Source organism: Leptidea sinapis, chromosome Z (genome assembly GCF_905404315.1).
Source record: "Leptidea sinapis chromosome Z, ilLepSina1.1, whole genome shotgun sequence".
Lineage (NCBI taxonomy): Eukaryota > Metazoa > Arthropoda > Insecta > Lepidoptera > Pieridae > Leptidea > Leptidea sinapis.
In genome coordinates this window covers 4,248,638-4,392,816 of record NC_066312.1, presented here as the reverse complement: position 1 = coordinate 4,392,816, position 144,179 = coordinate 4,248,638, and the positions used below count along the sequence as shown (strand labels likewise).

At 33.8% G+C, this 144,179-nt stretch overlaps 5 protein-coding genes and 4 long non-coding RNA genes across 14 annotated transcripts; 2 read left to right on the top strand and 7 right to left on the bottom strand.

Annotated features, from left to right (window-relative positions):
* Positions 1-4,916: 4,916 nt before the first annotated feature.
* LOC126978891 (E3 ubiquitin-protein ligase UHRF1-like) lies at positions 4,917-14,572 on the bottom strand. The gene is made up of 12 exons (XM_050828006.1): positions 14,522-14,572; positions 14,285-14,369; positions 14,101-14,197; positions 11,929-12,075; positions 10,744-10,870; positions 10,325-10,490; positions 7,978-8,159; positions 7,389-7,487; positions 6,061-6,285; positions 5,283-5,478; positions 5,073-5,202; positions 4,917-4,993 (listed from the first exon to the last, which is right to left on the bottom strand). The coding sequence occupies exons 1-9, from the start codon at positions 14,570-14,572 to the stop codon at positions 6,130-6,132; spliced, it is 1,110 nt and encodes a 369-aa protein (XP_050683963.1). The 3' UTR covers positions 4,917-4,993; positions 5,073-5,202; positions 5,283-5,478; positions 6,061-6,129.
* A 3,931-nt stretch (positions 14,573-18,503) lies between these two features.
* On the bottom strand, positions 18,504-20,898 carry LOC126979020 (uncharacterized). The gene is made up of 2 exons (XM_050828167.1): positions 20,656-20,898; positions 18,504-20,475 (listed from the first exon to the last, which is right to left on the bottom strand). The coding sequence occupies exon 2, from the start codon at positions 19,820-19,822 to the stop codon at positions 18,737-18,739; it is 1,086 nt and encodes a 361-aa protein (XP_050684124.1). The 5' UTR covers positions 19,823-20,475; positions 20,656-20,898; the 3' UTR covers positions 18,504-18,736.
* A 27,192-nt stretch (positions 20,899-48,090) lies between these two features.
* Positions 48,091-48,888, bottom strand: LOC126978270 (uncharacterized). Its single transcript, XR_007732567.1, has 2 exons — positions 48,653-48,888; positions 48,091-48,571 (listed from the first exon to the last, which is right to left on the bottom strand). It is a non-coding gene; the product is annotated as an uncharacterized LOC126978270 (long non-coding RNA).
* Positions 48,889-53,117: 4,229 nt separating this feature from the next.
* LOC126978935 (chromobox protein homolog 1-like) lies at positions 53,118-57,008 on the top strand. 3 transcript variants are annotated; one of them, XM_050828064.1, is made up of 6 exons: positions 53,145-53,288; positions 53,354-53,428; positions 53,574-53,663; positions 53,754-53,877; positions 55,433-55,576; positions 56,275-57,008. In XM_050828064.1, the coding sequence occupies exons 3-6, from the start codon at positions 53,574-53,576 to the stop codon at positions 56,448-56,450; spliced, it is 534 nt and encodes a 177-aa protein (XP_050684021.1). In that variant the 5' UTR covers positions 53,145-53,288; positions 53,354-53,428; the 3' UTR covers positions 56,451-57,008. The 3 variants fall into 3 exon arrangements, with proteins under 3 accessions (XP_050684020.1, XP_050684021.1, XP_050684022.1); XM_050828063.1 differs by lacking the exon at positions 53,354-53,428 and having other exon boundaries at positions 53,118-53,288; XM_050828065.1 differs by lacking the exons at positions 53,145-53,288; positions 53,354-53,428 and adding an exon at positions 53,469-53,489.
* A 2,090-nt stretch (positions 57,009-59,098) lies between these two features.
* LOC126978936 (uncharacterized) lies at positions 59,099-63,853 on the bottom strand. Its single transcript, XR_007732729.1, has 2 exons — positions 61,072-63,853; positions 59,099-60,349 (listed from the first exon to the last, which is right to left on the bottom strand). It is a non-coding gene; the product is annotated as an uncharacterized LOC126978936 (long non-coding RNA).
* Positions 63,854-64,195: 342 nt separating this feature from the next.
* Positions 64,196-67,006, bottom strand: LOC126978767 (chromobox protein homolog 3-like). 3 transcript variants are annotated; one of them, XM_050827825.1, is made up of 5 exons: positions 66,906-67,006; positions 66,323-66,412; positions 66,109-66,232; positions 65,266-65,415; positions 64,196-64,568 (listed from the first exon to the last, which is right to left on the bottom strand). In XM_050827825.1, the coding sequence occupies exons 2-5, from the start codon at positions 66,410-66,412 to the stop codon at positions 64,387-64,389; spliced, it is 546 nt and encodes a 181-aa protein (XP_050683782.1). In that variant the 5' UTR covers positions 66,906-67,006; the 3' UTR covers positions 64,196-64,386. The 3 variants fall into 3 exon arrangements, with proteins under 3 accessions (XP_050683782.1, XP_050683783.1, XP_050683781.1); XM_050827826.1 differs by having other exon boundaries at positions 66,805-66,954; XM_050827824.1 differs by lacking the exon at positions 66,906-67,006 and adding an exon at positions 66,549-66,708.
* A 49-nt stretch (positions 67,007-67,055) lies between these two features.
* LOC126978772 (uncharacterized) lies at positions 67,056-71,383 on the top strand. Its single transcript, XR_007732699.1, has 4 exons — positions 67,056-67,436; positions 68,129-68,211; positions 69,145-69,312; positions 70,943-71,383. It is a non-coding gene; the product is annotated as an uncharacterized LOC126978772 (long non-coding RNA).
* Positions 71,384-87,579: 16,196 nt separating this feature from the next.
* Positions 87,580-127,412, bottom strand: LOC126978770 (uncharacterized). Of its 2 annotated transcripts, XM_050827829.1 has the most exons (4): positions 97,489-97,638; positions 96,979-97,058; positions 90,659-90,845; positions 87,580-87,794 (listed from the first exon to the last, which is right to left on the bottom strand). In XM_050827829.1, exons 2-4 carry the CDS (start codon positions 97,048-97,050, stop codon positions 87,742-87,744), a joined length of 312 nt encoding a protein of 103 aa, XP_050683786.1. In that variant the 5' UTR covers positions 97,051-97,058; positions 97,489-97,638; the 3' UTR covers positions 87,580-87,741. The 2 variants fall into 2 exon arrangements, with proteins under 2 accessions (XP_050683786.1, XP_050683787.1); XM_050827830.1 differs by lacking the exons at positions 96,979-97,058; positions 97,489-97,638 and adding an exon at positions 127,283-127,412.
* Positions 110,757-112,514, bottom strand: LOC126978776 (uncharacterized). Its single transcript, XR_007732704.1, has 3 exons — positions 112,456-112,514; positions 111,387-111,650; positions 110,757-110,898 (listed from the first exon to the last, which is right to left on the bottom strand). It is a non-coding gene; the product is annotated as an uncharacterized LOC126978776 (long non-coding RNA).
* Positions 127,413-144,179: the final 16,767 nt, after the last annotated feature.

Sequence of the window (144,179 nt, the reverse complement as noted above, 5' to 3'; positions counted from 1 at the left end):
AATAATAAAATAAATATCCCCTTGTATGCTGAGTAGTAACACAATGAACACCCAGATGTGGTATATATTTATCATATGGATGTGGTTGAAAAAGTACCACGCTCCGAGTGATGCACCCCTCACCTAGATGGCAGCACGTGTACCACTGGGGAAGTGGGCCAGTGCAATATATTTGTCAAGTCCTGTTGCGAACTGTCTGCGGTGTACCGGGACTCGGGAGATACAGCGGCGGTACACAGGAGTGAAAGATATTACAGTGAAATAATAACAACCATTTAAGTATTATTTGTTTTACTATGAAAGTGATAACACACATGGATACATTACAAAAAATAAATATAAATCAGGCTCAACTAATAAACTTAAAAAAAACCTTCTTTCAGAACGTATAAAAAGAAATGAAGAACGAGATTATTATTGTCAACTGATATAGCATCTTACACTTCGTTAAAATATCAATATTACTTGAATTATCTATATAAGTCAAAGTCAAAGTCAAAAAATCTTTATTCACTGTAAAACTTTGTAAGTTATTTAGTGCAAGTCAGGATGAAGTACAAAAGTTACAATAGCATTCAAATGAGTATAACAATATTCATTAACAAAATTTAGAACATTAATTCCAACTAACTTTATCATTCAAATAATCTTTCACACTATAGCCTTAGATGTTAATTTATTTTTTACGATATTTAAATTTTTTAATAGGTAACATTTTAATTTCATTTGGGAGTTTATTATAAAATACAACACAATCCACTTAAAAAGATTAAGCAATTTTAAGGAGCATAGTATATGGATATATTTACATGTTTATTTATTTATAATCGCTTATAAAATGCTCACAGAATATCTTTATTTATTTATGGTGTATGTGGATGATGCAGCTACTGTACTCAATAACAGTATTAATTTACATTTACTTTTTTGACTTACTCGTGTAAGACATTGACTATTTTACGTTTGAGTGTGTCTGTTGCATCATTTTACATTTTACATATTATATTGTAATTTGAAATTATTTGTAAATCGATGTACTTTAATGTTAATCTTGATATAAAAGAGTGGCAATGAGTTTCTTGCTACTTCTTCTCATTAGCTCAACCCTTTACGAAGTAGCGGTAGATTCAATAAGAATTTTTTGTTTTACATTCATAAGTGTCATTTCCGTGACCTACGTGAGTAAACTGATTTTGATTTGATTTGATTTGATTTGCTTAGGCATATTCATAATAGTGAGTATTATTCAACGATTACTTAAAGCCGTACTATTCTAAATTCAACTCCTTTTTAATACTGAACTGTTCCACCAAATATACAATAGTCACCAAAGTGATTCTTGTCTTCTGAATAATATTGTGTTTACTTTCCTGATGAACTTGACTTCCCCAATGAAAGAACTGATTTTAAATATTTAGTTTTTATTATTTGACAATTAATTTATTACACAATTGTCACAGTGAATACGCAATATAAATTGATTGTATGTATGGCACAAGAAAGTAATTATAAGACAAAACTGAGACGGTTTTACATCTTATGTCTCAAAGTGACAAGAGCAAATATAGTGCCGTTAAGATTTTTTGGGTTTTTCATGAATCCTGTGTGGCATTTTAATGAGCAGGGCGTATCAATTACCATCAGCTGAACGTTCTGATTGTCTCTTCCCTTATAGTCCAAAACTAGATCTTAATACGAAATTTCCGATTTAATTATAAAAGAAATGTTACACACATTGAATTCTTAAGTTTATAGCAATGACGTTCTATACATATGGACATATCATTCGCAGTCTGATAACGGAACAGCAAAAGTGTGCTTAAAGCCAATGTAAGCACACTTTTCTCCTCAGTCGTGTGTCAACTGTGTGTCTTTCAACAAGCCTTAGTGTGCTATAAAAAGTGCTTAAATAATACATTAACGACTCAAAAAAAGATGGTGTGACTTATCATCAGTAAGATTATTTTATTAAATAAGAATGATATGCAAAAATCGGAAGTAATAAACCCGCTTATCAGAATGGGACAGATGAAAGTACACAATCAGAAATCTATAGACATAGTCGATCGTTATTATGGTGTCATTTGTGGCATGTGCCATATTTCGGCTTTGATTTTGTATGGGGTGCATCCTATTAATCCTATTATAATATTATAAATGTGAAAGTTTGTATGTCTGGATGTATGTTTGTACTTCTTTAACGCAAAAACTACTGAATGGATTTTGATGAAACTTTGCAATAATATAGCTTACACACCAGAATACACCATAGGCTATTATTTATAAAACTATTGCGTGAATTATACTTTATATGGCAAAACAACGTTTGCCGGGTCAGCCAGTTGTCTATATGTATAGAATGTCATTGGTTTATAGTTTTAATATCGCTCATAACTACAGATTACAAGACTTGATGCATTCAAATTCAAATATTTTTATACAAAATAGGATTTATAATCACTTGTTGAACGTCGACAACGCCCACCCATTGGAAATATGTCTCAGACCTGAGAAGCACGGGCGCAAGAAACTAAGAGCTTTTTTTCTGGTGTCGTTACCATATATACATTTATTATGTAATATCGTACTATAAAATTAATATTTCTGCTTTCCCAGACTTTTCGATTAAGAAAATCATTTATGTTATAGTAACCTTTACCGCATACCTAAACGTTTTTTTTTTAAATTTTGTAACACATTTGTTTTGCAATTTTTCTGGGGTTATGTTGTAAAAGCATATACATCGCCCAATAAAAGACAATAACTCGACTAAACCAAGTAGTAGACAACTAATTTAACTAGAATCTTACACATATACGTTAAATAATAATAATTAACTGTACGTAAGAGACAATTAAAACTTAAACTTAAACGTAGTCTCTCTTGTACAGAATTACCACAACGATATTATAACATTTTGCTTAAGAGCAATACTTGAATACAATTTATAACAATAAAATTTATTTCGATAAAATTATATCTATATGTAAATGCATGCACTTGTTGAGTAGCAAGATATTTTTATTGTTTACATTATTTATTCTAACATAAGTTACATCGATTAAACGTAAAAAAAAATGAACCATACGTCGTAAGTTTATGATTAATTTATAATTGTGTATTTTGCGCAACACAAAAATAATAATTGTATTTAAATCGGAAAATTATGATCACCGAGGATAAGAAATCCCTTCGTTGGACATATTTTTGGCACAATAATGCATATTTGCATTATTTTTAAAGATAATTATGCTTCAGTTGAGATCAAATGACTGGTCTCACTTGAGCCTCGATTAGGTACATTTGTACACAATAGTGGCGACAAGGTAATGCCCACATGCCACTTCCACTAGTTTTTTCTGTTCTCTCGTTAAGACATCAATTCAACAATCTGTAATTAACAAACAGCAAACGTCGCATCTTTGTGGCATTTGGTAATAGTCTATTATTGGGCTACTGGCGTCTGGCAACCCAAGCACTGGCAGGTATTTCGGTCAACGGACCTCCTAAACGGTTGGACCGATTTTCATGCTTTCTTTGTGTGTTCCAGTGAATTTGAGATTGGTTTAGATTCTCAATTCCGTCCATATAATATAATTCTCCTGCTCATGTGTATGTTTGTGAACTTCTCCTAACGGCTGGACCGATTTTTTAAATTTAAGACGTGTGTACAGGACAACGTCCACACGTCTCTGTCGGGTCCACTAGTATAATTATTAGATGTTTTTTTTTGGATAGTTTAATATTACCAGCATGAGTTCATTTATCCTTCATTATTAGGTGTACAGTTAAACTTTCAAGTAGATATAAAGGTATCGTACTAGTGCACCCAGATCCATCAGCTACTCTCTTCCAAGCTCTTCTTAACAATAAAAGGTTTCCATAGTCTTTCTGTTCTTTATTGCACTATAGTTTCGTTCTCACACTACATCAAAAAGGAGATCTAGATTTGCTTTTGTAGACTTCGACGCGTCTCGATGAGCGAAATACATGCATGTACGCCACACTGACATACAACGACTAGTTGATATTTATAATTCACATAGGACAACGAGTATGCAATTGGATTTTTAATTTAACTTTCATGAGCTCACGACCGAATTTGTGTACTGTTGGTGTCTCTGAGTCAATTTGTTGGCTAGATGTACAGTTGTAAGGAATCCCCAATTTACTTTTCTTTCTTACAGGTCTTAAATAATGGTATGTCTTTAAAATTACTTCGGACTAACTTGATCATATGATTGTAATCTAAGAACACTGCCACGTAATTACTGCTGATCGGTGTTTATAGTTGTTTTTAAGTTTTCAAAGTTTTTTTTTACAACGTAACGGTCTATTGTTGATATTATATTCGTAGCGTGAGCATCAAATGTGACAACAGCTACTAGTTTTACGTTTACTTGCTCACATTTTGTGAAACACATTTTTATTAGGTTAGTTTTTTGCTCAGCCAAAAAGCCATGGTCTAAATATATCCCAAGGGAAATTCCCAGTGCTCCTTTAAGCATACGAGCTTATATGTGTTTCGTAGCCTTTGTAAGGCATTCAGATGAACCTACTCCTAGATCTGTCTGTCCACAGCCACCCTTTATATTTTTCGTTTATTTTGTCACATAGTATTTATTTTATTCTGAACTTTGGGCTTTAGTTTCCAAAAGATTGAGTGTTGTACGCTCAAGGTGAGTAATAGTCTAATGTTAGACAAAACTTTCCAAATTCCGATGTATATTTTTTTGGCACCGGTCCTTTTTTGTTCTTTACTGATTTACCAAGGAAAAACTGCAAATAAGTGATTGGTACGTGGCCTGTATGTTGAACTTGGCAGGTTCAGATTCTACTTAAGTAGATCAAAAATAAAAATTATAAGAATTAAGTACTTTTTTTTTGCATAATATGTCAAATTACAAACTAGTTATGTCGTATTCAAATCGTGAGGATCATTGAAGTCATCATTACTATTCTGACTTCCATCTTTTTAAAAAGTATGCAGTTCCTAAAACAAAGTGACAGTTATCTGATTAGTACTCAAAAATAAAAGTATGAATAAAATAATAGGTAAACATATTGTATACCTTTGTTGGTACAGCATTCCGACGTAATTTGCAGTAGAACACCTTGTAGTTCTTATACTTTTCTTTTTCATCGAAATGCTTGGAACACCTTATCTTCAACTAAGTCAGCAGCAATGGATTCGAAAGAAATCTAAAAACTAATAGAATTGAGTGTATGTAAATGATTGACAATTGAATAATTTGTTATGTTTTTAAAGTGATGACACTTACTTCTAGGATTAACAGACAAATTAAATTTAAAAACAAAATTTTATGAACGATGCGGGACTCGAACCCACGCGTTCCGTGCGAGTGCTCTGCCAACTGAGCTAACCGTTCGAGTGACGTATCGTCATAACATCTTGTATTCTTTGTTCAACTCCCAAATTGTGGCTTCATCTACAGGATCCATTTTAGAGTTGATAACCTGTTATAATAACCCATATTAGGAAATTTACTTGAGATGTCGCTCTTGTTAATCTAAACATTTTGTATATTCAAATGTTATTTGACAATTGAATAGTTATCAAGCTGTTCAATACCTACAATATCATGTCGCATTGTACATTACAGTCTTCAAAAAATATCTAGCAATAATAATGAAAAATATTTCAAAGGACATTTACCAGTGGGACACTCCTTTGCACAAGACGCCGGCTAGAATATGGGTACCATATCGGCGGCTTTTTCGCCGTGAAGCTAGAAGTAGCTTGTGAAATTACTGGGAAAAAATACTTAACATCTTATGCCTCAAGGTGACGAGTGCTATTATAATGCCGCACAAAATTATTGAGTTTTTCAAGAATCCTGAGCGGCACTGCATTGTAATGTGCAAGCCGTATCAATTACCATCAGCTGATCGTCCTACTCGTCTCGTCCCTTATTGTCACAAAAAAACTCGGTTTACAAATGTGTTCAAAGCTGACAATGTTTTTCTTTTGATGGCGAATTATTTTAATGGATTGATTAACGTACTAGCTAAAATTGAAAGTTGTCATACTCATTGTACCTTTTTACGTCTGAAATGTTATTCCAGAAAGTAATTCTTTAGTGTGACCACATTAGTTGGAGGGCAATTCTACTTCAGGTCTTCCGCGGCGTGGTATCTGGGCAGTACAGTTCGTAGCGCCCGCGTTAACTTTTCATTTTCCGATAAAGTTGCTCTGATAAGACCTACTTGGCAGGTCGGGCAATGCAGGTTGTCTTTCCACTTATAACCTTCCTTGAGACATTTCTGAAATTATGTTTTTACATATTAATACTTCAATACAAACTAATGTTATATCTACTGTTGGATACAATTATTGTTTTCAGTTTCAGCAGTATTCAATTTGTCCACAAACAAAATAGAAATAATGAAAGATAATAGAAATTTATTATTATTTTATTTAATACTAGCTGAGGCGCCAGAATTTTCGTAGTGCCTCAATCGATAAGTAAAATATCTAAATTTTTATATAAAATAAACTTAAAACAAAAGGAATCCTTTTTTATAAAAACAAACAAACGAAATTTTATTATTATTTTCGATTAATTACACACCAGATTCCTTACTTACATAGACACACACAGTTATGATACAGTCTGTTAATCAATTCAAAGCTTTCTGCTAAACGGAACCGCCGCAAACGCTACGTCCCGCAACATTTTAAATCTGTAATATCTTCGAAAATATATTCATTTAAATCATATGCTGTAAAAGGCCATATCTATATTAAATCAACAATATATTTAAGGTATTTAATTAGATAAGAATTAATGCTGTATCGGTTAAAATCGTTTCAAAAAAATTAGGCATTATTTGTCGTAAACAGTAAATGACACAAAAATGTTATTGTGTGATATACATTATAAGAGATAGGCATAAACCATAGCGGAGTTTTCTGTAGACCTTTTCAATATGTACAATAATTAATACATTATTTTGATAAATCTCGTAGGTTTAAGTCTGCGTTTGAAATGTAAGCGGATTATTTACATCACAATAGAAACCTCAAAAATAACAGTATTTCTCCACTATTTAATGGATGCTATCATACATATAAGCCTTCCTCTTCAATCACTCTATCTATTAAAAAAAACCGCATCTTAATCCGTTGCGTAGTTTTAAGGATTTAAGCATACATAGGGACATTGAAAGCGACTTTGTTTTATACCATGTAGTGATAACGTCACAAAGTTAAATGTTTTGTCTCGCAAATGGGGTTGTCATGATAGTTAGTAAGCACCATGTCATCGATATCGCCTCCGAGAGAATTGTTTACTAAGCTTCGATATGATCGAGACATACTAAGATCAACGACAGCAATCCACTCACAGGGAGATGAAGTCACTCACCAGGCAGTAATTGTGCAGACAGGCGGTGGTGGCGGGGCCGACCGCTTCCTCCTGGCAGTTGGAACACAGGAAGTGTCCGGTCACGTACTCCTCGAACTTCTGTGACACGCGCTCACGTTTATCATTATAAACAACAATGACACTGAACAGAGGTCAAGTCCAGATGACCTTGGTCAGACACGATGTAAAAAACCCTTGTTCTAAAAGAATATAGACACATATTGTGTTATATATCCAAAATACTGAATAGCTATTGTTGTAAGTAATGGTACGAGAAAGATGTTAAGTGACGTCATCTCGACAAACGGGTGTCACCCTAAAAACGAACAACACTAGAGATGACGCGCGAATTGAATGCAGGGTTCAGGATGCGATAGTGCTGTGACCTAATTATAATTGTTGACCATATTCTTAAGTGTGTCGATCAATTTAAACAATGCTTTTAGTTTCAACTTCATAATAACATAAATAAAATTTCTTACAGATCGCGCGGCTGTCAGACGATCGTATTGATGTATCAGAACGACACATATCGACACGGTGCGTTGTTTAAATCTTCGTTCCATATATAGAAACGGCTGCGTCTCACCTTTCTCCCTTTTTTTTCGCAAATTGCGAGACACTCGTCCCACAGCTTAACATTTTCTTTGTCAGCTTTGATGGCCTCTCTCTCAGTTAAGCTTAAGCTATTAAAATTTTGAGCCTTCTTCAGTTTTGAACTCTCCAAGGACATAGAAGGTATCTTGTGGCCGAGAGTTTTCGCTGTTGTGTCTGGAATTAAATCTTGCTGATCAATATGAGTCGGATTTTTATGGATAATTTATCGGACATATTGTGTAATCAAGGTTAATGAGTTACAAAGGGCAAAAAACGTATTTCGGAATGATCACAATATATAATATAGACACGAGCCCCGGCTTCGCTCAAGTTCTTTACAGTAAATATAAACATAAATTCAAATTCAAATATTTTTATTCAAAATAGGATTTAAAATCACATATTGAACGTCAAAAACTACCACCCATTCAAAAAAGACTGCCTCAGGCCTGAGAAGAATAGGCACAAGAAACTCAGCGGGCTTTTTTTATACATAAAGATATGGATTACAATGTGATATCGTACAATAAACATTTATAATTAAAGAGCCTGAGGGTGTTCGCTTTATTCCCAGTCCGTGGTGTCATTAAGAAAATAGTTTATGCTATAGTAACCTTTTCCACACAAACGTTTTTTTACAATTCTTATAAATTTCGTAACACATTTGTTTTTCTGGGATCATATTTAAGAAGCATATAAAAAAAACCATGTTAAAAAACGTACTTCAAAGACTCAAATGTATAGTATGTAATATATAAACTTAACAGATTTAATTTTTGAGATTTAATTTAGGGGGGACGGGGAAGGGCGCTGGTGTGGGATGCGACTTGCGTCGACTCTCTGGCTCCTTCTCATATTCAAGTTACGTCAGTTGGTGCTGGGGATGCTGCTTCGACTGCCGAAGACATACATTTTTGTGCCGTTTGGTGTCGAGATACATCCTGGCCCGTGGGGCCCAGAGGCGCGGAGAATGTTCTAAATAATATCTTCGCGACTCAATTAGGCTACTGGAAACTCAAGCGCTCGTAGCCATTTCGGTCAACGGATCAGCCTAGCTATCCAACGCGGAAATGCTGCAAGTATTCTTGGTATGCTTCCACGTAGTGATAGTGTTAATTTTATGTAGTGATAGTATTATACCAGTTAATATAGTTATAAGATTTGATTTGTTTGAAAAAAAAACTATCTATTAAAATTATTACATTTGAATTTGGAATCAGTCATTTTATATGATTGGTTATTGAATTTTCTCATTTTGGCGCCAATACATTGTACAATATTTTGCGATATTAAAATGGAGTGGGGTGATAAAGAGAACCGAATCGCTGTTATTGCATTACACAAAGTAGGTATGGAGCCAAATGCAATTTTTAAAACTCTCCATACGCTTGGTATTAGTAAAATGTTTGAGAACCTATTAATAGGTACAACAGAGGAGGTCTCTGTTTGTGACAGGAAAAGATCTGGCCGTCCACGTAGTGTTCGTACGAAAAAGGTGTTCAAAGTAGTAAGGCAAAGAATTAGAAGAAATCCTGTCGGAAAGCAAAAGATTTTTTATCGGGAGATACTTTTGTTGAAAAGGTATCACAACATCGATACAAGTGTATCAAGATACCATTCTTGAGAAGGCAGTGAAGTCCCTTAACAACACCATGTTCAATAATCAGGAATTTTTCTTACAGCAAGTCTTGGCGCCGACTCATAAACCTCGGTCTACCCAGTCTTGGTTGGAAACAAATGTTTCTGACTTCTTCATAGCTGAAGACTGGTCGTCGTCTAGTCGTGATCTTAATCCGCTGAATTATGATTTATGGGCACTTTTAGAGAGTACGGCTTGCCCTAAACGCCATGATAATTTGGAGTCCCTAAAACAATCGGTACGATTGGCAGTGAAGAGTTTTCCCATGGTGCGTGTATGAATAAGAGTGCGTGCTTCTATTGCTAACTGTCCTCAACATTTAAAGGACTATATTGCAGCCAATGAAGACCACTTTGAACTAGCTTTTTATATTTTAAATTGTTTTTTATCTATGTATAAAACTAACACACTGTAAAAGTAATAAATGTTTTTTGCAATACAATATTATTTCTTTGTTTCAGTATTTATGTCTACACTAGGTATTTTGAAAAAAGTGTGCAGCACCTTTCACGTAACCGCCATTTACTTTTTGTTACTTTCTGTTCACTGACAAGAGAATAAATCTACTAAGCCTTTAGGTACCAGAACTAGTACAATAATCTTATTCTTTCTGTATTTTTATTTGATATATTTCAGTTTATTTTCTAATAATTACATCTTTTTCATGCATCTTCAGAAAGTGTGTATAAGTGATAGTTACTTTGAGTTTCCAAATCTTGTTTTTTGTCGACCGGCTCGGGCGACGTGGTGAATGATGAGTCCGGTGACGGGGCGCGTGATGAGTTGGGCGATGAGTTCGGTTGGGAGCTCGTACTCGGCTCCAACGGACGCTTCTTCCGTCTCGCTTTCAATATTCGCTTTGTGTTCTGCAATAAGAGTGTTTGTAATCAACAATATATCTATTGCACTGTATATCCTCTATCTCGTGTCATCAAAGGTGCACTCCTTCATTGACTTGTTGAAGTATCAGTTCTTGTCTCGATTTTCACCACCCCTCACTAGATATAGTGTCAGTACTGTCTCAAGCCCAGCCGGGCTCCAGATACCACGCGGGTGCGGTCACACTGCACCAGATATAAAGCAAGGACTAACAGACAGATAGTACTGCAGTATACTCACTACAACGGGGCCTTGCCCCCAGGGTGCTGGGCTGGGGTCGTCCCTCCGCAGCAGATACTTCCACACTCTGAAGCCAGATGTTCCCACTTCCGGGTAGTACTTCACTACCTTGTATATTCCATCGTATCTGTCGAGTGATAATTCTACAATAAATAACAACGCACAGTGCTGGGTTAACCATGTAGCAAGAGTAGCAATTGCTACAGGCTCCGCTTAAAACGGGGCCCCGCATATCCCCTCCGCCTGATCGTTCTTAAAGTGAAATATAATACGTAGGAAATAAAATAAAACTAAATAATTTTAAACGTATTCTACTACCTATCACTAGATTATTTATACATTATATTTTTTACTTTACTCGGTACGCCTCGCCTCGCGCGCCTATAGTGAAGTGCTGTACCGTGTTATGGCTAAAATACTGAGTCCATTCTCGGATCAATCATTGCAAAAATCAGGTTCCGTTTCTTCAAACGAGTTTTTATTCGTCGCTAAGCACGACAAATTGTGAAAAATTTTGAGAAAAGGCAGAACAAAATCTTGACATTTAATTATACATGGTTAAAATAATGGATCAATAATAAAATATTTGTTTCAACATTTTAAATTATTGTCAAATGGTAAACTTTAAACATTGTTTAAATTTATCGACACACTCATGATTATGGTCATCAATTATTATAATAAAGTTGAAGCACTATCGCATTCCTGAACTCTGCATTCAACTCGTGCGTTATCTGTACTTAGAGAGTTTAATGTATTGCGTGGTAATGAAGGCGACCGCAAACAGTATACCTGTTGGTAAATCATTGTATTGGATCAGTTCATAGTGCAGACGCTTCGGGCGGCGAGTTATTGTGGAAGAATTGAGAAGTCCCGGGGATGGAAGTGGTACCTTCACGTGCGTAATAAGTGCGGTACTTATTTTACTTATTATTGTAACGTAGCACTGCGCGTGCCATTGTATTTCAATATGTTTCAATTACACATTCTGCGGACTACTTTAAAGAATCTTATGTCCTGTATATATTTCATTTCATGTGAGGAATTGCCGAAACGAGCAAACAGCCTGTCTGATGTAGACCGTCATCACTCGTCCACAACTGGCGACGGAGATGGTACAATCCGCCTCGCCCGCAGGCGCCCTTTCTATCGTAACACAACAGTATGAGTGTTCGAGTGGCCCACCTGTATCCCTTGTGTGGCTCTAGCTCGGTGACGTCATTCTTATTGTTGAAAGCGCGCACAACCCGCACCGGAAGTCCGCTCCGCCAGTCCTTGCCCGCGTCAGCGCCATTCTTGCTCAGCTGCACCGCGCAGTTCCTCGCCAACGCCCTGTCCAACACACAAATACAAAATAGTACCACCCACAGACGACGTGAACAGATCGCGCCCCTACCACAGTGACGGTAAGTATACACAAAAAGCAAATTCTTTTTAAATTGTTATAATTTTTACCAATTAAACTACCAGTGGGAGGCTCGATGTCGAGATGCCGGCTAGATTATGGGTACCAAAACGGCGTCTATTTCTGCCGTAAAGCAGAAATGTGTAAGCATTACTGTTTACCCTTATTTTCATAAAAAAATATGATATACGACATAGTGTTGTGTGATAGTAATTATAAGGTTATATTTTTACAATTTAGGTATTTAAACTTAATAAAGGCGACAATTGCATTATAGGCTTGTCTCTTATCTCAATATTTTAGACTGACATTAAATTAAATTTTGTTCTTGACTGCGTTTTCGGAGCAGCGTCAACGTCTAAGCCAATAGGGTCACTCATCCGGCGCATCTCCCCCTTCGCGACCCTTTATTTACCGCCAAATCGTTCTGCAGACACTCGCATGTCCACTTAAAATTTTAAACAATATCTCAACTCTATTAACACACAATTTGCGCTTCTGTTCCGTTACGAGTTAGGAGCTTTAAGGATTTATTAAATATATTACCAGAGGGATTATGACTACACGAAAAAAAATTATAACGCACAAACACAACACTGACAAAAATTATTTTATTTACTTAATATCCACCAATAAATAATCCATCAAACCACGCACACTTAATATCCACTCAATAAATAATCACTTGTCACATTATTCGCGTTCTTATAAACATCCAAGCTATTCGATACATACAATACTGAGTGCACTCGAATTTGAAATACACGACAATAATGAACTGATGAAACACACCAAACTATGAAATTAATTACTTTACGAGACGCACACTAACCATCCCCCTGTAACACAACACAATATTCGCAGTTTTATCTCTTCGAAGTTCTTCGCTTCTTGGTGTCGAACTCGAAGCTGAACTCTTCATAATAATATATGTCTGGGAATAAATATTCGAGAACTTTCTGGTTAAGCCCAGTAGACCAGGGTTGATAATTTTTGAAACAGAAAAAATAACAGTAGGATGAAACCGACCGGAAAGGTCGAGAATATAACAATAATTGAAGTAAAAATAAATTACGGACGATCGGAGGTGGGCAAGTGGAAAAGGGGGATGTTTTAGGGTAAAAAACGGTTTATCTTGATTTCCGACAAAACAACAAGTCCTATGGCAAAAAATTAAATTGCAAAGTTGTAGGTATTAACAAGATCTACATCTTTGTTACACAAATATTGTAAAAAGTTCCCTTTTTATGTCCCAAATACACTGTAATTTATTTGAATTGAAATATCTATTTTTCATCTTTTTTTGACTCAAATATCGGAAAAAAAACCCTTATTTTTAATCGAAAATTCACCCGTTAAAATATCAGTTCTTTTGAAAAAGTTTGTGTGCTTTCAATTCGTTAAAATCTTTACTTTCTTACAATGATGTAGTCGTAGATGTTCGGAAAATTTAAGCCCATAAAAAGGCATTTTATGGAGAATTCATACCTGTTATTTCGTAGCAGCAAAAATATAGATTAGAATATTCTAATATCAATAAAAATGAAAAAAAAAGGATAATATGCAGTATGCATGTAGTATGCGTTAGAGTATCTGTTCTCTCTCTGTCTAGCCGTCCCTAAGTTGCGGCTGGATCAGATTGGTGGAACTTGGCCGGCGAGGAAAAAAAAGTCACGCGGACTATATCAATAGGGAGTTCCGTAGCGAATTTTTAACGAAGGACTTCAGAGACAAGGCTAAACATGAGGAGAGGAGACGATCAGATATTATTTTATCCGATTTTTATATAACAGGGTGCAAGCGAGCAGTAAGTGTAGTTGAAAGCGATATATCGATGTTCTAGATCTGAGATACAAGATGTTTTAGTTGTGTCGCCAGGTTGTCAGCCTTTGAGGAGACCGAGTGGTGTTAGCTGGGTGGTGGTGATGTGTGTGGGAAGGCCTAGCACGTACATGTTCTCCCTGGTCAGCGTTTGGTGCGTGGAGTCACTTTTGCCGCTGCCACAGTACGTGAACTCGTGGCCCAAGTCGTTGACACCATCGTCACGGTCTGCAACCAACACGCCAAATGTACTGACCGTCTGTCACTACCGTCCCGCCCCCCCGCCACCCCGTCACCTGGCATCTCGACACTCACCCGAGAGCAGAATGCTGTAGGCGCCGTGAATGTCAAGACCGTGGATGCCGGACATGAGCGGCCGATGGATGCCCGCTTCAGCCACCTACGGACACGCACACAACTCTAGACACACAGTCACACAAATATTATAGCATTCAGCAAACGAATTGTAATTTATTTCTTTATTTATTCGGAAACCCAACAATGGCATACTAATACATAAATAAAAAATATATATCTAAGTGTACAGATTACTTGCAGGGTTACACATTTGCCTTCCCTTATGTTGTTACCCTTCCATACCATATTATTGTACAACTAGGATTACAGGAGTTAAATATGTTAGTTGAATTAAAGTTTATCAAAATAAGTTAAATTTAAAATTTGTCCAATACAAAACAACAGTAGTTACTTCTAATGAATTTTAGTACCTACATCTAACATATAAAATTCTCGTGTCACGGTGTTATACTTTGAACTCCTCCGAAACGGTTTGAACGATTCTCATGTAATTTTGAGTGCATATTGGGTAGGTCTGAGAATCGCACAACATCTATTTTTCATCCCCCTAAATGTTAAGGGTGGCCAAACTAATTTGTGTCAGCAAGTCAGCATTAAAAAATACATACAACTTCAAATTTTCACCCATCTACGATCAACAGTTACTTTTGTATCGCGATTATAACATCGGCAAAACAACGTTTGCTGGGTCAGCTAGTTTATTTATAAATATTGTAAGCCCATCTGCAACAATGTCCATGTCTGGTATTTTATTTAGGTACTCATTATATTTTCTTGCATTCGCTCAATTTGGACAAGTTTATATTAACTTCCATTAGTGCAAAAAATTGTTGGTGTCAAGACACTTAGCCCGTGGGGCCCAGAGGCGCGGAGAGTGTACAAAGTACATAATATTATCTTCGCGTCTCAAAAGGGCTACTGTAGCTAGCTAGTAGCATGTCCATGGGTTTTAATTGTTCACCACTATAAATTATTGACATTTCGCAGGACAGATAGAGCTCCAATCTTCAAGAAAAACTTCGAACAGGTCTCTTAAATTGCCACACTATCGATATAAATCCTTTTTCTTCGACTTCACGCCAAATATACTCTATCCTATACGTAAGACACTTTAAAAGGATTTTGTTTGCCAAATAAACGGTTGTTTTTTGATTGATGGACGATTTGATACGTGGCAAAATGTTTCACAGCTTGCTCAAAATCATCGTTTTTGAGTATTTCAAGATGGTCGGCTATCATTTTATACAAGCAATTCTCTCGCGAATTCTTATTATTACTTTCCCGTCAGATTAATAACAACTTTTTTTCCCATTGTTTTCATTTAAAAATCACCGTCAAGACTTATTGCACTAAGTGGCGCTAAAATTATAATGGCGCCTCTTCACAATCGGCGATTAGAAGTATTCGCAACGGCTATATATTGAAATCACGTTATAACGATACGCTATTTTTAAAACGCCTATTATTTTTTACGCTATAATATATTAGTTTACTTCGTTATGACTAATGACGCGTTTGATTATCGTTGCTATTCGTTACAGAATGTTGATGTATCGTGCGCTGTTAAATATTATTGTATACATTATTGTTGTGTGAGATTTTAAAAGTGCTTACTAATTATGTACTTAATAATAAAATTGAACTTTCCTTCGTACTTTTTATACAGGCTTAGGACTGTCTGACTGAAATTATGGCTATAATTATCTATTATTTTATTTATGTCAACTTTGCTAGTTTTAATAAATAATAGGTGATATGATTATAAATATATATATTAGATTATTTTACCAGCTATCTAATATAACGAACACCTCTATCGGCGATTAAAGGCAATTCCACGCGAGCACGATTGTGTGTAGGGCTTATTCGCTTCTAGTCGTCGATCTTCGTCTATAATCATCATAGTGATCGCGGTGATCGGTGACTTCGACTTGTCGGTTTTGCGAGTGCCCACACGATGGCGGTTTATTCTTTCACTGGAGGATACTGGACAGTGAGCGAAGCCGTTTGTACTTGGCATCGCCGACGCGGCGTTTTTTGTTTTCTTTGCACTTACATAGCGTGAGTACGATATAATGACTACTGGGTGCTCAAATGAAGAACTACCCGCAAATATGGAATCCCAAACATAAATATGACCAAAAAATAAAAAGATGGGTATGTAGCTCATATATTTATCGTAACCATAATCGCTGACCAATATTATTAAATCATGAAATCCATTATGTCCATCTTGAAGGACTACGGCTCAATAAATGATCACGGACGATCGTGTGAATAGGTACTTACATGTTTGCTAAATTTATATTATTGTAACTAATGATTTAGAAATGTATTTTATAAAATTTGCACGTCATGAATGTGGCAAACATGTACTTAATAATATTTATGTAACATCAATCTAACATGTTTATACAAATAAAGACTTTGACTTTGAAACAGTAATAAGCTACAGTCACTCAGTCAGTTCAGTTCTTTCAATAAGCCCGATATTACATTTTATTACATTAATTACATTACATTAACATTTAGATAACGTCAAAGTGTCAAGATTCCCAAAAACTCATTAAATCATCTGAAACATCGCGATACTAAAAGTCATTAAGAAGAAGAAAAAAAATCAAAGAAATAAACAATTGGCTCTCTATATAATATATTTGATAATATTATGTATGTACTTAGACATAAGCAATTTGTTTCGAAACGGTGATGATTTAACACCACGAATAAAAATAAACGTGTTATTTCTGTTTGGTCAAGTCGAATGAGAAAGTCTTTTGTTAGGCGATGGATAGGTTTGCTTTTATATAACGATCCTGGAAAACGTACAAAACAAATGATACGAAGTTATATTTAGGATTGGTCTCCGCTTCGCTCCAACTAGATACCACAGGGGTAGCAGCGAAGTGCGGCAACTAATACTACGCCCAAGTGGGCGTAGAATAAGTAATACACACTATAATATAAAGTTACCGTATTAAAAAAGCTATCGTTCTTGGGTAGTGCGATATCAAGTTGGAGCACAGCGAAGAGTGGAGACCAATCCTCGATCTAAGGTTATGAAATTGAAAAGAATTGTCAAAAGACGTATGTTGACAAGGTTACTAAGTAGGTATCATACAAATGACTTTCAGATTGGAAAACGCGTCACCGCCCTCAGGCTGTTGAAATATTTAATGTACCTAACGGATTTTTATAAAAGAAAAGGAATAATTCCGCCGAGTTCCTTGCTTCCGTACTTCTCAGGTCTGAGGCGTTAATTTCAAATGGGTGCTAGTGTTTGACGTTCAAAAATTTATTTAAAATCCTATTTTGAATGAAACTATTTTAAATTTAATTATTGGTAATAAATTCTCTCGACTCTCTCTCTGAGTATTAATTTAAAAAAAAATTAAAGTATCTTAGAAAAGTACTAGGTAAAAACAGAATTTGGATCACACATTTAAATAATTAATAATTTGTGATGGTTTATGCTTCATAGTTCAAACTGAAAAAGTAATAACTAAGTGGTGTGTCGAGGTAACTTGCAATGTAAACGTACGAGCCCTGTACTGAAAAGAACAATGGCGAACCTCCATACAAATTTTTGTTAACTTCTTTTTAAGCGTATTGGTATGAAAAATATGTAATAATATAGAGCTTGTATTGCTGAGTTGATTGACGCTAAGAATAAGACTGTAGCAAGTCTAGAAATAAATATATTCCAGTTTGAAGTTTTTGAGGTTATGCCTGACCAAATAGCATCATATGAAATAAAACAAAATATACACAGTATTTTTAGATATATAATAATGTATAGAGTTTATAGAAGCAACCAGGCGACTTGTTCGATTTGTACTTGAACTGAGTTAATACTTGCCATTTCCATTAAATCTTACTTTTAGGGAATCATGAGGGTAAGTATTATAATTAAATGGGGGCTCGGATATTGAACGAGAAAGTGGACAGTTGACTGCGATTATTAAGCCATTTTATATAATAGTTGAAGAGATGAGTGTCTGTACTTGTATAAATAAGTGTTGTGAAAGGCACATACGGGCACCGGTTTTTAAGTCTTTAAAAAAACAAGAATGGTACAGGCACTTGTTCGAATGAAGGTTCGAAGATTATTTCTAGCCAATGAACGTCGGTTCCCAAACCCTAAGCGGAAGATGTTATAACAATAATCGGCAAAAAACCAGTTTCTCTTAGTTAAATTCTCTCTTATGTATAAAAGTTTACCACCTATAAAAAAAAACAACTTGTTACAAAACTTGTTAAAAATATAATAATATTTTTTTAGTCTTCATCTTCTCTTATCACAATATCATCAAGAAATTCTGCAGGTGCTGTAATATTTTGTTGATGTCTGGCCCAACCAAGATACCAAACAAGTGTCATAGTATGCGCACAACAGCCCACGGTCCGTCTACCAACTAAGCAACTACAGCAATATTCTACTATTCCTGCTCATCCAGCCAGATTTGTTTCAATTAAAATATAGACATAATATTGTCTTCTGGAAACATGGCGCGACTTTATTTTACCTCTTATTAATATTGTATCACCACTGCCTCTAAGGTTGTGTCCAGAGGAATCTAGACGCTCACTGCACACCTCAATTCTGTATCCACCATGGAAACGTACATTCTCCCCATAATTAGAGCGAGCTTGTCTTATTTGATATGTTCCCAGAGCAAATAAAATTAAATCATTATATTCTAACATGGGAAAGTAAACATTGTTTCTGTCAGCCGTTATATTTTGAAAATTGACTGTTCTTCTATTCATGTTGTGAGCCTCAACCATGTTTGCCAGATTATTTTCTAAATTAATTTTCTCTCTCACTATTTCCAATATTTGTCTGGCATTTATATTATCTTTAAGGCAAACACCAAACCTATTTAATAAAGCAGCAGCTATTTCAAAGTTTTGCATCATGTGAGGAAGTGATCTATTGAAATATTCTTGTCTTAGAATTTTATAGTCTCTTTTGAAATATCCATTGACCACTTCCACCACCCACCTGCAAATGGTAACACAACGACTTTGATTGGCTTGAGCTGTTGTCAACTGGTGTTCACCTTCTAACAGTGATTCTGGCATAAATGCTCTATAGCCACAGTTTTCTAATAAACTGATGCTATCTCTGAATCCTCTATCTAAGATAAAAGCATCACCACTTCTAAAATACAACCTTAGAGCAGAATTTTCATCATAAAATAAATTATTCATAATTACAGCATCTGATGTAGTTGCTTTGTATGGGCCAAAACAATCAACAATATATCCATCACAAGCAACAATTAAAAATGGTTTTACCAGATTTCTGTATTTGTGCAATGAATATGAATCCTTTTGGAACATATAGTTAGAGCTTTTATTAAAATATATATATGTTCCATCACATATGACAATTGCAATATTTTCACCTCCAAAAAGTCTATTAGGAATGGTTAGGTTATGTTCCAACAATTCTTCATGAGTTATGTGGTTAATGCCAAGGTGTCTTGTTACAAAATCTTGGCACAAAATCTCCCTCACCTTGTCCATCATACCTTCCAATGTTCGCCTTGGTACTTGTTATAATGTGGCAATCCTCTCATCTGAGTCTCCAGTTCTCATTTTGAGTAAAAGTGCAGCTGTGCCTAAGACTCCTCTGTGCAGTTGGGAGATTCGTGGTACTTCTTCAATTAACATATTGAATTATCCATATTCTGGATATCATCAAAGTCAAGGGTTGGACTGAATGTGTTAACAAATGAAAACACATGTTGAATTTGTTCTACAGTAAATGTTTCTATACTGTTGTCTGATGTGAACAATGTAACCCAGGAATTATTTGTTAAATGTTCACTACATATTCGAGACAGTTTTGGCAAATAGTAATGGTGATTATGTAATACAGTGGCTCATAATTTATCTGATATGTTATGGAATGTAGTACTGCTACAATTTGGAAAAACACAATTGTGTGTAGAATTGGCAGCTCGTCTTTAGTGTGGTAAAATTATTTGATGGGTTCTAACTGATGGTTCCAGCTGTGTGGGCTCAGCAGGTGCGGCTTCATTTGGCTGAGTTTCATCTTGTTGTACATCAACATTTGTTAGGTCTCGTAGAGGCCTATTTTCATCTTGACGATTCATACGAATAACCTCTCTTTTAGTTCGCATCCAACAAGCATGACATATACGATCTACTGACGAGATCTGAAAAAAAATATTTTCATTTGAAATTATTTTCATAAATTAAGATTGATAAAGGCTCATTGATGTATGTTTTGTCACATAATTATTATTTACTTACATCACTGAACTAAAACACCATAATTTAATTATTAGAAGTTCAATTCAATAAATGCTTTTTATTTTCTTTTAAAGTATACAAACCTGTCTTGGTGCTACTCTGCTTTCTATAATGTTATATATAGATTATTGCATTTCAGTAGGGTTTTCTCTTAACACAATATCACTTTGTCGTTGCAATATTGAACAGCCACATAAAAGACAGACATTTGTATGTCCTCTTGTACTTGTTCCAGCTTCAACACCGCCAGAAACTTCACTAGGTAAATTATGATTAACTGTAGCCATGGCAAGATCTATGCATGCCTCACAGACATAGTCATCTTCCAAAACCTAAAAAATACATTAATTAAACACTATTATTAATATTTATATTAATGCATGGAAGAGTACACTAATTATTGGTTTTACAAAACAAAAATCTAACCGAATAGATACTACTAATACTTACAATTTGAGGGTACACCCAGCTACAGATTATTGCAGTGACTCTTGAGTCTAAAGCCAATGCGGGGTATCGACGTAATTTATTAACGTATATGTTGTAGTTCACACACATGATACGTGTGGGTTTTACACGACTTCCCATCGTTTGTTATCAAAAATACACAACGAAATCCAAAGTGTACGGCAAAAATCGTAGTCCTAGTCCACAGCAAAATGTCGTTAATAAAATAATATCGGAATAATTTGGCAAGCAAAATTCAACAATCACGCCGAGAGGATGTTCTACTGAGTAAAAGATATTAGCTCTAGTCCGGAGGAATCAGAAAATTAACACGGAAAGTAACCAGAAAATTCATAAAAGAACGCGCGCCAACTATGAACTAACAAACACGAATGACATGACAGTGACAAGACATTTAGAGATAATATTGTTTTTCTTGGTGGTATGCAGCATAGTGGTAGTTTATATGAGTTTGTGCCATTTTTATTGTATTTTTGAAGGCTTATCATAATGTAAATCAAAGCATTAGTATACAAGACAGGCAAAGTAATGCTTAAGTAAGTAACAGGATAGATATAATAACTCTATTGGTCAAAAGACATAAGTCGAAGCCAAAATCGATAAATGATGACATTTCAATTACAGTCAAATGGCTGCTTCTTAACAAAAAGACATTTGAGATCCTTTTTTTAATTGAATTATTTTCCTGACTTAATCAGGATTAAATAGAAGTCTGAAAAATCTTATGAATTTATAGTATGTAGATTCGTAATAGTGATGTTTTAATACGCTAAATAGTTAACTCAACAATTATTTCGCCATTGTCCTTTCGAGAATCAAGGAAGTGACACAACATTACTATTTAAAAATGTTTTTATTGCTTTACGAAGTATTCTCCGCGAAATTCGACACATCCATTCCATTCGGAAGTTGGGGTCTCCAAAATGGCCGTTTTGTAGGCGTCCACAGCTTTTCGGGTGATGAAAATCTCTGACCACACAATTTATTCTTTATTTTAGGGAAAGTATAGAAATCATTAGGGCTTAGGTCGGGGCTGTACGGCGGATGGTCTAATAATTCTATGTTTTCTTGCTCTAAAAACGCTGTTGAATGTGCGCGGTGTGAGAACTCGCATTGTCGAGATGGAGGCTGGTGCGGCGGTTGCAGTTTTCTTTAGGGAGTTCAGAAACAACCTGTGGCAAACAAATGCTAGCATACCATTCTGCATTAACCGTTGTTTGTCCCTCAAGAGGAATAGTCGCAACATGGCCGGTTTTGGAGACAAACGTGGCCACCATTTTTTTTGCAACACTCCGTGAACGAAAATCATCGCTCTATCTTTTTTAAATAAATAAATATTATTCGATTTTTAAAACCAAGGAGTTTCCAATTAAAAAGATTTTAATATGACAGGAACATTGGAAATATTCCATTCCCGATACTTTTAGTGCAGACTATGGAAGTACACATCCACCATTATCACTACACTTTAACTTACAAGTATATAAATGTAAATTCCATACCTCTTTCCTATATTTGTACTTCGTTCCCACATCCACTCCTGGGATCGGCCCATAATGATTCTTCGGCATCCTGCAGGACTTTGACTTACCTGACAATCATTAACAAATGAATTCCGTAACACTTATATTCACTATTTAGAGTTATTTTTATCTATGGATATTGCAAAAAAATGTTTTTATTTTTGTATTATTTAATCATGAAAAGGCAGTTCGCTCACCGATGCAAGCCATTCCGCGACCCCAGTCTCTGCGTCTTTTGGACGTCTGTATCTTGGGCTGCTGGGCTGCACCGGGCGCGACCTTCTCGTTGGGCTTCCGCCGGCAGGACGGGCAGAGCCAGTCACAGACCGCGGGCCTTTGGCACAAACTCTGGTACTCATCGTGACACTTGGCACACTTCAATATCTGTGTACAAGAAAGTATACCAGCTAATGGCGAAAATTAATTTGTGTGTCCACACAAAACAAATTAAGTCACAGTTAAATAAACTTTTTTGATAAGGTTTAAGCTTTTAACTTTTTGAATCGTGACTGAATATTTCTTTTAAATTACTGAATCTACCGTATGTTCGGAAAAAGTATAGCTCGTGAGAATATCACACAAGAAACTCAACTCTCTCTATTTTCAATCAGTGCGGTTTTCGTGGAGCTTTCTTCTACGTACTACAAAGCTGTGGAATGAGCTTCCTTGTGCGGTGTTTCCGGGACGAAACGACATGGGTACCTTCAAAAAAAGCGCGAACACCTTCCTTAAAAGCCGGCAACGCTTCTGTGATTCCTCTGGTGTTTCAAGAGAATGTGGGCGGCGGTGATCACTTAACACCAGGTGACCCGTACGTTCGTTTATACGCCTATTCCATAAAAACGATTACCCTCTAGAAAATTGTAATAACGATTTTAAATGAAAGATAGTATTTTCTTTTATCGTCAATTATTCAATGATTATAATGATAATATTATTCTAGGATTTGGACGGAGGCAAATCCAACAAATTAAAAATCATGAAAATCGGTACAGGCGTTCTCGAGATATAAGTGTTCGAACAACTATAGTGTGGAATGTCTGTTAATTTGTACTAAGAATTTTTATGATGATTTCACCAATAGGTATTATAAACGCTATAGTTTGTAAGGATTGATAGGTACGGATGTATGTAGATGATGGTTGATAGTAATGCAAAAGTTATAGGTAGTTACTGCAATATATTCCTATGTCCTCCTAAATTATGTTAAACTATTTATTTCAGTCAACATAAACATGCAGATTTTGCGATTTATATACGCGTGAGCAAGTCACGTAGAGTTGGCCGTAAGTAAAATATGGCATGCCCAAATGTATGCCTGCTTCTTTTAAGGTTTGTAGTAGTATTTGTGCGTTAAGTTCACCTGATGTTAAGTGATCACCGCCGACCACATTCTCTTGTAACACCAGAGGAATCACAAGAGCATTGTCGACCTTCATCTCTGGATCTACTAAACCGATTTTGAAAATTCTGTTACGTTAAATTTTTTTTGAGTGTCATATAATATGTACTATATAGTAACCCAAAAAAATAAAATACATTTTCATAGTAGTTGTATTTGTAAAAATACCTCGGACAAAAACCGTGGAAGACTAAAAATAAATTCTGGGTAAAAAAAAAACTTTTCAATTAAAGTATCTCTTGCACTCACGATAAATAATCTCCAGGGTCAGGTCCAAATTTGTCGAGTTTTCTTTAGTGTTAATTCCGCTAATATCTTTAATAAATTCGACACGTGTTTCGCCTCTACATGAGGCATCCTCAGGAGATGTTGACTCGCCAAAGTCTGGCACGAGACTGAAGTCTCAGACTCAGTCTGAGGATTTGGATTTGGATAATTATGGATTTCCGCAAAGTAACGCCTACTTCAATAAATATTCTAAGCGTACCTGGACATGCTCGGTTTTTTAGGAAGGTACTTGAAAAAAAAATGGATAAAGTAATAGGAAACAGAGACACCGGGATTTAGACCGGGGTCTTCTGGTTTCTGGATTGTTCTTGTAGATAGTGCGAAATTTAGCTATGTATTCTATTGTTATTGTTTCTTTTATCAAAATAAGAGACGAGACGAGCAGGCTGATAGTAATTGGTAGGCCCTGCCCATTACAACGCAATGCCGCTCAGGAATATTGAAAAACCCAAAAATTCTGAGCGACACTACAACTGCGCTCGTCACCTTGAGACATAAGTTGTCAAATCTCATTTGCTAAGTAATTTCATTAGCTACGCGCCCTTCAAACCGAAATACAGTAATGCTTACGCATTATTGCTTCACGGCAGAAATAGCCGCCCTTGTGGTTACCATAAACTAGTCGGCATCCGGTGCAAAGGAGCCTCCTACTGGTAAAAATTGGTATTGTAGCAGTTTCTTATAAGAACACGGATAACATTTTTGAGAATTTTTTAAAACTGAAGCCTAGCTAGATCGTTCAATCGCCTCCGAAACCCCCTGTATACTAAACTTCATTAAAATCATTTTGACATTCATATTATGTTTCATAAAATATATTACTACTAGCTAAAGTGACATACGTTGTTCTGTAGATGGTAAAAAAATACTGTTTTATAGGAATTTGCCAATAATATTTCAAAACATCAAGAATTATTTCGTAACGTATGCTCCTTAATGTTATAATGGAATTGTTTCACAACAGAACTGTCAAAACGTGCGTCACTAAATTATCTCATAGAAAATATGTCCATACAAAACAAATATTGGAATTAAAAATAGGTATGGCTCTGAAATCCAAATAAAAACTATCCTATCTCTTAAGTTGGACTAAACTGCACTCCATGAAGTAATCCCCATTTCAATACGTTCATTAGTTTAGGAGTCCATCGCGGACAAACAACGTGTCACGTAATTTATATAATATATTAAGATAAGTAAGAATTGCTCGTTTAAAGGCGTAATAATAATATTGATAGAAGTTTTAAGCAATTAACCGACTCACCCAATACATGCGAAGGAAATCAAGAAATATAATAAACAAGAAACAAAATTGTAATTAACGCAAGCACAAATATAATTGAACATAAATGAAAAAACTTAACGCCAGCAAAACGACTTAAATCGTATGTTCCAATAACAACATTGACTACAAAATAAACACTGGGTGAGAACAGACAATCAAACAAGCTCTATCTCGAATAGACTTGAAGTTCCCTCGCAAGCTGTTAAAACTCCCTCGACCAAGGTTACGTAAAATAACTCATGTTATAACTGGTCGTGGCCCTTTTAACAAGGATCTGTTTGATATAGGTGTCACCGACAGTCCACTGTGCAGAGCCGACATGGACGCAGAAAAGACGGCCTCACACATCATTCTACAGTGTAGAAGTGTGGCCAGATACCGGGCCAAACACCTGGGGCCACCCAGGACCCTCACTAAAGTCATGGGGTGACATCAGAGGTTTTATAAACTATCTTGAGTAGTTGGGATGGCAGGATTAGCTGCCCCCCCCCCCCCCCCACCTATTTTACTACTGTTGTCGGCGACTTGCAGATAGTAAGTAGCCCGTGATATAGGTAATATAAAACGTAACAATATTTGCCATTCATCTTTTCCTGTAAAGTTTTCTGCCAAACGAGTCTGACCGCGTCCAACCTTGATCCTATAAAGTGCTTTTAAGAATGATATTTTTATTTTATCGTTATAGAGTACATGTATGGTATTGTTTATCTCGTCAGGTGACTTCTCTCGCTCAGCCAGCACCCGCATTCCTTGCAGATATATATCCAATAACAATAATATTATCCAAGTTAACATATCGCAACACGCATATCTTATCGTAGGTTTAAGTATAAAAATAAAATAAAACAAACTATAATTTAAACCATATACTCAAGCAACTCGTTTGGACAAGATTGTAAACAACTTATAAATTTATTCTAGATTAGTACATCGTGAAACCTTTTTCGCATTTAAAATAACAAAATATAAAACACAACTGCAATCTTTAAAAAAAACTCTGTCTCTTACATCTGTTTTTTGTTTCTTTACAAGAGGCAGAAATAGTATTGTGTAATACGACAGCTTACAAACATACATATTATTTAACTCATGAGTACTACAAACAATGTTATTATTAATTATCCGTAGTAATGAGAACACTTACCTATATAGGTATCGTATAAGAGCAAACCTCCACTATAATAACATACATACAAACACACAAACACGATAATAACATCCATTCAAACAATAACATACATACAAACAAGATAATATACTTACATTTAACGAAGGACTTCTCTTCAAACTTTGATTTGGAATCGGTTCCATGTCTAAAACGAAATTTTAATTTTTAAATACTATTATTTAAGACACTGGCACTTATAATATTAGTGTTTGTTAAGCTTTACGGTTAAAATATAGGTTACAATATTTTGTACTGTATTTGAATCACAATTACAGAATTATCTTTTTTTCATTCATATTACGCTAAAATATACGTGAAACTAAAGAATTTAATTAAACACTATGCAAACTTAATTATTTACCAGACTGAATGTTAAGGGAACAGACATAAACTGATGATGCCTACTACTCGGCTAAGTCGAGTTAGTAAGTCTTTTGTGGGGCGATGTATATTCTTTTACAAAAAGATCCCAGAAAATGTTCAAAACAAAAGTATTGCGTTATAAGAATTGTTAAAAAAGTTTGTGCGGTAAAGGTTACTATAACATAAAACACTTTCTTAATGATACCACAGATTGGGAATGGAGTGATCGCCCACAGGCTATTAAATAATAAGTTTAATAGTACAATATTACTTTGTAAACATATTTATTCGATGAAAACAAAAAATCCCACTGAGTTTGTTGCGCCCATTCTTCTCAGGTCTGAGGCATTCATTTTGGAATGGGTGGTAGTTTTTTGACTTTCAATAAGTGATGTCACATCCTATTTTGAATAAAAATATTTGAATTTGAATTTGTATAATAATATGTATCATACATGTACTACAATACATAATCTATATTTATATAAGTCTACGATCTCGACCTGCATCTTGAGTGAATATAAAGTTATTTTTATTGCATTTGTATTTCCTCTATGAAACAATAATAATATATAAAAAAAAAGGACGGGGAAATGTTTAAATCAAACTCAATCAATACAATAAAATGTTATTAACGTGTTAGTAATGTTTACATAGCGTCCCAGTTTTGACAAAAGGTTATTATAGAAGTCTTACGCATTACCACAATTTTATTCTTGTTAACATTCAAAATTTAAAATTCAAAATCACTTTATTCATGTAGATCACGGAAATGACACTTATGAATGTCAAAAAATAAAAATATTTTTTCTTATTGAATTTACCGCTACTTTGTAATGGGTTCAGCTAATGAGAAGAAGTAGCAAGGAACTCATTGCCACTCTTTTAAGTCAAGATTTACATTGTAATTATTTTACAAATCATTTCAATTACAATATATTGCAAAGTGACGCAACAAAAATACCCAAATGTCAAAAACTGAAAGGCTTACACGAGTAAGTCAAAAAAAGAAAAAAAAAAGTAAATTAATACTTATAAACACAAGAGTTATTGAGTATAGTAGATGCATCAATCCACACACACCGTAAATAAATAGAGGCATTATGTGAGCATTTCATAAAATAAAATATATAATAACTTTAACTTTCAAGGAATAATAATAAAAAAACACATCAAGCAGCCCTCCCGGTGGAAGATCATCCAGCCACCACAAGTAGCACGCGTTCATGAGCATGACCAGCTATCGCCTCCCTCGACCACTGAAGTGTAATAAAAGAAACAACATAGATTACTCACCGTAAGTTTAAAACTTCTCCAAACACTAACAAAATGTGTTACAGAATTGCCGACAGTCTTCTGCTGCGGTCAATTTATAAATAAAGTTACGCGCTAGGTTTTGCGATCCGAAAATGCTCGTCGTTCGACTAAACTCGAGTTTGACTTCAACATTCACGAGGTATGGAGAGGTAACAATACGAGAATTGTACTCAATTCTCTCACTATTCAAGCAAATTTCGAAGACGTATTAACGTCCAAAAGATAGATTTTTTTTGGAAGAACTGTAGGTCTTCTCTTATTCAATGAAACACGGAGTTTCAATCAAAGTTTTGCGTATTTCCTACTACGTGTCCATTCTTTCCGAAGTATCGTCCTGAACGAACATTGTTTGAAATTTCTATTTTCTAAATCTACTCTAATTCATTTACGTTGCGAACGAAAGTTTGAATTTCTCAGCTGCTGTTTGTTCGGAATTTTAACTTTACTTTGACGAAACTAATGTTTTACTACCTATTGATTTTCGTTAGTGTTGATTTTGTTGCAAATTTGCTTGAAATGATTTTAAAAATGCTTATCATAGAGGCTGCTCTACGTGAAGAACGCTTAGAACGTAGGAGGAACCGGCGCCGTATGCACTGAGTTTATAGCAAACTGAAATAAATTATAACCTGCTATATTTTTCATAAATTATTATATAAGGAGTGGTATTGATATTAACGACTTAACAGAGGATGAACTCCAATCTTGAAGGAGCAAGCGGATTCCCTCTTAATAAGCTGCTTCTTCAGCTCAAGCTGACAGGGCATGAACTGCATTAGTACAACTGTTTGAAAGGATAAAGGTAGATCTTTATCTCACTGGTTCCTTTTTAACAGTAGTGGTATTCCAATATTAAGTGACATTTATAACAAGTAATATTTTTCCTTCTTGTTATTAAAAATAGAACAAAATTATTTTTTATTTATTTTATTAAAACAGAAAATCTTACTTACAGCGAACAAAGACAACTCAGACATAGACAGACATAAAGGTATAGTTTCATCATCGTATGTGCAGGAAAAGATGTAGGTACCTATAGAAGGTTGGTATTATGTACAAGTGATTATTTTGTGAAAAAAAAAACAAATAAGTATGTAACTGATATTTACTTAAAACTTACTGATAGAATGAGTATATCGATTGCAAGGTGAGTTAAAAAGCACTTTAAAAGATAATTTATTAGCACCATAATTGAGAACTACTTTTAGAAAACTTTTGACAGAATTCAAAGAAAAAATTAAAAATACTAAATTTACATGTTTACATTGCGTGTTTAATAGGGATATTTTATGTTGGCATAAGTTACTTCTAAGAGGTCGAAAAAAATTGGACTTTAGAACTAACCTCTATTTTGAGCAATTCACGCAAACTAACACAAAGTGTCATACAAATTGCGAGTGTAAGACGCAGCTTGTCACGCACACTAAGCAAATATTCCTGGCCTAATTTTATCGGTTGTCTAACAGCAAGAGGCACTATCTAGACGTATAAATTACCTAAGATGTGATTATATATCCTACAGTAGAGGAGTTGAAATATATATTACTAGCTGACCCGGCAAACGTTGTTTTGCCATATAAATTATATTAAGTGTTCGACCCAAACGGTCGACTTACTTTTTAAAGCCGACAACCACGACCATGAAAAAGATTTAATGTTTCGGTTTAATATAATATAGCAACAAATAGGCTATTAATTATAGCCTATTTGTTATTCTGGTGTGTCAACTATATTATTGTAATGTTTCATCAAAATCTATTCAGTAGTTTTTGCGTTAAAGAAGTACAAACATACATCCAGACATACAAACTTTCACATTTATAATATTGGTAGGATTATAGGTAGTAGATATGTGATTTAAATGACAAATTGTAGAACCATTTCATTCACATCAAAACCCTCTGTTATTATATTTTGCATTCATCATTTCAAACCTTGATGCGGAAAAGGTTATTTATTTTACTTATAAATAAAAAACGGAACCCGTTTACTTGCTTGACATTTCTTCAAATGTCAATATTACATTGTTTTCAATATAACGACAAAATTTAAGCGCCTGTGGGTTTTTATGCGCAAACATACTCGCAAACATCTTTCTAATTGTATGGATAAGTATTCAAAACTAGTTTTTTTTTTATTTAAAAAGCCCATATTAAATAATGTAAAACATTCGTGTACAATAAATTCGAAAACTGTAGCAATATTTTAATTTTTTTAAATTAATTTGTACAAGACTAAGGAATATACATTTACCCAAAAACGTTCGTCATACCTACCTTATGCCCTAACCGCAATAAGATTACTCAAAGCTCAGCACCTTTGTATCTCCATTTATAAGAAAACATTATTCTTACAAAAGTATGTCACATTGCGTCTCAGTGATATAATCAAAGGATCAATAAACCGAGACTGTGTTATTCACATTGACAGTGACCTGGCTGACCCACATATCTCTTAGGGTTAAGGCTTCAGTCCATTCAAGTACTGGTGCCGCTTAACTTCTGCTTAGTACACTCTTTTACAAAAACAATGGGTACCTAGTTGACTAACCTATTACACTGGCATCTTTACATTTTATTTTACTTTATTTTAAAATTCTAATCTAATTAAATTGCACACCTCTCCTTGCCTCTAGAGACTTTTTGTGGTCGACATAAGAATATTTGCCATTTCTCAATGCCTGGGTGGTGACCTGGTGAGGAAGCGGTCACCTTGAGCATTTGTGTATGGTTTTCTTCCGGACGCAAGCCTTCTACTGATGGCACCAGTCTCTTGAAATCGTTGTCAAGTCCTCTGCACAATCGAACGACTCACATTTACCCCCTTATTCATAATGGTCCGCTAACTTTAAACAGCCGCTTAGGAGTGTTTTTTTTTTCATTCTGACTTAGATCAATAGAAGAAGACAGAGTGAGAATTAGCTTTAAGTTAGCAGACTATTATGAATAAGGGGGTTAGCCTCTAGGACACATAACATTGACTACACCCTTCCGCAAGAAGCGCTATAATTTTGCTCGCTGTAATCGTTCTTCTTTAGTGACTGCTAAATAATAGTATCCAGATTTAAAAATACCAACAAAAAAGGAGTTTATATCTATATCTATGTATGTTTAAGTAAGTATATTGTATTAAATATATCATTGTCTTGTAACCCATAACACCGGCTATATATGCTTAACTTGGTGCAAGATAATTTGTGTAAAAAGTGTGTCAATATTATTATTATTATATCTACGTTTAGTCCCTAAAAGATAGGCAGTACCTTCATTTACCATTTACATACGTCCTTGTCTTTTCCCAGTAGCAGCATCCCTTGCATATACCTCCTTTGTTCACACCTCGGTTGCCTACACCAACACTCTGATCGATATTCGATTACAATTGTAATTCATCTTCTCTACGTGACCAAAATCAGGTGAACATTACAACTGACTCATCTTTTTATTATACGCTGATGGATTAGGTACGGGGAGTGACGCTGAAGCGGGATACGACTTGTGTCGACACACACCGGCTTAACTGATGTTTCAACTGACGAAGACAGCTCACTCTCACTGAGACTATCTTCTTTGAGGTCCATAGACGCGATGTAATATGAATGTACAATGTACATTCAATATCAAATTATACAAAGTACAATGAATATCTTTCAATAAAGCTACTGGAGACTGAAGCACTGGTAGTTATTTTAGCCAACAGATAAGTCAGACATAGCAACGCGGGTTTACAGCCGTTGCATTATAGAAGTCTATTAAATTCAGTAAGATATTTCAATTAAACGCTACATTAAAAATAAAAATACAATGTTTATCTAAATAATATAACAGACGCTAGCTGGTCGGTACATGGCAGTGATTAATCACTACACACACAGCTAAGTACAACATTATTACTTCATACGTTAATATCTATCCCTACTCTATGATCTAGGTAATAAAAAATTCAATTTTTTATGATTATTCACAAAAGGTCGAGAAAACATTTAGGCAAGATACGGGCACAGCGTCCACGCGTATAACATCGCGGGCATAAGCTAGTATAGTGTAAATATAAGTTTAATGTAATTATGTCACCAGCATGTTAACAAATTTAATTTAAATTTTAATTAATATTGTTATTTCCTGTTATCTTGTGATCCGTACGGATTTTTCGATTTACGGCCGTTTTCAATAACCTATCTATCCTTAGTTTAACTTACGGATACATTGCTGTCACCGTTTAATGACAAGATCTTATCTATCCATAGTTATGTCCAATAGAGTTACAGTCCAATGCTAACAATAGGTTATTGATATGTAAGTTAGCGTAAATTGATAGATTTGTCTACGTCTAGTAAGATAAACTAAGGATAGATAGGTTATTGGACGGCCGTTAGAGGAACCTTATGTTGGTGACCCAACCATTACTCATATTAACGTAGTGTAGTCGTTGGTAAGGAATGGAATAACATAATATTAATTTATTGTTGATTCAGCTCACAACGATGTTAAACAATATAAAAATATATCAGTGGATAACTTCAAACATTCACCATTCACTAACCATGAAGGCCCTGTAATTCTGTGTTCCGGCATGAGTATTGGTGGTCATGATCACTAACTACGAGGGTTCTTAGATATAAATTATACAACAAACAGATGAATTATTTTTTTAAAAGATTATGATAATATTATAATAGTTACAATAATTCAATTTTAGGTAGTTAATATATATCTTTGGAAGTTATCATTCACTATTAGAAAGTTTCAGTTTTTTTGGAGAGCATTCATAAGTAATTGATATTATAATGTAAATGGCGAAAACTTGTATTAATTATATTAATTAGGTATATACATAATTGTAAAATATATTTTTTAATCACTAATTAATTTATATTGTAATCCTAATAATGGATTTTTTGACACTTATTGTATGATCAATATTATTCTGAGGTTGCATATTATGTTGCAGTTCGCATTTCTGCATGATCATGTAAATTTCTTACATTCTTTCATTCTAATGTGTCTTCTAATTACATATTAGCTATTGAGCGCTACGGAATCGCTCGTAGCGCACACACGACGATGCAACTGATTTATAGAAACAATGTTTAATATTAAAACTCTAATTAAAATTTCCAATAATGCATATTAATACTCTATAAAAGTCTGCGAAATACTGGCTATAGACAGATACTAGAACTAACGACCTGGCAGACATGCATGATCTATTTTGATTTATCAATGTGTGCGTTAGCCAGTGGTTAGTTAGTTTAATATTCAAAATATTAACTAATCTATCTAGCTATAATCTAAATCTAGCTAATTTCAAGCGTGGCTGACTGTTTACGACTTGCCAATAAAAATCAGTGACAATAACAGTGGATTCACTTTCCTTTTCTATCTTGCTGTATCTCCGTTGGAGATGTTGAGAGAGATACATAACGCTTTGTTCGTCTACAGTAGTATACTTTAAGTCGTATGATTGGCTCATTATGTACCCACGTGCCTAAGGAATGTTGTCCGCACGGCGACAGTGGTGTGTGTAAATAAATGATCAATACAACGATCAATGTTTTCAATGTGTGACAATAATGTAATTGTGTGGATTTATACTAGATGGCGCAATAACTAACAAGCTCTAAAAGTAAAATTTTCACGAGAAGCTAAGTATAAATACAAGTTTTGAAGTAAAGTTGTTGGGAGTCCGTGTTTACACACGCAACGGTACGGTGGTGTTCCAGAAAATCGCCGTACCGCATACATGACGTTTAACCATTGGCATGTCACGTGAGTCGAGCCCTAGAAGATTAGTATAATTTATCCTTACGTGAACTGTTAAACATCAACCCACAATACTTGATGTAAACGATTTGACTCCTTTTTTGTATTTTTTTATAGTTTTCTAATATGTAGTACGAATATTAATAGTGAACGATGGACGGCCAAAATCGAAACTATGAGGACTAGAAATGACTCGTGAAAGGATCGAATTCTAGTTAGTCATGACTGATGACTAATGACATACTTAATGCAGGAAATTGTTAGGTTTTACTAAACCGAAGAATTGTTTTACCTTGTAAAACGGTATGTTATTTTTAAAATATACATAATATTTTACTGGAGTCACTTTCAAAGTGTCAATACAATCATAGAGCCCTCATGTACATTTTTTGTAAATAATATTATTATGAAGACTTCTTAAAATGATTATATAGATATTTACAAAAATGGACGTAAAAATAATCTTAGGATTCAGTAAGTTATTGGCCCTGTTACAATTTCATATTAATTTTATTGAGGAAACCATATAACGTATTTTTTTTTTATGGAAAAGGAGGACAAACGAGCGTACGAGTCAGCTGGTGTTAAGTGGTCACCGGCGCCCACATTCTCTTGCCTCTCTCACCAGAGGAATCACAGGAGCGTTGCCCGCCTTTAAAGAAGGTGTACGCGCTTTTTTTAAGGTACTCATATTGTATCGTCCCGGAAACACCGCACAGCTTTGTAGTACGTGGAAGACAGCTCCTTGAAAACTGCACTGTGGAGGACCGCCACACATCCAGATGGTGGGGATGATATCCTAACTTGTGGCGTGTCGTGCGAATGTGGAATGCGGCGGAATTACTTTATTTAAATTAGTTCGTTAAAATAAACTTAAGTTTTAATATTGTCATAATATTATGATTATCATTCTTGTTCAAAGAAACCGCAAATAATTAAATATATGAGATCCTACACCAATCAGGTTATGAAGAAGATATTCTAATTATAATGGTGGGCGGTCGACGTATATTTTAGTTGATTGTTGTTACATAAATTATATTTATATCAATATGATATATAACACGTGAGGATTGTTTGATTGTTTTGAGCGCTTCAGAAGTAATACTGTAAGTGGCCATATCTTATAAAGAACCATCCACAATACATATATTATAACAATAAATATAAACCATGGCATACGGCTGGTTAAATAACCGTAAATAACTTATTATACTGAAACAATGTTTATATTTTCCTTGTAGGTGTATATAAAACTATATGTCACTCGGGGGAAAGCGAATCCATTACACCGTACATGGGTATTGAGGTCCTCGACTTCGTCTCGTGCGTACAATATGCACTCTCGTCAGAAATTTTCAACTTCTTCACTGGCAACAATGTAATATTAATTCACATCTACATCACCTGTTGTAGCTTTTTCCAAATGATGTTCTATATTTTTTTGAGCCCCAGCGCACTCGTAATCTCTACAACGATATGTTCTGTTTTAAATTTAGTTTTTTTCTGTTTTCCGTCAATTGTTGGACGTTTAGTTTTGTTGTTAAATTATTGTTGCTGCGATATTTTGAATTACCAAATATTATAATCTAAATAAATATAACGGAATGTTGACCACATCTAAATATAACTAGATATTTGTTTTACCTTCGATATAGTCCGAATAACATAGAGCTCAAGCCCATTTTAGTTAAATAGATGTTGATTCAGCAGTCTGGCAACAATTTATGGTAAGAGTATGTAGACTAAGAGAACTTGTAGATAGAATTTATTACCGAGTACCTTGATAAAAGAAGATACATAATGCCTATTCTTTAAACGAATAGGATAGGCATGTATATATGTTTTTATATTTATATTCCAAAAAAAAACGGTAGTAATGCCAGTGAACTGAATGGTATAAAGTCCTTGACCCTTACAAAATACATGCGCTGTGATCGGACGGCGCGCTTTCGATTTCATTGACACAGTCTCGGTATATTGATCCTTTGTTTGTATCTTGGAAAGCTGAGATGACACACTTCAGTAGCTACATGAGGACTTCTGCCACATATCATACAATCATTATTAACAAGCATCTCTCGGCACATTTGTATAATTTTGTTTTAGTGGTTTTTAAGAATCGTAGATATTTTGTAACTGTGAATACTGGGAATACATAAACTCATGTTGGTGTTGAATGAATTCTTTTTTACTTCACTATTAACAATTTGCAAACTTTGCCGGACACCTATTAGCGATTTGGAACCACCGTGCGTTCAATGCATTTTAGAAGTGAATCTTACATTGAGCACGTTAACACATTCAGGAGGAGAATTCATTGCAATATATGAAACTTAAAATACTTTGTACACATTAATTATTATTATCAACAAAGATATTCAGATTCCTTATATAACAAACAAAAATCATAAATATCGCAGAGAGTAACAATAATTATCTAATGTTATAAACATTAATTCACTTATATTATTAATTTGTGAAGCCTATCTTGTGTTCTATTTAATATCAAAGTAAACTGTAAAATACTAGAGGAAAATTGGATAATACTGAGCTCCTAAGGACTTGGACCTATAATTAAGACAGGTTTTAGTTTTATACAAACAAGAAAGTTGTAGAAATATTATTTAAAAAGTAATTATTACAGAACTAGCTGATACATGCGACTTCGTCCGCGTACACATATGCCTCAGCATGTTGTACTTATTAAAATCTTGTTTTTAAAAACTTTATATTAAATGAAGATATCGCAATATTTTTTTTTCTAGATAAGAGGCAAGTGTTCTAAAACTTATAGACTTAATTATTCAAACATATCCAATAGTTTTTCCATTTCCGCGTATAAATTTTCTTAGTTTTTTTTTTTGAGTGGAAATGAGTCATAGGACAGTAACAGGAATGAAGTTGGTTCTCATCCATTTAAAAAGTAAAGTGATGTTAAGTATTATTTTTATTAATTCAAATATTTTTCCAAAGTAGTTGGATGGACCTATTGTAGTTAAAAGCTTTTTTGAGGTTTAAGTACTTAGGTTATTAAACTACCCTCGTTTTAACTTAATTAATTAATTCAAAATTTTCGAGTTCCTGTCTGTCAAGACCCTTTATCTCGGGAAAGCGTGGAGGTATCTATTTGAAATTAAAAAATCAAACCACTACGTAAACGTAAAACAGATACCGCAAAAAAAAGATATACGTTCAAATATTTTAAAAATGTTTGCTGCAAAAACGTATACTACTATATACTTATTCTCAAGGGAATCTAAAGTTTAGCTATTTCTAAGTATTTCTTATTATTTGTTCATGCAATATAAGAAATCTATTTAGTAGTTTTTTCGTTTAGCCCGGACATACAGATTATATTCTTTAAAATACATAATATCTGGCTTCCGTGTTGTTTGCGGAAGCGAGTGTTCTTTAAAAATAAAATGTATAGTTTATTATTTTCATAGAACAGTCGTTCAGGATTAATTAGATAGTTGGATAAAAAAAAATTTTTCTAAAGTTTTTTTTGTTGGAAAGCCATAACTTCCAAAATTATTTATCAAATTATATGATTCAAACACCAATAGATATAACTGATAATAGAAATTTGCCGGTATTAACGAAAAAGTGAGAAATCATTGTATCTTTTAAAAAGTTTTAACTAATCATGCTAACCTTTTTTTATTACAGCTCTTATTTATTTTAAAGTTATCGCTCACCTCTTATCAATTTATCCGTGGCGAATATATGATTGGGCCATTGCCATTGTAATTTATTACAATTATAAAGGAAACAGGTCAATGCATCTTTTATTAATTTATTTATTCTTTAATAATATTAATTAGGTAATAATTAAGCTGACCTGACAGACGTTGTTCTGTATATAATAAATAAAATAATGTTTTTATATGAATTTGTCAATAATATATAATAACATCAAAAATTACTTCGTAAAATATGTCGTAATAAAATTGTTTCACAGCAGAACTGTCAAACCGTGCGTCAATAAATTCTCTGATAGAAATTATGTATGGACACATCGAAGGAAAAACAAATTTGTTGTTTTTATTTAATTTAGCAGCATTTTCCTATTTATTCACCTTTAAAACCTTCTCGGGACTTCCACAAATATATCAAGACCAAAATTAGCCAAATCGGTCCAGCCGTTCTCGAGTTTTAGCGAGACTAACGAACAGCAATTGATTTTTATATATATAGATTACTCATGTAGCGTGAAACTAACAAAAAACTTCATTGAATTCTTTCTATTCTCGAGATGTCATGTAAATGTCAATCCATACAAAATGTATGAGAAAATAAATGTTTTTATAATAATATTTTTTTTTGTGATTTTTTCGATATTTTATTACTTATTATCCTATTCCGGACTAAGAGAAACCCAAAAAATACAGATAAACAGAAAAAATGGTCTAGCCTTTCTTGATTATTTTATTGGGCGATTTTGTTTTTACATAATCCCAGAAAATGTAATACGCAAATCAACATAATTGTTAAAAAACTTTCTATGTAGTAGAGGTGATTAATGGTCTTCTTACATCAACCTGACTCGGATTTGCGTATTTATTTTCTTTGTGCAGAAATTCGATCTCTACAGATTTAATATAAGTAAGTATAGATTACGATAAAACGGTAAAATGACGCTGTAACACTACAATACTAATTGTCAAACTGCGGGCCTACCATGAACTCTTATTGCGATTCAATTGACAACCTAAAATGAACTACTTTGCTATTTCGTACCACGACGTGATTAAAGCTATCTAACTTAGGTTGACGTCAAATCAACTGATTAAATCGCAATGATGTCAATTGAATGTCAAAAATGATATCAACGGAATCGCAAACTGATTTAGTTCTTTAATTCATCCGTACCATGAGGTGTTATTTCAACCTGAACTGGATAGCTTATTTGTCAAAGTGACCGATTCGAAGAAAGTTACTACTTCCTTAGAGGAAAGTGAATCGAGTTGTTAATAACTTTTAAAAAATAGTGAAAACATAGAAAATAAAAATTTATTGATGAAAGATGAGATGAGAATGCTTTATTGGACTTTTTTGTAAAACAAAATACTGAAAATAAATACCAAAATTGAAAATACTAATATGAATACGAATTAAAAAAAATGTACTCTGTGGTCCTGTCAAATCAAACATCAATAGAAATGCGTTCATAACTCGTTATTTTTACGAAAACACATAAGCAAACATTTAATTTGTAATTCAAAGAACTATATTTATTTATATTACTATTATTTAATAAGTATAAAAAAAAGGCTTAATGTCGCAATTGCGCAATTTTAAAATGTATTTTTAGTATTTTCTACGCAAAAAAACCGCTAAAATCATATCATTTTAGGTTTCGAAACGGTTTCGTTCATTCTTCATAAGCGATCCAAACGCCATTCAGTAAAAGGCACTTCATGGTACGAATTTAAGTGATTCAGTTTGGTTACCTAAACTGAACTGCATCGGATTCGCATCGCTTATTAAAAGTTGATGGTAGGCCCTCTGGTCTGATAATATCGTGCCTAGTTTTGATAAAAACATACATTTATGTCGTGGAATCCGTTTAGTAACTATATAATTGACGACCTGTATAGCCGAGTGGTTAGCGATCCTACCTACTAAGCTAGAGGTCCGAAACCCGGTAGGTGCGAGCATTTATATGATGAATATGGATGTTTGTTTCCGAGTCATGGATGTTTAAATGTATTTATGTATGTTATATGAATTTATGTATGTTTAAGTAAGTATATTGTATTAAATATATCATTGTCTTGTAACCAATAACACAGGCTATATATATGCTTAACTCGGGGCAACATAATTTGTGCAAAAAGTGTGTCAATATTATTATAATAAAAAAATTATAATCGTGGAATGTGGTGCGATAAATAAGAAAACCGGGTTTTCTAGCCATTGCTTTCCCAGAAACAATTTTTTTTTAATATTTTTACAGTGACTTTACGGGCAAATTTACGCAAATGTTGATGAGTTATCCCTTAATACTTATTAATGATAAATGTGACCATTTGATTCTCGTCTTATTTTCAAAATGTAGGTTTTCTATCCTTTGATGGGTTTTCATACGTTGCGTCTAATTTAAGTCGATCTCTAATTCTAGATTTAGTGATATTAAAGTTTATAGCAGCTGTCTTTATTTTCGTTCCGTTTCGTATAGCCTCTTGTGCAGACTTCATATATATTTTCTGGATTCCATTACTTTTTTTCTCAGGAAAGATTTATCCATCTGATACGAAAATACATTTTATTCAATTAAACAAAAAATCACACTACTATAAAGTATATAGTCAATAACAAGTCAATACAGAAAAAACATATATTTCATAATTCACAATTTCGCGCCCTTGTCTGGTAACACCACGCGTTTGGCGTGAACGTTATCAAACATGATCATTTGATTTAAAAACCCTAAAATAATACACAAAAGTTAATTGTATGTTTTAACATCATACTGACATTACGAGTACAATATGTTAGCAATCAAAATGAATGGATTCTCTTATCTGAAAATGCCCACAAAACTTAAGCAGGCAGAATAAAAACTTCAACTTTTTTGTTGGAGAGGACGAAAATATATTTATGTATTAAAGACCCCGAAACGGGGCCTATATGTCGGGCTAGGGTGTAAACACTCCCTACCGACAAAAAATTTCCTCTTTGCTGATAGCCCTAAAAGCTTTTTCAGCGAAGCCGAGCGGGGACCTTGAAGGCTGAAAATGTAGCTTTCAGGCGCGGGGCGTCTCGGAAGAGGACTTGAACCTCGGACCGACTGCTTGCTGGGCTGCATGGAGAGGAGATCACTAACGATCTGATATATCTGTTAGTCCTATGGACTCTAGGTTTGAAGAGACTTCGCACTCGCCAGTGCGGTGATGTTTATATGTTGTGTGTGTGTGTGTGTTTGTGATTGTATGTATGTGTGTATAGGACCCAACATGGAACCACTCATGATTTAATTAATTTACTAAGGTAAATTGAATTAAGATTCACGATTTAATTTTGTCGATCGTACATAGGTACGACAACTATAGTTGAAAACTATAGAACGATCGTATTTATGAAGAAGAATGAAAAAAAAATCTTTTCCCTTTTTTATACGTATAGGTTGGTACCTAATATACGTACGGAGCCCTGCGTTTGCGAATCCGACTGGCACTTGTCAGGTTTTTATTGTACATTTTACAAGTTTACAACCATTGTATCGTTGGACGTCCATGTCGCCCTGCGGTCCGACCCCCGCCCGCTCGGACCCGTTGTGAATGTCAAACGGCGAAGCTAAGTCACCAGTGATCACAGCCTGAAGGCCGTCAGAGATCGTACCAGGGCCGTAATATTATTATCATCGTCATAAATCAAAATTATCGTATCCATCATTATAACAACTATAAGACATTAAAAAATCATATGCAATTTGACAATAATGGAAATAATGTTGTGGTATTATCCATCGACGCTATCGATATCGGTCGCTGATTGTCAGGAAGTATCAACCAATGAAATGAATGCGCAGCAGCATGTGTTCATGTGTGCATGTTCATTGCACACATGAACACATAAGTGAGAGAAGAGCCAATAGATGACGCTGACAGCAAAAATCAGCTGTAATTGTTATTGGTTTTGCATAATAATGGAAATTATTATATATTGCATAATCATATATTACATTATATGGAAGTACATATTCATATATTTCAAATATATTATTTAAGCTACAAATTACAACTCCCATAACTTATTACCTATTCAAGATCAAGAAAAACCTTTATCATGAAAGTAGACAACAATAATAATATATACTGAAGTTAATATGAAAAAAAAAAATATTATAAGATAATAAAGACTTTCCTGACTGGGAATCGAACCCGAGCCCTCTGGAACGGCGCCGGCACACAACATTTACAGTTGCAGCTGATAACTTATGCAATCTTGATGCTCGGTACACGCTATTTGCACAATTTACAAGGCGCGTGCCATGTGACTATTTTGCAATATATATACAGTCAAAACAAAATAAGGGCCACTTGATTTTTTTGACCTCGTGAGCAATAATTTATTTTTTATGCATTCTCAAGTAGCTGATTATTTATCGTGGTGTTACCTTATTCGTTAGCACATATTTTTTGAATATTCCACCTGCATAATTGTTTAAAGTGGGTAGTTTATGATATTTTATTGGAACCACTTGATTATACACGATTTTTAGATGAATTTCAACTCAGTCAAATTGACGATTCTGTCAAGAGCACTGTAAGTTTTGTTTAACTAGTGGCTGAATTAACATTTTAAAAAAGTTGTGCCGAGATATCGACGTCATATGGAGTTGCCATCTGTAACTAGGGCTGTAACGTTGCAGCTGGGTTTTATCTAAAAACAGACTTTGTCTACTTACAAATACGGTAACAATTACCATTGTATTTTCCTGTCAGCCACCTAGTGTTATTTATGAAAATTATTTTATTTTGCAATAAGAAGTGTTGTGGCTACTGAAAGTTAGTTTCCTAAACTTTATTAGGTGGCGTTGAACCACAGATATCGCGTATCTTAGTTCAAATTAAAAACAAATCTCTTCGCCTTCTGTCTTCAACTAATGAATAATATATAAATGACATGATGAGAGCACACACATGCACATATTGAATTTTGAAAGAAACCATTCCAAAATTTATTACATTTCGTTATAGCTTTAAGTACAGTATGGGACAAAGGCGGTTACTTAGATGTTTATTCAAATAAAGAGTGTGTGTACTTATGTACACGCGTTAGAAGTTATACTTCTTTGGCGTATGGAAAAATAAATGAAATTATAACAAATAGTTAAGATCAAAGATAGTATAAACACTCAGCATTTAAGGTTAATATAAACAAGTATAGATTTTTTTTTAATTTATACATAAAATTTGTTACTAAGAAGATGCAGAAGATAATATAAAAGTAGCCCCAAAATACTTTTGGAGCTTCATAAAATCAAAAATTTCTTCGAATGACGTGCCGAACTACATGTTATACAATGGTAATGTATCCACTGACGGTGAAACCATTTGCAATTATTTTAATGAATATTTTCACTCCGTTTTCGTACCAGTGAATAACTCGTTTAGTGCAACTATCCCATCCAATGTTGGTTATCACGTAGACTCTCCCGTAAATGTGTCTGATGTCTATATTACCTTAGAATCCATTCAAAAACACCTAAAACATGTTGATATAACAAAAAGCGCGGGTGCTGACGGAATACATCCTCTCTTTATATCTAAGGCAACCAAATACACTAAAAATTCTTTACTACGCTTTCATCCGCAGTATCCTCGAGTTTGCTTGCGTTATTTGGAACCCTCAGTACGAGGTTCATATCGCTCGTATTGAAGGTATACAAAATAAGTTCTTAAGATCATTGGAATGCCGGACTGGGCATATTTTTATCGATTATGCCACTGCGTTACAAAGGCACAGAATATCCCCACTAATTAACAGAAGAAATTATGTCGATTAAATTTTTCTATTTAAAATTATTAACAGTAAGCTTGACTCAGCATCCTTGTTAAATCTAATTAAATTTATAACACCGCGAATCTCCTCTCGTTCTAAGATTACATTTTATGTATCACCTTATAAAAGCAATTATGCAGGAAATACATTTGTGAGGCGCTCTTGTAGTTTGTACAATAAACATCTTACTGAAATTGATTATTTTCATTAAATATACAAAAATATAAGAAAATAGTAGGTGATATTATACTCAATTTAAAAAATTAATAACTCTTAATAATAAAATCATTGTTGTTATGTCCTGTTCTTAACTATACTCTTATAACTGTTTCAATTTTCGTTTTGTACATTGTAATTTTGTAGTTTTTACTTTTGGTTTAAAATATCTATGTTGTTTGTTGTTTTTTGTTTTGCATTATTGTCCATTGTAAACATAATTAGTATTTAATTTATGGAACTGCTTTGTCTTCTAGCATATGTATATTTGTAACTATTATAAAAGAATGTTTTGTTGCTGAATAAATAAATAAAGAAATATACCAGAAATAAAACAAAACTAAAAAAAAAATTGTTTAGACAATAATGTAATAATTTTTAATTAACAATGTAAATAAATTATACATACCGACAATTAACCTCAAATCTATAAATGCACTCAAAACAGTTTATTTAAATCAGTTTTATCACTAATATTCAATATATATAGATATACTTATAAATTATTAGTAAATACTATCACCGTCGTATATGAAATTGATTTAATAAAAACACCAAAATAATATTTATATATTCACACTGTTTAATTGTACTGTTACGAAACACGTGTTCTAAATATAAAAATACTAGAATATACAACTTGAACATAGTTATCGATTTACATGCCACCAAGAACTAACTTCACGATGTAGAATTCAGGTGTCGGTGTGCGCGCGCATCGTAAAAATTCACTCTCATCATTTTTCTCCATCGCGCCAAATTTGATTTGATTTGATTTGTTTTGATGTAGTTACTATAATCTACACTCTTTTGAGGCTAGCCTACACAAGTCGTTTGAGTATTTTGTTGGATTTTGATATTTATACACTAAGCACTGAGACAAAAATTTGTATGGCAATTTATTAGTAATTTGTGCAACTACGATTTAAGTAAAAACTAAGTAACCACAATCTATGCAAATAAATAAATTTCATTTCATTTACATTGGCTATATATAAATACACTTTAAAATTCTTTAGCTGTAAATATGAAAAGAGTAAGTAAACATATTTTACTTGCCATTTCTCCTTAGGGCTCTACATTTACCAAGTGTTGGTAAACGGCAAAAATATATTAAATATGTAAAATATACCACGAGGCGTACTAGCATCACAATACATTGCCTATAATTTGCGCGATCACATATTCTAAATTTATACCAGTCATAATCAAAACCGGTCAAGCCCATATTTGAGTTATAAAAGTCACAGACAAAAACTAATAATAATTAAAAAAATACTGTAGGTTCGCGTCGGTGAGTAGTACAATTAGTAGTTATCATAGAATTAAAAAAATGTGTACAGACAGAGCCTACAAACATTTAATGATATGAATATATTATTTAGAGAGAATGGTACATATTATCTACTACCTATTAATCTGCCTAATATTATTTCATTGTTATTTTTGTTATTGGCACAACTCGTATCAGTCATTTGGGCGGAAAAAATTAAACTGGCTAAATTGACGTCCGCTTTTTGTAGTAATAAAATAATAGTATTCATCTTTTCGTCCTCCAGTATCTTTTGATACATCTTAATAGGTACATAATACAAGGAAAAATAATTATGTGTTGTTCTCAATGTCTCTACTGAGATCTGAGTACAAACTGACGCAAATCGCGCGGAATTTTTACCGCAGTGCGTGCTAGTTGAAATTAACTCCGCGGTTATTTTAAACCGTAAAAAAAACTCGCGCGGATTTTTATTCGCAATGCGTGCTAGGCCTTAATATCTATAATTTTTGTGTAATTAATACGCTTTTATTAGATTCTGCCGTATGTCTGCTTGTAACCGACTCCATTGGACTTGATTTGTTTAGTACCTGTTCAAAGACAATCGTTCTTGAGGAGTTAACTCCAGTCGTGCGCCGGAGCTGACACACACGCTTTTTTTTCAATATGGACTGGGATCAACTTAATAAAGTGCATCAACTGATAAAGCTTAGGTATAGTAACAGCTATTAAAAGAGGTCCATGAGCAATGGATAAACCAGTGAGTGCAGATGGTGTGGGGTGCTACTTGCCTGACAAAGTACAGCATTTAAAAAACTCTACTAAGTGCTTTAAAAATTTTGATACTAAACTACTTACTACTCCCATAAAATACTAGCCTAATCCAAATGAATTTAATGAGTTCTTAATATTGTAAAGTTATTTTTTCTAATGAGAAAAGTCTAAAGATTCTTTACACATTCCATCCATTCTGTATGTTTAAAGGATTAAAATATGACATAGAAAACAAATAAGCACTCACAAACCCTTCCAGCTGAAAGCCAGCACCGTTCGTCACTTAATTAGAATACCCTTGCCGCCTAGGGCCATGCTCTGCAACCGCTATCTGCAAAAGTCGGAAATGATATCGCTATCTTCCTGTTTTGTGCACCGTCTACAGAATCACCAAATATTGAAAGCTAACCAGGAATTATATATGACAACAGAAAGTCTTTGCTAAATATTCATAATTGAAAATCGGGTTTACTATTTTTCTACGGATAACACAGAAACCTAAGTACCTCAGCCGGGCTAAGATGCGCACCACGAGTAAATTATCTCTCCGCATTTTCTCGTCTTATCTCGACATATCTACTGATGCTAACACAGTTGCTTAATTATTTCGTCTCGTTACGTCAAGAGTAGAGATAAAAGTAATTTTGACATACCTATCTGTGGTATTTTTCTCTACGAACCCTAACATGACGACGTTATTTTATCGAATTTTGACAATTAAAGTAGAGTGATTTGTCGTCCTACAAATGTGGACGAGATCGTTTGTCGAGAATATTTTCAAGTAATTGAGAGAAAAACAAATTTTAAAATTAATTTTATAAGTTGTATTCATTTTGTAAGGAATAGTAATTCAATTCAATTATCAAGAAGAGTGATATACTTCTTTTTGATTTCAATTCAATGAAATAATAAATAAATAAAAAAATAAGGAGATAACTAAGATTTCCTTATCATAACAATATTTTATCCGTATACGAAGAGAGGCGCGTAAATTTCAACGTAAACGAATAATATGCATGTATTTTATGCGATGAAGAAAACCAGTCTTTGCTCTAGAAGTAGTGGAGAAACATGCCAAAGAAGCCTAAGATATTGAGTGGCCTGCCTGTCCACCTTAAGAGTCAGTATCAGATGATGATAATCCTGTTTTGATAAATAAACACTTTTCGTTGTTGTGTCCTTCCGTAGGAACGGAATGATATGCTTTAAAATTTACCAATATACATACTATAGGTACTGTGCTCTATTCAATTTCTTGCCAATGGAGGGTTTTTGTTTCTTTCATTATATAGTTTTGTGCCTCTACCACCAGAATAATCAATAAATAAGTTCAATAATTTCAAATTCTTTTCAAAAATTACTATTTTAGCTTACCTACCGCCGTGATATTAGCAAGTGAAGCACCTTTATGTTAGTGTATGTGTGGTTACGGGGGGTACCAGTTACACAATTTTTTCTCCCTTAACTAATCATATATCCACAAATACTTTTATAGTATTGTTTTTACACTTTTTCACAAAGCATGACGGCATTTTTACAATATTTTATTGCGACGCAAACTGATCTGTCACAGACAAAGCAAATCTCATAATGGCGGCCGATCGGCTTGTATTAGCGTAAGTGTGTGCGTGAGGCTATGTATTTACACGTTTACCGGCTTGTTTTGGTGTTAGCAAATTGGATGATATTTATACAATTATTTCATTCATACAGTAAATATTGAATAAATATGCGTATAATAATCTTATATCTTTAAATGAGCAATTCTTGTATATATATATATATATAATTGGAATCTCGGAATCGGCTCCAACGATTTTCATAAAATTTAGTATATAGGGGGTTTCGGGGGCGATAAATCGATCAAGCTAGGTTTTAATTTAAAAAAATGTAGTTTTATCCGTATTTTAATGAGAAACAGCTACAATAATATTCGAATACAAAAATAAATTTCGCCACTCTATACAAGATTATAATAGCTCAGATGGGACATTGGGTGATCCGGGAAGCAGAAGACCCTGGTTCGAATCCAGATGTCCAATTAGTTTTTTTTTTGTTCAAGTTTTGTACATTCTTAAAAATCCGAGCAAGGCTCGGTCGTCCGGATATTAATATATTATATGAGTTCTCATAATTATAGGTTTTCAAAATAAAATTAATACACCATTGTTATTATTTTCTTTTATTCATAATACATTCCCTGAAATTACATAATATCAAATATATGAAAATCATTTTAGATTCTAAAGGCATAAAACTGACTAGCTCTGAGGTGAGTTTTATTTCGCCACCAGAAAAGCCAAGTACCTTACTGCAACAATATTTCATATCATGAGTCAATTAAAATAGTGTATTTTTTGATGAAAAAATAAAAAAAAAGATATTTCAGTAGAAAACACATGTTTGGGTTTATTTAGCTGACACTATATTTATTTCGACCTTATGAGAAATATCTTTTTTCACTAATAGGTAGAATATCTTCTTCATTCAGAGAGGAAACTGATGACTGGCCTTGAAATAAATGTTTCCGGACGTTGGAGTTAACAATCCCATTGATCTATCTCCTGCTAGTTTCGTAAATTTTTTTATTCCAAGAAGATACAGATGGAACTGCAATTTTATTCACGTTTGTGTTGATGTTCCACAACTGAAAAATAAAGGAGAACTTAGTATTTGGATCGTTACGCTCTGTGTCCAAAATGTATATATTTATTTAAAACTGAAGTACCTGTGCATCTGCTTTGATGTTCATAGTCACTTTCAATGAAATATTCGCTACATAACCTCGAATATTTTGTCGGCGCAAATTTCGAACGACATAGCGCTTTTAGTAAAGGTTTTTTAATTTTTAAAAAACGCTCCACTACAATGAGGAACAGCATAACGTTAACGAGTAATTTCACTATAAATTCAAGAACATAAAAATCTGCTTTGTTATGATAACATTAACAAGCCATTATTGACAGTTGCCGGCCCCGAAGTAAAAGTACTCTGTGGTCAGAGTCTATTTCAGTAACAAATGTCAGTTTAATAGTTATAGATAAAAAATAGAATGAACGAAATCGGTGTTGCTACGTTAGAATACCATTTATTCTTCATTCATCCTTGTTATACGGCAACATCGGTTTACACGACAAGGCCAAGTCTTCGATGAGAATTTTGTCAGTCGTAGTGTGCATGTTATGGTAAATGTCGATGTCGACAACTTTCGTCTCTCGCGTCGCGACATATGTCGCGTTGCGCATCTTAGCCCGGCAGGGCATATTTTATTTAACCCTTTATCGTGATTAAAACTGTAATTATTGCGAAATACTTGTCACATAAAATATAAAAATTTGCCTCAAAATGGCGTTGGGTTCAGAATACAACGATTGACGATAGCTTTTTGTTTCAGAAGGCGCTAAGTCAATGTTTTTTTCTATCACTTCTATAGCTCATTAAATCCACAAGTACCCTTATTTTAAGAGACAGCTATGTAATTTCTTTATTGTCTTGAAATAGGAAAATAATTTTGAGACTTCCGAGATTGGTTCAAACTAAAAAGTATTACAGTTTTCCACAGACCAAACACAAAACATGACTGTTGACAGTGGCTCATCAAACTTAGCCCCCCAAAAAAATTTTTTTTTCTATTTTTGAATTTTCAATATTGCATATCGTTAGTTCGTAGTTTGTTCTTAATTGTTCGCTATAAATAATTGTTTGTTCTTTTGTTGTTTATTTAAAAACAATTAATTAAAAACATACCCTTTAGTTAGCCCCCGCAATCAAAGTTATTAATATTTTTCTCTCAATATTAGTTTGTAAATTTATTGACGTTTGTTCTTTAATAATTTATGTTTGTTCTAACATTTAATTGCTTTTTTTTGTTTAATTAATAATTTTTAATTACCTTAATACAAATTTGCAAGAACTTGCATTGCGCATGCGTCGCCTTTGCGTTCAAGGCGGTCAAATTACTTCTCACATTTTTGTGAGATTGTGTTTGACTGTAAATTTAAATAAATATATTATATATTATTATCTATATATATTATATAATGATTTTTATTGATGAAACTCTTCAGTGGTTTAACTGAATTTGGAGTATGTGAAAAAAATAAAAAATATAGTTTTTGTTTCCTTGGGAACACGTGGTTCTACAATTTTTTAATTAAAACTTTTAGGTTAGTTTTAATTTACTGTAAGTAAAACAAAAAAAAAATAATTTTCAATCAAATATTATCTTTACTATAATTGTATTAGAAGTGTGGAAACAACTCTATTCACTAGTAAGTCAGTATATACCTTTACTTGTGTTTAAATGTTTAAAAATCATAATAATAGTTCCACAATTCTTTGAACAACGATAATTAACATCTACGACAAGATAGTTGAATTATAAAGTTAATCATTATTTATTACTTTTTTTCAGTGGGAGATATTGATTGGAAACGATTCAGATTTTTTTTTAAATAATAACGATGTTTCGATCGTTAACTACAATGTCATACATCAATCGAGTGAAAATGATGATAAGCCAGAATGTATCTTGGCACCGATTAAAACTAAGGAATGTAATTTTGCTAATTGCGATAAAAACATCAAAAGAAGAAAATTTTTTTGAATATTGGAAGGGGAATGGATTATGACTGGACATCAGATTATGCGATGGATGTATCGGGTAACATTGCACACATTAACAATTTCTTATCGCATTTTCGATTGACCGATACTTCACGAAGCTGTTTCTTTTTCGTATTTTCTGGATTTTTCTCAATAATTCGAGTTATTGCTTATTTAAAAAGACCGCCTTAAACGCTTAACTTTGATTGCAGGGGCTAACTAAAGGGTATGTTTTTAATTAATTGTTTTTAAATAAACAACAAAAGAACAAACAATTATTTATAGCGAACAATATTTTTTCACAACTTAAGTTAGAATTAAGAAGTGATTTATAAAAAATTACACTTGTAGATTTTTAAATTTTTTACACATGAAATATTTTTTCAATTTTTTTGGCAGCTGTCTATAATATATACACTACACTTGTAGATTTTTTAATTTTTTACACGAAATTTTTATAAATCACTTCTTAATTCTAACTTAAGTTGTGATTATATATATATATATATATATATATAATATAATAATCAGGTCTGTACGTAAGGTACTATTACCTTGTAGTTTATTAACGACGTATAATTCTTACAAACAATTATTATTGGTGTTTCAAAGTTAACCTCTTGGAAACTTTTTTTTATATTGAATCGAACAAAAAATTTAATCGAATTTGAATTCATAAAAATCAATTTATTTAACAAGAAAATCAATGTTTTTTGTAATTTCCCGCTAAGAAAATTGAAAAATACACTCAAAATATTGTTGGCTGATAATAATTTATCCAAGAATTTTATATACAAGATTTGTATTAGTTAAAATTCATAATAATTATTTTTATCTTATCAATCACAATTGTTTATAACGATATACTTGTAAAAATATATCCTGTAACTTCAATTTAATGACTGTGCTTGTAATTATAATTTTCAAAAAGACCGCGCTAAAAGTCTAAACGTAAAGTTGACGCAGGCGTAGTGCAAGTATTTAGAATACAAATATTCAAGTAATTAAAAATAATTAATTAATTAAAAATTAAAAATGTCAAATGGGAACAAACGTTTGTTATACATGAACAATCATAAACAGAGGTTTATTGACCTGTATTGCTAAAAAAATATTAAAAAATGGGATAGGGGGGGCTAACTTAAGGGCACATTTTTAATAATTTTTTTTTTAATAAATAAATCGAGAATAGACAAATGTTTATAGAGAACAATCAAGAACAAATGGCGAACTAACGATGTAATAAAAAAAATAAAAAATAAATCTGGGGGGCTAACTTTCGTGAGCTGTTGACAGTACTCAAAATTATTTATTGATATGCATAGCGCTATCTATGTTCTTAACTGTAAGTTGTCTGTATCACCAAAGAATATGTATCACTGCAATGCGAGTAAGACAATCGATTTACTATAATTATTATTCAAGTGGTAGGTATGTAAAAGCCCAAAATACTAATATAGAAAATATCATCATAATATAATCTCATTCAATACAATAGAATGACAGAAACTAGCGGTCTTCAGTTGCGGGCGCGCAATCGCGCAATCTTTTCCATGGATTTACCTCGATCTGGCCGGCCTAGAACGTCGAGGGACCCCGAAAACGTGGAGCGAGTAAAATCGTCTTTTCGTGACCAACCTGGACTTTAACTCGAAAGCGGTCTGCTGTCCTTAACGTGCCAAGATAATGATGTATTAAGCCGCATTCTCAAGAAAGATTTAAGTCCACATTCCTATAAAATCCAAATGGGCATGTTAATAGACAAAATTGTCATTATTGCAGTGACACTATGTCATGGTGATCAAAAACCCCTGCATTCCAGCCAACCAACCCAGTAACTCTTGACGAATTAAGGGATCGTTGGATTTCTGTGCGAATGCACAGAAATCCAAAACATCTAAACAGAAACATGTAAAGCTGTTATCAAAAATTTCCGCTCTAGATTGCAGCAATGCCACAATAATGAAGGATTGCATATGCATGATGTGATTTTTAAGAAATAAATTCCCTTTTGTTTACTATCGAAAACAATAAACAATTTTGATCTACTGTAATTAGTTTTTTTTAAATCATCATTCCAATTATAAACAGACTTTTCGTCCAACCTGTATTTTGGTTTGAGCTGATGGTCTTGTTACCAATGCTCTAAGTAAATAAAACCAAAACTAATAAGGTACAAATTTGGACTATTTAATTTTATATACCACATTTAAAATGTGAATACAATTTCTTTTTAGAATTCTAAAGTATACACAAATTTATTGAACAGAATTATACTTTTATCAACATTGCAATGGCTTGATCGAATCATTTAATGAAGCAGACATCATAAATGTTTTCGAGGAAATGAATATATTTATCAAAATGAAGATGACAACATCTTATTTTCTTATATCTTATATAGATTGCTTACTCTATGAATATTTTTTTTCAACACTGAACTTAGTTCCCACGCACTCTGTTCAATTCATGTTCCAATTATGCATCAGCACATTTCGGCATTGTGCGGCACTACGTCGCAATATGCTCTGTAATTGGAAAACTACCACTATAGTGTTCTGTGAATCTGTGCTTATACGAGTCTGTGGCAAATACCGGTACCGCGGCGCGCTACCTACCGCCGCGTAAACCATGAAGTCGACACCTAGGTACTCGAACCGCGAACGGCAAGTTGTGTGTTGTGTTTACAAGTGCCTACATGTACATAAAGGCATAACTCATTTATCATTTTAATAAACTTCGACTTATAAATACACTAGGTAACTAAAGTTACGAACGAATGACCTGTTTTCTGTATATAATTTACCATTTATATTCCTTTCAGTTTTAGTTATTGTGCTTCGTATAGATCATTCTTGAATTATGCTTCAAAATGGCGGGCTATGCTATCTATTGATTGGTACGCTGACGTTGTGGTTGTTAACTTGGCTCGTAGTTTCTAAGTTGTTGAAAACTTAATTGTATGGTTAAATTAATTAATAATCGTAGAATTGTGTGAGTAATATTTTAAAAGATTTAACTGACTAAGTCTTAATAACATTTAGATGGCGGAGAAGAAGAAAGAAGGAGAGCCAGAGGGTGAAGAGGAATTTTCTGTAGAGAAAGTTTTAGATAGACGTATCAGAAATGGCAAGGTAACGTGTATATAATTTTTGATCTAAGTATATAAATTTTTCTTTAGTTAAAAATTTGCTTTTTCATAAATTTGTTGCTATTGTTTTTAGGTTGAGTATTATTTGAAGTGGAAAGGATACAACGATGAGGATAACACATGGGAACCTGAAGAGAACTTAGATTGTCCAGACCTTATTCAAATATTTGAAGACGCCCGTAAGAAGAAAGAATCAGGTTTGTTAAAATTTCTGTTGCTATGCAATGTTATGTAGAAATCATAATGGTGGCTATACCCTAAAAGTTATACTTATTGATTTTCTGCCAATGTTTTCCTGTAATACTTTTAGTCTTAAATGTGTATGTAACATATATAAGTTCTAGCAGAATGTAATTGGACATTTTTTTATTTTTGTGTAAAGTCAATTCAATTTGTGTGATATGGCATGTGTAATATTTGATGAAAAAGAATTATTGACAGCTAATTGATATTTATGGGTGTACTTGTAATCTTAGTATGGAAACATTATATTTTTTCGAAAGTTCTCATAAATAGCACTCAATATTACTTTATGTTATTAATCTGTCTCAGCTTGAGAATCTAAATGTTCTATTGATTTAAATTTTGGCCATGCGAGTCTAATATCTTTTACATTAAAATATTCTCATAAAAAGCAAACTGAATATTGCTATATTTTATTAATCAGTCTCAGCTTGAGAATCTGAATTCTACTGAGTTACATTTTGGCCATGCGAGTCTAATATGTTTTATATTTAAATGTCCTTACGCAAATGCAGTATAGAAATAGAACTAAAAATCAATGCTATGAGATCAGAATATACTTGCTTTAAAAAAAGTACAATGCTTTATTTATTTATTTATGCTTCTTAAGAACTCATAATGATTTTTTTGTTTTCTGAATGCCATTTGTGAACAGAATCAGAATTCTTTCTGACTGTATGGCAGTACTAACAGCGCTGAAGGGTACCACCTACAACTCAGCACTAATACACGAGTGTCACCAAACCCTTTAATAAGTTGCCATAGACATAGCGGTTCGTTGGGAAATGATGCAGCGGATGAGCTTGCAAGGCGGGCATAGGCAAATCTAGTGACTGGTCCATTGCCACTTTTCTGCCACTGCCCTTCAGCCAAATGCGCTCATGGATACACTCTCTCACCAACAACCTACACAACACCCCATGAATGAATGTCTCAAGCTGTAGCCAGTTGAAGGAGGCGATACCTGCACTATCCCCCAAACTGCGACATAGACTTATCAGCCTCAACAGTCATGACATCCGTATAATGATGGGCACCCTAATGGGTCACACATCACTAAACAAACACCTCTTCACAATCAACGTAACTGACAGTCCTAAGTGCAGAGGCTGTCTGGCCGAAGACGAAACGGTCGCTCACGTAATCCTGGAATGTGAGGGGGTGGCCAACCAACGGGCAAAAACCTTAAACAATACCTTTACCAATACCAGGAATGTTCTGAAGTTCTGGAAGGAGCTGGGCTGGTTGGAGTCTGGCCATTACTGCACACAAAATGGACCAATCATGCTAGTGGTCTAATTACGGAAACAGGAGCCCCTATACCATACCATACCATGCCATTTGTGAGACACCTTTAAAAAAGGGGTATTTTCAATTTAAATAATTAATTAATTCTATATAAATATATGTAACAGTTATAAAAGCAGTAAATAAGTTGATTTCTTGTTTATTCATACCAAAAAACAATTTCATGTAATCCTATCATCAACAATATTTTATTTATTATAGAGGGAAAAGGTGCTAAAATTGAAAAGGATGCAAAGAAGAGAAAATCTACAGCTACACCTGATTTAAAGGGTGCAAAAAAAAGTAAAAGTGATGATAAAAAAGTATCTGGTTTTGACCGTGGATTGGAACCAGAAAAAATTATTGGTAAGATTTAAATGATATTAGAGTATCACAATTTGTAAGTGAGCAAGGGCAAGGTAAAGTAAAATGTGTTCCCATGTGTGGATCACAGAGGGATCTTCAGAAATGATTTTGACATGACACATACATACATGCACACACATTACAATTCATGCTTGTTGGCATTCCTGCTTCTATTTACTGATTTAACCAATAACTTGTTCCTTATAATAATTATAACAACTCTAGTTGCTATTGAATAAGATTTTTTATTTTATTTAATTTTAACCTTAGATTTTTGTTATTACTAAAATTGATGACTCTACCATATGGTGGAGTGGTGGAGTAACTTAATTGAAGATGTCATAAATATTTTTTCGTTTATTTTAACAACATATATAGTAAATAAATATATTAAAAGATAGTACAAATTTTCATGGTTAACAAACCATGTTAAGTACCAGCCCAGAAACGCCAACGAGAGTTTTCAAACTATTAAAAAATCATTCTACATATGCCTCCTAACTGCACTTGTAATTTGTTTCCATACAATAACTGTGAATGTGGCTTAAACATTAATCTTGAGAAGGAGGAGCTACACAACAGCAAGAGTATTGTTTTGAAATTTGAAGATTAATTTTATTTCTGCTTCTAATGATGTTTTTTTAAATAATAACAATGTAACTCAACAGTTGATTGATAATCAAATTGTAATATTACAGGTGCTACTGACAGTAGTGGTGAGCTTATGTTTCTCATGAAGTGGCAGGGAACTAATGAAGCAGATTTAGTGACAGCCAAGCAGGCTAATGTAAGATGCCCGCTAGTTGTGATACAGTTCTATGAGGAGAGGTTGACATGGCACAACCCTTCTCCAGATGATTGCAATAATGAATAAAAGGAAAATCTGAGAAATTTAAGATTACTTAAACATAATATTAAGCTATTTTTAATGTATCTTTATATATTCATACAATGTGGTACTACATTGCATTATTTGTTGCCTTTACAGCAGAACTAGGGCTTCCAATCCTGAGATCTCGGTATTGCGGGATCCCGGATTTATCAGTTTAAAATGTGTTTTTTTTGGTTGATTTTTTTATTTTACTTTGTGTATTTTTTGAAAACGATTTGTTTTGTTTTGCTTTTTATTCAGAATTTGTTATTGTTTTCTTTTGTGAAAAAAACTATAATTTGATTGATCTCATTTTGATAGTATAATATGTACGTAAATAAATGTGGAGTTGATAAATTTATTGTTTTAAAATGTGCTTATTTTCAATATGCGGGGTCCCGCGGGATTGAAAATTCGTAGTCCCGCAAATGCCGAGATTGAATACAGACTGCGGGATTGGAAGCCCTAAGCAGAACCTCTATAGTTCAAACCCCTTCTAATCCGAACATCTCTGTAATCTGAATGCATTACTCACTAAATAAATGTGAAAGGGCTGACCTAGGATTTGTTTTATTTCAGATCAAATATAACCCATAGTTCCTCACCATAATATGCAGCCAATGACTTTTTTATCATTTTATGGCACTACTCTACACACAGTCTTCTGGTCTTCCCTTAAAGCATTTGGATTCCATTGAGTGCAAAAGCTTGCTAACATTCAGATGTATGTACATGCAAAATCTTTTGCATTTGCTTCATGCCAATACCTTATTAGGTATTGGTGTATTCACATGTCTTAAACTATATGTTGATCTATAGTAGGTTTATTAAATGCCTAGCTGCTAGGATTTATCACATAGTTCTTTTAGCCGGGTACCAACCTTGTTTTTTTTAGATAAAAAATACCTACCTATCTACTACTCTAACAACATTTTTTGCATTATAATATAAGACAATATTATATACTTAAAATAAAAGATAGATTTGCTCAGATAAGAATAATAATAATCAGTATTCATTAGCTCATACTTGAACTGTAAAACAGACTGCTAGAGACAACTTTCCTTGGAATTCAATTGGTTAGGTAGTTAACAAGTTGGTAACTCAACTAATACAACAAGAAACGAAGTGACCATGACAAAGAAACGAAATGATCTGTCAGACTGTAATTGTCAAAGTGAAGTTAGTGTTGAGGAATGAAGGGTTACAAAGAAAGAAACGATAACATCCAACTGTAGAAACCCAAACCGACTCCCTTAAGATGATTGAACATAATATATTCTCAAAGCAATCTGAAAATATTGACCTTGTCCTCCAACAAATTAGTACTTTACTCCAACTAATAACATCATTAATCTCCAGATTGGCCTAGTGGCTATTGTAACATTAATGGACTTGCCCACAACACACATGAAGTAGACGTACTACTTTATATGCATAAATTAGACATATTATTAATAGCAGAGACCCATTTTGTTAGTAATAGCCTAGTCAAAATAAGAGGATATGATACTTATTCCACAAATCATCCAGATGGAACGGCTCATGGAGGAACTGCAGTTATTATTAAATCAACCATTAGACATCATGAGCAGCCAAAATTTTGCACAGACTACATCCAGGCCACTTCTGTTTCAGTCTCAGATGTGTGTGACCTGTACCGAGTTATACTTTTGATAAGCTTACACTTTTTTTTAATTATTTTGATATCGTAATTATGATCATTTCGTATCTTACCGAACAGTTTATTCAATTGAAACAACGAACTTCATCACTTATTTCCTTTTTTAATTTATAATAATATTAAAAGAAAGGCATACTATAAGTTTATATATATATAAGAGTAGGCAGAAGGGCAAGAGGCTCACCGGATGTAATCAGGGGTGAGGAAACAGCCCATGGACATCCGCAACAACAGGTGTCAAGAGATGCGTTACCGGCCTTTAAGGTGGGGAGTATGCTCTTCTCTTGTAGGTCCCTATGTCGTATCGGTTCGGCAAAAACAGCAGCCGGTAATTGATTCCACAAAGGGGCTATGCGTGGCAAAAATGACTTATTTTGTAGACGTAAATTTTTACTTATTAAAGATGTAAAGTATTACATTAAATAAAAATTTAATTAAAAAGTGGACGGAAGTTACTGGTTTGCTCTTAACGGGACTTCCTAGTGAGCCCTCCAGAGGAATTAATTAATTAAAGGTGGCTCTTAGTGGCTCCTAACGGAAATCTCCCAATCGCTGATCTACTCTTTAATTTTTTAATAATATTATGAGATAGACATATATTTTTATCAACGGATTCCGAATAATAAAATTATAAAAATAACTTGTCTGATTATTTCTACCCGATACTTTTCGTTCACTGCATCAAAACCATTAAGTTTAGTCGTTCATTCGTGCGATTATCTCCAACTCTATGAATTGGTTCTCTGTACGCCATATTTGTTTACTATTTAAGACGAGTAAGAAAAATTAGACTCTAGGCACAGTTGATATGTTATACGTATTTTTTACATACAGTATTACATATAATATAATCTTATTACCTTTTAAAACTTTCTTGACGTCAATAAAATTTGAAGTCATAATAATAATAATTTAGTGAAGTATCAGCCGTCTTCAAGCTCTCTTTAGAAATACAATACAACATAAAAACGTTTTTTTGCATAAAAGGCATTTATTTTCACAAAATTGATTGCTTTGGAATTGTTTTTGATGTCGTGTTAAATGATGGAGACAATATTAATACAAATGTTTGTTATGCAGACAATAATAGAGTCGTATTAACTTGAAGTGAGTTTTAGTTGAATAAATATTATACACAGTACCTTATATTAAAACTGAAATAGAGGTCTAACTCCGCGATCTAAACCAGTAACGGTAAGTGTCGCCCTCTAAAGATTTGTTCTGGAGTTATATCTATCATCTATACAGGTATACGTTTACATATACCAACAACCTAGCTAGCTATAGCTGCTTATTATTTTGATTTAATTTGTAATGTTCACCGAAAAGTAATAATTAATGAAACAATGTTCATTTTGGATATCAATGTTTTTTTAAATGAAATATTTATTAAACATTTTCTTCACCTTTATTTTATGCAAATCTGTATCATCATCACACTCTTTCTTGTTGACTAAAATTTTATTGATATCTTTACAGTAGTTGTATATGAAGTATCTGCAGGATATTTTAATTAAGAAATCTATTAAATTTTCTTTGTGAATTACATATTCCCTGTATCTTAAATACTCAGGCTCATCCTCAGACATAATTTTTTTTTTGCATTCATCACACCCCTTGAAGACTTTTGCCTTAGCACAATTAATAAAATATCCACTAACGTATTGCAGCCCTCCAATTTTTCTTGGGTCGTTTTTTTCTTCAAGAGGTGTGAATGTGATATCTGGAATATTTTGTAGATGTACATTTCTATGGACTTTGCTGCAACCGCCTGTGTGATGTAACAATTATCCACATCACAATTAGCTCCAGCATGGACACTAGACAGGCTATTAATAAGCAATCCATAGCTCCTGATGGACCCAAAAAAGTTTTCTATTGTATCTTGATTCAGATGCCGCAACCATACTGATTTTATATTATATTTTGATACCAGCTTGTTCAATAATATTTTTATACCTCCTAGTGTCCATATCCAAATATTTATTGTTGGAACATATTCATTATTTAATAGTTTACAATGAATAAATTTCATTTCCTTAAGGAATTTTATGGACTCCATGTTTTATGGTGTATAGAAGATGGTGTCGCAGGTCCTAGCAGGGGCTTGGCGTACACATTTCTTTTCCCATGACTTCCATTGACTGAATCAAATAGTTGATCAAAGAACAATATAATATCAGCAGTATTTTTTGCTTCCTCTGGAATGATGTGTTAACTGCAAATGAATAATTAAGGTTTTATTGGTGTGTTGTGTATTTTAATCAGTTCTAGTAAAATAAAAGTAGAAGTATGTTTAGAATGTCACTCATCATCCCTAGAGATAGTAACATGGTGAACATTTAGTCATTAACTTGGTACAAATGTAGACTCCAACCTGCTACTGAAGAATTTGTAATGGAAAAACCCAATAATACTTCCACTGGATTAGATACATATCATAAGTAGTACCAATTGTGACCACTCAACACACAAGTTTAACAATTATTCATATATCTGTATAGCCGAGTGGTTAGTGATCCTACCTACTAAGCTAGAGGACCCGGGTTCGAATCCCGGTAGGTGCAAGCATTTATATGATGAATATAGATGTTTGTTTCCGAGTCTGTTCATGGATGTTTAAATGTATTTATGTATGTTTATATGAATATATGTATGTTTAAGTATATTGTATTAGATATATCGTTGTCTTGTAACCCATAACACAAGCTATATATGCTTAACTTGGGGCAAGATAATTAGTGTAAAAAGTGTGTCAATATTTATTTTATTCATGAAAATGAAGAACAGGGTCACAGTAGTACATTTTTTATATTTAACTCGAATGGTTTCTGTGGGTGAGATAGGTGAAGTATCAGCCTCACTTTATGAATTTATTACTTAAAGGCTATGAAGGAAACAAAATATTTAGTTTTAATGAACAAATTTGATGACAATTACCTGCAAGATAGCCCATATTTTATGCCACCGTTTGGCTGAACAATTTCGAGGCAAATTTCACCTTCTGTCAATTTTGGTACTAAACATATTCCTTTGTAGCCTGGAAGTTTTTAAAGATTATATAAACTTCACTGTATTTAAACTACTGTATGTAAAAAATACGTATAACATGTCAACTGTGCCTAGAGTCTAATTTTTCTTACTCGTCTTAAATAGTAAACAAATATGGCGTACAGAGAACCAATTCATAGAGTTGGAGATAATCGCACGAATGAACTTAATGGTTTTGATATAGTGAACGAAAAGTATTGAGTAGAAATAATAAGACAAGTTATTTTTATAATTTTATTATTCGGAATCCGATGATAAAAATATATGTCTATCTTATAATATTATTAAAAAATTAAAGAGCAAATCAGCGATTGGGATATTTCCGTTTGGAGCCACCTTTAATTTATTGATTCCTCTGGAGGGCTCACTGTCCCGTGGAGAGCAAACCAGTAACTTCCGTCCACTTTTTAATTAAATTTTAATTCAATGTAATACTTTACATCTTTAATAAGTAAAAATTTACGTCAACATGCAAAATACCACCCGCATCACGTTGACGAAACATAACCGCATGTCTTTCAAGAAATTTTTGACACGCATAGACACTTTATGGAATCAACCGGATGCTGATTTTGCCGAACCGATATCTCGTACTTTGATCTATAAAAATATATATATCTTTAAAGTATGCCTTTCTTGTAATATTATTATAAATTAAAAAAGGAAATAAGTGATCGGGAGATTTCCGTCACGAGCGAAGTTCGTTGTTTCAATTGAATAAACTGTTCAGTAAGATACGAATGATCATAATTACGATATCAAAATAATTAAAAAAAATAAGTGTAAGCTTATCTAACTATTGCAACGTCCGATTAATGACAGCTGGCAGGTAGCGAAACGTCCGATGACGCGATTAAGATTATCCGACGGCGAGCGCGAGATTCATCATTATTAAAAGCGATATAATTACATAACGACTCCACCTATGGCTATATAAAAAATACATTCACGTAGTTAAAAGTATAGAAAATCAACGTGTAAAATCATAAATTATGTTTTTGAACCCAAGTTATATATAAATAAAAGGTTAAAGCTCGAGATTATAGGTAGAAATGTGATAACATTTTCATTATATTAAGTTTTTATGTAAAATATTAGCGCACACATTAATACAACTTGATTATTATTGAAATAGACTATATAACCTATTTTTTGATATTAATATGTCATTACTTCGACTTACGGGATTGTTGCATTAAACTAAAATAAAGCACCCATTCTTAGTATATACCTACAATTTATCTGCGGAATGCACAAGTAAAACGTGAAATACTTGGTTGTCTCAATACATCCAGATTGTTGAATATTATAAACATTATATTAATGATATTTTGTCCCTATTACAAGCAATGATTTACTGTTAATTAATTGGATTACAATAAAAATTTGATATTTAAACCAAATCGATAAAGTAGTATCGATCATACTGTTATAACTTGTCGATTTAATGTCGTAAGAAGAATTTTATATGTAATTTGTAGATAAAATCGGAAACTAGATATCATGAGGATTAATTTCATATATAAAACAAATATAATACGTAATTAAAATATTACACTTACATGATAAACAAAACAATAACAAAACACTTGACACTACAAAAATAAACAAATGACAATTCCCCCCGCAAACCGATTTTCAATTAATTATTTCTTTTAATTTTTGCTCGGATACTTGATATTTAAAGATAAGCCTATTACAATTTCTTACCATAGAGTCTTAAAAATCGTATTTGACAAGCTAATTCTCTCATACTACAGATTATAACACAAAATAAATACGCAAGTCGACTGGGCCACTCTGGTTGCCTGGACGTTTGACTGTCTAAAGAAAAAAGCCGCTCTAGTTGCCCGGACGTTTCAGTAGAGTATAACTCGGTACAGGTCACACACATCTGAGACTGAAACAGAAGTAGCCTGGATGTAGTCTGTGCAAAATTTTGGCTGCTCATGATGTCTAATGGTTGATTTAATAATAACTGCAGTTCCTCCATGAGCCGTTGTATCTGGATGATTTGTTGAATAAGTATCATATCCTCTTATTTTAACTAAGCTATTACTGTCAAAATGGGTCTCTGCTATTAATAATATGTCAAATTTATGCATATGAAGTAGTACTTCTACTTCATGTGTGTTGTGGGCAAGTCCATTAATGTTCCAGGTGGCCATCTTTAGAATAGCCACTGGGCCAATCTGGAGATTAATGATGTTATGAGTTGGAGTAAAGTACTCATTTGTTGGAGGACAAGGTCAATATTTTCAGATTTCTTTGAGAATATATGTTCAATCATCTTAAGGGAGTCGGTTTGGGTTTCTACAGTTGGTTGTGCTGGGTTGTTATCGTTTCTTTCTTTGGTAACCCTTCATTCCTTAACACTAACTTCACTTTGACAATTACAGTCCGACAGATCATTTTGTTTCTTTGTCATTGTCACTTCGTTTCTTGTTGTATTAGTTGAGTTACCAATTTGTTAACTACCTAACCAATTGAATTCCAAAGAAAGTTGTCTCTAGCAGTCAGTTTTACAGTTCAAGTATGAGCTAATGAGTATATATTATTCTTATCTGAGCAAATCTATCTTTTATTTTAAGTATATAATATTGTCTTATATTATAATGCAAAAAAATGTTGTTAGAGTAGTAGATAGGTAGGTATTTTTTATCTAAAAAAACAATGTGATACAGAACTATGTGATAAATCCTAGCAGCTAGGCATTTAATAAACGTACTATAGATCAGCTGTCAACATATAGTTGACATGACATTAAGACATGTGAATACACCAATACCTAATAAGGTATTGGTATGAAGCAAATGCAAAAGATTTTGCATGTACATACATCTGAATGTTAGCAAGCTTTTGCACTCGATGGAATCCACATCCTTTTAGGGAAGACCAGAAATTTCTGTGTAGAGTAGTGCCATAAAATGTTAAAAAAAATATAAAAGAGGAGTCATTGGCTGCATATGGTGAGGAACTTTGGGTTATATTTGATCTGAAATAATACAAATCCTAGGTCAGCCCAGTCAAGGCATTTATTTTGTGAGTATTGCATTCGGATTAGAAGGGGTTTGAACTATAGAGGTTCTGCTGTCTAAGCAACAAATAATGCAATGTAGTGCCACATTGTATGAATATATAAAGATACATTATAAATAGCTTAATATTATGTTTAAGTAATCTTAAATTTTTCAGATGTTCCTTTTATTCAGAATCATCATTGAAATCATCTGGAAAAGGGGTGTGCCATGTCAACCTCTCTTCATAGAACTGTATCACAATAAGCGGGCATCTTACATGTGCCTGCTTGGCAGTCACTAAATCTGCTTCATTAATACCCTGCCACTTCATGAGAAACATCAGCTCACCACTACTGTCAGTAGCTCCTGTAATATTACATATTGATTATCAATCAACTGTTGAGTAACATTGTTATTATTTAAAAAAACATCATTAGAAACAGAAATAAAATAAATCTTCAAATATCAAAACATACTCTTGCTGTAGTGTAGCTCCTCCTTCTCAAGATTAATGTTTAAGCCACATTCACAGTTATTGTATGGAAACAAATTACAAGTGCAGTTAGGAGGCCTATGTAGAATGATTTTTTAATAGTTTGTAAACTCTCCTTGGCGTTTCTGGGCTGGTACTTAACATGGTTTGTTAACCATGAAAATTTGTACTATCTTTTAATATATTTATTTACTATATATGTTGTTAAAATAAACGAAAAAATATTTATGACATCTTCAATTAAGTTACTCCACCACTCCACCATATGGTAGAGTCATCAATTTTAGTAATAACAAAAATCTAAGGTTAAAATTAAATAAAATAAAAAATCATATTCAATAGTAACTAGAGTTGTTATAATTATTATAAGGAACAAGTTGTTGGTTAAATCAGTAAATAGAAGCAGGAATGCCAACAAGCATGAATTGTAATGTGTGTGCATGTATGTATGTGTCATGTCAAAATCATTTCTGAAGATCCCTCTGTGATCCACACATGGGAACACAGTTTACTTTACGTTGCCCTTGCTCACTTACAAATTGTGATACATTAATATCATTTAAATCTTACCAATAATTTTTTCTGGTTCCAATCCACGGTCAAATCCAGATCTTTTTTTATCATCACTTTTACTTTTTTTTGCACCCTTTAAATCAGCTGTATTATCAGCATTAGATTTTCTCTTCTTTGCATCCTTTCCAATTTTAGGACGTTTTCCCTCTATTACAAATAAATTATTCTAAAATATCTTTTATGATAGGATTACATGAAATTATTTTATAACTGTTACATATATTTATATAGAATTAATTAATTATTTAAATTGAAAATACCCCTTTTTAAGGGTGTCTCACAAATGGCATTCAGAAAACATAAAAAAATCATTACGAGTTCTTAAGAAGCATTGTACTTTTTATAAAGCAAGTATATTCTGATCTCATAGCATTGATTTTTAGTTTTATTTCTATACTGCATTTGCGTGAGGACATTTAAATATAAAACATATTAGACTCGCATGGCCAAAATGTAACTCAGTAGAACATTCAGATTCTCAAGCTGAGACAGATTAATAACATAAAGTAATAGTCAGTTTGCTATTTATGAGAACTTTCAAAAAAATATAATGTTTCCATACTAAGATTACAAGTACACCCATAAATATCAATTAGCTGTCAATAATTCTTTTTCATCAAATATTACACATGCCATATCACACAAATTGAATTGACTTTACACAAAAATAAAAAAATGTCCATTTACATTCTGCTAGAACTTATATATGTTACATACACATTTAAGACTAAAAGTATTACAGGAAAACATTGGCAGAAAATCAATAAGTATAAGTTTTAGGGTATAGCCTCCATTTTGATTTCTACATAACATTGCATAGCAACAGAAATTTTAACAAACCTGCTTCTTTCTTCTTACGGGCTTCTTCAAATGTTTCAATAAGGTCTGGACAATCTAAGTTCTCTTCAGGTTCCCATGTGTTATCCTCATCGTTGTATCCTATCCACTTCAAAAAATACTCAACCTAAAAACAATAGCAACAAATTTATGAAAAAGCAAATTTTTAACTAAAGAAAAATGTATATACTTAGATCAAAAATTATATACACATTACCTTGCCATTTCTGATACGTCTATCTAAAATTTTCTCCACATAAAATTCCTCTCCACCCACTGGCTCTCCTTCTTTCTTCTTCTCCGCCATCTAAATGTTATTAAGACTTAATCACTCACACAATTATATGATTATTATTAATTAATTTAACCATACAATTAAATATTCAATAACTTAGAAACTAAGAGCAAGAGCCGCCAAGTTAACAACCACAGCGTCAGCGTACCAATCAATAAATAGCGTAGCCCGCCATTTTGAAGCATAATTCAAGAATGATCTATACGAAGCAGAATAACTAAAATTGAAAGGAATATACTCTATAAATTTTAGACAGAAAACAGGTCACTCGTTCGTAAATTTAGTTAGTGTATTTGTAAGTCGAATAAATATCAGGAATCCAACGGTAGTATTCATTTTGTGAGGAAACATTTACTTTACGAGATATGAATTTTTAAAGTTTAAAATATTTCAATGATGGTAACCTCTTTATGAAGTTTGACTTTGACAGTTAGTGATTGCAATGAGAAATATTTATGATTCTGTTCATATAAATTAATAATAAAGTAGTGTTGTGTATGTAGACCTCAGGTAGGTACACCTTCAGGATTTCTAGATCAGGAGCCACAAAAAACAAACAACGCACAATCAACAAAGTCTATTCTCCAACTGTCATGGAAGATTGACATTTCTTTTTTTTTTTGAAGTTTATGGCCTGGTATCTAGACGTTTAGGCCAAGTCTTGAGTATTTTTATTAGGTATATTATAATTTCCCAACTGTATTTTTGATGAATTTATATAGAGGCACGTAATAGGATCTATTTTTCAACATATCACTCAGGCGGCGGGAGGGATCTTGCACTGTCAATTGATTTTGCACTATTTCACTAATTTCACTGACAAGAATCAATCTGTCAAACGAAAAGCACTCACATTTATGTATGAAATGTTCGATATCACCAACAGAATTATTGCAGAAGGTGCAGTAGCTACTCTCCACTATGCCCAACCGAGCCAGGAGGGCTGGGACGGTGGAGTGACCAAAACGCAGTCTGTTTATAGTCGTAATAAAGTCCCGATTGGCCATTTTCAATTTGTTATACCATGGTGCTACAGGTAAGTTTACTTGAATACTTCAATACCATTTACCCTTCTGTTCTTGGTCTTGTTTCCAAAATTCGACCCATAAACTATTGAGCTGGTTGTCAATAGATTGATAGCAGTCGGTCAAAGGTACTTTTACTATGGAGCTAACATCCAACATGTTGGTTCCATCACGAGCAATTTAATCTACTGTCTCATTTCCTGTTATGCCCCTATGTGATGGAATCCACATGAAAGAGACCTTTATACCCTTTTGTGCGTAACTAAATAACAATTTTTTAATATTATACAAAATATAGTTTTTTTTAAAGTCAAATCTGAGATTGGTTAAACTTTACCATACTTAAACTGTCTGTTAAAATTAAAAAAATATTAAAACTATTTATACGTGCATTCCACTTCAGGGCCTCGAGGGCCGCATATACCTCTGCAGTGAAAACACTGCACTTAGGGTCCAGAAGAAAACTTTGAGCAAACTTGGATTGGGGATCATAAACAGCACTGCGCACAAAGAGCTCACTTTTGCTACCATCTGTATACAAAGTATAGTAGTTATTGTTGGAAAGAAAACTTAATAATTCACAATTACTAAAAATTTTTTTAGTAACAATATTGGTCTCAAATATAATAGAGGAATATGGGTATGAGTAGCATGTCCACTTTGATTGTTTAATTACATTTTTAAAATCTTCATTCATTTGCAGTACAATGAGAAGTAGAACTGGGAAATAACCTCGTAAAAGCTCACCTCCCGAAGTCTGCTGAGCCAAGCATTGTACAGGAAAAGGTACAATTTTTTTTTGAGAACATTATCATTACCAGATAGCAGCCTTAGTAAATATCTCTCTATTAGCAGAAGTCTTCTAAGACACAGTGACAGTATTTTAGTTTCAACTTCCATAGCTCGTATGGGAGTTGAACACATAGCCCCAGAAATAATTCGCAGAGCTTTGTTTTGAATTATGTCTAGTTTTTTTACACAACTACTATTTGAATAGGCTAAACAACTGTACTCGAAGTGGCTTCTGACTATAGATTTATATATCATACTTAAAACTTTGGGGTCTGCACCCCAAGTCACACCAACTAACCATCTTATAATATTTAAGCCCTTAAGAGAGTTAGTTATAATGTGATTGATGTGTAAATCAAAACAAAGTTTGTTATCAATGACAACACACAGGAATTTATGATTAGGTACAACTGAAATTGAATGATTATTGTAGAGTATGCCATTAGAGGGAAAGTCTTTACTATAAATCATGGCATTGCTTTTGTTGGGGTTAATCTGTAGAGCCAACCTGTCATTATAATATATGTACAATTGATCTAAAGCATTATTTATACTATTTACAGCTCTATCTACATTATGTTCTGTACAATATAGTACAAGATCATCTGCAAATTGTAAAATATTTACACCTTCTATATTTATAAAATTAAGAATTTGACTGGTATATACATTGTACAGCAATGGAGATAATGTAGCCCCCTGCATTGTACCTTTGGAGACCCTTCTTGGACCATGGAGAATATTATTATGCCTTACATACAAAATTCTATCTGTTAAAAAATTAAATAACCAATGGCAAAGTATGCCTGGTATACCAATGTCAGAAAGAACTTGAACTAAAATGCCAGGGTCTACATTATCAAATGCACCTTGAACATCCAGAAAAACACAAACACTGGACTTATTATTTTTTTTGGCATATTTCAGATCTGACAAGAGAGAGATGAAGCTGTCAGCACAACTTCGGCCTCTCCGGAAGCCATATTGAACATGTGGAATGATGTTGTTCACCTCTACATAATACTCAAGACGCATCTTTATCATGTTTTCATTAAGCTTCCCAACACAAGATGACAATGATATGGGACGATATGAGTTAGGGATTACACACTGTGTTTTCCAAGATTTAGGAATTTTCTTTAAGTGCCAAAGAGCATTAAGATTAGCCAACGGACTCATTTAGGTTTTTGATCAAAATATATGGACAATCATCTAAACCAGGGGTTGTGTTTCGTCTGGATTGTAAACTTGTACAAAACTCACTCCAAGTAAAGGGTTCTATAAGGAAACTGGACTTCTGAAGGCTATTATTAATTTGAAAATAACTTTCTAGATTATCAATAACCCTACATCCATTTTGAGATAATTTTTCTAAGAGAGCGACAACAAATTCGTCTTTATGTGTTCTGTTATAGCATTTTATTCGTTTAAATAACTTGATGTATTTCCAAATAATACTAACAGGTGTAGTTCTGTTAAAAGTATTACAGATGTTCGCCCAACCATTGCACTTATGTTCTGAAATAGTCTTTTTCTTAACAGCATCAATTCTTTTGTAATTAATGTAATTATCAATGGTTGGGTCCTTTCTGTACAGTTTTAAAGCTTCATAAGTTTTAATAACACTCTGTTCACATGTGTTACTCCACCAAGGTGCTGGAGGTTTGCAACAATAGTTATTTGTTTTGACAAACTTTGGCACAGTATCCCTCTTAAGTGCCGATGGATTTCGGTTAGGATAATTAATAGTAGTGAAGCTACCATTGTTTAGGACACATAGATCAAATTCATCAATTAAATCGTATAACTGATGACCCCGACTTTTCGTGGTCATGCACCCAAATGCCACATGGTGAGCATTGAAATCTCTAGCCACATATATTGGTTTAGGCAAATCTCTTATTATATCACGCAGTTTACTTATTCTGAAGTTACCATTCGAGGTAGGGCAGTATACACATAAAATCGATAAGTGGTTACCACTTACATATAATGATAATGCCACAGTCTGAATGTCTTGGTAAAATCTGGTTTGAATAATATTATATTTAAAATATGATTTAATCAAAATTGCTACTCCACCATGCTCATTTCGGGCGTTATGAAAGTGGGAATTATATCCTGAAATTTTAAAATGGTGATATCAACATTTTGGTCAGCTAAAAATTTAGACAATAAGGGTTTTTTCCTATGTATACTTTGAGTATTGTACTCAGCTATACATAACTGCTGTATGTTCTGTACTGTACTGTCCATTAATGTGACAAATTTTTTAAAAGTAAGTCTTTAATGAACAGTGTAGTCACAGGTTCATTATCTATTTTATTACCCAAGTTTGCCATCAGAATATTCTTATTATTTGCAATTTGAGCCTTAATTTGAGTTTGGTTCAAGTTAGGTTCAGGTACTGTTTTATTTACATTTTTTACATTTTTATTTAATTTATGTACATTTTGGCTTGATGGTAGAGTTTTAACAATGTTGCTCGAATGTGCAGGTAAAGACGGAAAATCAGATGACTTAATTGTATTAGCCACAGAGGCATAAGTAATGTGACCCTTTTTTTCAAGTATTTTCTTCATCTTTATTGGGCAAGATTTGGAAATGGCCAGGTGAGGGCCACTACAGTTGACACAACACAAGTTCTCTTTTTTATCGCAGTCTCTGAAATTATGCTCCCCAGCACATATTGAGCAACGCTGTTTACCATTGCAAATTTTCGCAGGATGGTTGAACTTGAAGCACCGGAAGCATTGCTGCAACGGCGGGACATATTCAAACACCCGGAACGAAAATAGGTCATATTGGATGTTGTCGGGCAGAACATTTGATAAGAAAGTTATACTGACAGTCTCAAGACCTACAGTACTTTGACCGACTTTTTTCATGAATCTTCTCACTGAAATAATTTCATAACTCGAAGACAGTTTCGTATATAAATCCTTGTTCGAAATGTTGGTAGGCACATATCGGATGATTCCAGTTTTTTCTATCTGCTCTGCAGGAATATGCGCTTTCAAGTTGTGCTTTGTTAAATAGTCAGTATTTGTTATGAAATTATTTGCAGTGTTGTATTGTTTGAAAACAACCGCAATTTTGTTGGCATTGACTCTATGTAAAGCTACCACACCTTTCACCTCTGAAGTAAAAATATGATTTAAGTAAACTGGGCTTTTATTTTAACTTGTTGGTCCTGGCTTTCAACAAAAACTTTGAAGTCCGTATTTGTACAGTGTTCAGGATAAAGTCTCAGATAGCCTGGCTTAAAAAACGGAGTAAAGTCATCCTCACCGCCGCCTTCTTCAGGTCCACACTCTTTTTCGAACAATTTTGGTTCGTTTCGGCGTTCCACCTGGGTCCTCCGGTTCATTCATTTTAATAATTAATAAAATGTACAATTATTTACACAATATATTTTAACGAAAAACAGTAAAACTAATATAATCGACCGCCACGTTTGGAGTTCCCGCCAAAAAAAAAACATTGACATTTCTATAATTACTTTTTAATTCGTGGCGCATAGACAACCTTAACACATACATGACACCCCCCTTCTTAACTAATACTTATGTATAATATTTATTTAAATACTGTTTCGCCGAGCTCTAAAGTTACCTCGGTAAGATCACATATGATCTTCATCTGCTTAGTACGAGTGGACCATTTATTAAGCGTTAACTAGTTTTAGTAACAAACAAAATAAACTTATAACTACATAATTATGTATTATATATAACAATCCACGATTAATAAATCAGATTCGAAACCGTAACGCACAGGCGGTTTCTTTATGCGCTTCGAGAAAATGGGACCGGGGGCTAGTGTCACCGCGGGCGGGGTCGGGCTGTTGACGCGGGCGGTCGGCGCGGGCACGGCGCGCGTCGAGCGCGAGGGCGAGGCCGGAGCGCCAGCTGGCGTCACCCCGGTCTGTCGTCTGATAGAACTTCATTAATACAGGAATACAGTATGCTGCACGTCTTTAATTGATCTAAATGCCTACTACCTGTGGTACCTGGTTCGAGATCCTGTAACTTTAGAGATCATCCCGGGTACCCACTTATCCCTTCCGCTAAATTCCTGCATCCATACGGGGTGGCCTTCTATCATCTGTTTTGCCTGATTTCCTCTTGCTGATTCGATTTGTTTCCTTTGACTGTGCTGCACTTTTCTTTCTACTAAACTGTGCGGTCTCAACAAATCCAACCTCGACCGAAGGGGGCGTTTTTGTAATAACATGGCGGGAGTTTCTCCCGTGGTGCTGTGTTCACAGTTACGATAATTTAGAAGGAAAGTTTGCAACGTTTCCTCTACGTCTTTTCCTTTTCTCTGATCGCCTTTTTAATAGCTTTCTTACATAATTTGACTGCCCCTTCCGTGGCTCCATTCGATGCTAGATGGTATGGTGCTGTAAAGGTATGTAGTATTCCATTTAATTTCATGAAATAATCCATCTCTTGATTTGCGAACGGCGGGCCGTTATCAGAGACGACTTCTTTTGGCAATCCAAACCTGGCAAAAGTCTCTCGCAATACCTTGATAACTTGTCCGTCAGCGGATGCCGTTGTCCTAGCCATCAAAAAAGCTTTGATCCATTTCGTTGTGGAGTCAATCAGAACAAAAAAGGTTTTGCCTTCATAGGGGCCCAAAAGTCTATATGGAGTCTAGACCAAGGCTCCGAACAGTATGGCCAGGGCTGAGATGTTACTCGTGGAGGCGCTGAGCCCTCCGCTGCACAAATCATACACAATTGACTGACTGATTCTATATCACGGTCAATATGCGGCCACCAAACGAAGCTTCGTGCCACACTTTTCATTTTGACTACCTCCTGATGGCTGCTGTGCAGTTCCTTCAATATAGTTGATCTCAATGTTTGTGGAACAATCATACGATAGCCCCAGATGATGAAACCGCCTTCTACATACAGCTCCTGCCTACGCGCGTAAAACGGTTTCAATTAACCCTGTTGACAATATAATGACCAACCAGCCTTAATATTTGTTAAAAGTTGTCTTAAAACTGTATCCTTTTCTGTTGCTTTCCTTACCTCTTGACTGGTAATTGGTAAGAAATCCTGTACAAAATTTAAATATGTTACTTCTTCCTGCTGTTGTGACTGACTGGCCGGTCTGTGCGGTGGTAACCGCGACAGGGCATCCACTCCATTCTTTGATGTATGTACATACTCGATATCATACTGATATCCACCTAATATGATGGCCCTTTTTTGCATCCTGGTGGCCACCATCACTGGAATTCCAGTCTTGTCACCGAATATTGTTACCAACGGCTTGTGATCGGTCCTCAGAACAAATTTGCGACCGTACAAGTATCGATGAATTTTTTTTACCCCATACACTATTGAAAGTGCCTCTTTTTCAATTTGCGAGTAAACCTTTTCAGCGCTATTTAGCACTCGAGAAGCGTAGGTATGCCACCGGCCGCTCCGTACCGTCAGGCCACATGTGGGAGATGACTGCCCCCACCCCCACGCTGCTCGCGTCTGTCGTCAAAATCAGTGGAAGCTCCGGTGTATAATGTGCCAATACCTCGCCAGACGCTAATAATTCTTTCACTTGTTTAAAGGCTGCTTCACACCGCTGAGACCATACAAATTTGGCCACTTTTCTTAACAACTCATAAAGAGGTGTAAGTAATGTACTAATATTTTTCACAAACTTTGCATAGTACATGGTCATTCCGAGGAATGAACGTAACTCAGTCACGTTGCTGGGCGTAGCCACATTTAAAATGTCTTTAATCTTCTTTGGGCATGTGTGCAATCCCTCCTTATCAACAACATATCCTAAGTATGTTATGGAGTCAGCTAGAAAAGAACACTTTTCTTTTTTAATCTTCAGCCCGTACTTCTCTAGCCTCTCGAACACTCTATATATGTTCCTTATCATCACTTCTAGTGATCACCACATCGTCTAGAAACGCACCAACTCGTGGTATATCCGCGAACATCTGTTCTAGGATCACTAGGATAGTACACCTTCAGGATTTCTAGATCAGGAGCCACAATAAAACAAACAACGCACAATCAACAAAGAAGTCTATTCTCCAACTGTCATGGACGATTGACATTTCTATAATTACTTTTTAATTCGTGGCGTATAGACAACCTAAACACATACATGACAGGTAGGTTAGGTTAAGTTAGAACATAAATACATATGAGCCCGGCCACAGGCCGGGCAGCAACCAATATCTATAGTAATATTTCAGAAAACAGAATCTATATGAGATTAGAGATTATAGGTATACCAATCTATTTGATGATACCACTCTTATTACAAGGTAATTCACCATTTTCAAGAAAATAACGAAAACAATTCTAACCTAAAACAGGTAAATCACGTAAATAAACACTACATGAGCGCTGATATCAAGGCGGGAGCCTAAAAACTGTCATAAAATCAGGGGTGGGACAGTCGCCTTAAAGTGACGTTTTCAGAAAACTGTAGTGCCATCTGTTAGTTGGCCCCAAAATTAAAGCTTTTTCAGCTGTCACTCGTTTTGAAACCTGCCCACTGGTCATAAAATGGCGATTAGCGGCTACTTCTAGCGTTTGCGCATGTATGTAGCTCTCGTGTTCCATTTTGCATATTTTTGATATTGAAATCGAAGTGTAAGTGCGTCGAGTCGAGCCTTGTGTTCCTCCGCCTTGCTGTTGCGAATTCACTCCAAAAATCTCCTTATTCTGTGAATTTCTACTTTTTGTGATAGAGACACTTTTGTTTGTGGAATTTATGAACTTTGGTGAAATTCGACGTTGTGCTTTCGGTTGTGCGCTCCGTGGTAAGTAAATTATTCTCTTCAATCTTAATAGTATAGTTTAATGACTAATCTAGTGATAAATAAAGTATCATATAAGGTTGGTTCTACTCTCAGGTTCTACTACCGGTCCGTAGATTGAATTTGCCATCATGGTTAAAACTATTATAAACATACCGATTTTCTGTATCTTGCCCCAAAGATTAAACTCCAATCCCTCAAATCACCTTTTGTCAGACTTCAGACTCCCCCTGAATTATATGGTTTAACACACATAATAATAATTGACAGCTGTGCTGGCTTCTGACACCATTTATATCAAGAGAAAAGTCAATATACAGGGTGCGGCAGAAAGAACTCCCCGATTTTAAAGCTGCGCTGCTACGAGTGGGAATGATGCAGAGTGGTGGGGGTAGTGTTATTCGACTGCTGTGTACGTGCCATTGTCAGTGCTAGCCATGGCTGGGTCGGGTGCGCATCGTGCATTCGTTGTTGAAGAGTTCATTAAAAATGGCGGTTCGCCGATAGCTACGCAGCGATCGTTCCGCGTTCACTTTGCGCTTGTTCGGCATGACCCTGTTCCTGATAAAAAAAACGATTTACACATGGACTCAGAATTTTAGAGAAACAAGTTCTGCGTTAAAAAGAAAATCTCCTGGCCGTCCTCGCACTGCAACAGGGCCTGAAAATGTCGCGTTGGTGAGAGATTCAATTCAGCAGTCACCACGCCGCTCAGCGCGAAAACACGCTACGGCCCTACACTTGTCGGACCGCAGCGTTCGCAGAATTCTCCATCGAGATCTGAAGATGCGTCCATATAAGGTTGTGATGACTCAAGAATTTAGTAATAGAGACTTTGAAACCCGAACAAGATTGTGTCAAGACATTCTTACAAACGTGCGCCGCACAAATGTCATCCTTTTTTCGGACGAAGCCCATTTTCATCTGTCAGGTGCAGTAAATAAACAAAATTTTAAATATTGGTCTGATCATAACCCCCAAGAACTTCATGAACGTCCGCTTCATACCCCAAAAGTAACTGTTTGGTGTGCGGTTCATCAGGGTGGTGTGCTGGGTAAATATTTTTTTGAAGAAGACGGTGTAACAGTTACGGTTAACAGTTATCGTTATTGTGCAATGTTGGAAAACTTTCTTCGGCCAAAGTTGGACGATATTTTTAATGAACATGGAGCTGGCAATGTTTGGTTTCAGCAAGATGGCGCAACTTCGCACACATCTCGGCGATCTCTTGACACCCTGACAGAGACATGTTTCCTGGACACATTTTATCGCTACGAGGTGATATCGGGTGGCCTCCACGCTCACCAGATTTGACACCTTGCGTTTCTTCCTATGGGGATATCTCAAATCCAAAGTGTTTCAGAATCGCCCCAGAACCATAGATGCTCTAAAGGAAGCAATAACAAACGAGGTTGCTGCCATTCCGCCCGAAATGACTCCCCGAGTAATGGACACATTCCGAGAGAGACTTAATGAATGCATCAACAACGAAGGTCGGCATTTAAGTAATGTATTGTTTAAAACCCGTACCCGACGGCTTTAATTTAATGTAAATATAGAAATGTAAATGGCATTTTGTACACTTTATTTTAATAAAATGTATTTTTTTGTATCTAATAAGGTTTTGTTTTTATTGCCTTCTAAAATAGGGGAGTTCTTTCTGCCGCACCCTGTATGAGTCCAAAATCTAATACTAGCCCAATGGTCATAACACTAGGTTATCACAATTTGTCTGATGGCTTTAATAGTCACTCAATTTATTTAATAATGTTATTTATTATTTTCAGAGATTCCAATGCATCATTTCCCAGATGCTGTCAAATTTCCTGAGCAGTTTAAAACTTGGTGGTCAGTCTTGTTGGTGGAAACCCTGAAAATATCTGATTTTGAATATTATAAGAAGAAGAGAATTTGTGATATACACTTTTCTGACAGACACAGAAATCGTAATCAACGGCTAAGCACATTGGCAGTTCCGATGCTTCATCTGCCTGGTAAGTCCCCTAATTTAACACATTTTGAGATAATATTCGATTCTATTCCCTATTCTGTCAGATTTAGTCACACCACTAAGAATCTTTGTTGAGTTGATGGTTTTTTTGAAGGTATATTGTATCATTCTGGAAACACCTGATTTTCTTACACATTTGTGATTACAAAATTCAATGTTGCATTTCTAGTTGAAACTGGTTCATTATCAGTGTAAATCATTAAATTGATAAAACATAATCTTTACATATCCACATTAATTTTCAGGACAAGTTCAGAGTCAAGTAATCTTAGGACAAGCTTCATCCACATAACATTTACTGCCTACAATAATACAGCAAGACTTTTCAGGTAAATAATTTTTAAAACTTATTTACAAAATTTTATTCACTTTATTATATATTATGAATGTCAAATAAATACATTTTTTAAATTTATCACTACTATGAAAAAGCTTGAGATGAGAAGAAGTAGCAGATAACTCATTCCCATTCTTTTAAATGAAAATTGACCTATCGTGATATAATTTATACCAAAAGAGTATTGTAATTATTAATAAATGTGTGTGTCGTAAAGGTTACTATAACATAAATGACATTCTTAATGAGTTTTAGCAAGATTAACGAACAGCAATTCATTTATATATTATAGACTTTAAGACTGAATCTACTATACAATTTGTAAATGAAACATTCTTTCACAGATGTAATGGCTCCACAGCGCACAAAGATCAAGCATCTTCAAGCAGAAATATCGCGCTTGCAAAAAAAGGATAATCTTTCAAAGCAAGGTTAAAAGGTGCTGAAGATTTATCCAGCAGCAATGTATTTCAACATATTGGTATGAAATTTAAGAAACCAGCTCAATTATTTTTAAGTATGCAGTTGCAAGCATCAAAAAACCCATAAATGATAGAAATAAGAATGATTATATAATCTTTTATATAAAAGCATAATAATACAATAATAAAAAATGGTTATGTTATCCAAATCAAGAATTAGAAAATTGCTTCCAAGACATTCAAAATGTAATAACTGGGTTCTTAAAAACAGATATACCCAAAAAAAATATAAAAAGGCATATTATATTAATACAAGATGTGATGGTAGCATATTATATTATCCTTTTAACTGCACAACACATAAACAAAAGTTAAAACAATATTTTAATAACACAACTATAAATGTTATTTTGTATAGTTGGTGCAGATCGATCAATCGAATTTTGTCCGGAAAATTAACATATGTGGGTGAAGACGAAACAAAAACAGCTGTCCAACAACATTATAATAAACAAACATTATAAAATAAAAAATATTATACAAACATTGCTTTTTATTTCTCCCACCCAATTACCTCAATTACTCATACCAACACTACTAAATCCTATCCTTTATTTTCTATGTTGTGGCAAAATTAAATAACTAACTCTACGCGCACTTTCAACATGGTAAACAATTGCAATGCCTACATTAAAAAGTAGAGTTAGTTATTTAATTGCGTCACAACATTAAAAGTCAATTATATAATTTCGAGCTTATATATAGTTATTTTCGGGGCCAATATCTAGATGGCGCTAGTCTTCAAATAGACAGCTCATAATGCGTAGAGAGGGCTCTCTTTTACCTATATATTATTATACTCTTTGCATAAAATGATTTTGGTTTCTTCGTAAAATATTAGGACAGGCAAAGGGTTCAAGCCCATACAGCCAATAATTCTATGAAAAACAGTGAAATGAAATGTAAAAAAGTCTGTGACAGATTAAACTATCTACCAGCCATCAAATAATCAGGAATTCCCGTCCTCGACTAATCAAGAACCTCAACCGTCAAGCAGTCGTGATTATTTTGAAGCCAACACCAACCTATTAAATAATAGTAATATAAATAAGTATAGTTCTTTGAATTACAAATTAAATGTTTGCTTATGTGTTTTCGTAAAAATAACTAAAAAAATAAAAGTGGTTCCAGAGATATCGAGTATATCATGATGAGTGACTATGAGTATACACGTGGAAGTCACTTATATATATAGATTGAACTTCGGAAATGGATTGTCTTGATTCATACCACAAACTTTCAAGGATTGGCCTTAAGATTTGAATGGTCAGGGTGAATGCGACACCGATCGGAAATTAAAGAGTTGCGGGCTAACTCGACATGCAAAATGTTCATTAAGTAGTTGCTGCAGATCTCAAGAATTGCTATTATCATTGTTGGATTGATCTCTTGACATCGATCAAGTTATTTGTCCATGTTGCCCATGAAGTATAGTTGTAAAAATTTAAGCTGTGCATCTTCGAGAGGTGACAGTGATCCAATACGATGTTGAATCTGTCCTTATATCTACAATATCGAAAGCAAAACCCGTATTACTGATTTATAAACACTTTTTTTAGAATTAGTATACACAATACATAGGAATAAGTATAGTACGTATGTTATTCTTCTACTGTATTGTGTGTAAGTATGTAAATAAATAAATACCTTGACTGTCGGATTAAATCCTCGTTCTTAGATGTCTGCCCCAAATGAGGTCATTTGGAAAAAAACATTGTATTTTTGAGGGTTTTCTAGAACATGGAGCACAATTCTTGCGTTTCTCCGCAGAATACTCGCAAACAACGGCCATCGGCCCAATGCGAAAGCTAGTATGCAAGCAGTACTACAGGACAGTATAAGTACTGCAATCGTATCGAAACGCTGCTTGATCCAAATCAGTACTTCATAAATTTCTTCTTGTGCGTCGAAAATTATCTATAAGTAGTTGATCTCTGAGGTTTTACTGGCCGATTTCGTATTGCCAGCCGATCCGTTTTACGGGCTGCTACGCTTTGCTCTTGTGATTCATAGCACCACGTCAATCCACACTAACGCGGTTCTTTTCTTCAGTCCTTTCATTCGCAATGTTTCGAATCCTAGTTACATTACGTCTTTGTCAGGAATAATTTGATCGTCTTAGTCGTGATATTGTTAATGATAATATCGGAACAATAAGCTAATAGTCACTCGCACACTCGAAACAAACACACCAACTAGTCAACTTGAATAACATGACGTGCACTGTTAGTTGTATTTTATTACTCATGTAGCGTGAAACTAAGAAAAAACTTCATTGAATTCTTTCTATTCTCGAGATGTCATGAAAATGTCAATCCATACAAAATGTATCAGAAAATAATTCTTTTTTACAATAATATTTTTTCGTGATTTTTTCGATATTTTATTACTTATTATCCTATTCTGGACTAAGAGAAATCCAAAAAAACAAACAACAGAAAAATTGGTCAAGCCATTCTTACGATTTTTACGATTTAAGAACTTTATTTCTCAGAAGAATATTACAATATTCACTTATAGAGAAAATATATTCTAATTACTATATAATATAATATAATATGCGAGCCGTGAGAATATAACAATATCTAAAATATATCGATTATTTTTTTCTTCTTTAACTATAAACATTAACAGAGTAAGTAAAGTGGAAAAAAAAAACAGTAAACACACACTAGATGAAACACTTAAAAAGAAATAACTATACAAATTATAATCTAAAGAACATTCATAAATAAGTTACCTACACTACACTAATGAATATCAACTAAAGACACAATTCTGAATACAATAATACAAGAACTTTAGTGAATTACGCGATCGAGCGGCGCGATGCGCATGCGCAGACCGTCATTCGCAATTTGTAAATATTATAAAGCTTTGACTACACTGCAGCAACAATTATTCATCTACTTATTTTTAAACTGTAACAATTTTTTATTTATATTTTTAAATATTATATTTTTAAATGTTTTCTTTTAATATTTTTTTAAAAGTATTTAAGCTTTTGATTTCTTTAATGTCTTTGGGGAGGCTGTTGTAAAGTTTCGCCCCTTCAAACATGATATTCTTTTTTCCGTAATTAGTTCTAGGTGTTTTTATATAAATATTATTTGCTCGTCGAGTTATCCTTTTTTGTATTTGGAATGTTTTTGTAAATGTCACTTGGGAATGTATCTCTTTAGATAGAATTTTCCTAATAAGAACGCACGTTTTATACTTATAGAGTTGAGAAATATTCATGATTTCGGTATCTTGGTAAATTTTTGCGGATGGTGTTAAGAAATTATATCGGAACAGTGATTTAATAATTTTATTTTGTGCAATCTGTAGCGGTTGTAAATTAGTCTTTGACGCAGTTCCCCAAACTTCAATTAAATAATCTAAGTGAGACTTGACCATAGAATTATAAATAGTGAAGTGCACTTGCCTTGGGAAGCATCGTGCAATGCTACGTACTGCACCTGTAAGTGATGTTAACTTTTTACGGATATATTCTATATGCGGTTTCCATGTGAGTTTGCTATCAAGTATCAGACCGAGATATTTTTCTTTATTTATTTTGTTTATTATTTCACCATTGATGGTTAAGTTATTATGGCTTCCAATTTTTTTGTTTTTTGCTGTGAATAATATGTAGTTTGTTTTAGATGTATTTAAAGTAAGTAAATTACATTGTAGCCAGGTGTGTAGTAGATCCAAATCATGTTGTGCTTGTTCTATTATTGTTGTTATAGTATTTCCAAAGTAAAATAGACTTGTATCATCAGCATACAGCGTGATATCTCCATTTAGGCCGATTTTATGTATGTCATTTATATAGACTAGAAATAATAATGGGCCGAGAATAGAGCCCTGAGGAACGCCACATGTGATGAGTTGGGGTAAACTCTCAACTCTATTAATTTTAACTATTTGATATCGGTTTGTCAGATATGATTTGAACATTTTAAATGCAGAACCAGAAACACCAATGTTTTTTAATTTTGTTAGCATGATTTCGTGGCTTACTGTGTCAAATGCTTTTTTTAAGTCAATGAATATTCCTAATGATATTTTCTTTTGATCAATCCCAAGTTTAATTTTTGTTACTAAGTCAATTGTTGCTGCAAGAGTATTAGAATTACAACGAAATCCATATTGTTTTTTGAAAAGAAAATTTGTAGATGTAAGAAATCCATTGAGTCGATTATGTAATATTTTCTCAAATATTTTTGATAAGATAGGAAGCACAGATATTGGACGGTAATTACTGGGATCCATTTTATCACCGGACTTGTAAATAGGAATCACTTTTGCTATTTTAAGGGAATCTGGAAATTTCCCTTCATTTAAGCATCTATTGATGCAGTGAGTTAGTTTTTCAGCTATAACGTCTTTGACACATTTAATCACTTTTGTACTCATGCCATCTATGCCAGTGCTAGTGTTTGTATCAAGGTTGTCAATAATTTTGACTACTTCTTCTGTAGTGGCAGGATTCAGATAAGATAGTCTAATTTTATATTCTTGTGCATTGTTTAAGAAAATCATAGGTTCTTTACATTGTTTAGAGTTTAGAATTTTATTGGCAAGTTCAATGCCTATATTAGAGAAAAATAAATTAAAGCATTCACATATTTCTTTTGATTCATTGATTTGACCTGAAGATGTGTTTAATTTTAAAGGAATATATTTTTGAATCTTGTTATTAGCCAAACTATTTATCAGTTGCCACATTTTCATGGAGTTTTTCTCACACTTCTTAAAAGCTTTTAAATAATATTGACTTTTAGTTTGTTGAATATTTTTATGGACTAGACTCTTTTGCTGCACAAACTCTCTCTTAAGGTTCTCATCTTGTGGTGCTTGCTTTAGAGAATGCCACAGGAAATTCCTTTTGTTTATTGACTCGATCAGTTTTCTGTTGATCCAATCTTTGCTCAGGGGATTCATGACTTTGGTCTTTATTTGTTTGTTTTCAGTAATAGCTTGCAACAGGATGGTTTCCAATAAAGAATATTCATTACTTAAGTTGGTGGTGATATTGGTCTTAACAGTTTTGTATAAGTTAGTAAAATCAATTGCTTCGTACTTTGTCCGTGAAGGCCGCTCAGGTGTGATTCTTTTTACCTCTAAATATATCTGCTTATGATCTGACATAGAGCTTTCTATGAGAGCCATATGGAAGGTGTTTTCTTTAAGACTTGTACATACGTGATCTAGTATAGTCTTGGAAGTTTTCGTAATTCGGGTACTGTGCTCTTTATCTGTTTTGTTAAGTATCCTCAGGGCATTCTCTTTTAGGACATGCTTATACTCTTTGATCATTTTTTCTTTGCTGAGCAAGTCTAAATTAAAATCTCCGAATACAATGATACGTTTTTTTTTGGATAAATGGCTTGCGTATGTCTCTAGAAATTTTTGCACGTTTGATGCTGGTTGCTTATAAATAGCTCCTATGTCCATTGATAGTTTTTCTAGATGTATCCATAGGTAATGATTGCCATCTTCACACTGGCTATCCAAAAATTCATGTTTAAGATTTTTGTGGACATATATTGAAACTCCACCACCTCTTGACGATGTCCTGTAATTATAATGATGGGTGTAATTTGGTAGACTTAATCTTACTGCTTCATTCTCATCTTTAATCCATGTTTCTGTCAACACTATGATATGTACATTTGTTTTAAATGTTTCTATAATGCATCTTAACTCATCAAGTTTGCCGGGTTTCGCAATACTTCGAATATTAGCATAAAGAATCGATATTGATTTTGTTGTAGTTGTAATATCTTTATAGTTATTTGTTAGTTCATGTGTTATTTTAGTAGTACTGTTTAATGTATTTTCTCTATAATTTAGTTTTTTGCCTTCTGTTCTATTATTTTCGGGGACCCTTTAATATACTTTATAATCAGGTTTTCTTCGCCTTTTTCTTGTCTATTTTTCAATTCTAATACAAGGTTTTTCATTTCTTTCTGTTGTTGTATAGTCTGGTCAGAGTAAATTCGAACACCATCTATTTTAATATTATTTTTATTACGCAATATAGCTATTGCTGTTTCTGATGTGGAAAAACATATTTTTAAAGGGCGTGCTTTAGTGGCATTATATTTTCCAAGCCTCTGTACTCTGACAGCTTTTGGGCAACCTGGGTATATGGTTTTTGTGATTTTTTCTATCTCCCGCCTATCATTTTCACGTCTTTCTTCAACATTTTCAAAATTTTTCTCAGGAATGCCTACTATAACAACATTTTTTTTCCTTTCAATGCGTTCATTAAGTTCGTACATTAAGTTATCATAAGTAGCTTGCGATGGAAATGTAGACGTTGATGATAAGTTAGTATTCATTTTAAGCTGGGCGAGGTCATTTTGGAGAGATTTAATGCTCCCTTTATTTATTGTTACAGTGTCTGATAACGCTACAATCTGTTCCTTAATATTTTTATTCTCAGCCATTAGTAAGTCCATTGTAGTGTTTACTTCTTGTAGTTTTTCTTTCATGGAAGATATATTCTCACTTATAGTGTTTATGGTTTCAGCCTGGTTTCTGCTGGATTCCAATAGTAGTTCCATGATATCGTTTTTAAATTGATCAAGTTGGTATGTAAAATCACTTTCTGGTGTTTTCCTTTTTCGTGAGGAGACGCTGTCCGTGTCTGATTCCAATTCGCTAGCGTTCGAGAGATCTGGTTGGGAATTACTGCTCCTTCCAGCTGATATATTTTTTGTCTTAGTTGACTTTTTAGCAGGAGAACGGATGATGTTCATTTTTGTTATGTAATCTTAAAAGACAGATTGTAATAATATGTATCGTCGGTATGTACGCACCCTTATACTTCACCAAGAAAACAGGTTTCGACTTCGAGTCACGCGTGCGCAACACACAAAACTGAGTTAACACTTCGAGTAATTAAAAATGCACTGTTTGTGAATAGTAGTTAGGTTTAAAGTTGGAAATAAGTAAAAAATAAATCTATGACTATATCGTTAAACACGTCCGTCCGCTCCGCTTGTTCGGCTCGATTTGGCTCGATATTCTTGAGTTATAAATAGTGTAACTAACACGACTTTGTTTTATATATTATACTAGCTGACCCAGCAAACGTTGTATTGCCGATATTAAAATCGCGAAACAAAAGTAACTGTTGATCGTAGATGGGTGAAAATTTGAAGCTGTATGTATTTTTTAATGCTGACTCATAGTCAAACAAAATTAAAAACAAATGTCAAAAAAATTAAAAAAAAAAATCGTGTCACCGTGTCGTGACCATTGTGACCGTCGTGACATTTAGGGGGATGAAAAATAGATGTTGGCCGATTCTCAGACCTACTCAATATGCTCACAAAATTTCATGAGAATCGGTCAAGCCGTTTCGGAGGAGTACGGGAACGAACATTGTGACACGAGAATTTTATATATAAGATAGATAGATAATATAACTGATTAATATTCTAAGTACGTATTCAGACGTATAACGTTTCCCGCGTTTATTTGCAAGGCTGCCTGACATTCGGAAAACTTCAGAATTATCTTAAATAATTATCATTGTATTCACAGTGTTGTCCGCGATCTACTCGATACCTATATTCTTTTTTCAGTTTATTTGTAAATATTTTGCATTTTCTTGGTTTATTCAGAGATAATATGACAATTTTATTTTTAAGACCGTAATATGATATCATCCTTATTACTTTTATACACATTTTTATCTGATTGTCATAATTTCCATAATTGTTCATAAAATTTAACTGACGAAAAATAGACATCAACTGCTGTAAAATTATAGTTTTTCCAAATCCAAAACATGAATAATAAACAGTGAAATCTGTTGACAATATAGTCAACTAATTTAAGATATTGTTAAATATTGTGTTGATAGCAACTTAATATTGTATAGTTTAACAAACGTTGAGGTTACGGTAAAGATCTTAGAAACTTTAGTTTAGGTTTATTTTTTGTTCTTAGGGGCCAACCATAATATCCGTCACGCGAATTTCATGATTTTTTGACTCCTCCCCGTTCTTTGTCACAACTGGTCACAATTATGAGACCCCCCTTACTAGGTGTGATGTCACATTTTCTCCATTTAAATTCTTTTAAAACATTAAATCAAACAAAGACATGAAAATAAACAAATCATTACAAAATATACATATACATATTATATTTGCAAGTTTACTAGATACCTACGTACTACGAAGTTTAATTTAGTGTTAAATCTTAGATATAAAATATCATATCATCAAACAATTTGACGTCACAATATTCGGGAAGCCCACCCCGCCCCTTGTCAAAGAATATCACACTTCGTCAGGTAACAATGATGGGAGTGAAATATTTGGTAGAAGAAATTATTATATAGTAATTAATAAGGGACGTAACCTCTATCTCTTGGCGAACCCTTGATCCTCATTTAGAAACAAGTATTAAATAAGTTAAGTATATATCAAAATTAATCTGCAGTAATCTTTTAACATTAGTAACTTTTCGTTCAATTTGTACACTGCCTAAGAAAATACAGCATTTAGTACAATTCTCAATCATCAGCAAACAATACGCAAGCGTTTCGTATCGACGAAACAGCCGCAAATATACCAGGAGAACATGAATCCGTAGGAGATGCATCTTACTCGCTAATATCAAATTAAACAAACTGCAATATTGCAGACACACACAGTCACAATAAATACACACACGTCGCACAACTCGATATTCATTGTTCGAATATGATAAATTTACGTTTAATTTTAACGCCTCTTTATTACTATATTTTATGGAGTTCTGCAGTTCGCAGACAAATAACAACCAATCGCACCCGATTATCATAACTCCGTTGTCGGACACCTGAAATATTGACAGAGTGTATATTACCACTGAGTAAGGATGGAAGCTTATACTTACTTACTTATGCTTCCCACAAGATGGACCGATGATTTCGTCAAGGTCGCCGGAAGGAAGCCGTTGGATAAGGGCAGCGCAGGATCGATCGTCGTGGTAATCTTTGGAAGAGGCCTTCGTCCAGAAGTGAACGTCTTCCTGCTGATGATGAAAGGATGGATACTTACGTATAATACGTAGGTAAATATTACTCTCGTTCGTTTTATAAACGTATTGAAAAAGTAATCTTTCGTGTGTGAGTGCAACTCGCTTTTGACCTTATTTAGTTTGTCCAAGTCAATAGTTAATAATACTGTATGTGACTCTGTGTGTGTGTCCTAGAGGCTCTGTGTCACAAGGTAATCTTAACAAATCATAGTTTTCTCGTAATTTTTTATTATTTTTCAATTCCTTGGCAATTGAAAATTTTGGCTTCTAGTTTTATCCACAACATAGTTATAGGTGGTCGAAAATGGCCTGAACTGTTTCGAGAAAAGGAATATACCGTGCAGCTTATTTTGCTAAAAATGCTGCCTTAATAATGATTATACCTTAATGGCAAACTATTTCAATGTTAAATTATTTAATCAATATGATATTTATAGAAAAAGCGCCAGGGGGCTCACCTCTTAATGATCGATTTACAAAATTGAATAAATCATGTACGTTGGGAGTATTTTGTGTATCTCTTCAATGTAAATAAAAATACTGAACAGCGGCGAGTAATTCTTGTAAAACAAGGATTAATGACCCACCAACCAACATTTAAATGTAATTTCGCTACAATAATTATTTTCGCAGCTTCATATTTGTTTCTGAAGCTAACAATAGATTTTAGAAATTCTAGTCAAGTAAAAAAAAATATCAACAGGCTTACCAATATAATATTGAGAATAAAACATTGACAACTTTTGATGAAATCAGAGATTTAGTTATTACAATTAATAAAGAGTCACGGTTTTAAAATTTTTAATTGCAATCAATTTCAATTAATTCTAATGTCAGGTGGTGGGCTGGTCGTGGGTTGATCACTCGTGCTCGGCTTCAGCAGCCGCTTCTTCCGTCTCGTTTCCATTATTTCCTGCAATAAGAGTGTTCGTAATTAACAATATATCTATTGCACTGTATAAGATCCTCTATCTCGTGTTATCAACAGTGCCAGATAAATCAAAAGCCAGTGTCAGTTCTTGTCTCAACTCTCACCACCTCTCACTAGATACAGTACTGTCTCATGATGAGTGCATATCAGAAGTGCATATCAAGCTCGGCCGGGCTCCAGAAGCCACGCTGGGGCCGTCACTCTTCAACAGGTTCCCAAAAACTCATTAAAACATCTGGAAGTTGGAATATTCCGATACTAAAAGTCATTAAGTGAAAAATTAGAAAGAAATAAACATTTTAACAGTTGGCTCTCTATTTAATATTCTTGATAATATTATGTATGTACTTAGATACATAAGCGATTTGTTTCGAAACGGTGATGATTTAACACCACGAATAAAAATAAACGTGTTATTTTTAACTGCTTGGTCAAGTCGAATGAGTGAGTCTATTGTTGGGTGATGTATAGGTTTGCTTTTATATAACGATCCTGGAAAATGTACAAAACAAATGTTAAGAAGGATTGGTCTCCGCTGCGCTCCAACTAGATACCGCATGCGGAGTCGCAAAGTGCAGCAACTAATACTATGCCTGAATGGGCGTACTCGAGTCAGTCTCGATCAATGTGTGACGTTGACGTTACCACAAGTTCTGTTAAACTTTGCTGGAAAACAATAGAGAGGATGTGTAGCGGGGTCTCATCTGCACAATAGTGTAATAACACAATCTACACACTCTGTAATCTCTGAGGCGTAGGATTGATAGGTGTTTACTTAATCTGTAACCCCATTAGTGGTTAGAATGCGTTAGTTTTTCGTAATGAGCAAATTTATTATAAAATAACCTAGAGACGGTCCCTCCATTCCCAATCTGTGTTATCATCAAAATATCGTTATTAAGAAACATTTACCACACAAACGTTTTTATCAATTCGTTTACATTTCGACACCCATTTATAGGTTCTGGAAAAGGATATTCATCGCCCAACAAAAGACTTACATACTCGACTAAACCAACTAAACTATAACAAGTTTATGTTTGTTTTTGGTATTAGCAAATTAGCTAATGTGCATGTGAACATAGAAAACATTATCCAAAATTATTAATTACAAAAGTTAAAACGTTTATTTAAAATAAATACACTTAATGTTTCTTTAGGGCGAGGATTATAATCCGCTTATAACTATGATACCCATTTTTTTTGCAGCCTTTTATGATATTTGACAATATCAGCTTCACCATCAAAAATGCAGTCTTTGCAGCGGTTATCAATTAAAGTTTCTCTTGCCCTCACGGTAATAAATATCCAGGGTCAGACCGTATAAAGTGGACATGCTCGGTTTTTTAGGACGGTACTTGAAAAAAAAAAATGATAAAGTAATAGGACTCAGAGACACCAGGATTCGAACCGGGGTCTTCTGGATTCCGGATTGCCCGATGTCCCACCTGAGCTATTATAATCTTGTAGACTGTGCGTTCACCCATGTGTTCTATTTTTATTGTAACAGTTTAGATAAAACTATATATTTTGAAATTGAAACCTAGCTAGATCGATTAACCGCTTCCGAAAGCCCCTGTATAGATACTAAATTTCATTAAAATCATTGCAGCCGTTTTTAAAATTCAGATTATGTATAAGCAAATATTATTGTGTGTAAGAATTGATCGTTTAAAGGATCTTTAAGAATGTACAAAACTTGAACAAAAAAAAAACTAATAGGTCTTCTGGATTCGAACCGGGGTCTTCTACTTTCCTTATCGCCCAATTTCCCATCTGAGCTATTAGTCTTGTGTATATTGGCGAAAATTACCTTTGTATTCTAATGTTATTGCAGCTGTTTCTCATTAAAACATGGATTTTTTTTAAGTTGAAACCTAGCTAGATCGATTTATCGCCCCCGAAATCCCCTGTACACAAAATTTTATGAAAATCGTTGGAGCCGTTTCGAAGATTCAGATTATATATATACATATATATAAGAATAGCTCGTTTAAAGATATAAGATAAGATAATATTGATAAAAGTTTTACCCTCAATAATTCGTTAAACTAAATAATTTAATTCAACACTATGTAAATTTAATTATTTATTAGACTGTATAATATTAATACATATGTATCATATATCCAGCCGTTTCACGGTCCGGAAAATTCCATGGAAAAGTATTTTGAAAATTAGTATTGTGGTATAAGTTCCTTAACCTATATTCACTAATTAGAGAGACTTATTGATATTGCAAAAAAAATATTTATTATTTAATCATGAAGTTGTAAGCATTTAATCAGTGTCAGTACATTTATGAAAATTTAATATACGTTCACAAAAATCGTCACCTTTTTGCTCTTAATAGTGATTTTCATTATTATAACACTAGAAATAAGGGATTGCTTGTAACTAATTCTAGTAGGCTTCATAAGATACATAATAGGTTTAAGGGTAAATGTATACACTTCTATAATAAAGTCCCAGCCACTGTTCAGGCATTATCTATAAATAAATTTAAATGTTTTATAAAAACATGGCTCTGTCGTAAATCCTATTACTCCACTGCTGAATATCTAAATGATCGGACAGCCTGGGACTAGATTGTGATTATTTTATAGCGATAGAAATGACTGTACAATATCATATATTTTTATTTAAAAGAGCGCAAAAAAGAATGCTGGGAGAGATTCTTGCGCCGCTTCTTCTCTCTCAGAGCGCCATTTGTTTCTGAAGCGGTAGTAGTATCTAGTGGTTATTAGAAATGACTTCAAAAAGAATTCTAAAGGAATCAATTTTGAGAAAATTAATGCCTTTTATGCCTTTTAGTGGCAGTTTGCTGTACTACGTGTGTCTCTCACCGGCGCACGCCATTCCGTGACCCAAGTCTGTGTTTTTTTTGGACGTCTGTTTCATGGGCTGCTGGGCTGCACCGGTCGCGGCCACCTCGTTGAGCTTCCGCTGGCAGGACGGGCAGTGCCAGTCACCGACCGCGGGCTTCTGGCACAAGGTCGGGTACCAATCGTGACACTTGGCACACTCCAATATCTGTGTACAACCAAATAGACCAGCTAATGGTGAAAACTAATTTGTACAAGAAACTCAACGGTCATTATTTTCAATCAAATAAATTATTTTAGAATGGCTGTATTATACATAACAATAAAACAAATTAATTTGTAAGGTGCTGATGAACTAATTTCTTAAAGTAACCTTTAAGAAAATTGAAAAAAAAAAGTATAACACAGGTACTCATACTAAAATTGAAAAATAGAACAAACTTATCACGTCAAGAGGTGAAATGAAACGAAATAGTCGTAAGTATATTATGTTCAAGATTAAATAAACCTTTTACAAACCTGGCTATATTGTTTAATTAGAACTGTAAATATAAAGAAAAACAATGTTAATAAAATTTGTATTAAAATACACAAAATCTTCAAATTAAAATTAAAATTTATTTAGAATAGTATTCTCTCTTTGTGCAATCAACTGTATAAATCAAAGATGTTATTTATAGAATTTTTTAACAAAATAAAGTTATCAATATAGTATAAAAAGAACTATTATCTTTTTACTCGAATCTCTACAAATTTCATTATATAGAATAATCGTCAACACTATATCATTAAATATATTTTAGCAGATTATATTATACTACTGCTGACCCGGCAAACGTTGTTTTGCCATATAATTTATTTTTAGTGTTCAACGGATTTTTCTCCGACACACATTCACAAAAATTTGAATTTCTATTGGTAACAGGATTTTCAAAATACACGCGTACACCTTCCTTAAAGGCCGGCAATGCTCCTGTGATTCCTCTGATGTTGCAAGAGAATGTGGGCGGCGGTGATCACTTAACAGAAGATACGCTCTGTACGCTAAAATACGCTCTTTAGTCCTCCTTTCCCATAAAAAAGATAACCCTGTAGAAAATTGTGATAATGATTTTAAATGAAAGAAAGTATTTTCTTGTTTCGTCAATTCGTTATATTATTTTGCGATTCGGGATGGAGGCAAATCAAACAAATTAAAAATCTTGAAAATCAGACCAGCCGTTCTCCAGATGTAAGTGTTCGAACAACTATATTGTGTAATGTATGTTACTAAATAATTTGTACTAAGCATTTTTATGATGATTTCACCAATAGGTATTATAAACGCTATATTTTGTAAGAATAGATAGGTACGGATGTATGCATATGATGGTTGATGGTAATGAAAAAGTTATAGGTAGTTACTGCAATATATTCCTATGTCCTCCTAAATTATGATAAACGATTTATTTCAGTCAGCATACACATGCAGATTTTGCGATTTAAAAACGCGTGAGCATGTCACGTAGAGTTGGCCATAGGAAAAACTTAGCATGTCCAAATGTACGCCTGCTTCTTTTAAGATTTGACCCTGCGATTTGTTGATAGTCATTGAAAATGCAAATTAATAGGAACTGCAGGCGTTTAAAATGAATAACCCCTCTACCAGAAGCCATCCGGTCGCCCGCAAACCCGTTCCACCGCCGGCCATCGGAGCGCACTACAATTTATCGTCATCGTCATAACTATCCAAATATTTATTGAAATAATGTAGTATAGACAGAGATATAAGTATGAAAGCCAGAAGGGAGGGCTGAGATTTTTACAGGTCCATACATCCAGACTTCCTCACATTCTTACAAACTTTCATATTTATAATATTAGCAGATACTTTTTTGGAAAGCCAGAAGGTAGGGCTGAGATTTTCGCATGTCCATACTTCCAGACATTCATACATTCATACAAACTCGTATTTATAATATGAGTAGATACTTCTTTGGAAAGCCGGAAGATAGGGATGAAATTTTCACAGGGTTCTAAGATTAAGTTTAGTATGTATCGATGTATGGGATGTCTATGGGATTTTTTATTTTTATAATACATGGGGCATACTAAAAGTTTTGCACTTTTAGCTAATCGGAACTATTTGCATTTCAAATGTTATATTTTTTGAAACGTTGCAACTTTCTTAGCAATAAAAAAAAACAATTGGCGGAAAATCATTTGTCAATTGTTTTGTATCACACATCAAAGTTCTACGTACTCAAAGCAAATGGAATTAAGTCGAAAAGAATTTAGAACGATGATTTTTATGATTTTAAAAGTTCTCTCTATCCGCAAGGCTGTGCCGCTCGTCTTCAAATTGCTTTTGGGAGAGAAGCACCTTGCTTGAGCACCGTGAGGCGATAGTTTGCTGAATTTAAGAGAGGTCGGACTTTACATGACGAATATCGTGAAGGGCAGCCTTCAACTGCCATCAACGAAATTAATGTGGCTACTGTTAAGCGGCTAATTGAAGAAAACCCGCTGATCACCTATGAGACAATTCGAGAACTATTGGGGATCGGTATGAGCCAAATTCAGGAAATTTTACACGAAGAATTGAAAGTTCGGAAACTTTGTTGTCGTTGGATCCTTCACGAATTGACAGCGGTGCAGGAGGGGGCTCGCGTGGCATGGTGCTCACAGATGCTAATGAAGTATGACCACGGAAATTCTAATGCTGTTTATGACATTGCCACAGGAGACGAAACGTGGATTTATTGTTTTATACCCGAAACAAAACAACAATCTTGTAAATGGGTGTTTGAAAATGAGAACAGGCCAACAAAAGTGAGGCAGGCGAGAAACGTGGGTAAAAAAATTATCGCTTTTTTTTTCTCAGTTGCGGGTCCCATCTGCACAATTCCACTTGAAGATCAAAAGAGTGTTAATGCTAAGTGATATTCTACCATTTGTTTACCCAGCGTGTTAAAAAAAGTCTGCGAAAGACGACGAAAAAGCCGTGTTCTCCTACATCATGATAACGCTTCTTCACACAGGGCCAACAAAACTAATTCATTTTTAGCATTCGAAAAAGTACAACTCTTCACCCATACTGCACATAGCCCCGACCTAGCACCCTGTGATTTCTGTATTTTCCCCAAAATCAAAGATTTGATGAGGGGTTTCACTTTTACCAATTCCGAAGAGACAGTGATAGCGTTCAATCAGCACGTAGAAAACATGCATTCAGATCTGTGGTCCTCCTGTTTAAAAAAAATGATTCGATCGCATGAAAAAATGTTTAAAGTGTAAAGGAGAGTATTTTGAAAAGCAATAAACTTAATATTTTGATTATAACATGTTGTTTTTTTAAGTTACGCAAGTGTGACCTACGTATTTACACATTGTTTTAACGGCAATATAAGTTATCAACAAAATTAGGTGAATAAGTTGTTGTGTACTAAGCTATATAAGACACTATAGCATTTTATTATTCCTACGGGAACTTGTTAGTTTTCCAGAATGAAAGGTATCCAAGATGTTAACCGGCAATCTAATTATCAACATGCCAAATTTTATTAAATTAGGTGCATAATTTGCTATGTACTAAGCTGTATAAGAAAGTATATCTTTTTAACTAACACACGGGAACTCTTTAATTTTCTGGGATGAAGAGTATTTAAAGTGTTGACCGGCACTTTAAGGTATCAACATCATAAATTTTACTAAATTAGGTGCATAAGTTGTTGTGAACTACGCAATATAAGTAAGTAGAGGTTTTCATCTTTCCCACGAGAACTCTTTAATTTTCTTGCATGAAAAGTATCTAAGATGTTAACCGGCAATATAAGGTATCAACATGCCAAATTTTTTTAAATTATGTGCAAGCGTTGTTGTGTACTACGCTATTTAAGTAAGATGAGGTTTTTAACTGTCCCACGGGAACTCTTTAATTTTCCGGAATGAAAAGTATCTAAGATTTTGACCGGGGATGTAAGGTGTCATCATGCAAAATTTCAATTAAATCGGTCCAATAGTTTCAGAGATTACCCCGTATAAACAGACACATAGACAAACTGACAGAGAAACAAAAAATTCCAAAAAAATCGGAACTTGTTCTATTTCTCTTTTTACATCCCCCTGACTCGATTTTAATAATTTTTTTTGATCATAACAGAAATTTGATCTGTACAGATTTATTATAAGTAATAGATAAAGGAGTGCACTAAGGTAAAAAAACTAGTTAAGTTTGTAGAGCTTAATATTAAACTTTAATTAAATAAATTCTTCAGATTATATTTATCCGAAAGATTAATTGTTATAACCTTCTGTTTACTTAATAAGTATAAATAATTCTCATATTTGCCTTTTATTTATACTCATAAAATACTGTCATTTATATTCCGAACGTTAAAAAAATATCAAATTGTTAATTAATTATCCAAATTATGAAATTTATGAAATTACTTAAGCATTAAAGTTTTAAATGTTCACGTATGAAAAAATAAAATCCAAAACAACTAAGTACAATAAATTAAATCGGAAATTTCCTAGGCAAAATTTCGCTGTATATTAACTGGATCAGCTCCCTGCTGCATCCACTTCCGGCACCTGCATCTTCCGGCACCCTGCTTGGCACCATCACCACATCATAGGCATCATCACCCTCAGCAGCAGCACAGCAAACGCCAACAAAAAACTCTTCTCACTATTATTTCAAATTTTTATTTGGAAACTCTTCTTAATTTTATATTACTTTTAATTTTGGTTTGAAATTAAGTATATTGTGAAGAATTAATTTTAAACTTTATTTAATTATTATACATGTATTAATATGTATTTTTATACGACATGCAGCACTGGCAGGGTCGCCATGCGATGTTGGAAGTTGGGGTATTGAAATGATTATTAGTCTGAGTCCTTTATTACGCTATGCAACTACTTATATACTAGTTGGAGAGATGAGTGTGTTCATAGATGTATAAAGGTGATGATGCACACAGTACAGCTTATGCTAAATTTCATTAAAATTATTGGAGCCGTTTTCGACAGTCAGATTATGTATAAGCAAATATTATTATGTGTAAGAATTGCTCGTTTAAAGGTATAATAATAGTATTGATAGAAGTTTTAAACAATTAACTGACTCACCCAATTCATACGAAGGAAATCAATAAATATAATAAACAAAAAATAAATTAATTAACGCAAACATTAATATAATTGAACATTAATTAAAAAACCTAACGCCAGCAAAACGACTTAAATGGTATGTACAACAATTTTTACAACATTTATTACATAATAAACACTGGGTGAGAGCAGACAATCAAACGAGGTCTACCTCGAATAGACTTCAAGCTCCCTCGCAAGCTGATAAAAATCCCTCGACCAAGGTTACGTAAAATAAATCATGTAATAACTGGTCATGGCCCTTTTAACAAGGATCTGTTTGATATAAATATCACCGACAGTCCACTGTGCAGAGCCGGCATGGAGGCAGAAGAGACGGCACACACATCATTCTAAACTGTAGAAGTATGGCCAGATACCAGGCCAAACACTTTTCCCAAGGTCATGGGTGACATCAGATGTTTGATAAACTACCTTGAGGGCTTGGGGTAGCAGATTAAGACGCCGACCATACCACGCAAAATCGCCTATTTTGCTGCTGTAATCGGCGAGTTGCGGATAGTAAGTAGCCCGCGATATAGGTTATATATAAGATAGTAACATTGCCATACATCTTTTCCTGAAAAGGTTTCCGCCAAACGAGTCTGACCGCATCCGACCTTGATACTACAAGATGCTTTTAAGAATGATGTTTTTATTTTATCGTTATAGAGTACATGTATGTAATTGTTTATCTCGTCAAGTGACTTCTCTCGCTCAGCCAGCACCCGCATTCCTTGCAGCGATGTCTCCAATAACAATAATATTGTCCAATTAAATATATCGCAACACGCATATCTTATCGTAGGTTTAACTAAGTATAAAATAAATTAAACAAACTATAATTTCAACCATAATCTCAAGTAACTCGTTCGGACAAGATTGTAAACGACTTATAAATATATTCCTGCGCAGTAGGTACATCGTCTAACCAATTTTCGCATTTAAAATAAAAAAACATAAAACACAACTGCAATCTTAAAAATATGTCACTATCATTTGTTTTTTGTTTCTTTACAAGAAATAGAAATAGTACTGTGTTATCGATAGCTTACAAACATAATATATATAATTTAAGCCATAAATACTACATAATATGTTATTATTAATTATCCGTAGTAATGAGATCATTTACGTATCATTTAGGTATCTTATAGGAGTAAACCTCCAATATAATAACATACATAATAAGATAATATACTCACAGAAAACCTAGGAGTTTCTCTATTTTCCCCTTCTCCTTGAGGACATCTCTTCAAACTATGAGTTGGTTCCATGTCTAAAACTAAATTTTAATTTTTAAATACTATTATTTAAGATACTTGCACTAATAATATTAGTATTTGTTAAGTATTACGGTTCTTATTAATATTGTATACTGAATCTGAATCCCAATTGCAGAATGATTTTCATTCATTTACCTTATATTACGCTAAATTGTACGAGAAATAATATGTGTCGTACATGTACTGACAAATAAACATTTTTTTTTTCAAAATGTAACCTTATTTTTGTTGCATTTATATTTCCTCAATAATACAAATATAATAATGATAAAAACAAAGGACAATACAATACTGTATTTAAATTGTTAGTAATGCTTATATAGCGTCTCAATTTTGACAAAAGATTTTACGCATTACCACAATTTTATTCTTGTTGACATTGAAAATAGTAAAGTTAGTGTAGTAAAAGAAAAGACATAGATTACTTACCGTATGTTTAAAAAAATTCCAAACACTAACAAAATGTGTTACAGATTTGCCGACAGCCTCCTGTTACGGCCAATTTATAAATAAAGTTAGCCTTGATCTTAAGTCTGAACAGACCTTCAAAAGCGCTAGCCACTACGCACTAGGTTCTGCGCTGCGATCCGAAAATCCGCGACGTTCGACTGAACTACACTCGAGTTTGACTTCAAAAGTCATGAGGTATGGAGCGGTAACAATACGGGAATTGTACTTAATTCTCTGACAATTCAAGTCAAATTCTACGATGTATTAATGTCCATAAGATAAATTTGCATTTTTATTGGAAGAACTGTAGATAAAGTCTTATTTAACGAAAAACGAAGTTCGATCGAAGTGTTGCGTGTTTCCTACTACGTGTCCATTCTTTCCGAAGTATCGTCCTGAACGAATATTGTTTGACATTTCTATTTTCTAAATCTACTCTAATTCATTTACGTTGCGAGCGAAAGTTTGAATCTCAAGCTCAGGCAGGTTGAAGGGCATGAAGTGCATAAGTACAACTGTTAGAAAGGACAAAGATAGAACTTTATTTTACTGGTTACTTTCTAACAGTAGTGGTATTCCAATATTTAGTGACATTTATAACAAGTTTCACAATATTTTTCCTTTTTTATTATTAGAAAAATAACAAAATTATTTTTTATTTTATTTTATTATAACAGGTAACTTACTTACAGCTAACAAAGGCTACTCAGAAATTTATATTAAAAGGTATAGTTTCATCATCGTATGTGGAGCCATTTGAAAAGATGTACCTACTAAGGAGGGTATTTATTAAGAAGAGGCGGATTTTCTAGTAAAAAAAACAAATATGTATGTAACTGATATTTACTTAAAACTTACTGATAGAATGAGTATATCGATTGCAAGGTGTGTTAGGAAGCACTTTAAAAGATAATTTATTAGCACCATAATTGAGAACTATTTTTAGTCGAAAAAAATAGACTTTAGAACTGACCTCTATTTTGAGCAAATCACGCACACTAACACAAAGTGTCATACAAATTGCGAGTGTAGGATGTAGCTTGTCACGCACACTTAACTAATATTCCTGGCCTGTTTTTATCGGTTGTCTAACAGCAAGAGGCTCTACCTAGACGTATAAAATATCAAATTAAGGACCATTATATTCACATCAAAACCGTCTGTAATGATATTTTGTATTCATCATTTCAAAACTTGGTGCATCAACGGATTTTTTTAATTTACTTATAAATAACAAACGGAAAGCGTTTACTTGTTTGAAATTTCTTAAAATATCACTGTTACATTGTTGTCAATATAACGACATTTCGCAAAATTTAAGCGCCTGTGGGTTTTTATGCGCAAACATACTCACAAACGTCTTTCTAATTGTATAGATAAGTATTCAAAACTAGTTTTATTTAAAGCAATTTAAAAAGTCCATATCAAACAATATAAAACACCAAAAATCATTAGTGTACAATGTACACAAAATACAAATTCGATAACTTTGGCGACATTTTAAATTATTTTTAATTTAATTTGTACATTAATATGGAAGATACATTTACCCTAAAACGATCGTCGTCCTACCTTATGCCCTAATCGCAATAAGATTACGCAAAGCACCACCTTTTTATCTCCATTTATAAGAAAACATTATTATTACAAAAGTATGTCACATTGCGTCTCAGTGATATAATCAAAGGATCAATAAACCGAGACTGTGTTATTCACATTGACAGTGACACGTCCAGTGGCCGACCCTCATATCTCTTACGGTCAAGGCTTCAGAATTCAATAATCTGGTGTCGCTTTAGTAGTTGTCGATACAATATACTATCGTTAGCGTATATTGTAAGTAAACGTCGAGATTATTTCATATCTCTAGCTAATGTTTACAAAAGACTGCTAAATACTGGTTATAGACTATATACTTATATAGAACTTACCACCTGACAGACATGCATGGTCATTTTTCATTTATCAATGTGTGCGATAGCCAATGGTTAATTAGTTTAATATTCAAAATACTAAGGAGCTAATTTCAAGCGTGGCTGAGTGTTTACGACTTGGCGATCAAAATCGGTTACAATAACAGTGGCTTCGCTTTCCTTTTCTGTCTTGCTGTATCGCCGTTAGAGATGTCGAGAGAGATTCAGAACGCTTTCTTCCTCTACGGCAGTATACTGTAGGTCATATGATTGGCTCATTATGCACCCACGTTCAATCATAATATGGTCCTCACAGTGACCCTCTATATCATTCTATACAGTGGTGTGTGTAAATAAATGATCAATACAACGATCAATGTATTCAATGTGTGACAATAATGTAATTGTGTGGATTTATACTAGATGGCGCAATAACTAACAAGCTCTAAAAGTAAAATTTTCACGAGAAGCTAAGTATAAATACAAGTTTTGAAGTAAAGTTGTTGGGAGTCCGTGTTTACACACGCAACGGTACGGTGGTGTTCCAGAAAATCGCCGTACCGCATACATGACGTTTAACCATTGGCATGTCACGTGAGTCGAGCCCTAGAAGATTAGTATAATTTATCCTTACGTGAACTGTTAAACATCAAACCACAATACTGATGTAAACGATTTGACTCCTTTTTTGTATTTTTTTATATTTTTCTAATATGTAGTACGACTATTAATAGTGAACGATGGACGGCCAAAATCGAAACTATGAGGACTAGAAATGACTCGTGAAAAGTTCGAATTTTAGTTAGTGATGACTACTGACATACTTAATGCAAACTTAAGGAAATTGTTAGGTTTCATTATTCCCAAGAATTGTTTTATCTTTGGAATGCACCATATTATTTTCATAATATAAATAATATATTACTGGAGTCACTAACAACACACTCATAGAGCCCTCGTGTACATTTTGTGTTCATAATATTATTATGAAGACTCCGAGTTCTTGAAACGTATAACAATACTAGCTGCCCCAACAGACGTTGTCCTGTACATAATAAAAAAAATACTGTTTTATAGGAATTTGCCAATAATATTTCAAAACATCAAGAATTATTTCGTAAAAAATGCTCCCTGTTGTTATAATGAAATTGTTTCACAGCGGAACTGTCAAACCGTGCGTCACTAAATTCTCTCATAGAAAATATGTCCATATAAAACAAATATTGAAAATAAGAATAATTATGGGTTCCAAATCGAAATAAAAACTATCCTATCTCTCAAGTTGGACCGAACTGCACTCCATGAAGTAATCCCCATTAAAATCCGTTCATTGGTTTAGGAGTCCATTGAGGACAAACATTGTGACACGAGATTTATATATATTAAGATGACGTGTTGTTTAAGTAGTTTGTATAGATAGTTACGACGCTGACAGTAAAAAATAAACTCAGTAAGTTATTGTCCCTGTTACAATTTTATATTTACTTTATTAAGGAAACCATAATATAACGTTTTACAGTAGCTGTTAAACACACGAGATAATAGTGCCACGACTATTATTATCGTTTTTTATGGAAAAAGAAGGACAAACGAAAGTACGGGTCAGGTGGTGTTAAGTGGTCATCGGTGCCCACGTTCTCTTGCCTCTCTCTCACCAGAGGAGTCACAGGAGCGTTGCCAGCCTTTAAAGAAGGTAGAAGGTAGAAGGAAATATAGCACAGTGAAGCTCATTCCACATCTGTATAGTACGTGGAAGAAAGCTCCTTGAAAACCGCACTGTGGAGGACCGCCACACATCCAGATGGTGGGGATGATATCCTAATTTGTGGCGTATCATGTGAAGATGGAATTCGGAATTATTTAATTTAAATCAGTTCGTTAACATAAACTTAAGTTGTAATATTGTCATAATATGATTATTATTCTTATTCAAAGAAACCGGAAATAATTAAATGTATGAGATCAGGTTACGAAGAAGATATTCAAATTATAATGGTGGGTGGTCGACGTATATTTTAGTTGATTGTTGTTACATAAATTATATTTATATCAATATGATATATAACACGTGAGGATTGTTTGATTGTTTTGAGCGTTATCAACATTATTAACAGGCAATCTCTCGGCACATTTGTATAATTTTGTTTTAGTGGTTTTTAAGAATCGTAGATATTTTGTAACTGTGAATACTGGGAATACATAAACTCATGTTGCTGTTAAATGAATTCTTTTTTACTTCACTATTAACAATTTGCAAACATTGCCAGACAACTTTTAGCGATTCGGAACCACCGTGCGTTCAATGCATTTTAGAAATTAACCTTAGTTTGAGCACGTTAACACATTCAGGAGTAGAATTCATTGCAATATATGAAACTAAAAATATTTTATACACATTAATTATTATTATCAACAAAGACATTCAGATTCCTTATATAACAAACAAAAATCATAATGATCGCAGAGAATAACAATAATTAATGTTATAAACATTTCACTTATACTGATTATTAATTTGTGAAGCCTATCTTGTGTTCTATGTAATATCAAAGTAAACTGTAATATACTAGGTGAGAGTTGGATAATACTGAGCTCCTAAGGACTTAAGCCTATAATAAAGATAGGGTTTAGTTATATAGAAACAAGAAAGTAGTAGAAAAATTATTAAGCTTCGCATACAATATGTCAAAATATTACAAAGTTTAAAAAGCGCCGCGTACACACATGACTCAGCACGTAGTACTTATTAAAATCTTTATAAGATATCACAATATATTTTTTCTACATAAGAGTTAAGTGTCTAAGGTCTAAAACTTAGAAGACTTAATTATTAAAATATATCCAATAGTTTTTCCATGATGAAAAACTCTATAATTTTATGTATGTTGATATATATTATTTGTTTTTTTTTTTATTTGAGTGGAAAAGAGTAACAGGTATGAAGTTGGTTCTCATCCATTTAAAAAACGCGATGTTTTGTATTTTTTTTATTTATTCAAATATTGTTACAACTTAGTTGGATGGACCTATTGTAGTCAATAGCTTTTTGGAGGTTTAAGTCATTTAACTACCCACGTTTTATCTTGAGCAATTAATTCGAAAATTTCGAGTTCTGTCTGTCAACACCCTTTATCTCGGGAAAGCTTGGAGGTATTCAGTTGAAATAAAAAATCAAACTACTACGTAAACGTAAAACAGATACCGCTAAGTAAAGATATACGTTCAAATATAGGTACGTTTGTCACAGAAACGTATATTTCGATATCCTCAAAGGAATCAAAATTTATGGGGTGTAGTTGCTGCCCGTGACGTTGCTCGCGTACATGCTATAATCCAGTACCGATTTATGATTATTTATTCATGCAAAATAAGAAATCTATTTAGTAGTTTTTTCGTTTAACCCGGACATACAGATATATTTTCTTTAAAATACCTATTTTGCTTCCGTATAGACTGCGGAAGCGAGTTTTCTTTTAAAAATATGTAATGTACAGTTTTTAATTAAAAAGCATAAAAGGCATTTATTTTCACAAAATTTATTCCTTTAGAATTATTTTTATTGTCATTTCTAATATACTAGATACTACTCCGCTTAGGAAACAAATGGCGCTCTGAGAGAGATTAAGCGGTGCGAGAAACTCTACAGCATTCTTTTTTTGCGCTCTTTTTAATAAAAATATACAATATTGTACTTTCATTGTTATTGCTATAAAATAATCTAGTCCCAGGCTGTCCGATCACTTAGATATTCAGCTGTGGAGTAATAGGATTTACGACACAGCCATTTTTTTACAAAACATTTCAATTTATTTATAGATAATGCCTAACAGTGGCTGGGACTTTATTATAAAAGTGTATACATTTACCCTTAAAGCTATGACGTATCTTATGAAGCCTACTAGAATTAGTTACAAGCAATCCCTTATTTCTAGAGTTATAATACGATAGGTGTGACGATTTTTGTGAATGTATATTAGGTTTTCAATAATGTATAAATGTACTGACAATGAACAGTCATAATATTTATTTCTTAAAATTTTTCTTTGAGAGACTGTCTATAACCAAACTGATATATAGCACGAACAGCTCTCTTTTGCAGAGCAAACACTATGTCAATATCAGCAGCATGACCCCACAGTAAAATACCGTACGTCATGATGCTGTGAAAATAACTGAAATACACTAATCTAGCGGTCGCAACATAATTAGTGTACTAAATTATGTTCAAACACATTCTTACGATTTTATTATTTTTATATAACAGTCGTTCAGGATTATGATTGGGCCATTATCATTTATTACAATTATAATGGAAACAGATCAGTGCATCTTTTATTAATTAATTTATTCTTTAGTAATATTAATATTATCTAAAATCCCCATAAAAGATCGTAAACTAAGAGTAGATAATATATGAGTGTTACAGTTTCAACAGCTGGTATTTGTTAGGAGCTGATGTCTGAAGTAGGTTTACATTAGTTTGCTTGTTTCGTTTAAAACTAAATAATTTAAGTTAATATAAGTTGAGTCTGAAACACTCTAAGTTAAACACACTAAGTTAAATCTTAAATACTTTTTTGGGCGATATATATGCTTTTACATGATCCCAGAAAATGTACAAAACAAATCTGTTACGCAGTTCAAAATAATTGTAAAAAAAAACTTTCTATGTAGTAGAAGTGATTATAACATTAATAACTTTCTTAATGATACCACAGGTTGGGAATGAAGCGACCGAAGAAACAAAATTTTATTGTAAAAGAAAGAAAGAATACAAATGATTTGAGTTTTCTTTACTGTTAATTCCGCCAATATTTGTCTTTAAACAATCAGACTACGTCTCGTGCCAGATTTTGGCGAGACAACACGTCCTGAGGATGCCTCGTGTAGAGGCGCAACACGTGTCGAATTGTTTAAAGACAAATATTGGCGGAATAAACACCAAAGAAAATTCAAATCATTTGTATAATTATGGATTTCCGCAAAGTAACGCCTACTTCAATATTTTTTTTTTCAGAAAGAAAGAAGCCCACTGAGTTTCTTGCGCATTCTTCTCAGATCTGAGGATAACATTGTCGAATGGATGGTAGGTATTGACGAACATAGGTGATCTTAAGTCCTACTTTGAATAACAATTATTGAAATTGAAAACTATAATAAAAACACTGTGTAATATATAAAAGCAAACACTTAAATTTATAAATGTATACTTTTTTGGAAAGCCAGAAGGTAAGGCTGAGATTTTCACAGAGTTGTAAGATTAAGTTTAGTAAGTATCAAAAATGATGTGGTGTCGTGGGACACCAGGTAGGAACGAAGTTCCTTCGGCTAATGTAGAATCGACACAAATTGCAAAAATCATCGTTCTAATATTGCTATAATCGTTATCATATATTAATATAATAATATTTGTAATATATACACTACTCGCTTGTGTAAGCGAATGTCGCGCCTGCGCACGTCTCATTTAACGGTTTTATTCCACGCACTTTTTTCCACGGATTTTTTCTTACGGTTTTACTATCACATTTTTTTCAGTTCGGTCGCGCAGTAAAATCCCTATCCCCTCCAAGCCTGCCGTAAGGAACTTCGTTCCAATATATCTATTAATTATGTATGACCTAAATGACTTGTCGATGTCACTCTTTTCCTCGGGTGGAAATGACGTTCGTCACACACACTTGATTTAATATGAATGACGCTATTCTGGACTATGTTTTTGTAATGATTTACTTTCCCGCGAAAGCCCATCCCTTTAATTGGATTTTAAACTTTTTAAAATACACATTGGTTTTCCGGCAACAAGGTTTCAACTTGACAAATTTTACTAAATTAGGTGCATAAGTTATTGTGAACTAAGCATATAACGCACTATAGTTTTTTAACTTTTCCACGGGAACTCGTTAATTTACCAGGATGAAAAGTATCCAAGATGTTGACCGGAAATAATAATAATAATGGAAAAAAAATGGATAGCAAAACACTAAATTATTATCTTTTTTACATTTATGAATAAATTTGATTAATTGTAATCCATATTATTGCATCTAGGAAATAAAATGTATGAATTCTCTATGAAACGCCTTTTGGCTTAAATTTTCCGAACATTTACCATTGTAATTTATATTTTTTTACACTATCGGAAAGTAGAGATTTTGAGGAATAGAAAACAAAAATTTTTTTGAAAACAGCTGATTTTTCTACGAGCGAATTTACGATTGAAAATAAGGGTTCTTTTTCGAAATTTAGGTCTAAATAAGGTGAATTAATTAAAATTTAAATTCAGTGTAATAACAGTGTATTTGGGAGATAAAAAGGTCAAATTACACCAAATTTCTTAAAAAAGAAAGTTTTGGAAAAAACAATTAATTAATCATAAACTTGTTTTTTTGAATTTTTCACATAAATTTTGAGGTTCTGTGAAAAAATTGTAAATCAAAAGTAATAGATCTTTTTATTACCTACACCTTTGCAATTTGACCTGTCACCATAAGAATTGCAGTTTTGCCGGAAATATAGATAAACCGTCTTTTTACCATTAACCCCCCCCCCCACCCCCCCCTTTTCCACATACCTACCTCATATCACCCGTAATTCATTTTTCCTTTCATTTTTGTTATATTCTCTTGCGTTTCCAATGGGTTTCATGCTACTATAATTTTTTTTTGTTTCAAAAATTATCGACACTGTTCAATAACAAGTAAATACAAATAAAATATAATTTTCATAATTTAGAATTTCACGCCCTTGTCTGGTAACACCACGCGTTTGGCGTGAACGCTATCAAACATGATCATTTGATTTGAAAACCCTAAAATAATATAGAAAAGTTAATTGTATGTTTTAACATCATACTGAAATTACTTGTACAATACGTTAGCAATCAAAATAAATGGATTCTCTTATCGAAAAACCCACAAAACTTAAAGCAGGTTAAGTAAAAAATTCAACTTTTTTTGTTGGAGAGTATGAAAATATATTTATGTATTATCAGACCAAAACCGGGCCCATATGTCGGGCTCGGGTAAACACCGCCTACCGACAAAAAAAAATCCTCTGCGCCCTTCAAGCTTCTTCAGCGAAGCGGAGCGGGGACCTTGAAGGCTGAAAATGTAGCTCTCAAGCGCGGGGCGTCTCGGAGGAAGATTTGAACCTGGGATCGACTGCTTGCTGGGCTGCATGGAGAGGAGATCACTAACGATCTGATATATCTGTTAGTCCTATGGACTCTAGGTTTGAAGAGACTTCGCACTCGCCAGTGCGGTAATGTTTGTATGTTGTGTGTGTGTGTTTATGTGTGATTGTATGTATGTGAGGATGGGTGTGTGGGTATAGGACCCAACATGGTGCTACCACTCATGAGTTTATTAATTTACCTCAATTCACGATTAAATTTTGTCGATCGTACCAAGTTGTTTTCATTTTAGGAAGAAGAATGAAAAAAGAACTTTTTCCCTTTTTTATAAGTATAGATTGGTACCTAATAAAAGTACGGAGCCCTCCGCTGGCAAATGCGACTGGTACTTGTCACATTTTTATTGTACATTTTACAAGTTTACAACCATTGTATCTCTGGCCGTCCATGTCGCCCTGCGGTCCGACCCCCGCCCGCTCGGACCCGTTGTGAATATCAAACGGCGAAGCTGAGTCACCAGTGATCACAGCCTGAAGGCCGTCAGATATCGTACCAGAGCCGAAATATTATCACCGCCATAAACTAAAATTATCGTATCCATCATTATAACCTACTATAAGATATTAAGAAATCATATGCAATTTGACAATAATGGAAACAATGTTATGGTATTATCCTTCGACGCTATCGATATCGGTCGCTGTTTGGCAGGCTGTATCAACCAATTAAATGAATGCGCACCAGCATGTGTTCATGTGTGCATGTTCATTGCACACATGAACACATAAGTGAGAAAAGAGCCAATAGATGACGCTGACAACAAAAATCAGCTATAATTGTTATTGGTTTTGCACAATAATAGAAATAATTATATATTGCCTATACCAGAAAGTGCATGCATAATCATATATTTCTAATATATTAATTAAGCCACAAATTACAACTCCGATATCCTTATCAAGATCAACAAAAACCTTTATCATGAAAGAAGACAATAATAATAATATATACTGAAGTTAATATGAAAAAAAAAATACAAAAAGATAATAAAGACTTTCCTGACTGGGAATCGAACCTGAGCCCTCTGGAGCGGCGCCGGCAGACAACATGTACAGTTGCAGCTGATAACTTATGCAATCTTGATTCTCGGTAGTAACTTTTCAGCATTTTTTATTATTTACACATACAAACTGCTATGGTTAACTTGTCTTTTTAAATACGTGTCGCTGCCTTTATTAATATATTTGTCAGCGCCACTGAACTGCAAGCCTACATATTTATATTATGGCCGTTAAACATTATTGACAAAATAGGCGAATAATGAACCACCCAAACATTATCTATAGAAACGTAACCACTATTTGGGAGTTTAACAAAAGCCGTTCGACCTCCATTTGCTGTCGCTCTTCTATAGTTCAGCGGATATCCCTTGTCATTGTGGAAGCTCTCTTTAATAGTAAATATAGACAGATTTGTTTAAACTTCATCCCCATGTAGATGTTTGTTTATATTTTGATGAAAACGACCAATTCCCATGCAAACTTTAATCCCTTATTTCAACCCGTTCATGCCCTCTTGTACAACAAAAGGTAACTTGCAAGATTTTTACAAAATTGTTCTTTGTACAAACGTAGATAAGCACAAGGACTAAATACTTTTAAATTTATTTGTTAGGCGAAAGGAGTATAATTGCATAACGCGTGCATACATAAGTACACACACATTTTTTTTTCAGTAATTGATTTTTCCAAAATTCGCTAGTCGGGACGCATAAACCTGTCTTCCTCCGTTTTCTACAATTTCTTTTTTTTATATGAATAAGTAATGTAACGAGATGAAGATATGTTAAATTAAGGCATGGACTAGCGTATTTTACCTACATGCTAACTACCCCGATCTCATCACTCTGCGCCTGTCAGCCTGTCACTTATAGTTATCGTCGACGTTGACGTCACTTACAGTCGACGGCTCGCTCAACTACAACCGCTATGAGCGCACGTCGCCTACGCCGAACACTACGTCGCTGTGCTACGTACTGCTACGAGAGGTATCGTACATAATATTGTTCGACTGAATACGTAGAACCGTCCGGCCCGCACCTTGTTTGCTACAATTTTTTAATTATTTTATTTTATTTTATATTTACATTTTATTTTTTAGTTATTTCAACCATTATACACAAAAACCTTAACATATTATACACCTAAACCTACTTAGTGAATCACTCCATCTTTTAGTGAAAACCGCATTTAAAAAAACGTAAGTTTTATGAGAAATACTGTGTAATATGTACTGATATTAAGGTTACCAGTGAGAGATAACAGGTTTCAAATTAGTGACTGACCTCAAAATTCGACTCAATAGATATAAATTATAGTAAACACATACTAAAAGTAAATTAAATCTGCCCTTAAACTAAACAAATATGAAACACTCCATTTGTGTGATGACATTCTAATTAAAAAATAACTTAACTTAAATTAAGCATTATGAACATTGATGCTCAAGCTGCGTAAAATAATTAAAACACTTAGCAATAACCTTTCTAAAAGATATAATATTTAATAATAATAATATAGGTAGTTCAAAAAAGGACACAAGAAAATCCATATGACAATTAGATGTCAATATTTTGATATTGGCTTTAGTACACAACAATTAAAAATAACGCCGATAACATAATCGTAGTAAGAAGCGTCATTTAGTTGCTCCTTGTACTTATTATTAGGTACTTTCTTTTCGAGAGGAGAAAAATACATTTACGTATTGAAGACCCCGAAACGGGGCCCATATGTGAGATTCGGGTGTCGTAGGACACCCCGTACCGACTAAACCCTACCGTACCCCCTGCCGCAGCTTAAGACAGCCTTTCGGCGAAAACGGATTCGGCCAAGGCGGCCTAAGACGGTCACGGCCGCGGAGAGTCATCTGACGGAAGTCAATCACTGACCGGCTGTGGACTGAATCGAATAATTTTATAATAATTTTATTGAAAAATTAAATAAGGAATAACCAACGCATGAATGTATGTTTATGTGTATGTGTAATTGTTTATGTACATCACAGCTTAACATTAGAGAAAGAGGAAGTTGTTATTACCGCGCCCTCTAGCGTGATATGCTCGAACTCGTTGCTTATTGCTCGTGATATTAATAACAGTTGCAAGTTTTATTCCTTTTCAAGTTATTTGTAATAATCCTCCGTTTAGTTGAAATATTTGCATCTTATTTTATTTACATTTGTCGCAGACACATTATAATATCATAATGGCTCGACGAATATTTCTGTTCTATGTTATTTAAATCTTCTGTTTCACAGTTCGCTCATTTGTCCACCATAAAAAATGTTATAGAGCTAAGTAAGTGCATTAGAATCCATTCCTTGCGAAATTTTCGTAGATTCTGCTGAAATTGTATCGCCTTAACACTGTGCCGTCTATCCTGTAGTTATTTACTGTGTTCAGGCTGAAGTTTTGATTGGTAGACATTGATAGGTATAGTTTGATTTTTTTTTCATTAACTCGCTACTCCTGGAATTAAAATTATTACATATTAGCCAGGCTTGTGTGAGCAATTGATCTTAGTCATCATAAAAAGCCAATCATGGAAAAATACATATGATAGAATGTTAATAAATTCTATATCACTCATATTAAAGGTGTTTTGATTAATTGAAGTAACAACTTTTTGAAAATTACTTAAATAGGAGGAATCTTTAAGGCCGGCAACGCTCTTGTGATTCCTCTGGTGTTGCAAGAGAATGTGGGCGGCGGTGATCACTTAACACCAGGTGACCCGTACGCTCGTTTGTCCTCCTATTCCATAAAAAAAATCTGGTGTGAGAGCTAAAAAATCCTGTTATAAGGATAAAGGATAATATTAATGACAGAAAGGGTTGGGTATGAAAGGAATTTAAGAAGATTTTTAAAGAAAAGCTGTCTTCAACAATTGTAAGTCACACTCATTTTTATTAATTCATTTAGTTCTTAGCTCACCTATATGTAGTTACAAACCTACCTTGACTGATACCGACTTCAAAAATTACAATGATTGTTACTACATTATATTGTCGTAATAATTTGATTGACTTTTAGGTAGTCTAATATTTTGCATTACATTTTACTTAGGAGAGTACTAAAAATAAATTAATTATTAAGTTTGTAGAGAGATAGTTGTTAATTTGCTCCTAAGAATTATAGAGTTCGTTACTTTGTCATGGATGATCTGAACCAAACCATACTGTCATTAGACTACCCTTGATATACATCCTTTGTAATGAAAAAAGAATCATCGAGATCGCTTGGCGTGACATTGAGTAATTTGTCCATTTACCGCTCACATACTAAACAAAAAAAGAAAGTTCTGAAGTAACAAACATTTAAAAAATACAGTCTAATTTAGAACTTCTTCCTTTTTTGAAGTCGGTTAAAAAAACAAGTCAACACTTTAACGCGGGAAAAATTATTGTTGTTGATCCATCATCCATTTTCAAAATAGCCATTGATTTTGAAAATTAGCTGTAAGTATTTGACAAAATAAGCTCAAGTAAAGACAATAAGTGTGATGAACAGATGGCAAGAGCCTGTGAGCTACATTTTCGGCCTCGAAGGCCCCCGCCCGGCTTCGCTGTAAAAGCCTTCAGGGCTATCAGCACAGTGGAGGTTTTTAGTCGGTAGGGGTTGTTTACACCCGAGCCCGACATATGGGCCCCGTTTCAATACGTAAATGTATTTAATTCCTCTCGAAAAAAAAAGGCAATAGTCGTTTAGTTTTAATTTCCGCGCATTATTTGAGATTAGCCATTGATGGACTAATGTATGTATTACTTACGTCTACACGTTCGTCAGTCAATTCCTTTTTGCCATCTCTATATTTACAGTGATTTTTTATACACCTGAAAGCGCATAGTCAATCATATTGTATACCCTTGCTTCTAATTTTTAGGTTAGGACGTAAATTGTACACACTTAGGCAAAACCTTTCTTCTTTTTTGTTTGACTGGTTTTAGAACGCGTATATCGCCCCCTTTTCTTAGTATTAGAAGTCGGTTTTTCTTAGACAAATCTCGTTCTTCATTATACTTCTGGATTTCTTCTGAAAAAAAGGTACATTTTGAATAACAACATTTTCAGATACGTTATGCATGACGAACATTATATATGCTATGGCAGTATTACTGTAATAAACGAATCAATTACATAATTTTTTATTGTGATTATAGATAAGTGCGTAACAGCTGATTTGAAATACCTCTCTATTGTTTCAATATTATTATCTCTATTATTTCACCACAATAGACAATTTTTGGACGCACTCGAAACTTGTTGAAAGGCACACTCAGTTGAATTAATATCATTGTTTCGAGGGCTTTTAGCGTTTACGAATATACTTTCTTTGCTTTTTTCATAAAGTGAGTTCAAAGAAAATTAATAAAGGCATAGCCTGTTATAGTACCTACCCATAGAAGTGCAAGACGCCGATATCAAAACTAATATTATAAATAGGAACATTTGTGTTTTTTTTACAAACATGTATGTTTGTAATGTTTTCACACAAAAACTACTGACCCAAATTTTCATTCAATTTTTATTTCACCATTAGAAAGCTGCATCTTCAATGAGTGATATAGGCTATATTATATATTCAAAAAAAAGGATCCCTCATAAAACTTCAATAATATAACCCAAGGTGTGAAAAAATTTGTCATAAAAATCTGTCATCACGTGTGCTGCGGAAACTTTTGATGATATTAGAATATTAATTTCTACAATATTATAGAACGTATCAATATCTAAAAAAATGTCCGCCATAATGTTAATTGTCCAACTACTGTAACAACTTTTTTACATATTAAATGTTCATATAAGTGCCGATAATAATCAAATCATATTATTCATACCTTTTTATTAATCCTTATCCCATTAAATGATATTTTATTAAAGACCGTTTCAATACCTGTAAAATATTTTTTAAATTATTAAAATTGGACATTCCATTTAAAAGATATAACGAATTTAAAAATAACTAACTAAATAACTAAGTGAAATAAAACTTTTACGTTAACAAAAATAAATCTTTAGTCCGAATTAGTAGACTTTCCACTCTCACGAGATCGGTATCTAAAAGCGAGTGAAACCGCGAGGCATTGCTAGTATTTAATACGATACACACATACTTAGACATACATAAATACATGTAATAAGCATTTATGACTCGGAAACAAACATCCATATTCATATATATATTTATATATGTGAACGTTTATCTACCGGGATTCGAACTCGGGACCACTAGCTCAGTAGTCAGAAGCACTAACCACTGGGATTTATGGGTCGTCAGATAATAGACATATACATATACTAGCTCCATTGTTAAAAATATGACCCATTATTGATGAGTGGTGTGAGTGAGCCCATTCCGTAATATTTAACTAACCTGCTTCAGTCAGTCAGGTTAAATGACCTCACATTATGAGTGAAATTTCGGTAGTCAAGTTACCAGGATCGCATAAAACGTAAGAGCCAGAACTGTATTGAAATGTAAATACTATTATGATAAATAAAACATTATATGAAAGAGATAGAAAGACAATCGCGTATGTGTTGGAGAAACACACAAACAACATTAATATTAAATCGACTCCTCCCACTTGGACGATTACCCCACTAGGATATAATTGACACTTTATTATGTAAACCTCGACTAAACTCGAAAATTTTATAGTATGTAGAAGTGTTTATTTAGAGACTGTTTTAATAAGAGCAAAGCATAACTAATAATTGTAGCTAGCTCATGAGCAACAGTGACTAAATACTATTATTTGCTTATTTATTGACGAACATTTTAATTATATTTGTTAATTTCCCAAGATAGATTAGGTACCTAACCATAAGATTAAATTTGAATTTATCTTATCTAGGTTCGGAAAAAAATCCATGTCTAGTTTCGTCTGAAAAATAGAAAACGTTTATCTAGAAGTATGCGGAGAACATAGGTGACGAGAACATGTGAAGAGCATCTTTGTCTTAAGGATACACAAGTCTACGGCTGGAACTTGTTGTTGGGCGCGGCTTAAACGCATGCTATCTCATCCAACATCGTGTGTGAAAGAGCCACACGTTGTAAAGAAGCAGAAATAAGTTGCGCTCAGGCACACACACTCCGTGAAATCGACGATGTTATAAACAGGCTATTGGGCATGTGGATATAAAGAAAAAACTACTGGATGTAGCAACAAGTAAATTTATTTTAATTTTTAAGTAAATTCTCTACCCCTATATGGTAATAGTTTTGCCATTTTCAAACTCAAACAGTTGTTTATTTACGCCCAAAGATGCGGCAATATAATATAAAGAAGTTTCGACGTCTCTAACTTTCAACACATTATTTTTTTACTTTTTTAATTCCATTCCTGGCTATATATTAATAAAACAAATAAATAGTACTTTTCATTTTAAACGTACAACGTAACGTCATATTTAACGTAATCGCCATACTACGTTTGTATGGGAGAATAACCGACTAGCACAACTCAATCTTAGGTGACATTATTATTATAGTATACTAGCTGACCCGACAGACGTTGTTCTGTATATAATAAATAAAATAATGTTTTTATATGCATTTGTCAATAATATATCATAACATCAAAAATTACTTCTTAAAATATGCACCCTACTGTCGTAATGAAATTGTTTCACAGCAGAACTATAAAACCGTGCGTCATTGAATTCTCTCATAGAAATTATGTATGGACACATCAAAGGAAAAACAAATTTGTTGTTTTTATTTAATTTAGCAGCATTTTCCTATTTATTTACATTTTAAACCTTCTCTGGACTTCCACGAATAATTCAAGACCAAAATTAGCCAAATCGGTCCAGCCGTTCTCAAGTTTTAGCGAGACTAACGAACAGCAATTCATTTTTATATATAGAGATTATACTTTATTATATTATATTAACTTTTTGTATTTCATGTTTACTTTGGTCTTGGCATTAAATCCAGATACTAGAATTGTTTTGAAAATTGCATTAAAATAAAGTAGCTCATTTTCCTTTATTCCATAATACTTTATTTCCATCACCCATTATTTACATTGTCCAATTTCATAATAGGAAGCATTAACTCTTCCACACGGTAAGTCCGGTAAATATTATCTATTATTAATTAAGGTATGATTTCTATAAATTGATTTTTTTATATTTTTATTCTATAATTATGATAATATTATGATATGTATTCATTCTTTAATTTTCTTAAAATATCAATTTACTTTAAATGCTGACCGGAATAATACTTATATTTATAACTCTCAGTCAATTACGGACAAAAAGCGGCAAAACTTCAACTTGCACCAGGATACCTACGTTATATTATCTTTAAATATTCTACGTTATATTATGTTTAAATTGTTTAATGACTTGATCTCAACAACAAAATTTGAACGACATCTTAAGAAAATAGGATAAATATTTTTATGTTAACTCTCACCAACTCTTTTGTTTTAATGTATTTTAACAATTATTATGACTACAAATAATTATGGTTGTGTCAACTTTAACTAGCATAGTATTAACATTAGTAACATTGTAGTTATTTAATTTTGAATTTAGTTTTAAGACGTCTAGTTTTGTATTTTTTTCTTCTTGTTGTATGTACTTATTACTAAAACTTTTTTTATTATGTATTAGATGCTAGTAGTAGCGGGGCAAAGTTGGATAGAGACTGCAAAAACCAAAACTAAATGGAGTTCTTTGGAAGAGGCTTTCACCCAAAAGGGGTCCATAATAAACCAGAGATAGAGATATTAACTTAGAGTAATATTAAACAATTGTTATTTTTGCATGGAATCAAATAAAGCTTCATTATTATTATTATTATTATTATATAGATGCTAGTAAAACTATGAAACCAACCTGTGTATAACGGTGTGGGTTTTCACTAGAAATAAAATTAATACTGTACTTTGAAATTGTAAAATATATCTTTCCCACACAAACGTTTTTTAACAATTCTTTTAAATGTCTTAACAAATTTGTTTTTGTTTTGTACATTTTCCGGGATCATGTTGTAAAAGCATATACATCGCCCAATAAAAGGCTTACTAACTCGACTTAACCGTAAGTAGTAGGCATAACAAGTTTAGTTTGTTCCTCACGTTAACATTATGATTGTCGCAGTTTTTGGAAAATTCTTTAATATGCTTATGAACATATAGAACATTATCAAGAATATATTTCGATGCAACAGTCAAAATGTTTCTTTTTTCTTTAAATTTTTCTGTCAATGATTCTTTAGGACCTATTTTATAAATAGCGTGAATAGCCCTCTTCTGCAGCACAAAGATGGTATTAATATCGGCTGTACTGCCCCATAATAATATACCATAGGACTTAATACTATGAAAATAACTAAAGTAAACTAGTCGCGTCAAACCTATGTCAGTTAATGGTCTAGATTTTTTAAACGCATCTAATGCAGAACCACAGAACAGTTTAAACATAATTTACCTGTTCTGTGTGCAGTACTAAGCTTATTAGCCTTAAAAATGGGGCCCCATTGCAATTTGGAATCAAGAGTAAAGCCAAGAAAGCAGATTCCACCAGTTTGACCACCTCTCCGTTTAATGAAATATGTGCATCTCTTTTCGGCGCAGTAAATTTATTGTATTTAGTTTTGTGACTATGATGGTGGGCCAGGTATGAAACTGAACTTCATAAAACCTTAATGTATGCATAATAATTCGCTGTATAACCACTAAGCTAAGTCTGTCAGTATTGAAGATATTGCCATAATACGTGTAATATGTAAAAAAATATTTGGGCCTAAATATAGACAAAAATTTTAACTGGAAAATCCACGTTAATGTTATAACGTGAATCTTCGAATTAAAATTTTAACGTAACACGTAAGTTTGCACGTAACTTAAGATCAATTTTAGGTATATTTTATTATTTAAATGAAAAATTAAACAAGAAAACGTGAGGAGTGTTTACTATGCACTTGCTGACTCAATTATAAGTTGCGGGCCCATTGTGTTATTAATTTTAAAAATATTTACTTAACAAAAAGTGTAAGAGAAATGAAATTACATCAGCCAAGGCTTACGAATTATTATGGAGAATGTCTAACGATTAAAAGATTTTTAATGATGTACAATTACTCAGGCAAATACCAAAAATGAGCAACTGCTGTGTACAACTAAAAAAGACTTACTCTTAGAATATCTGTGATAAGGTTAACGTTAATAATATATTGTAAAGTATTTATATTTTAAGTATACATTATTTATTTTATTTCAGGTGAAGATCAGATATCAAGAGCATTATCTCGCCATCAAACATTAAATTTTGGCGAGTTCGAGTTGTTTAGTTTTAACTTTGTGCACTGTTTTATACATAAACAAATTAAATTAAAAAAGAAAATGGCGTGGTTTGTTGAGGTTCTTGATTCTTCCGTCATATACCTTGTGTTATGTTTTGCATTTTAATATTATGTGTTTTATGTATTTTTAATTTATGTATTAATTACCATCAGGATTTTCTATTAAACTTTTATAAAACGTGAAATCCTTGTAATTGGCCATCATTGGCTTTGTAATTAGTTTGTCATATTTGTAAGCTGTAAGTTTTTATAAAATTTTAAAAAGTAATTCATTAAAATATAATTTAATACAAGTGTTTGTCCTCACTGCCTTCATAAAACGTGTTGGTACGCATTTCAATCCTGTGGTACTTATATTACTATCACAAGCTTGATTGTCATCCTAGCCTGACGTTACAGCCAAATACTCGAAATAAATAGACATAAACGGTGGTGCATTATGATTTGTGTAATTGGGGAGGCCTTTTAAATGCTTGTTGGTATTATAGGTGTAATAAGATAAAGTAGGGTCATGTTCATGATTGATGATAAACATGAAACAAACTCAGTACGCGAAGTTTTGTTTGAGAAGAGTTTCTTCAAAAAGGGTGTACAAGAACCTAAAAGGCCGGCCGCGGTCCTATGATTACTCTGGTATTGCAAGAGTGCCAATTCACTCATCTGTTCTCTTTTTAGTTAAATAAAAGTTGACATTTTTACAAAATTGTATTGATGTTGACTGTAGAGTTATTGAAAAATGAAGCCATCTCCTTTTGGGTAAATACTACTGGGTATATTATGCGTAGCGAGTTGCGTAGAAGGTGCGTCTTGTGGAAAATCGAATCTCCAGTAATTGGTTCATGGCTGTTTGTGAGCGGCAGCCATTTTGGTTTAAGACACAAATAAATTGTGTTTTCAAAATTGTATTCTTAAAACAGTATTAAACATTAGAAGGTAAGCAATAATTTCATTACTGCGTGACATTTTAAGATTGTTTTTTTTTAAAAGTTGTTTATTGATTATCACAATACTCCAGTACGTCTTGTTTGTTTAAGGTAAGTACTACTGTATAGTTCGGTGGATGTTATGTATGGCCGTCAAACATGGGCTTTAACGCAGAATATGATGAGCAAACTCCCAATCTATCTGTTTTCGACATAGACTCGAAGATGAGAAAACTCAAATGGAGATGGACAGGGCTTCGGCACATCGAAACGTGCTTTCGATTCAATGGTTTCGTAGTTTTTTTTGTACAGAATACGGGCTTCCTTCCAATTAGCATTAATTTGCAAGCACTAAGTATTTATGTTTCAAGTATTCTTATGGCATCTCCAACCATCCGGAGAATCTCTTGTCGTCATAAAAGAATTAGTCACTTAATAAAAATATGTCAATTAATAATCTACGTTTATACATACCATACCTATCTTATATATTGAAACAAGTAATGCGTACTTGATTGTATATACATATATTGCGTATGTCGGAATCACCTCAATTTTTTTCTTATGGAATAGGAGGACAAACGAGCATACGGGTAACCTGGTGTTAAGTGATCACCGCCACCCACAATCTCTTACAACACCAGAGGAATCACAGGAGCGTTGCCGGCTTTTAAGGAAGGAGTAGACGCTTTTTTTGAAGGTACCCATGTCGAATCCCGGAAACACCGCACATGGAACTTCATTCCACAGTGTAGTACGTGGAAGAAAGCTCCTTGAACACCGCACTGTGGAGGACCGCCACATATCCAGATGGTAGGGATGATATCCTAACTTGTGGCATGTCGTGCGAAGGTGGAATTCGGCGACAGGAATCAGGTTAAACAGCTCTTCGGAATAAAAGCGGTAGAAGACACACAATGAGGCGACATCTCTAGACAACGTCAAGTAATCCAGCCGTTCACAAAGCACTGGGTCCCCGACAATTCAAGCTGCTCTACGTTGCACGCGGTCAAATGGGTCGGGCTGATAATGGGGTGCGCCAGACTAGATATCGTGGCATATATAGTGGCCGGACCTGCGCTTTGTAGTGCGCTAGAATGTGGACCGCCTTGAAGTATTGCCGTGATCTATTAATGACGCCTAGCTTCTTCGAAGCCAATTTGGCTTTGCCCTCCAGATGGCCACAGAATTGGCAATCGCTCGAGATTTCGAGACCCAGTATTCCGATACTAGGTGAGGCTTTAAGGAAAGTGTTGTCAAAGAGCGGTGATACGATTTTTGGTGAAATTTACTATACGGGGTTTTTTTGAAGATGAAATACGATCTAGCTGGATAAGAGAATCAGCTAGATCGGATTTCTCCCTCTTCCTTTCAAGGAAGATGTTTTTCCTAATTTTCACACCGAGCAAAGGTCGTGCACGAAACTCCTAGACCTATATTGATAATATGCAAATATTTCGAACGATCAAATTCGCAAAAAGCTTGCCTTGCTTAGGATCACTCACATTCAGTGAAACACGTACCTTCACACACTATTTCTTTTTTACTCCCTGTCTTTCTTTTGCCCCCGTCAGTTATAATGTGAATTCATCCTTCGATTTTTTAAAGTTGTGTGATGCGATTGTAGGTTAATAAGGTCGTATTTTGATTAGTATTAATTGTTTTGTCAACAATATGATGTACTTTGCAACATCTTAGTTTGTTATTTAAAAAGTATTGTAAGTTGTTATGTAAAAAGAAAAGCTAAGATTTTCATAACTCGTCTTACTTGAATCAACTCTAAGGTTCAATGTAATGACTTCTCCGTAATATCAATGAATGAAAAAAACATATTATGAAATTCAACACACTCTGAAATCAAAACAACGCACCATAACGGAGTAGTTAAGCTCCTATCATCTGGTGTACGTAGCCTGAATTACCACATTGAATAATTTTATCACTGTGGACCCAGTTTAGAAGTCCTGGCAGACTACTGTTGCAGACACTATTAATTGCAGTTCACTTCACGACCATTGCTACCAAAGAGAATTTCAACACTACGTTCAATGGCTACGATGAACTGTGTCCATGTGAAACACTGCGCACTTTCGATTGCAATCAGCGCAGTTCTAGGTTTCATGTTATTGATCTAGTTATCTCCCTCGCTCATTTATCTACGTTGCTTTATGAGCTCCTGGTCATCCGACATACGAAAGATGCACTAACTTCTTGTTGGCAATAATTGCAAAATAAGATGCAAACGGATCCATGTTTTAAAAAAAACAACTACTGAAAAGGTTAAACAGCTAGAAAGTTTATAATTATGTAAAAATTTAGTTTATTGATTTAGAATTAAATAGAACGATTATATAAAATAGTGATAAAAACAATACACACAATAAACTAGCGTATACGTTAAGGGCTCTTATTTTAACATAATATTTCCTATTAATTTTGGTATGTGATATCAATATTAACTGATTTACAGTTAAATGTTTTTTTATTATAATAATATAATATTGACACACACTTTATTATCTTGAACCAAACTATGCATTGCCTGTATTATGTAAAAGGATATACTTTATACAATATAAGAGCTTACTTAAACTTACATAAATACATTTATCATCCATGACTCGCAAACAAGCATCCCTATTCATCATTGTTATAATATAATAATATATCATATTAGTCTATCCATCCTACTCTAGTTTACTCCTCACTCACAGTCATCTCCTCATAACACATGACATCCCAGTACAAAGTATACCTAAAGTTGCAACATTGTATCCGTAGGTACATTGATAACCGAACGACACAAGGCACGCGGTCAAGAAGATAAGTCAAACTGATGTAAAAGTTAGCTATATATATAGGCTTGAATATTAACTTTAGTTAATTTATAAATATTGTGTCCTATGGTATGCGGAAATACAGCCGGATGGATATTCATACTACTTGGCGTCATAAATAGAGCACGGCAATACTTCAAGCCGGCCCACATTCTAGCGCTCTACAAAGCGCAGGTCCGGCCTCACATGGAGTGTTGCTGTCATCTCTGGTCTGGCGCACCCCAGTATCAGCTCGATCCATTTGACCGCGTGCAACGCAGAGCAGCTCGAATTGTCGGGAACCCAGTACTCTGTGAACGGCTAGATCATTTGGCGTTGCGTAGAGACGTCGCTTCATTGTGTGTTTTCTACCGCATCTATCACGGGGAGTGTTCCGAAGAGCTGTTCAACCTGATTCCTGCCGCCGAATTCCACCTTCGCACGACACGCCACAAGTTAGGATTTCATCCCCACCATCTGGATGTGTGGCGGTCCTCCACAGTGCGGTTTTCAAGGAGCTTTCTTCCTCGTACCACGAAGCTGTGGAATGAGCTTCCGTGTGCGGTGTTTCCGGGACGATACGACATGGGTACCTTCAAGAAAAGCGCGTACACCTTCCTTAAAGGCCGGCAACGCTCTTGTGATTCCTCTGGTGTTGCAGGAGAGTGTGGGCGGCGGTGATCACTTAACACCAGGTGACCCGTACGCTCGTTTGTCCTCCTATTCCATAAAAAAAAAAAAAAACTTAGGTATGTTGCGCTGTAGAAGATTGCTCACATCGCAGATTTTATTTGCGGTCTTATAACCTTATCGCCTATTCCTTATTGGTCCTGCCCCTATAAGGTATGGTTTCTGGGTTCGAATCCCGATTTTCCTTATTTTTGTATGTATATTTTATTTAATATTTCGTTGACTTATACGGGATGTTCGCAATGAGCCAAAGAAAGATTTGGATATCATCTCATTCTCTTGAAAATTAAGTGTTTTCTGCAGGATAGATAGTATGGAGGTGTATGGATAGATATAATAAAACGTCTTAAAGGTAATGCGGCCAACGATAGGAAATCACTGGCGTCAACACTAGATATACAGTAGATATTTATAATACTAACAAAGTACGGCCCCTCCTTAGCGTATACCTTCAATACTACATCATCAAAAGAAACTTTTAACCATCATGACTCACCCTCTTAGGGGAGAAATTATGAAAACCTTGGATTTACATAAACATTTATTTCTATGTAGGAAATACTTACTCTACTTTGGATTCGACAATCTTAGTATCGTAGTATATTATATGTTATGCAAACAACCGTACTAAGAGGTATACGAACCTAATTCAAAGTAAGTAAGTAACTCACTAGAAACCGCAGTAAATACGATGAAGTCTATGTACCAGGATCGCAAAATGTATCAAGAGTAATGAATGAAGTATTACGAATGGGTTGAGGCCTGATAGAGCGTCACTACAGCAATGTCACAGATTGGCAATCGTACAACTATTACTTGTCTTTTGTCTCTTTTTGATTCACAACGCTGCTCGCGGGCAACAAGGACACGTATATGTTGTATATTATGTAAAATTATGTTTTGTCTGACAAGTTAAAATTAGCAATAAGACAACTATTATCTCTTGTCTCTCCTTGATCCGCATATGAGCCCTTCGCTGATCACGTGCGACCAACATGTCGACGGCCTCACCTTACTTCTAGCAGGTGCAAGCTATAGAGGACGACCAGGCTATATATAAATATATTTATTTCATCGAAGTAGCCCTTGTTATCTATATATTACTTCTCATGGGAAAGTCATTTATGACCTTTTGTTACAACTCTATTGGACATTTATCATCAAATTCTGTCAAGGCATTTTGCTTCTTGAGTTGTCGTCTTGTTGAGTTAAAATGGTTCCTAGAGCCATAGAATGATTTTTTTTAATAATATTAAACTATACTTATTTTGTAAAACCGCTCGAGGCGCACGCCCTACAATAAAACCGTTTCCTAGTTAGTAAATTTCCAAAAGCCGGTAAATGGATTGAAATAATCTCGGATTTAAAATTTTGGATAGCGATGGCATATAAAAGTTGACTGTTAAACTTTATGTTTGTTTTTGTCTGGTCAAAGGTGAATATTAGCGCTAAAAACACTTTATTTTCATTTTTTGATTTCACGTGTTTGTTGGTCAATTTTGCATTTTATCCAACTATCAGATTTGTTGTGAAAATCGTTCTGAAGGAAAATATTAAAGAGGTCATTTGCTTCTGTTTTTTATTTGAAAAACTCTATTTAATGAGTCTTTATTTCTATCACCTACTCCGGTCCATTAAACATTATTATTAATTAAGACATGTATACAGCTGAAACTCTTCATGAATTCATCTTTCCTTTCCTTTAAATATCCGTTTTTTTTATCCGTTTCTTTTAGATCCTGACTTTGTTACTTACTAATCGTCATAAAATAAACACAAACATTGATCTCTAAATTAACGTGTGTAATGTAATACCTGTAATATGTGTAATGTACATATTATATTTTCATTCCTTCTATTTCACTATTTTCATTAGCTTTTTAAAGACTATAAAATAAATAACCGTATTAAATAATGAAATCAAATAACAAATTATTTCAACTATCAAAATATATTTTATTGTATTCTACATCAGATAGAACTAATATTTGATAAATAACTACTGCTATGGCGACTAATGTTATCAAATATTAATTTGTGAAGTGAAGGTTGTACGCTTGTGACTCAGTTTATTTATTCATACGGAACATCAACGTCATCCTATATTTAATGAGTTTTATTTATAAAGGAACAAACACTCATACACATGACTATAATAGATTTACATATGAGTCAGTTTGTAAATATTGTCTCTAGTGGCCTGGTAGTAAATTGTAAGCGCTGAGATCTACAGAGCGTACTTAGACTTTGCTCAGACTTTACTTACGTAAAACTTCGCTGAGTGTAAGCTTAGCGTAATCATTGATTAAGTTTTTATTGTCAATTTACAGCTGAAATTATGCTGAGCTAAGACATTATCGCACTCAGTTATATTTTACTTGAGTAATCTGTAAGTACGCTCTATAGATCTCATCCTATGTACCTATGTGACTGTTTGAAGGCTCCCAATCAGAAGTATTTTATGTCTCTAGGTGGCGAACATAATTGCGGTGACGTTTTTTTGGGTGTTCACGAATCCTCATGAGCAGGATATTACTAACCACCCGATGAATGTCAATTAACAATCTACGCACATAGATATCATACATAACTTATATATTTAAATAAATTGTCGTACGTGTTTCTATTAATGTAAGTATATTGCATATCTCGGTATCGCTTTGAATCTTTCTTTTAATTCTTTTTTTTTTAGAATTTACAAAAGAGTTATTTATGCAACTATAAGAAGAGAAATAGAACAAGTTCCGATTTTTCTGGAATTTTTTGTTTCACTGTCTGTTTGTCTGTTTGAACGGGCTAATCTCTGAAACTATTGAACCGGTTTATTAAAATTTTGCATGATGACACCTTACATGCGCGGTCAACATCTTACATACTTAACATCCCGAAAATTTAAGGAGACTTGTGGACCATGGGACAATTAAAAACCTCTATTTACTTAGATAGCGTAGTACACAACAACGTTTGCACATAATTTAATAAAATTTGGCATGTTGATATCTTATATTTCCGGTCGACATCTTAGATACATTTCATCCCGGGAAATTAAATAGTTCAAGTGAGACAGTTAAAAACCTCTTCTTAATAATATTGTGTAGTTCACAACAACTTATGCACCTAATTTAGTAAAATTTATGATGTTGATGCGTTAAAGTGCCGGTCAACACTTTAAATACTCTTCATTGCAGAAAATTAAAGAGTTCCCGTGTGTTAGTTAAAAAGCTATAGTTTCTTATACAGCTTAGTACACAACAAATTATGCATCTAATTTAATAAATTTGGCATGTTGATAATTATATTACCGGTCAACATCTTGGATAGATTTAATCCTGGAAAACTAACGAGTTCCCGTAGGTAAAATAAAATACTATAGTGTCTTATAAAGCTTAGTACACAACAACTTATTCACCTTATTTAGTTGATACCTTATATTGCCGGTAAAACAAAGTGTAAGTACGTAGGTCACACTTAAAGTTTTGCGTAACTTAAAAAAACAACATGTTATAACCGAAATATTAAGTTTATTGCTTTTCAAAATACTCTCCTTTACATTTTAATGATTTTTTCATGCGATCGAACCGTTTTTTTAAACAGGAGGACCACAGATCTGAAGGCATGTTTTCTACGTGCTGATTGAACGCTATCACTGCCTCTTCCGAATTGGTAAACCCCTCATCAAATCTTTGATTTTGAGGAAAATACAGAAATCACAGGGTGCTAGTCGGGGCTATCTGCTGGATGGGTGTCAAGTTGTACTTTTTCGGAAGCTAAAACTGACTTAGTTTTGTTGTCCGTGTGTGAGGAAGCGTTGTCATGATGAAGTAGAACACGGCTTTTTGGTCGTCTTTCGTGAACTTTTTATAAAACTTTTGATCTTCAAGTGAAATTGTGCAGATGGGACCCGTAGCTGAAAAATGATATGCGATAATTTTTTTACCAACGTTCCTCGCCTGCCTCACTTTTGTTGGCCTATTCTCATTTTCAAACACCTATTCACAAGATTGCTGTTTTTTTTGCGGGTTCAAAACAATTAACCCACGTTTCGTCTCCTGTGACAATGTTATAAACAGCATTAGAATGTCCGTGGTCCTACTTCATTAGCTACTGTGAGCACCATTCCACGCAAGCCCACTTCTGCTCCGTTGTCAGTTCGTGAGGGATCCAACAACAACAAAAATTCCGAATTTTCAATTTTTCGTGTAAAATTTTCTGAATTTGGCTCATACCAATCTACAATAGTCGTCGAATAAATAGTTTTCTTCAATTAGCCGCTTAACAGTAGCCACATTATTATCGATGATGGCAGTTGAAGGCCGCCCTTCACGAAATTCGTCATGCAAAGAAACCCGACCTCTTTCAAATTCAGCAAACCATCGGGTTACGGTGCTCAAGCAAGGTGCTTCTCTTCCAAAAGCATTTTGAAGACGAGCGGCACAGCCTTGCGGAGAGTGAGAACTTTTAAAATCATAAAAATTATCGCTCTAAGATCTTTTCGACTTAATTCTATTTTGGGTACGTTGAACTTTGATGTGTGATAAAAACAATTGACAAATGATTTTCCGCAAATTGTTTCTTTTTATTGCTAAGAAAGTTGCAACGTTTTAAAAAAATATTACATTCGAAATGCAAATAGTTCCTAACATTATAAATATGAAAGTTTGTAAAATGTGAGGAAGTCTGGATGTGTATGGACCTGTAAAAATCTCAGCCCTACCTTCTGGCTTTCTAAAGATGTATCTTCTAATATTATAAATACGAAGATTTGTAAGAATGTATGGACGACTGGATGTATGGATGTATGTTTGTAACTCTTTCACGCGAAATCTACTACATGGATTGTATTAAAACTTTATAATAATATAGCTTACATATCAGAATCATACTTATATCTCTGTCTTTACAATATTATTTCATCAAATAATTGGATAGCTATGACGATGACGATAAACATCCGAGTGTAGTGGGGTCCGATGGCAGGCGGTGGAATGGGTTTGCGGGCGACCGGATGGCTTCTGCTAGAGGGGTTATTCATTTTAAACGACTGCAGTTCCTATTAATGTGCATTTTCAATGACTATCAACAAATCGCAGGGTCAAACCTTAAAAGAAGCAGCCATACATTTGGACAAGCTAAGTTTTTCCTATGGCCAACTCTACGTGACATGCTCACGCGTTTTAAATCGCAAAATCTGCATGTGTATGCTGACTGAAATAAATTGTTTAACATAATTTAGGAGGACATAGGAATATATTGCAGTAACTACCTATAACTTTTTCATTACCATCAACCATCATATGCATACATCCGTACCTATCTATTCTTACAAACTATAGCGTTTATAATACCGATTGGTGAAATCATCATAAAAATGCTTAGTACAAATTATTTAGTAATATTTATTACACAATATAGTTGTTCGAACACTTACATCTGGAGAACGCCTGGTCTGATTTTCATGATTTTTAATTTGTTGGATTTGCCTCCATCCCGAATCGCAGAATAATATAACGAATTGACGAAACAAGAAAATACTTTCTTTCATTTAAAATCATTATCCCAATTTTCTAGAGGGTTATCTTTTTTATGGAAAAGGAGGTCTAAAGAGCGTATGGGCCACCTGCTGTTAAGTGATCACCGCCGCCCACATTCTCTTGCAACATCAGAGGAATCACAAGAGCATTGCCGGCCTTTATCTCTGGTAGATCCAGAAATTGGCAGATAATAAATCGATTTTCAAAATTCTGTTACCAATAGAAATTCAAATTTTTGTGAATGTGTGTCGGAGAAAAAAGCGTTGAACACTAAAAATAAATTATATGGAAAAACAACATTGTTACATTTGTAATAAATTAAAAATGCTTCTAATTCTGAATTTAAACTATGGCGATCTTGTGCGAGAGAGGTAACTTACCTCCATCCGATTCCTTAAGGCCTTTGGCTCGGTCCCCAGCCTTAAATACATTGAATAATATTTATTAACACGTCTTGATGTCCACGCAGACGTAACAGTTCACGTAATAAACCTTTACGGACCGTGGCTACGGGTGGACTGATAGTTTTCATCTGAAATACTGAGCTTCTGGTATTTGTATGTATTATCTGTACTGTTCACTCTGTTAATCAGAGCAGTTCTAGGTTTCAAGTTATTGATCCAGCTCTCTCGCTATCTCTCTCTCTCAGTTTATCTACGCTACTTTATGAGTTCCTGGTCATCCGATGCACCGAAGATGCACTAACTTCTTGTTTATAGTAAGGATGCAACGGCTGCAAATTTTAAAGAATTATTTGAAGAAAGAAGAAAGACTTTTATTAAGGTATTATATATATATATATATATATATATATATATATATATATATATATATATATATATATATGATGTGCATATTATAATATACTATAATTTATTTCAAACTATCACATGCGGCTAAAAACGCCACGATGCGTAAATCACCTAGCACTGGCCGCTTAAAATTTAAATAAAAAAAGTTGGCATATGTAAGGACTGCCGATAGTAGTAAACACTTAGAAGATTTAGTATTAAATTATGAAATTTCATAATGTTTAACAACATTTAAATTATTAGATAATATTTAAAACTTATTTTCAGTAATATATTAATCAAACAAAAACTATTTCAACAAACGCACTAAACTTTTCACTAAATCAAATATAAGATATACACATAATATGTATAGAACGTTATTGTAAACACAGCACAAATATTGCACAATACGTCAGCTGTATAGCTACAGATATACCGATATTAGCATGTCGGTGACGAGAACCTACGAGATTTCACCCATCCAAAAAGTGTCTAACTATACATATTTATATATTTTTAATTACTTTTTAAATTATTTATTTATCGTGTGCGCCATGAGCATGTCGGCGACGCAAACCCATAGATTTCCCCTACCAATATTCCACTTCAAAAATACTCAAACAGCGGTGAATAATTTTTTTACGAACCATTCTTAATTCAAATCAAATATCTATTGACGAAAAAAAAATCTGTGACTTTTGAGGCTTCCATACCTGAAGGATAAGTACAATACATAAGGATGCTATTGTAAAAACTCCCCTGTCCGTCTGAGTGTCTGTCAGAGAGCTGTATATAAGCCACAATTATAGTAAGACAGCTGAAAGTTACCGCCAATGAACAAAAAATAGTAACAGTTTCATAAAAGTTTATTTTAAGACGATCCAGGTAAAATGTTTTTTCGCTTTAAAAAGTATTAATGAAATTGTAAATACTAAATTGTGTGAGTTGGTAGCAATTTTTTTACAAAATCTCAACTCGTCATGTGCAAAATATGACGAGATGAGTAACAAAAATGTATGTTGTCACATCTGTGTCGAGATTTTTGTGTTGAAATCGGAACGGCCAGAAATATTAAAACAATTTACACTCGCACTTGTGTGACTGTGGTCAAAACATATTGTTTAGAATTATGTGCAGTTCATGCTAGTTTTGGAAGCGTATAAATCTATTTGAATGCATCTTTCACTGATTATATCGGGGTCCCGGAATCATTTAGAGTTGATTGAGATTTGTTTCATTACAATCGGTTCACAAATAAACAAGTTAATTGATGATAATTGTTTACAGACAGCGCAGCGTGTTATCACTCGTTTAATTATATTTTAAAAGAGATGGCACGTCTATCTGTCCTACTCCAGTCTAGTACACACAACTCTGTTTAACTCATGCGGTCCTGATACAACGTGCATCTAACATTGCAACATTGTAAGAGTAAGGTATATTAATTATTATTGTTATACCCCCTTATTCATAATGGTCCGCTAACTTTAAACAGCCGCTAAGAAGTGTTTTTTCTCATTCTGACTTAGGTCAATAGAAGAAGACAGAGTGAGAATTAGCAATGCTTTAAGTGAGCAGACTAATATGAATAAGGGGGATAAACTCTATTGATACTCGTACTATTATATAATTCTTTGATTTGATACGCAATGTATGGCGTAAGTCGTCTACATATATACATGGCTCCCATACTATTTTGACATTTCTATGTGTATTAATCTTAAGTTTATTTCTATGGGACAGTACAGCCGAGAATTATACGCTAAATTATATTCTAATTCTATGATTAATAATAATAATAATAAAAAAATAACTATCTTTGCGCTACAGAAGTGGGCTATTTGCATTATTTATAACATAATTTAATTGTAATTTCTTAAAACAAATAGCTCCGTTCAATTATTTGCGTTATTCCCGGTTACAAGATATAATAAATAATATGAACGATCCGCGTTTGAACCTCGGTAGGTAACATTTGTATGATGAATATAAGTATATAAGTGTTTGTTTCTGAGTTATAGATGTAATTGTATATATTAAGTTTAAACATGTACTTTGTTATATATTATATCGGTCACTAACACTGGAGCTATCAATATATTATACGTCAAATGTGTAGATTGTGACGTTTTGTGTGTATTAAAATAATAAATTGAATAGAAATATTCGAGTCTGAGTTTGAATTCTTATTTTTTTTTTCATAAAATTTGATGTATTCGTTCGTAGGTATCAAATGTATAAATTATAAAATTGTGACCGTAAATTGAAACTACTCGTAGTAAAGTAATATTGGAAGTTTATACACAGCCTAATAGATTAAGATCCCGGAGCGATCTGACATAACTTATTTTTCACATAGGTTAGGATATCATCCCCACCATCTGGATGTGTGGCGGTCCTCCACAGTGCGGTTTTTAAGGAGCTTTCTTCCACGTACTACAAAGCTGTGGAATGAACTTACTTGTGCGGTGTTTCCGGGACTATACGACATGGGTACCTTTAAAAAAAAGCGCGTACACCTTCCGTAAAGGCCGGAAACGCTCCTGTGATTCCTCTGGTGTTGCAAGAGATTGTGGGCGGCGGTGATCACTTAGCAACAGGTGACTCGTACCCTCGTTTGTCCTCCTATTCCATAAAAAAAGGTTAAGCCTTAGGTTCTCAGAAGCATCTCATCTTCTTAGTATACCTGCGTGCTTGTGGAGATCGCTCCTTGATCATGGACTATATAACACTAAAGACACATAACATATGTATGATCCACATCAAATATAAACTTGTTACAATAACTTCCAACAACAACACTATGTTACACGAGTAATGAATGTGACACCAGCTAAAAACATTTACATACTGATCGACATCAACTATACAATTTTTATAATTTTTGCCTGTCTGTCATAACTCAAGAACGGCTTGCAAGATCTTGATGATAATATGTTTGTAGTTAAATGATATGAATGGTTAATGGATAGGCTAAACATGATATACTATATTCTGCCGACGACATTGTCCGTATAAATTTCGTGATCGCGCATCTTCGAGAAATTGAATTCTAATTATAACATGCCCAATGAACAAACATCAAAACGTAGCCGTAGGTTGTCACTAACTCACAAACTTTGCCTTTTATTGTCTTTCCGGGTGGATGTTCCTCCGACATTTAATATTGTGTCATGTGTTCGCTCCGTCATACATCCATATGAAATCGTACAGATCAAGCTGGTACAAATTTGCTAATCACAATAATAGCTGCATCTTACGTGCACTAGATTACTAGGAACACATAGATACAGGGCAGTAAACCGCTAAATAGAATCAATATCATGAAACCTAGGAATTGCGCTCATTGAAATTGAAAGTGCTGCGCAGTATAATAAATCAATAGAATACATGAATACCTTATCTATCTTATGAAGTCCTGGTAATCCAATACAGAATACATTGCAATGCGACGTATGCATTTTAAGCTGATTGAAACAAAATAAATCTGATTGAATCATTAAGATTTTGTGATGCCTAAAACGCATAAAACATCTCCATAAATATTGTTTGTAAAATAAACATCCTTAACCCCTGACGATTTTTTCGCTTACCAGCCGTTGTTAGTTAGAATCTAAATAAAAATTGACGTAAAGGTCTAAGCTATTAAATGAAGTCAAGGTTTGAAAAGTCCAGGCGTTGACTATATATAAAATTACAAAATTGGTAGATATCTAGTGTATATATACCCTATAAGTATCCATAACAGTATTAAGAAACAATATTTACTCTGTGATTTCATTATTTGTAATATAGCTAATCTAAAAGTAAACAACGGTCTAATGCAATTTGGCCTCACACAAGAAGAATTCCATACCATTGTACAACTTGTCAACATTCAAAATAGGACTTTTAAATAACTTGATGAAAGCTAAAATACCGTCTGATATAGGAGTACTTAACTCCACGCACCTTGTCAGTATTTCAACTGTGTGTAGCTGTTGTGGTATCATATGAGACATGGCATGCTGACAGACAGACTGATAAACAGACGGACAACGGAGTCCCCATTGGGTACTAAACCGTAAAAAGAAGTAATTTTTTACTTTATTAACATCGAAGTATATTAAAATAAGAATGCATTAATTTTTTATTACATGATGTCATCGAAAACATAATATGTATTTATTTATTGATGTCTCTGCAATAATTAAATTCTAAATAACTACTTATTACTTTTTACGGCAATAACGGACGAGCCGGACGTTCAGCTGATGGTAATTGATACGCCCTGCCCATTACCATGCAATGCCACTCACAATTCTTGAGAAATCCGAAAATTCTCAGCTTAAGAGATAAGGTGTTAAGTTTAAATTGCCCAGTAATTTTACTAGCTACGGCGCCCTTCTGCCCGAAATACAATAATGCATACACATTACTGCTACATGGCAGAAAAAAGCACCGTTGTGGTACTCATAAGCTAGCCGGCATCCTATGCAAAGGAGTCTACCACTGGACTTGCTCTTTAATGCGGGTCTTTAATCTGTCTGGCCACGAATCTATGGACTGAAGTACTGTTTCCTTCGGAACTTAATTCTTTGCTTAATTTAGATATTTGCTAATCGACTCGATGTCGGAGTGTCGTTCAGAGCAGGCCATGCCTATTAAAAGTGATCATTATTAGTAATCCAAGGCTTTTCAGATCTGGGCTCTAGACGAGGGCTGGTCTTCAGGACTTTTAAATCCCGTCTTCTAACCAAGTTAAATAGTGCCTTGCGACCAGGTGCAGTGTTGCTGGAAAGTACAATTAGTTTTTTCACCCGTAAAAGGATATTTCTTTACTGTCGCAAGGCACAGACATTTGAAGCACTATACTACACTAAGTAGGTATTTGAATTACAATTTTATGTACGTTCAAAAACAAAATGTAATTTGTATTTAAATTCTTACACACTCTGTCAAAATTTCAGCTCTTCAACTATTTTGTGTAAGAGATACAGACAGTCCGTTGTCAGACAGACGGACGGACGGCGGAGTCATTATGATAGGATGCCGTTGGTTGTTATTGCGTGCGTAACCCTTAAAAAAGCGTTAACATTAAACGAGAATATCGTATGTGTGTGCAAGCTACGAGTAAAATATTTATATTTATCCAATGAAAATCGAGATGTGCGACGTGTGAGTAGTGTAGTATCGTTAATTGTCACTGTGTGTGTGTAACGTTAATTGTCACTCTGTGTGCCACTTTATAACTTGATATTATTAAGTACAATGTACTCCTACTGGTCCGTGTTCTCCTGGTACACTTGTTGACGAGATTTTGATCGCGAATGCCATGTCTACCGCACCAAATATAAATAATATTTAATTGCATGTTTATCGTGCAATTTACAAATTGGAAGCACTGGAACTGTGTTTATGATTTCACACAAAACAATTACTTTAAATTTATAGTATTTAAATTACAATTACCTATATGGGCTTGAAACAGGTACAGATATGGTCTATTTTTATGCAGAATTATTATTGTAGGGTTAGAGCGTTAGGGACTGCATTCGTGCTTTTTGAGTAGCGACGCATCCGTTAAAGAATTATTAGTATAAGATAATATGTAAAGTATCCATCCCTTCTCTTATGTGTGGTCTTACCAGTCAGGTATTTATAGAAATTACCTTAAAATACGTCTCGTACAAAATATCAAATGACCAATCACTTTTATGATTTTGCCCAGAACACATAAATAATTTATTTTTTGATAATTTACTTATTTACTACCGCTACATATTAGGATGCTAACTGGACACTGTCACCTAAGTATAACTATAAGTATGAGTAGCGAACACAACAGTTCAATTCTGGACGCTTTGTTCCTATAACACATTAGTACTAGGCAAATAGCGACCCTCTCCAAATAATAATAATATTAACTACCTAATAGGGCAGATTGAGTTTTTATTCTTACTACAATCAATCCTTATCGATTGCTCATTACTGTGACGTGTGGTGCCGAACGACTTATAACTAACAATACACCAGCCTGGTTTATTGATTAAATGCAATTTTCGTTTAATTTTTGATATGTTTTTAATTACCGAATATTGTGAATATTATGCGCTCAAAATATTTTCTACTAAATACTCCACTTCAGAAAAATCTACGACTTATGTATATGTACGTATTGTGTTATGTAATATATTGTTATCTGGAACCCAAATATGCCTAATTTGTGTGAAAATGTATCTAAAATCAAAATATTATTAATACTCTTCGGTGGAGATCACGTGTAACACCAAATTATAAAACTTGGTAAAATTAGGTAAAAAATATTGTCGGATTGAATACTTAAGAACTTATGACATTTAGATATACTAATATTATATCTCCTCGCCATGACGGCGGGATTTTCTGCAAAATGTGAACTCAATTATTTCATATTTAATTTGGAATAAGTAATGATAAATAAAATAAGAATAACGCAAGGTGCTTTGGAGAGAAGACATTCCACTTTAAAACAATATACAGGCGCTGGTGTGGGACGCAACTCTGGCTCCTTCTCATGTCCAAGTTACGTCAGTTAGTGCTGGGGCTGCTGCTTTGACTGCCGAAGACAGCAAGCGTGCCTAAAATGTTAAATGCAAATATGTTGGCCTCAGTGAGTCACACATCTTTGTGCCATTTGGTGTCGATACACCTCATTCGCGGAGAATGTTCGTAGTACTATCTTCGCGACTCAATATGGCTACTGGAAACTCAAGTGCTGCCATACTCCTGGTATACTTGCAGCAATTTGTAAATACGAAATACGGTGTGTATGTTTTTATCCTGCAATGCACAATTTAAGAATCATTTAAGTAAGTAGTAGAGCCGCGTTGTGATGTATGCGGGCAACTAACAAATATTATTATTAATTTCTATCACAGACAATATAATTACATACCTTTAACATAATAAGGTTCATATCTGGTTTTCTATGAAAATTTGTAAGATAGCTTCGACCATTTTTTACTGTTTTGCAGCTATCGTTTTGGTCATGATGTTAAAGGTATTTGCATCATTGATATTAGCAATTCCATGCGGTAATGAACTATTACTTAAATGCTGAACCGTTATGGTTACGGTTGGTATTTTTAGAAATAATTACAAAATATACGTCTTGATCGTTTGAGTGAACGGCTGGATCACTTGGCGTTGCGTAGAGACGTCGCTTAATTGTGTGTCTTCTGCCACATTTATCACGGGGAGTGTTCCGAAGAGCTGTTTAACCTGATTCCTGCCGCCGAATTCCACCATCGCACGACACGTCACAAGTTAGAATATCATCCCCACCATCTGGATATGCGGCGGTCCTCCACAGTGCGGTTTTCAAGGAGCTTTCTTCCACGTACTACAAAGCTGTGGAATGAGCTTCCTTGTGCGGTGTTTCCGGGACGATACGACATGGGTACCTTCAAAAAAAGCGCGTACACCTTCCTTAAAGGCCGGCAACGCTCTTGTGATTCCTCTGGTGTTGCAAGAGTATGTGGGCGGCGGTGATCACTTAACACCTATTCCATAAAAAAAATTGTCAAAAAATTTAAAAATATTGGGGTGGACTACCCGTAACATTTAGGGGGATGAAAAATAAATAGTAGCCGATTCTCAGACCTACTGAATATGCATATAAAATTTGGTAAAAATCAGTAAAGCTGTTTCGTAGGAGTAAGGTAACTAACATTGTGACACGAGAATTTTATATATAAGATTAACATTATGAAATTCATACAGTTTAAAGGTACACCCATACAGCCAACGCGGGAAATTTGAAAAATTGAGAATATACCGAGCAGCAATTGGCAAATGATATTCAAAGTATTTTTAAGTTGACATTATAATGTTTAGTTTAATTATTTAAACATGGAAATATTGTGTATATCATAAACTAGGTACTATTATTTCTATGAACTTACCATACTTAACCTAGATTAAGTTGTATGTGGCATTAAGAAAACTGTGCTTTTTGGCGTCATTAAATACTAATTCTTAATGATGTTGTTATTTTCTTATTTTAATAACTTTATTATTGTATGTAACTGAACAGTACATATTGTAATATTAATTACACTGTCGGTCGGTTATTTGTCAAGTAAACATTGTTATCAATATACAGGTAGGTCCCACGGCTATGCTACATGGAGCGATAGTACCTCTTTTCTATGGAAAATAAATAAATAAAAATAAAAAGGAGGGTAGCTATAAACGAGCGTACAGGTCACCTGGTGTTAAGTGATCACCGCCGCCGACATTCTATTGCAACACCAGAGGAATCACGGGAGCGAAAGCTGGCAAGCTTTTAAGGAAGGTATACACACTTGTACCGCACAAGGAAGTTCATTCCAGAGGTTTGAAGTAGGTTCCTTGAAAGTTCCTTAAAAAAAGAACTGCGGGGGACCAATTATTATTACCTTAAATATTGTAGTTGTAACATTTTACACTTGTTTTAACATTGTAAAATGCAGCCAAGGTCGCGTCACCGACCTGCTAGTGAACCTCATTGAAATTGACAAACTTCTAGGTTTAATAAAATTACTTTTATTTATTATGAGAAACAAGAACCAAGTATTTATAAGTAAAATAAACTGCATAAACATACTGGAATGAACATTGCTAACTTTGAAATTTTATGATATAAATTGTATGAGAAAGGCTAACCGCTAAACTTAAAATAATTTTTAATTCTTCTTAAAATAGGTCTAATTATTAATTTAATTCAAGGACAACCAGTAAGCATTTTCTCTATACATAGATACCTTCATATAAACAGTAATTGTATTCAGATTTGTTAGTCGAGATTATTCAGAAAGCAGTGTTAAAAATTCCCCGATCTCCTATGCATTTCACACATCTTCATATAATATTTTCCGTCAGTCTTCCTATTTTCATCAGTTTTTTTAAAGTTGAGTTTGAATTTAGAAGACATTTTTAACACTTAAAATAAAATAGAATAGAAAATCTATAATTTTTTGTTTTTTTTTTTTGTAATAGCAAGAATCCTCCGCTGTGGTTATAGTATAGGAACACTTGTTTAGTCTTATATTCTGTACAAGTGCTGAGTGCTGAGACATCAGTTCAGAATTAATTGTAATCTTAATAATTATATTCAGCATGTAAGCTCTATAACAAAATAAACCTGAAGAACAAAGATAAACTAACAGGAAGTTTTTGTTTTGGTTTGCTCTGAAATCTCTACAACGATATGATAAACAGTGTGTATTTATTGTGTCATGTATGTAGTGGTGGATTTGGCCGTCGTTCCGGTCAAAGCGCGTAAACATGTGTACTAGGAGAACATGATTCAATAACAGATAATTAATTGTACTTGGTAATCTAGATAATAGTACAAATTACAATGTTGCGCGGTCACAACCGGTGTCGGATTAAGTGCGAGAACGGGGCCCGCAGCAAATTCAATTGTAGGGCCTTTGATGTAGATCGTAGTAGGTTTATAAGATTTATTTTATATATATATAAATAATACTAAGTGTAAAAAGAATACGAATAAGAATAAAAGTATTTGTGGATATATGATTATTGAAGGGAGAAAAAATTGTGTATCTGATATACCCCGTAACCGCACACACACTAGCATAAAGGTGCTTCACTTGCTAATATCACGGCGCGGAGTCCTTCTTTTTTTTTACTAGTACGTGATTACAATATGTTGCATATTGCAATAGAGCATGTCGATGGTGTATTCTAAGCACTGACCATAATTATTGAAGAATATGTACAAAATATTAAGGGCATTTTGTTTAATTCAGAATTGGGGCCCGAATAAATCGCAACTCCTGCGTTAATCCGGCCCTGGTCACAAGTAATAATAGTAGCGATACACGTCACACTATATCGATCTCCCTTCTGCTCACATACAACCACGATACAACACTTCAAACCTCTTTCCACAAGTTACCGTCATCGTAACGACTGCCGCTCCGCATGTTCGTATAGTTAATATGAAAGAGAATTTAAACATGGTTAATATAATATTCTGTCTTTTCTGTGGTCAAAATTCAAATCGTCGTCAAAGAGAATGTAAATACTACGTAATAGTAGATACGACGGGGCGTACAGCACACATCGAATAGACGTTTTCAGTCAGATTTTTATGAATATTTCTTCATTAGAAAGTGTGACTCTCGGGGATAGTGTCGAGGGCATCGCGGGACAGGTTACCTTCCCTGAGATATGTGCGAGGGGAGCGAAGGTTGTTTCATGCGTCATGTTCGGAACGGGCGCTGCGTGTGGTCCGGGGATGTAATTTTTTTGTATATTAATAATATAGCTTTTTAAGTTAAAAAGTTTAAATATATAATTGTTCGCATACCTTTACTTACTTTCACTGTATGCGACTTCATATATCTGCGGCACTCTTTTGAGTTTTCTGCATGATAAATCATTTCTGCAGTAACTGTCCATCCATCTTCTAACTGTCGCGAAATGACCTTCCCGACCAAAGAATGAGGCTCGAAGGAACCATCTTTTTTCCTTGACTTCTTCTTTTCTTTACCTTAGTTAGCCAATCCTCGAAAGGAAATACCCACTGAGCTGTCTCTGGTTTCGGGTTCATAGCAATATATCCAGCTTACATCACCTGTGACGATGTCAAATACAACATTTGAGTCACCGCCGTTGAACTTATCTAACATTTGGCGACACCAGTCCATGTGAAGGTGTTTCTGGTCGTCGGTTAAAGTATGGGAAATCCATCTAGTACAAAGCTTCCTGACGCCTAAATGTGTGGACAATGTGGGATAATTGTTTTATAATTCAGCTGCAATATTGATCTTGAACTGGCAAGGTTGGTAAAAATATAAAAGATTACAATATAGTTATACTCGTGATAGACATTCACAGGGAACGCATCGGCTTACACACTGACTGAACTGATTAAAAAACTATATTGCAGTCCTTTAAATTTTATATACTTATTAGTAATTGTATTATTTGTGATTTCTAATTCTTACAAATGTAAGGACATACCTAGTCTCCCTTCGTTATATAAGTAATTTCAATATGTTTGTTGATAATAATAAATGTGTACAAAGTATTTTTAAGAAAAACACTTTTAAAGGATGAGGTACAACGCGTGTAGCTGAGGAGGAGTCCCTCCGAAAACGAGATCTGGAAAGGTCTTGAAACGTCAGGTTAACTAAAACAGTAATAATAATGTAACTTTATCACAAAAAATCTAAACTAAAAACATAGTTATAATTACACGCGTTTTAATCCTTTAAAACATATTTTATTTAAATGTGTAACACTCGCGTTAATTAAAGAAAATACATTTTATTTTTACTTTCATGTTTCAACGTTTCAACAAAAAAGCGGTGAGCGCACGGTGATTCTTAATCGGTAATATTTTCCGGCAAGGTTTATAAGTTTGTGACCGTTAAAATAACAGAATTGACAGTTCATGTATTGGGGATACATTCTCATATTCTTAGATACAAAATATCTTCGATTTTAAAAAAACTACTAGGACAAAAATATAAAATTTTGCTAGAAGATTCTCTGTACCTATTGATAAATATGTAACAAATATAGAATGGAGCAATGTATGAATGAATTCCATTTCTGCATCCCGAACACTAGGAACTCATTTGTTAACAGAAGTGTGTCATCTCAACTTTCCATAAACAAAGGATCAATATACGTAGACTGTGTCAGTGAAATTGAAAGTGCGCCGTCTGCTCCCAACGGCCGTATATTAAGGCTCAAGGTCTTTGAACCAATCACATCATTCGTATGACTACCGTTTATTATCAAAATATATTCACAACCACTGCCTTAATCTGGAAGGAAAGGCTTTACTTTCATGCTTCTTTTTCATTTTTACCAGTGGGAGGCTCCGTTTCACAGGATGCCGGCTAGATTATGGGTACCACAACAGCGCCTATTTCTGCCTTGAACTAGTAATGTGTAAGCATTACTGCGTTTCGGTCTGAAGGGTTTCGTAGCTAGTGAAATTACTGGGCAAATGAAACTTAACATCTTATGCCTCAAAGTGACGAGCGCAATTGTGGTGCCGCTCAGAATATTTGGGTTTTTCAAGAATCCTGAGCGGCACTGCATTGTAATGGGCAGGGCGTAATCATTACCACGAGCTGAACGTCCTGCTCGTCTCGTCACTTATTTTCAAAAAATGCACCAAGCTCCTCACATACATATACAAGTTCTATTATCATTCTTCTTATACTTAATTACGTTTAACTCTACGAGGTTAGAAATATGATATAGTTTATTAAAATTTAAAAATGTTCCTTAAGTATGTCATTTGTCATAACTAACGTGAATTAGATCCTTTCACGAGTCATTTCTAGTCCTCATAGTTTCATATTTGGCTCTCCATCCTCTAGGAATGTTCGTACTCCATAATATTATAAAACTAAAAAAAAAAATTAAGATATTGAGCAAAAGAGAGCCAAATTGGATTACATTCAAAGTGGTCAGATGTGATTCAGACACCTAAGTAATTAATTATTCTACTTAGCTAGGGCTCACTCAGGTGACCGCCACTTGCCATATCGATCCAACATACATCTACATCGCTGTAGAGTTCCCGATGCACTGACGCACCGTTTCCACTGTAGCCCAAGGACTCTCACATCGGTATAAAGTGACCGAGACTATATATACTGAAGTAATAAGAAAACATTGATAGCGTGTTCTAGGCCTACGTGTGAAAACGAGATATTAAAGCAGTTTTTAATGCATATATCAAATTTTTTACTGTTTTCTATTATTAATCGAATAAAAACTAATAATTAAAGTGAAAGAGTGAAGAAAAAAAAATGTTAAAGTAATTTCAGCGGTTTGCGCCATCTAGTGTGGTAACTTAATAACACGCAACTGCAATCTTGTCTCACATTGAACAATAATATTGATTTTGCCATACAAACTTACTTGACTCTTATCTCTGCGGTGTTTAGCTCTAAATAAAAGTTATTTGCAAATAAGATTAACATCATCATTATCCTTGTTTTGCTTTTTTTTTGTTTCTGCTATCTAGGGTATTTCAAAAAGTGCATAAAACTTAATCGTATAGGCCTGGAAGTCTAGTATACAAATAAAAACTGTACACGAAAAAATTAAAAGAGACACAGAATAGTTCTTTCCCATTTAGTTTACAAAATTTCGTTAGGGTAACCTAATTTTTGGGGTATGAAATTGCCGAGAACGAAATCCTGATTTTCTTTTTCCCTCGGTAGTTTTAGCTGGAGCTGCTATCCCTTACAGCTATCCCAATTTCAATGATTATCATCTAGCCCGCGTTAGCCCGACTGAAGCCCGAACATGTGTGTTATCTAGGGTCTAACGTTATCGTGATGAAAGGTCACACTCTTTCTAATGCTGTATCTCTCAACTTTTTAATTTAATCTCATCAGGGAGTAGGGATTCGTACCGATTCTTCGCAATAAGTATAATAATATACGGTAAGTCAGGTGTTTATTTACCTTTAGGGAACTCACGGTACATGTATTTGCCTTGTCCCGTTTTCTTTGGACTTGGTCGCGGAATCAAGTTGTTATACAAATAATCTGTGGTCTCTTGCAGCTTAATTAATTAAAGCTTTGTAATAAAAATCAAAATGAAGGTATATATGTATTGAATAAGATACATCACAATCATTGTGAAACCAAGATCGTAAGCTCCTAAATAATATTGACAGCAAAGTGTACTTACATTGTACTGTGAAACTTAATCTTTAAGGTAATTTACTTACAATGTCTATTCTTGAAAATAATTATTCATTAGTACGAAACCCAGGACTTTGACTAGTGAGGAAACTATTAGTCAACTTTTTATTTTACAATATAGTTTGATGTGTTTTTTATAGCACGGCCACTCAAGTGGTATTGTAGTTACACTAGAGTTTACCTAGATAAACAAGGCGGTTTGAACAGAGGAGGTTTTCTTTTTAAATTTTCGAACATAGAGATTGAAGGTACAATAATATTATGCTGGTGTAATTTTGTAGCACAGAGTAGGGATGGATGGATACTTACATATGTTGTTGTATGAGTATGTGTTGTGTGTGTATGAGTGTTGGTTGCAGTATTACCGATACGTTATTTAACTTAATTACGCTGAATAATAATATTTTCATTGGTTGTAATTAAAACCTTCCTTATTATAATATTGTGTTTATAGAAACATAAAACAGCTCAAGGAATATTTTCATAAGAATTTTTGTTTTATTAAGTACCGCCTAGGATGAATAACTTGTTTAGTAAATAACACACTTTGTTATTATACTTTGCTAAGCCAGCATTTAGGGCTTCCTATCATTCGAGCACCATTACGCAGCAATGGTAAAGCTACCGACTCCATTACCAAGATGATGCATCGGCACCATCCTGTATAAATTACTTCAATACCTTGGGCAACAACTTTTAAAAGTGGAGATTAACACACTTTTTTTTAATTTGGCCTGCCCTTGTTGTTATCTTTTATTGTGGTATAAATTCAAAAGTGGTGTATTATAATATCCCCATAAATATAATACAGTTTAAGCATCACTTAAAAATATAATATACAATGACATTAAAATCAACGAGGCTGAAAATATCAAATTCTAATATTTATTTATTGTAATAATTGGAAAGCTTACGTTAAATCATTTTGCAAACGTCTAATAAATTGGTTTTTGCCATTAGAAAAATAAATAAAACTATATCCGAAAAAACTGCATTAAAGAATTACCGCACTAACGTGGAATCTATAAATATAATCGTATCATATATATGCGGTAATTCGTCAGAATAGAGTCTTAAAAGCGCAAAAAAATGGGCTATCACGGGAAAATGGACCTTTGACTTCAATGGATATTTATGTTATTAATTATTTTAATATATGATATATTTTAATAGCATTTCAATAACACACAATATATTATGCTAAGAGATTCACGTTGCGTCTCAGTGATATAATCAGAGGATCAATAAACCGAGACTGTGTTATTGACATTGAAAGTGGGTCACTTTCAAGTTCAGTACACCGTCCCCAGTCCCACACACTATAACTATAAGGGTCAAGGCTCCAAGCTATTTTTTGCTTTGTATATATTATATTACTCATTTACATTCTAAACATTTATTCATGCGATCGAACCATTTTCTAAAACAGGAGGACCAAAGATCTGAAGGCATGTTTTCTACGTGCTGATTGAACGCTCTTACTGCCTCTTCGGAATAGGTAAAAGTGAAACCTCTCATCAAATCTCTGATTTTGGGGAAAATACAGAAATAACAGCGTGCTAGTCGGGGCTATGTGCAGGATAGGTGCCGAGATATACTATAAGCTAAAAATTACTTAGTTTTGTTGGCCGTGTATGAAATAGCGTTGTCATGATGTAGGAGAACGCGGCTTTTTGGTCGTCTTTCGCGTTTTTGTTGTAACATCCTGGGTAAACAAATGGTAGATTACCACTCCCCATTAACACTCTTTTGATTTTCAAGAGGAATTGTGCAGATGGGACCCGTAGCTTAGAAAAAAAAGCGATCAATTTTTAACCAAAGTTTCTTGTCTGCCTCACTTTTGTTTGCTGTTTTTTTTCAGGTTAAAAACAATAAATCCTCGTTCGTCTCCTGTGACAATGTCATAAACAGCATTAGAATGTCGGTGGTCATACTTCATTAGCATTTGTGAGCACCATTCCACGCGAGCCCTCTTCTGCTCCGCTGTCAGTTCATGAGGGATCCAACGACAACAAAGTTTCTGAACTTTCAAATCTTTGCGTAAATTTTTCTGAATTTGGCTCATAACAATCCCCAATAGTACTCGAATTGTCTCATAGGTAAATATACGCGGGTTTTCTTAAATTAGCCGCTCAACGGCAGTCGAAAGCGTCATGAAATTCGTCGAAAGCATTTTGAAGACGAGCGGAGAGAGATAATTTTTAAAATCATGAAAAATCATCGCTCTAAAATCTTTTCGACTCAATTCCATTTTCGTTGCGTACGTAGAACTTTGATGTGCGATAAAAAACAATTGACAAATGATTTCCCGCCAATTGTTTTATTTTTAGAAGTTTGCAACGTTTCAAAATATAACATTCGAAATTCATATAGTTGCGATTAGCTAGGAGTACAAAAACTTTTAGTGTGCCCCATGTATTTCTGATGATGACCGGAAAAACTTGCAGGAATGTGATGAAAACAGAAAGAGAGTATTATGAGAGAGTGGCACTCAACACTTGACGGACTCGTGATAAACCTTCCTGACTAGGAAATTTATCAAAAAGGTATACAATAGTTAATCTTCTTATCTCTGATGTTTTAATTTGCTTGAAAAAAAGTTAATAATAACAAAAGTATAACATATTGAAAAACAACTGAAATATTTTTTTCTAAAGGGGGCTTATTCTTCTAAGTGTCTGGATGATACCATAATTAATTCATTTTTGTGAATTAATATTTTGTTACTGTAAACAAATTATTAAATGCAGTAAGTAGGTACACCATCATTT

Excerpts from the sequence above, each read along its gene's own strand:
- LOC126978891 (XM_050828006.1), bottom strand. The coding sequence starts at position 14,572 with ATGGTATGGAAGGGTAACAACATAAGGGAAGGCAAATGTGTAACCCTG. Across the intron at positions 14,370-14,521 it reads GCAAATGTGTAACCCTGCAA|GTGGCTGAAGCGGGCATCCA; the intron begins GTAATCTGTACA and ends GCGTGTCCGTAG. Across the intron at positions 14,198-14,284 it reads CTACAGCATTCTGCTCTCGG|ACCGTGACGATGGTGTCAAC; the intron begins GTGAGTGTCGAG and ends TGTTGGTTGCAG.
- LOC126979020 (XM_050828167.1), bottom strand. The coding sequence starts at position 19,822 with ATGATGGACAAGGTGAGGGAGATTTTGTGCCAAGATTTTGTAACAAGA.
- LOC126978935 (XM_050828063.1), top strand. The coding sequence starts at position 53,574 with ATGGCGGAGAAGAAGAAAGAAGGAGAGCCAGAGGGTGAAGAGGAATTT. Across the intron at positions 53,878-55,432 it reads CCGTAAGAAGAAAGAATCAG|AGGGAAAAGGTGCTAAAATT; the intron begins GTTTGTTAAAAT and ends TATTTATTATAG. Across the intron at positions 55,577-56,274 it reads GGAACCAGAAAAAATTATTG|GTGCTACTGACAGTAGTGGT; the intron begins GTAAGATTTAAA and ends GTAATATTACAG.
- LOC126978767 (XM_050827825.1), bottom strand. The coding sequence starts at position 66,412 with ATGGCGGAGAAGAAGAAAGAAGGAGAGCCAGTGGGTGGAGAGGAATTT. Across the intron at positions 65,416-66,108 it reads CCGTAAGAAGAAAGAAGCAG|AGGGAAAACGTCCTAAAATT; the intron begins GTTTGTTAAAAT and ends TATTTGTAATAG. Across the intron at positions 64,569-65,265 it reads GGAACCAGAAAAAATTATTG|GAGCTACTGACAGTAGTGGT; the intron begins GTAAGATTTAAA and ends GTAATATTACAG.
- LOC126978770 (XM_050827829.1), bottom strand. The coding sequence starts at position 97,050 with ATGGAACCAACTCATAGTTTGAAGAGATGTCCTCAAGGAGAAGGGGAA. Across the intron at positions 90,846-96,978 it reads GAGAAACTCCTAGGTTTTCT|ATATTGGAGTGTGCCAAGTG; the intron begins GTGAGTATATTA and ends GGTTGTACACAG. Across the intron at positions 87,795-90,658 it reads TCACGGAATGGCGTGCGCCG|GAAATAATGGAAACGAGACG; the intron begins GTGAGAGACACA and ends CTCTTATTGCAG.